Here is a 144,179-nt window from a genome sequence, read left to right as displayed (position 1 = left end):
TAATCAAACTAGTATTTAGGGCAGTGAGATGAAGATGGATGCCGGCACCAATTCTTGGCACTATTGTGACCCCCAAACTATGCAAAAATAATTTTGTGGCCCCCGTAGCCGACAACCTTGAATCACTCTGATGTATAGTATTGAAAACACTCATCACTAGTTCGTTTTATTTTTCCACAATGTGTTACCATAAATCCGTGATATAAGTAACAATCAGGTATTTACAATTTAACGCACCCAATGAGCTGCATATTTACAATTTTCACTCCAATTCGGCTTTTACTCTTGACTCTAGGCTAAAGTGTGATTATCTGTGACCGAAGACTGGGTTAAAGCATTATACAAAATAAACCCTTTTCATTCATCTTGATGCTCATGTTTGATATATATACATAACTAAAAATCACAATGGCAGCATTTAAACTATAAATTTTCAAATCAGAATGTATTAATCCTTTATTTCACTCACCATGACCTTCTGAATCTTCTGCTAAGGGATTAATTTCAATTAGAGTCGCATCAGATTCTAAGAATAAATTGTAAAGTTTGATAAAATATTCAGCTGCTTCATCACAAGCTGCCTGTGGAATGCCCATGCTCTCTGCCATGGATAGAGCTTGTTCTTTTGTTATTCCTGTGAAATAAAAAACAAGTTAACATAAGAAAAAATATTTTTATTCTAAGCAGAAACACAATTAGCGTTCTCCACTTCAGAAATTCAGCTTGGTGAATTTCCAATAGTTGATACTCCTGAAGTATGCGTACCAAGATAGCGGACACCTGAACGTGGTAGGCCTATGTTTGCCAGGTTAGGGTCAGGCCATAATTTTATTCCAATTTTTCTTATTTTAGTTCTATTACGAGTTCGAGGACTAGCCAAGTGACCTGGTACACATACTACGTTCCAGTGTCCGCCATCTTGGTACGCATACTTCAGGAGCTCCCAATAGTCTTTATGATTTATGTTTTTTTACTTTCAGAAGACATACAAATTCATAGTTGCATTACAAAAGAAAACAGGCAAAAACAATTGTACAATTGTACCTTAATTAAAAGATTCATTGCAGACAACAATTGAGAACAAAAAATGGTAAGGCAACAAAACAAAGCAAAATGAATACCCTGCATAATATCAATATACTGCTTGACAATCTTGTCAGGTGTTTTCTCTGCAACTTCTTCGATATTCATTCCACCTGCCGAACTGCCAATCATGACAGGCCCCTGGGAATTGAATATTGAACATGAAACTAACATGGTGCCAGAAATCATTTGGGGCAAACATAAAAATATGTTTTTAATACAAGCATTTACATTAATTTTCTTTGTATTTACCATTTACCGTTAGTTGGAAATATCATGCATATGGGTGCAACATATAAAATTTCACAAGGTAATTTTCGTTCATAACCATCAGCAAAATGTCAACTCACAAATTTTGTTAGGCCCCTTTCCATTGTAATTGCAAAATAAAATTCTCTTCTTGGATATCTTCGTTCAACAACAAGAACTTTGTTGCAAACGAGGCCATCTTCTCCTGTTTGTTTTGTGATAAGTTTATTTCCCAACATTTGTTTTGCAAGATCACGAACTTCTTCGGGCCTGAAATGAAATGAAAAAATTAAACTTTTTGATGCAGACCAATAGATTTCATGTAAACTTTTTAGTTCTGATGGGAATGTTTACAGACACCCCTGCCAAACATACAAGATTGTGAGAGGTATGTTTACAAACTCATATTTGTCAAAACTTGTCATCGATGACTCAAATTTTATTTGCTTCAAAATAGCATGTATCAACAATATGTTGGTTCTCTATAACTGTTTACACCTTTTTTTCTCACTGCATGAACGCACCATTCTTTTTGCAATGAACTTGGGTGAAGGTATGTGGATAAGCAGAGATAGGTCGAGAGGCAAAATGATCTATGGTCGCGATCTGCTCGTCAGTTGACAAAAGTGCCTTTCTTGATGTCTCTATGTGGCTGTACAAGCAATTTATATAGTCAAGAGACGTCGTTGGATTTGGTATAAGAGTTACTTAATATATGTAATTTTTTTGTATATTTGCCCCCATGTTTGAGGTTATAACTGTGTACTGATACCACCTTCGCGCCAATGCTGATCTGATACCAACTAAAAACGCCGATACCGATACACCGATATTACAAAAAGGCCGATATTGCCGATACCGATACTATGTAATTATTACCTTAATTTAAGTGTACTGTGACGGGTTAAATCAGCGTTTCCCAACCTTTTTTGGTCGCGGACTATTTTCTCACCGGCGAAAATCACCGGCGTTTATTGCAACTGTACTCTGCGCAAAGAAGTAATAAAACCAAACACAACAGAATTTTAAAGAATTTCAAAATCGCCACAGTTACGCGTTTGTTAAAAGAGCCGACTTTTTTAGTGTATAAATGGCCTTTTCTGTCGTACAATATTCAATCTATGACAATGACGAGAATTTAAAATGTCTTTCTATTTTAATTTAATTGTGTTCATGGTCACTCGCGGTTACGTCGACCTATGACAAGCATTACTTCTTTGAAATGCCACGACAATCTGCGAACATAATAATGTGAGAATATATTGCCCGATTATTACTTATCGATCTCGACCGGTAAGTATGTTGATAGGTATTTGTCTGTCTGTCTGTCTGTTAGTTGCACGCGATATCTCACGAAAGCGAGATTGAATCTGCTCCAGATTTTGCATGTGCATTCATCATATCTCGGACCAAATACCTATTGATTTTTGGCGAATTATGTCATATAATTAGCGAGTTATTAATTAATTAGTGATGGGACACGAGGTGTCACTATGGAGTAAGAGCACTGTTTTGGGGATCCCCTAACTTTCGATTGATAAGTCTTCGGTCTCTGACCGATATTCTCGTTTGTCTGTTGGACACTTGCGTATGTTACACACGTGTTGGTCTCCGATCTCCGATCACACCAGACAATCTAGTATTTAGTTTTGATACATATTTTTTTGCGATCTTGCGAGTTTGTTATCGCCGTTAGAAAAATCCTACAATCTGCTATAAATTTCCAGAATATACAACTTGATTAAGTACTTCTTAAATATATAATTAAAGTATATTAGTAAATAATATAAAAAAATATTCATCGCCTTGATTTAATATTAATTCAATTGTTATCATTTTAATCTGCTGTTGTATTGCCGAAATAAATGCACTACTACTCAGAAAATATCATGACAATCCATGGGCACAAACATGCGTGGTAAAGTGCCCGATTATGTTTTGTTTTGGTTCGTGATTTTTGTGAATTCGACAAATCTGAGCTGTTCATATGACACTTACAGCGCTCCACTACTGTACGTACCAATGTGGAGGCAATAAGTGAAGAATCTTAAGGAAAATGCCCCGGTACGTATACTACGGTAGCACCCGAGATTTTGCGATTTGCAATGTCTAAAAAAGCGTTTTTTTCGGTCGCAGACCATCATAAAACAAAACTTGTGCTGTTCTCCACCATTGACACCTACCAGAAATAAATTGTTCCTCGTTGTTCGAGCTCGCGAGAAACACTACGTGGGTATCTAATCACGCGTGTGCCGACTCGTGTTTTCGTCAGAAACCCGCAAGTGAGTTGTGAAATCCAATCGTTTGATTAAGCGACGCACAAGTGAACTGTCGCGTCACCTGTTACCAAATTTCCCAATAGTAAATTGATATTTTAATAGTTGAATATTCGAATATATGCCTAATCCTACTCAGTATTCAGTAAGCATAGACTCGATTAGTGTGATGTGCATAAACTTGCTTTTCATGTGTTATGCAAATTCTAACGTAAATTGTAACTTGGCTGATAGTTAAGTTTCGCAAAAACGTTTGCGAACGACCCGCAGTAAATTTCTGGCTCGTTGCGGACTCATTCAAACGCTCCGCGGACTCATTTAAGACCACGGACTCGGGTTGGAAAACACTGGGTTAAACAATGGTATTTGAGCAACATTCATAGTACAAATTATTTCCGATTGAAAAAGACATATATCACATAATATGAAATGGATGCTTGGTATCCAGATGCTTTAATTCAGGGTGGTCCAAGTTTGCGATGTTGAAGGGCCGCAAAAAGTATTGAAGAGGTCTCGCGGGCCGCAGTCAGAGAAAACCCAAAAGTGATCAAAACATAGTGAGTTCACTCACTTTAAATATATGTAAGAATGAGAGTTTAGTGTTCTAATCAGTCCTTTAAATAAGATATATGAAGCCTTTAGTTATTTTAAAATTGCTTTACAAGAAATATAGTGGTATTTTCAGTATCTTTTCTTTTGTTTGGTTTTTCAGTTTCGCTTGAAATTATTTTTTCCAGCCGGATATTACTTGAAAACACACCAGACAATCTGGTTTAACGTTGTTGTGGGTAAGGAAATAAGTCTACTCTTGATTTACTTCGATCACCTTTCTCTAAACTCATTATATGATGAACTAATTAATTATTCAACTCATGGAGCAATATTAAAAATGTCAATATGAAAATTTGGCACCAAAAATAGCCAAATTAGTTGAGCTAGTTCGGCAAGTAAATAGTTAAAAATAGGTAAATTCTATTCCCATTACTACTCGCGGGGGTAGGGACATGCATGGCTCATAGTTCATGTTCTCTCCAGGCAAAAAATAAATTGAAAGGTAGTTTTAAATTAACTTTCAAAACATTCTGAATCATATCAAAAAGATAAATATATCGGAAATATCGGTATTAATTTAGCCGATAACTTTACATGACCGACACCGAAAAAATGGCCGATATTGCCGATACCGATACATCTCTAGTTATAACTATCATAAACAAAACGCTTTTTTATTTCACCCTTGATCCCAACTGCTATTCCATCATCAGTGGGCAGCTGAGGTGGTTGGTTGATTTACCGTCAATGATACGATATATATTTGAAGGATTTAATTAAAACAGACTTAGCAAATATGAGCAATTTTACAAAAACTACCAGCATGGTTCTACCTATCCCAGTAGAATCTGAAGCCAAATTATATGACTAAGAACATCAATTTTATTATGCAGCACAATAGAAAACTAAACATCCACACAGTATTCATAGGTTCATGCATTCCAGATGTTCGATAAATTTTACATGCAAATTTTGTAATTGTATAAAATTTAGTAAAACAAACCATCCAATATATCTAATTAAAATAAATTACACCCTTGAAATAAAAACATTGTATTATTCACTGTATTCTAAGAATATGCTATTTGAACTCCTCTTTGTAGGAAATAAAAACATTGTATTAATCACTGTATTCTTACGAATATGCTATTTGAACTCCTCCTTGTAGGCCACCGGTAAAGTGTCCCTTGCCTCTTCCACCTGCTAGTACTTGAGCTTTGACAATTGCGTCTCGGGTTGCTGTAAAATAATACAAAAAATGATGAGTAAAATAAAAGATACAAGGCTTCGAATAAAAGCATCAGCAGTTTCATATATGAATTGCTCAGTAGCTTATCATGAAACTTTGTAATTTATTCCACTCAATACATGACATAAACCACATTGTCATTAAGAAAAATGTCAATGTCAACAGTGCCAGTTTGTTATTTAACAAAACGATTACTTACGCAAGTTTTGGGCAACTTCAAAAGCTTCTTCAGGTGTACTTGCAACAGTACCTTCAGGAATTCTTATTCCAGCATTTTTCAGTATTCCAAAACTGTTGTATTCATGAATGGACAAATGCCTTTTGGTGCTGGAGGCCAAGCTTCCATTTACAGTAGTAGCCTGGAAGAAATATTAGTAGTCATTATTGTCATATGGGAAGAGATAAATTCAATGAAGTTAAATTTAATAAAAGAGTACAATTATCCACTAAACAGCATTAACCTATTCCCTCATTCTCAAAGTTACATTACTGCATTTAGCAATTCATGTAAACCTTAAGCCAGTGCGCTCTTTGTCTAGGTTTGATAGGTTGTTGCATTTTTGTTAGACGTTATTTGAACAGTTACTGAGTTACCACATTACCCAAATAGTCTAATGTGATATTACTATGTCAGCTAATTTAATGATAAATATTATTTGCATATCGCAGTTACAGCAATTTCATAAATTTAGACATGAAGAATTAAAAAGTAGTCTAAATAAATAATGGCTCATCGTGCTAAGCGTTAGGAATACGCTCGCAACCGCACCTCGGATTACAGGATTACTCTGCAAGGGTTCGCATGTTCGAATCCCATTCGCGGATGGTTATGTGCGAGAGGATTGCTGGACTCCTCGCTTCACGTAACTGCTGGTCAGTTCAGCGGTCACGGCTTCCTCCACCATCAGACCATCAAGTCCATGCATGCTTCCGAAAACAAATAACTACAGAACTAACTAATTCCATATCGGACATGGACTGGTACGGTAGGATAGGATTTACATATTTATCCCGGGGGAGAGGAAAGCCGATAAGACGGCTTATCCATATGGCGAACCACGGCCTCTCGTCCGGTTACCATTCCAAGTCGGGTCCGGTATGGGAGAAGATATATTGTTTGTTTTCGGAAGCATGGACTTGGTGGTGGAGGAAGCCGAAACCAGGTAACCGACCAGCGGTTACGTGAACCACCCAACGGCGGCGAGGAGTCCAGCAATCCTCTCGCACATAACCATCCCTGCATGGGATTCGAACCTGCAAACCCACGCAGAGTAATTAGAGGTGCGGTGGCGAGCGTATTTCTAAGTGAGCCACACCGCCGCGCCAAGTGGACGAGAGGCCGTGGTTCGCCATATGATTAAGCTATTTTATCGACCCTCCTTCCCCCGGAATAAATATGTAAATCGTATCCTATCATACAATTATCTCACCTTGAGAAGGTTACCCAGAAAATTATTCCGTTGCAGTGTGCTCACACATTTTCTCAAGACCGCCGCCATTACCTAATTTCCTTTTAAAATATGAAGACAAATAGCGAAGTACCAACTAATCCAAAACACAATTGTTACATCTAAGCAAAAAACAAGAAATGCAACTAATTAACCTTACTCGGAAATTGCAGTCAAAATCACCAAGCAAGTTGGTTTAACACCACTGTGAAGTGACTCTCACGGTGACCTTTGTGTGCAACCAAGCGAAAAGTTCAAATATCCTATCAGAATCGGAGGCGGGACCAAATTCCCATACACATTTGGGAAGCGAATGAATATGGAAATACAAAAATAAAGTTATATTCGGTATTTCTGTGAATTGGAACAATAAGTGCGTGCCAAAAAAATGTATAAAGTGCGAATCATCAAACAACAGCCTATAAATATGAGTTTTAAACTAAAAAAATGCAGCACGAGTAATTACTTTAAAAATAAATATCGTAAAACATACACTTTTCAAACATTAGTCCCATGTCTTTCCGCCCAAGAGGGGCGAGATTTTATTGATTGATATAAAAAAGATTCATACACTCTACACAATACAATTTGAGTCGATGAGTACAAAATTTTAAAATTATGTGTAATCTATTACTGAAAAAAGCCTATTTCGCCTATATCGTCATAGGTGAAAAATCGTAAATTTATGCACTTTTCAAACATTACTCACATGTCTTTCCGCCCAAGAGGGGCGAGATTTTATTGATTGATATAAAAAAGATTCATACACTCTACACAATACAATTTGAGGCGATGGGTACAAAATTTTAAAATTATGTGTAATCCATTGCTGAAAAAAGCCTATTTCGCCTATATCGTCATAGGTGGAAAATCGTAAATTTATGCACTTTTCAAACATTATTCACATGTCTTTCCGCCCAAGAGGGGCGAGATTTTATTGATTGATATAAAAAAAGATTCATACACTCTACACAATACAATTTGAGTCGATGGGTACAAAATTTTAAAATTATGTGTAATCCATTGCTGAAAAAAGCCTATTTCGCCTATATCGTCATAGGGGAAAAATCGTAAATTTATGCACTTTTCAAACATTACTCACATGTCTTTCCGCCCAAGAGGGGCGAGATTTTATTGATTGATATAAAAAAGATTCATACACTCTACACAATACAATTTGAGTCGATTGGTACAAAATTTTAAAATTATGTGTAATCCATTGCTGAAAAAAGCCTATTTCGCCTATATCGCCATAGGTGAAAAATCTTAAATTTATGCACTTTTCAAACATTACTCACATGTCTTTCCGCCCAAGAGGGGCGAGATTTTATTGATTGATATAAAAAAGATTCATAAACTCTACACAATACAATTTGAGTCGATGGGTACAAAATTTTAAAATTATGTGTAATCCATTGCTGAAAAAAGCCTATTTCGCCTATATGGTCATAGGTGAAAAATCGTAAATTTATGTACTTTTTAAACATTACTCACATGTCTTTCCGCCCAAGAGGGGCGAGATTTTATTGATTGACATAAATAAGATTCATACACTCTACACAATACAATTTGAGTCGATGGGTACAAAACTTTAAAATTGTGTAATCCATTGCTGAAAAAAGCCTATTTCGCCTATATCGTCATAGGTGAAAAATCGTAAATTTATGCACTTTTCAGACATTACTCACATGTCTTTCCGTCCAAGAGGGGCGAGATTTTATTGATTGATATAAAAAAGATTCATACACTCTACACAATACAATTTGAGTCGATGGGTACAAAATTTTAAAATTATGTGTAATCCATTGCTGAAAAAAAGCCTATTTCGCCTATATCGTCATAGGGGAAAAATCGTAAATTTATGCACTTTTCAAACATTACTCACATGTCTTTCCGCCCAAGAGGGGCGAGATTTTATTGATTGATATAAAAAAGATTCATACACTCTACACAATACAATTTGAGTAGATGGGTACAAAATTTTAAATTTATGTGTAATCTATTGCTGAAAAGTGCCTATTTCTCAAATATCGGCATAGGTCAAAAATCGTAATTATATACAGTTTTCAAACATTACTCACATGTCTTTCCGCCCAAGAGGGGCGAGATTTTATTATTTGATATTAATAAGGTTCTAAAAGTCTACACATAACAACTTGAGTCGATGGGTACAAAATTTTAAAATTATGTGTAATCTATTGCTGAAAATTGCCTATTTCTCAAATATCGGCATAGGTCAAAAATCGTAATTATATACACTTTTCAAACGTTAGTCACATCGCTTTCCGCCCAAGTGGGGAGAGATTTTATTATTTGATATTAATAAGGTTCTAAAAGTCTACACATAACAACTTGAGTCGATGGGTACAAAATTTTAAAATTATGTGTAATCTATTGCTGAAAATTGCCTATTTCTCAAATATCGGCATAGGTCAAAAATCGTAATTATATACACTTTTCAAACGTTAGTCACATCGCTTTCCGCCCAAGTGGGGAGAGATTTTATTGTTTGATATTAATAAGGTTCTAAAAGTCTACACATAACAACTTGAGTCGATGGGTACAAAATTTTAAAATTATGTGTAATCTATTGCTGAAAATTGCCTATTTCTCAAATATTGGCATAGGTCAAAAATCGTAATTATATACACTTTTCAAACGTTAGTCACATCGCTTTCCGCCCAAGTGGGGAGAGATTTTATTATTTGATATTAATAAGGTTCTAAAAGTCTACACATAACAACTTGAGTCGATGGGTACAAAATTTTAAAATTATGTGTAATCTATTGCTGAAAATTGCCTATTTCTCAAATATCGGCATAGGTCAAAAATCGTAATTATATACACTTTTCAAACGTTAGTCACATCGCTTTCCGCCCAAGTGGGGAGAGATTTTATTATTTGATATTAATAAGGTTCTAAATGTCTACACAAAACAACTTGAGTCGATGGGTACAAAATTTTAAAATTATGCGTAATCCATTGCTGAAAAGTGCCTATTTCTCAAATATCGGCATAGGTTAAAAATCGTAAATATATACACTTTTCAAACGATAGTCACATGGCTTTCCACCCAAGTGGGGAGAGATTTTATTATTTGATATTAATAAGGTTCTAAAAGTCTACACCTAACAACTTGAGTCGATGGGTACAAAATTTTAAAATTATGCGTAATTCATTGCTGAAAAGTGCCTATTTCTCAAATATCGGCATAGGTCAAAAATCGTAAATATATACACTTTTCAAACGTTAGTCACATCGCTTTCCGCCCAAGTGGGGAGAGATTTTATTATTTGATATTAATAAGGTTCTAAAAGTCTACACAAAACAACTTGAGTCGATGGGTACAAAATTTTAAAATTGTGCGTAATCCATTGCTGAAAAAGCCTGTTTCGCATATATCGGCATAGGTGAAAAATCGTATATCATATATCATTCGATCGACGTACACAAAGGAAACAAAATATTCTTAAAGTTTGAGATTTATTCATATTCATTCATATTTATTCATAATAAGGTACATACACTATACATACATCTCAAAAACATACATTGCGTATATATATATGTAATCAGTAACTGATAATTTTATATCTGAGCATGTCGTTTAGCATATTTAATGGTCTAATGATAAATAAAACACATTTGATGCATTTACACTAATGAAAATCCAAATTGTCCGATAAAAAAAGAAATTGATAAAATTATCTGAACAAAATTTACCTGTTACGCCAGTAAGGGAGGTTTAGGGGGTGCTGTCCCTTCTGGGTGAGCCCCCAGACTAGTGGAGCGATGTAGCTGCCTTAAGGCTCCATTCTCTACTGGCACCAACAGGCAACAGTAAAGCCATGAGCCATCATCCATCCTTCGTGTTGACTAAACTTCTGAAAAAAATATGTGATATGCTAACTAATTAATATTTAATATAATTCTACACGGACTCGAGACCAATAAAATGTGGACAGTATGCCCGTGGTTTGATTGTCAGCATGTTCGTGGTTTGCCCGTTATCCCTTTGAAAGATTGGCTGCGCATTTTACTGTTCAGAATTTAAACACTTCTGGTTTAGTATCAATTTTTACCTCTTTTTCTGAAAACATTAATCTTATACGTCAACAAAGCAGTAAATACAAGTTTTACATTGATAATTAGTAAGACATCAGAACAACTTAACACATATACCAGAAATTTAGTTTTCAGGTTTAAAAATCTTTCCCTAATTGAACAAACTTGAAACTTGAAACTTGAACAATCTTCAACTTACATCAGTTGAACGTGGTTGGTGGAATAATCTGATAACACTCATCGTTATTGTGGTACGAGAACAAGCATCAAAAGGGAATTAGTCTTGTATTATGGCACCGTGTCATAGGCCGAAAACAAATATATAGTCAACAAAGTGATAAGGAAAATACCGGTACAGAATATGGTGATACTGCACCTGATCAATTAGAGCCTTTTTTTTCTTGACTAGACACATTTCAATATAGAGTTCAATAAACCATTTCAATGCAAAGATTCGAATTATGTCATATTGGATAGAATTGTCCTATTTATTCCGGGGAGAGGGAAGGCCGATAGAATGGTTTATTCATACGGCGCGACACGGCCTTAGGACAGGGTTACGAGTCCATAAAAATAGCCAACCAGGTATTTAATTCCGGTGCGCGGACTTGACGTCGGAGGAAGTTGTAATCGACCGGGGATTACATGAACCACTTTCTAGAGACCAGCAGTCCTCTTGCATGTGATTATCCCAAAGGATTTGAATCTTTGAACCTGCCCATCGCATTCGGAGATGCGGTGGTAAACTAATTTAAAACGTTTGCACCATGCAAAAACCGAAGCACCAACCGTTTTGTAACAAGACATTGTCCGTTGTTATGGTGTGCGGATGCTATAATGTCATCAATATTCCCATTCTTTCCAAGTTGTAGAGGTGCAGAAAAAGGAATCACATCCGCGGTAAGATGAAAAGTCGTTCATAACTCTTAGTCACCCTACGTCACCCATCATATCCAACCATCCAACGTCAACATCGCACAAAATCCATAATTTCAGCGAGTATGTAAACAAGTTTTTAAAAAAGGTTTCGAAATTGTGACATGTATTTGAATGTGGTGATCGGATTATATGGTCGAGAAAATTAAAAGAGCCAAAACCTATATTATTTGACCAAGCCTTTTCATAATTTCTCGTGTACTCGTTTGTCATCTTTGACTGATAAGAAAGCCCATGCATCAATAACATCGCGTGAACTAAAAATCGATTTCTTGCAACTTCTGAACGGCGAAAAAGTCATTTTATATTAAAAACGGTTGCGCTCATGCTACTGAAGAAAGAAGTCAACCTATGATCCCCAACACCAAACCATGAGATATTTGACCTATCTGACTGCTAATCCCATATCTGATATGAAGACCGTATCCCGCTATGCAGTTTTCTGTATCTGCCTCGAGATAAATATGAATATATTCTATCATACAATCCTACCAAATATTCCAAACAACTATTCAAGTATGCCAATGTGAGCACAAAAACATCATAAAATGTAGGTCATTAATTATGACAAACAAACCTTTTTTAAAAATTGCATCAACATTTTGTTGCAGGATTACGACGAACGCCTGCAGCCCCATATCGGAAAGATTGACGTCGTCTCCAGCCCAGTTCCCCCAGTATTCACCTAATGCAGGGGTGGGCAAATTACGGCCCGCGGGCCGGATCCGGCCCACCCGAGTGTTTCATCCGGCCCACTTGTGCCGACATCAGGACTATGGTTTTTATGAATATGAATTTCCGTTGAAAGTATCGATGATTTAAAATGACATTCCATTGAAAATATCGATTACTGATCGTCGGCTAAAGTAAATACCGTAATCCCTACGTATGGGTGTTTCCCCCTGGTTATATCCGTAACAATGACCAATCAGCAAAAAGTTTACGATGACGTAGCTAACAATTAAAGATATTCAAGCATAGATGTAAACATTGCCTAGTTTTAGCGATTTTGCGTGAATTTGTCGATTTTTAGTTGTGTTTCAATAAATTAGTTGTAAATGTACTGTTTAAATTGTCACTATGTCTTTCGGTGAGATGTAAATCAGTTTGTACGTGTCAACTCTCCAAAACACTTGCAAACTTCTTTTTCTATAAACTTTATTCGTGCAGCTGCCGTAATTTGCCATCCTCTGCTATAACGTCCCATTAATAATCGTTATTTATACGTATTTACAAATAACCGTTTTTGATCATTTTGAGTTTGGATCCTCTGGCCCAGTAACCAGGTCTATTATCCGAATCCGGCCCACTCAGTAAAGTAATTGCCCACCCCTGACCTAATGCTTCTAAGTTTATAATGCTCTATCTTTTAGTTATTGCCAATCGACAAATAGCATCATTGACCTCTGGCACGCAGTGAGCATGTCGGCCTGGTTGGGGAAGCACCAATGCCAAAACAACCTAAAATAAATAAATAAACTTGATCTATTAATGAAATGAAGATGATATTTGACGCAGCATTTCAAGTTACAATGTGAATATAATAGCTTGGCTTACAGAGTTTGATAATTCTTATTCCCTATTGTTGTCAAATGTAACGAAAAAGCAGCAAAACTATAAACGAAAAGATGTATCTCCCTTTGTACTCAGATACACGAGCCACAAGTAGGGATGGCGGAATCGAGTCCGGATTCGATTACAGAATCGATTCTTCGCGGAATCGACTAGAATCGATTCCGATGCACCGGAATCGATTCTCGAGTTTTAAAATTGGATTGCAAACAATGTGTAACGTTTTGTGGCAATTTCTTCATATATATATATATGTATAAACTGCTTCACTGCTATGTTGAGTTGCTACGACACCGCATACTTCACTATATATAATATATATATTATAAATATCGCTAGTAGGCTTTAACGTTTATTTATTTTTAAAATCTCTGTGGGTTCTGAGGGATTCGTTTTTTTTTGTGCGGTTTTGTCTCATGTGGCAGATTGGATACCCATACTACTTAGTTTCGGCCTTCTTGTCCGTCCAGAATTTGAACATCGCTGTCTTGCTTGATTTCATATGGTATTGCTTGGGTGGGTATATTTTTTCGGTAATATGTCGAGGAATCGAGATTCGGAATCGAGAATCGGAATCGAAAATTTAGGAATCGGATAAGAATCGAATACTTGTAAGTACTCATACTTGGCATCCTTAGCCACAAGGCATCCAAAAGTGGGTTCAAGTCTTTCTCGATTCGCTTTCCATACGTTGAACAAGGGCCATCGATGTCGTTCGTACTGAGCGCATGGATTATATGTCTACCAGGTGGAACATTTTACCCTCCAATATCTAATAAATGATTTTAAAATTTTGTACCCGTCGACTTAAATTGTATTGTGCAGAGTTAATGAATCTTTTCAATATCAATCAATAAAATCTCGCCCCTCTTGGGCGGAAAGACATGTGAGTAATGTTTGAAAAGTGCATAAATTTACGATTTTTCACCTATGACGATATAGGCGAAATAGGCTTTTTTCAGCAATGGATTACACATAATTTTAAAATTTTGTACCCATCGACTCAAATTGTATTGTGTAGAGTGTATGAATCTTTTTTATATCAATCAATAAAATCTCGCCCCTCTTGGGCGGAAAGACATGTGAGTAATGTTTGAAAAGTGCATAAATTTACGATTTTTCACCTATGGCGATATAGGCGAAATAGACTTTTTTCAGCAATGGATTATACATAATTTTAAAATTTTGTACCCATCGACTCAAATTGTATTGTGTAGAGTGTATGAATCTTTTTTATATCAATCAATAAAATCTCGCCCCTCTTGGGCGGAAAGACATGTGAGTAATGTTTGAAAAGTGCATGAATTTACGATTTTTCACCTATGACGATATAGGCGAAATAGGCTTTTTTCAGCAATGGATTACACATAATTTCAAAATTTTGTACCCATCGACTCAAATTGTATTGTGTAGAGTGTATGAATCTTTTTTATATCAATCAATAAAATCTCGCCCCTCTTGGGCGGAAAGACATGTGAGTAATGTTTGAAAAGTGCATAAATTTACGATTTTTCACCTATGACGATATAGGCGAAATAGGCTTTTTTCAGCAATGGATTACACATAATTTTAAAATTTTGTACCCATCGACTCAAATTGTATTGTGTAGAGTGTATGAATCTTTTTTATATCAATCAATAAAATCTCGCCCCTCTTGGGCGGAAAGACATGTGAGTAATGTTTGGAAAGTGCATAAATTTACGATTTTTCACCTATGACGATATAGGCGAAATAGGCTTTTTTCAGCAATGGATTACACATAATTTTAAAATTTTGTACCCATCGACTCAAATTGTATTGTGTAGAGTGTATGAATCTTTTTTATATCAATCAATAAAATCCTCTTTTGACATGTGTCCTTATTTCTGTTTCATTTCAAGGGTAGAGGTTCTTATTCCGGGCGCTCGGGTTGGGCAATTGAAATGATTGATTTGACAGAAATTATATTAGAATCTTATTGATTGCTAGGCGCATTAGAGGCAACAACAACAGCAAATTATTGCCACAATAGTCAAGATCAGTTCGTTTATCTAGAAGCAAGATACAACTTAGAAGTGAGATGGAACTAATAGTTTTTAGGACTAAAGAACTCATGTAGCAAATCTTTGCTAATGAAAAGTATGATTGGACCCTGGTCGCTCTGGCATGAATACATTTTGGTTCATTACATCTCGTTCTTTGTTATCTTATGATTATGTTTCCCTGTTGTCCTTATTGTGGGGTTAATATCGATGGCAGCCCTGGCTATAGGACTTAGGCCTGTAATTGTCCCGGTTTTAAAACATTTTCAAAGTCGTATATGGATACGTGGTTCTCACGTTATAGTAGCACTGGCATTATTAATGGTATATTCTCTGAGAGTAAACTTCTTTGATTACGAATCTTATTAACTGACTTGCTCAGATCTTGTTTTGTTAGTCGGGTGAATACTTTTTTGATGAGATATTTGGAAAATACAGTATATTCATTGAAATTATCATCCTTAAGTTACCGTAAAATGTACTTGAATTTACCGCTTATCTCAGTGGTTCTTAAAGTATGGGTCGCGACAAGGTCGTCAATGCAAGGGCAATCTAAGAGGAGAAGGACGAATTTTCAGCTTTCCCAATGATCCAATGGTATTTAAAAATAATGAAATATAAAGTTTCATTCACGGAAAGAACTGTCTTGAGCTCATTGTTACATCACAATTCTGATATGCCAGTCACGTGTATTATTTTATGGCATCGGTAACCATGCACGTCGCTTGTCGTTGTGTTGACCTCGCGGAATGTCGTCTTAGTGGATTAAAATAACCAAAAATGGGTGTCTTTTTGGTAATGTAAATTGTAATAGACGATGCAATGAAAAATCTCGCTTCTCAACATTAAATTATTCAATATCTAGAGAAAATGTGACTTCATCTCGAGGCACTATTTACCGCGATCGAATCAGTGTGTGCACATTTGATGAGTAAAAAGTTGTATATTGCGAGAGATACTTAAGTCCAGCTAGAATGTCGTGTTTGCGACAGACAGCGGACGAGGTTTCTGCTACAATTCGCGACAAGGCACCTGTGCGAGCGAGGATATTTGGCACTGAATGATATTAAAACTAAGCTCGCAATCGCCTCGATTCCCATGACAACTTGCGTATTGCGCTCAGTAAAATAAAGCTGTGTATTGAAGATATAATGAAAAGGAAATTTCAGTTTCATCAATCTCACTGAGTCAATGGACTGTTTCTAATAAATAGTTGTCTGTATTTGTACGAACATTAAAAACACATTTTGCGTTATTTAGGATTGGGTCGCGAGTATTCATAAAATTCAGATTTGGGTCGCGCTCGAAAAAGTTTACGAACCACTGTATCGGGATGTATTTAGTTCATATCCCAAATTCGAGAGAGTTTTCTCCGTGTTGAATTTAGGACTCACCCATGTTTCACACCACCACCCTTCACTGAACACAGACGAGAGATTCATCGCACCACTACACAGGAATATAAGAAGGCATGTGAGTCACTTCACAGTGGTTTAACACCACATACTGGGGACAAGAAGAAACCTTATAGATTTGATTTCATCATGGCAGAATAGTAGCAGCACGTTTTGAACTAGTCATATATAACACCGAACATAGCGTTTTTTCCGTTAATTTTATGAAAATATATATAGATCATAGTTAAAATTGGTTTTGAATTTCTACTAAATTTACTAATATATTGAGCAATTATCTTTTATAGTTTATAATACAGCGATATCAAACGTCTAATACATTTTAAATGGGTATCGGAGAGAATGAAATAGGAAAAAACATTTTACGCCACCTCGTGGATTATTTTAGAAATTTCGAAAAATTACAGTTTTGGATGGGCGATTTCTCGAAAACCTCCAATAAAGCCAGCATAACGGCATATTGACGACCAAGGTTGTAATTATTTTTTTTCTCATATGTTGGTATTTATGTGTGATAACTCTCCCCTTAAATATGTATATCATGATTTATTATATTTATTCTTGAGTAAAAGAGATACAAAATCAGACGAACAATCATATGGCGAATCAAGACTCCTGAGGTGACTCCTTGCCACCGTACAGCTGTCCAAATACTGACATAGGGCAGTTGTTTTCTACCAGGGTTCCAGCAGTGCAGCCTAGGACCTAGACTAAACTCCAGGTGTTCCGCAAAGTTACATTCAAGTGCGATAGTTTTTATCACATGTATTTTGTTTTAAAATAATCAAATACACAGATATATTATTCTAATCATATATTGAAAAAAAATGAGCGAGAATCACCAGGAGTCCAGCAATCCTGTCCCCGGGTTTGTTTCGGTGATAACCCCGCGCTTCTTCTTCGGAATAAGATTTAACATGCGATATAACAGTACTGCATGGGTAGGCTCACCATACGTCCCGGTTTAGACGGGACAGTCCCGGTTTTGACAAGCTGTCCCGGCGTCCCGCCCGGTAGACTTAAATGTCCCGGTTATGTAGCGTGGCAGTCAAAAACAATTTTTTCATATAATATTATCACAACGTTATTTTCTTAACGGAAGCATCCAATTTATCTCTGATTCACTAATTAACAGAGGGAGAGAGAACTGCTGTTTTGTTGTGTCATAGGCAGTGGCGTAGCAAGACTCTCGTGAAAATGACCCTAAAAACTCTCGGACATAAGCTAAAACGCTTTTTTTATTTCGTCAAAAAGCATATAGGCCGCGAGCCGAGGCCATTTATCTTTCAGTTTCGTAGCGCACATAAGGTAACTACCTGAAAATGATTTTAAAATGTTCCTTGGAAATTTAGTAACAAATATTGCCTTGTTCCCACTTCCAAAAGTTGCACGTTTTACAGAGAAGATGCTTTTACTACAATAAATATGTGTTATCATCTGTCCTATTTAGAGCTCGACCGATATATCGGCCAACCGATATATCGGGCCGATATTGCGTGTTTGCCGATATATCATATCGGCCCAACCGGCCGATATATCTGGCCGATATATATCAGTGTTAGTCGCTTCTCCACGTTCTAAAAAATGAGTATTTTTCCCCGGGAAATATCTGCGGCCGAGCGTTTTCTTTTTTTCGCTTCTCTCATTTTGCCTTTCGGTGAACAGAGTTCTCTTCTATATTTCTCTGTCTCTTTTATCTCTTCGTGCGGCGCAAAATCCTCGCCTTCGAATATCTTGCGTCCCCACTAGGCTTGCACGTAATTGACAAAAATCAATTCTGTAATTACGGCAAAATTGATTACGTAATGACCCCGTAATTGCGATATTTTTTCATACATTTAAACCTAACATAAAAACCATTTGAATCCACTTCTTTTCCGAACGGGACATCGAAATTGGTTTTCATATTACCGACAGTACTACACGACGGCGACAGATGTTAAAGACAAATACCAAAGAGTGAATTCAAATTAAATTTATTCTGATTTTTATCTTTTGTGTTGGCTGTGATTTTCCTTTATCACCTTCGCAAATTAACCGTCCCAATTTTACGCGATCAATTTTATCATTACCGACACTGGTATACGGATATTTATTAAACGATAGTTGCCTTTTTTAAAATGGACTTTCGTATTGAATAAAAATTTCGGGTTTCTAAGTTATTAATCAACGACAAGCGTATTCTCTCGTTTGATTATACCTGCGCTTGCCTCGCGACGAAGACTTGTTATTGCTACGTTTTTTACATTGTCCGACTTTGCTACCTAGTTAGCATTTTATAATAATTATTGATGCTGAATTATTGACGATATTCCGATTACCAAGCTTCATTTTATATCAAATCATTTCGCGGCCTAAATGTTATAACATTATTTGCGATAAATTTAGATCAAATATTAATTATTTAGCCGGCGATAAATTCTTACCCGTAACTCGTTGTAAATTAATGCTAATAAATTCTATTTTGTTTTTTAATGCGCCGTGATTTGTATTAATAAAAGTGATTGAGTCGGGAAAAGAAAGTAGCCTTCTCTCCATTTGAGGGACCATAGCGGCGGTAAAATTCGTTTCATGTCTGTTTCACGGAGAGAAAGAAAAATACGCCTTCCGGAATTACAATCAACTATCACACATTCCTATTTATCATCATCAGCGCCGAATAAAAAAGATACCAAATCGTGACAAAAAAGCCTGTCGGTGTTAATTGCGTTACGGTGATAACGCTCATAATAATATCGTTTTGACCATGAAACCAAACGCTCGAACGGGGTGGCAACGCGTCATGCCTTCCCCCACCTGCGTAACAAGAGAGAGAAAAACGAAGCGAATACCGTAACTGTAACCCCTTCTACTTGTTAAACTTTGATTTTTACAATCGACGGAATTGACTGCTTTGAAGGAGCACGTTTCAAACGCGAAAGCGCTCGACCAATAATTACGACTTTACGTAATTTGTAACTCGAAATAATTACGTAATTCCGTAAATTACCTGCAAGCCTACTCCCCACCTACTACTGTATGGATCAAAACGGACTTCTATAAGCTTTTTACTGACTGCTTTTTTTCTTTTGTGCTTGGTTTTTTCAAACATTGCCTTCTGTTTTGTGCATTAATGTGTGTTCTTATTATTTGCTGTGAAACTTTTATCAATGATGCAAGCACTGTGTTGGACTGCTTTATTTTTCAACATAAACTTTTGATTGACTGAAACTGAATTTTTCTTACTAGTTGTATTTACTGCGGGTTCAGGTTGTAGATATCGGTATGTCGATATCGGTTATCGGTCACTAGTTGGCCGATATATCGTTATCGGTATCGGTGCCAAAAAGTGATATCGGTCGAGCTCTAGTCCAGTGGTTCCCAACCGCCGGTCCGCGGACCGGCGCCGGTCCGCGAAGCTTTTTTGCCGGTCCGCGAGAAATTTCGTTGTTTTGTTGTTTTTATGCCGTCTCAATCGCTTTACCGTAGACAAGGTTGCGTTGCCTCATTACGCAATTCTCTTCCGCCGTCATATTGCGACGTCTTTCGCGACATGTTGGCGCCGTCTTACGCGACATGTTGGCGTCGTCTTACGCGACATCTTGGCGCCGATCATTCACACTTTCCGCTTTTTCGGCTCCGTTCATCGCGAATGCGCTCCATCAAATCTCGCAAAATTAAGAAGTCTAAAAATCGGCACGCGTGCTTTTTCTGTTCTGCGTGCTTTTCCTGATTAATATGACCACCCATATAAAACGTAATGCATATCTCCTTGTTTAAACCAGAAAACCGTCAAGAACAGTATAATATTCCATATGAACTTGTTGCGACCCCACAAGTGGTCACGAAACGCGCAATAAAAGCACGGGCCGCAGTGATCAGAGGGATTAAGATGAACCCAATAAAAAAGAAAAGGCTTGATTAAAATGGTGATTCTACTTTACAGTCCAGATTAAAAGAGAATTACTTATCACAATTTTAGATATCTCCTGATAACGAATACCCATCGCCATAATTGTGCATGTTTTTAATTTGAGATATTTTATGCGTGCCTCTCTTACGCATAATGGGTACCCAGCACTGCATTTTATAACGCAAATATATGGTATTATTTTATGTTTCACCCATTTTAAATATGTGCTCGGCACATTATTTGATAGTTTTTCTCCGTGTGAAATGTTTTTAAGTGTGCCTTTTTATCTAGAAGCATATTGAGTGCCCGACATTGCATTATATTACGCAAATATATGTTATTCTCTTCTGTTCCGGCCATTTTAATTTTTTGCCGGTCCGCGAGTACATTTAATCTAATTTTACCGGTCCGCCAGGGTAGAAAGGTTGGGAACCGCTGCCTAGTCCTATTTTCTCTGCTTTTCCGGTATCATGGGCCAATGAACGCAGACTTCTGCATGACGTAACAATCAAATTAGTCAGCTGTAGGTGGATCCCCAGTGGTCGGATGAATATCAGATGTACTACTACTGCTCGCTTTTGCGTTGAGTAGTAGCCTTTCCATAGTTTTTTTTTTTTTTCAGTTATTATTAGTTTAGTTATTCTAAGGAGGTGTTGAAAAGAATAAGTAAAAGATATTAAACACTTGTATATCTTTACCATAAATAGCAATTTTAGTTGAGCACTAGCTCATAAGACGTTGTTGAATAGGTACGGCAGTACGGTGCGGTAACTCCAAGGAAGGCTAGACCTAGAATAATATGTCACAAACAACGATATTTTCTGGCTTGCATCAATTGTTTATGATTAATTTAATGACTCTTCTTGACTATTCAGCAGACTTATACTACTATATAGGCCACAGCATATTTGTTAATAGAAATTAATGGCTGTTTCTGTAATGCACGGTTGTGTGAAAGAGAAGAAAATAATCAATTTTACTAATGTCGGTTGGTCTAAATCTAAATTCATAGAGTCGACAAGAACCTGGGAAGCAATGATAAGTTATGCCGGAGTGGAAAGAAGTAGCATTGGAAACGATTGAGAGGTGAGAAATCAAGTTGTAGACAGACAGTTGATGTTTTAAAATATAGTCTATAGTCCATACCCATACTGTCATAGGGCATTTCAGACTGTGATATATCAAAATTTAGTGTAGATATAGTCTAGTAATGGTATGCAAACACTGCTGGACTGTAGTACATGCAATGAGCATATATACGCTCATTTAGTACATCAGATAAAATTCATTATGTATCCAAGGTATTAGTTAGTATTTAGTGATATTTTTACACTCATGCTGTTCCAAATATGATTTTCTTCCTCATTTTAGATACTGTACCACTAAAGAAAACGGCAATGTTCTACCAATCCGACCTAACGCAGGCTCTAATCCCTGCTGCTATCAGTGCTATAAAATGGATTAACAAGAAGTCTTGAAGCGTAAAGGTATATGAGAATCGCAATAGTTTGCAAACAGCTTAGATGGGCTATTCATATTGAAATACTTCAGCACTTTTCTGCAATTGGAACTGACCATCAAACTCATGTTGGAGACTTCATTGAGGTTTTCAATTTATTTTTTTCTCAACTATGAAGATCTTTTGAGGTTAACGAGGCATTAATAAATAAAGCTGAGAAATTCGTTTGTTCACTGTATGAAGATGATACCAGGGCACGTCTATTTAACACTGGTAAACATAAGGATTATACTCTATCACCCAACAATGATTCACTGAAGAAGCATGTGGCCCTCAAATCAGTTCTTGAGTTGGCAAACTGCAAGTGTAAGAAAAATAGTCAAAATAATTTATGCAAGTGTGCCAAAATCAACTTGAATTGCACAGATTTTTGTTTTTGTATTGACTGCAAAAATCACAGTACACTTATAGAGGAAAAGTCGATTTTCGAGATAGTGGATTTCGAAAACAATTCAGAAGAAAGTGAATTAGATATTGCAGTTGATTTAATAAGTATCATTTATTCGTTTTTGTTTTTCGGACATTTGTTAGTGTCGTAGTCCTGTTTCTAGAAATAATATTTATTGCCTTCGTTCAAATACATAACCACATAAACTAAAAAAAAGACTAATTGTAATATTTCTGTTCACTAGGTTATGTACATATTGTACATTCATTTAATTTTCTCGACTTTTCCGTTAAATTTCTAAGTGAGAAATAACTGATTTATTTGTGTTTTCGTGCTCACGATGTTAATTTGAGACTTCATTGCTTGAAAAATAAATACGTTTGATAGCTTCTATAAAATGGATGTAGCTTTTTATGCTGTTCTTGTTGTAAACTGCTTGTGGTTTTTACATCGAATTTATTCGCTAATGTGAATCAGCGTTGTTGGTGTCGCTGCTTTCGAGGTCACTCGCGACTCCTGTCACACAATTAAAGTATTTTTTGTTGTTGGTTACATGTATGCCATATTTTTCGTAATCTACCCAATAAATTATGATTGACTGAGAAAGTCCGATTTTGGTCAGGCAAAACATTACGGGAATACATTTGTGTTAGTGTGCTGTAGGGCTCTCGAATTGCATAGTTCTTATGTATGTGTTGTAAACTTATGGTTATTGAATTTCCGGGAACCTCCTATATTCAATTTCGCATCAGGATTGTGGAACAAGCTGGAATGCGTTAAGTATGTTCATTTTCACACAAAACTGAAGAATTTATTTAGTTACCAGATGTGCGCTACGAAACTCATTTTCTGGGCGTTTTCAAGGCTCCGTCTCACGGCCCATATCCGTGGTAAGGATCTACAAGTGTTTAATAACTTACTTATACCTTTTTCAACAACGTCTTAGCATAACTTAATTAATAATAACTAAACAGGGCTATGTAAAGGCTGCCCAACTCAACGCAAGGTCGAGCAGTAATAACTAATATTCATCCGCTCGCTAACAGCTGATTCGATTCAATTGTTACGTCAAGCAGAAGTCATTGTTCATTGCCGAAAATGTAAAGAATATAGGACAGATCGTAGCACATATTTCTTGTAGTAAAAGCGTCTTTTCCGTAAAACGTGCAACTTTTGGAAGTGGGAACAAGGCAATATTTGTTACTAAATTTTTAAGGAACATTTCAAAATCATTTTCAGATAGTTACCTGATGTGCGCTACGAAACTCACTTTCTAGGCGTTTTTCAGGGCCTCGGCTCGCGGCCTAATAGCATGTCGTTATTGAAAGGCAATGCTAACCTAATATTTGCCGTTTATCTTGGTTACTTTAATTTTTTCATACGTGCTCCCTCTTCTGCCATTTTTCTGCGTTTCTGTGCGCCACTGAGAGGTTTTGCTTTCGACATCATTCTGACAGTCTTCGTAATTTTGCCGGTGCGAACAAACCACAAGACGCGAAAAATCGACGACTCCCTGGCATTGTTACGTAACAAAACGATTTGAGCAGAACTAACATCAACGTTATAAGATGTGCATTAACAGATTACCTGGTTTTGCAATGCAGCTTTTGGTTTTGCGGCTTAAATTTCTAAATACTAACCGCTTGGGCCCCTTTGCGCTGTTGGCCCTCCCGCGACCGCGGTGGTGGATGCTACGCCACTGGTCATAGGTAGGGTTATCATATTTTTGTGACTTCAAATCGGGACGCTTCAAAAGACAACGACCCCTTAGCTGTGATTTTGTAAATTCACATTTTCCAATTTTACTACATAGGCCTACATTCCTACATTTTAAGCTGTCCCGGCTGTCTTTATTGACCATATTGTTATCAAAATTTCATGCGCATATTCTCTGTCCAAATATCGGGTTCAGTTCGAAAAATAGGAAGGAATTGACGTTAACCATACCGGTACAAATAATTCGAATTTAGACTAATTAGTATTGGTTTTACATGCGATACGTCTGCCATCAATGGGAATCAGCGTGGAACGAACGCATTCACCTCCAGAAGTAGGCTAGCGCTGCGCTACACAGAAACAACAGTAACGAGAACATGTTTGTGTATTATGCTGGAAAAGCGGGACTTTTGGCTGACTTATCGGGACGGCGGGACAAAACGCTGAAAAGCGGGACTGTCCCGCCCAAAGTGACTATAAACCAAGTGGTGACACCGAGTGCAATGATGCATATCGGACGCCATTTTGTGTCCATCGAATCGGGAAACGCGGCAGCGTCGGTTTGTTTTAGCTTCGTCAGAAGGTCTCGTTCGTCAATTTGCTTGAAGATTTTTTACTGTTTTGCATTTTATTCGGGTAATTTCATTATTTTTCTTTTGTTATTTGCCTCGTGGAATCATACTGGTATCGTGCGGTTTCGTGAAAGTTGCGAAAGTTATCTTATCATCCCGTGTGAGTTATGCAACTGTGAAACCTCATATCTCACGAACCTTATATTATATGCAGATAGGTTTCATATTGTTTGAAAGACAATCTAGGAGACTAATTATAATTATGAGATGGAGATAAAATGTCGCGATTATCATACAAAAATCGGTAAAATTGAAAAGCGTGGAATTTTTTTGAAGAGCTTTTGAATTAAATGACAAAAACTTCGATTTGTTCTTGTTTTAACCTAATATGACATCGACACATTTGCCGAGGTTAAAGATAGCTTTCGACATTAGATAGAATTTATCGTGCATCAGTAAAATTGTATAAGTTATTTCATTCAATGTTCTCCAATTCTTGACATGTCCACTGCGCCAACTTGAGTTAAACAACAACGTTCCCCAATTACTTCGTTACGCAATTACGACGCAACGTAGCAACGTTCCGTATGAAAAACACATATCGCCATTAACCATTATGAAACGTCATTAACCTAATGCATACGATTAAATCAGGTACTATTTGAACAGGTATTATGATACCTGTTCACACCATGCCGAAAGTTTAAAGCCTGGGTTTTACATTAATCATTCCAGAAGCTGATGAAATGAATTTTCTCAGAAATTTTTTTTTTTTAATTCAACGAACTGTTGCAACAGTTGCTCCACAAATTATACAATGTAAACGATCTCATGGCTAGCACATTGTGCGGCCTAATGAATTACACCGAAGTATGTACATTATAAGGTACAAAATTCAAAAACCAGCCGCCGCGACTGGTATTGCAGCTCTTATCAACTTATTATTGGCAGGATATTTCGATTCTTCTGCGTCGGAAAATGTAATATATTTACTAGGTGATTTAGCGACGACATCATGTCTTCTCCTTGATAAAACTTAATTGTAATTTTATCGATATCCAACAGTGGAAAATTAGCCTTGATGTTTCCGGGGGAACCCTATAAAACCACGGGGTTCAAATTGTTTGTTTGTTTCATGGAAAATGTCAATCCCGACGAATGCCCACAATCGTTACTAACTAACTCATTTTAGGTCTTACACATACGATAAATATTTGAAAATTGATAGTTTTAGCCAATATTTTTAATATTACTTTGGCACTGTACACCTTGTTGAAAATTTGCGATACGCATATTTTAATATCATGACATGTACCGCAAAAAATAGTGCAAGTTTCTGTAGTATAATTTGTATTGGAGTTCTGTCAGTTTGTTAAAATTGCTTCTGTGCATCAGCAATTTAATAATAAAATGTGTATCTTTTTGTTTTATATTTTGGTCTTATTGGGTGTTGATTTATCGAGTGAAGTTGGATGACTTTAACCTTAACTTCGTATATGCTGACCATACCGCCGAGCCGAGTTATCTGCGGATAATTAATTTTTCAGAAGAATGTTCATTCGTTTTACCGCTGCGAAAGTTTGGTCCGAATTATTGAGCATCGTATTTTTTATTCAGCTGTTTAACGATCGCAGGTTTAAATCACTCAGTTAGGACCATACAGCGATAGAACCCTGGACACAAAATGACTGGTGTGACGTCACACGAGCGCTTATAACGTTACCAATGCATGTCCTCACTTGGTTTATAGTCACTTTGGTCCCGCCTAAAGCGGGACGTATGGTAAGCCTAGTCATAGGTATTATAATTATGTTAATTGCGATAATTTGACACACATTGTTAACTGACCTGTCGATAAATTATCATGGACGCGTAGAAAGACAAGGGACAACAATGTTTTTTTCAAACTCAAAAATATAACTGAAACGAGCCTTTACGAGACCGGCATAGGATTTGCGGCTCATTTACTCTAAAACTGAATTCAACATCATTCCGTGTCTCTCTTATGTCGATTATTGAAATGTTCAAATAATTGACTGCTTTTATAAATACGGTAATGTTTGGCGACTGCGCGTACGAATTAATTTATTCAGGTAATTTAATGCCCGGTATCTACTCGCAAAGATATGATAGAAGTTTCAGATATTACTTAGCCTCAGAATCGAACCAAAGTTAGTCCGATCCGCACTGTCCCGGTTTTTTGTTACAGATATATGGTAAGCCTATGCATGGGTAATCTGGCCTTAAAACATGAAACCCGAGAAAAAAAACGGGTTATTCAACCTTGAGATATCCGATATCTCCGAAGCCTAGAACATTGGAACATCGTGCTGAAGATTTTCTGATATATATATATATATATATACATACTGCTGAGTTATGTTCGATGAACCTCCTAAAAATAACATACCGAGGGATGCAGTACCTTTTATCCGTTGGTATTCGTTTCATTCTGGAAGCGAAAGCGGTAGTTTTATTAAAATCTATCAGTATCAAAGTTGTGTCTAATAGTTCTTTGGATGAGGCCACAGAAATATATGAATGTGGCGTTAAAAAGGGTATATATTTATTTACTAACTATTCAATAAATTCAGATACCAGAAGAGATTTGTTTTTGAAATCTGTCTTAAATCTTTTGTACAAAGCCCCCGCCATTAATGCAAAATGTGAGATTTGAGAAAAACACCCCCGCCACGTTTTAAAATAACAAATTAGTAATTATTGATGTTCTGGTTGGAAATGGTTTGAAAATTCAAAGCCGGTCGACGTTTTTCTTCCAATTAGCTATCTGTGCGATACCGATCACTCGTTTACTGGACAGAAAATTATATTACAATACTCGCATTGATCTTGAAAAATCGTAATAAGAGAATGCACTTTGTGCATACCCAGAGAATTTACAGGCACACACCAACTAGAATCAAATATAAAAAAAAGGGAAATGATTTTTAGGTCGGCAGTTATTTAGATTTTAAAGTGGTATAATAATGTTTAGTATCAAAAAGCAAGCGCGTGTACCTACTAGTCACGCAATTTTATTTTTTAACACTGAAAGCCTTTTTCTTCTGGTCTAGGAGGAACACCTGATATTGATTCTCTTCATCGGACACGAAATGTACATGTAGATCGTTATTAGACACGTAGTGGACATAACGATCGTTTTAATATTATGTTGTTGTTGTTCTTTGACACGTTTTGAAGAAATCGCTTTTCTATTTGATTACTGGACCAATTGCTTTAAAATTTTCATTGAGTGATGATTATATTTTTTGCTAGAGGGCTATTACTTTTATTTTTTGCTATGACGTCATCAAAATTATGTGGTGCTACGTGTCCATATATTTGAGCATAGCTCTCTTGTGTTTTTAATGTTGTCGAAGCAATTGTTGGACACGTAGTGGACATAACGATCGTTTCAATATTATGTTGTTGTTGTTGTTCTTATTCTTGTTCTTTGACACGTTTTTAAAAAGTCGCTTTTCTCTTTGATTACTGGACTAATTGCTTTGAAATTTTCAGTGGTTGAAGATGAAATTTTTCTCCAGAAGGCTATTACTTTTATTTATTCCAAATATTTCTGTTAGCTCTGTAAGATTTGTTTTTGTTTGCTATGACGTCACTAAACGTTCTGCGGATATCGGACGCCATTTTGTGTCAAACGGATCATCTTGCAATTTCAATTCACGCTGTCACAAGACAGGACCTTATAAAGATAGAGAAGTTCTGAAATCCATACAAATATAAGAGATAAAAAGATGAAACTTGGCAGGTGGGTAGAGTTGTGTTAACCATCTTTGATAGTTACTTCTCTCCCCCGGGATAAATATGTAAATCCTATCCTAATACGCCGATAATATCTTTGTCAACCAATTTGCGACCACCGTGTTTTGTCTGTTTGATTGCTATGGCTGCGTATGCGATAATCTCGACGCAGCAGAAACGATGATCAAGGCTTGAAATCCGTGGTCGCACACTGGTCGTTCGGTCGCAAATACGTCTTTCGAGTGCCGTACTTTGGGGATTTGTATAGCTTTAACCCTTTGTCGTAGAAAGTTAATACGAGGTTTAGCGTGTAGAATAAATGCCGCCAATGCACCCACGGTGAAAAAATTAACGGGTTAGATATATTGGTTTTTGTTTTATAGCGGTTTGAATGAAATTGTCCGCAGACTGGCTACACCACCCTAGGCCTGGTGAGTTGTCCGTGTAGTCGAATTGTCCATCAGCCCTAAACGGCTATGACAGTCACTGTACCAAAAATTGTACCCCGATTCGGGTGGTGTTAAGTTGACGCATGTTATTTAGTAACGTTTTTATGTGAAATGTTTGACTGTGGTTCGGTACCTGATCCGATAATACGGTACATAATTGACTCATATCACGAGATATTTCAACTGATGTTTCAATTGTCACAGGACCTAAAATATCTATGACAGTCCCTGTACCGTCACGGTACCCCGATACAGGTACTGGTAAGTCACCGCCGGTATGTTAGTCGTTGGTCACCGCATATGTTTTTTGGGGAATTGTTCTGCGTGTCCATATATTTGAGCATTGCTCTCTTGTTCCAGTATACTATAGTTAAAGAGAAATTCGATTTTTCATAGAAGGAAAATACTGACAAGGAAATTAAGATGGAAAAGAACAAGTAAACAACATATATACTAATAATACCAAAACGGTCCATAGGTCCACTTCGTATCCAATATAAATTAATTGTAGCGGCTCCGTGAAGACAGCGCATATGGTCAACTTCATCGCCCCAATCCCCCCGGCACTCCACAAAATGTCAAGTCAGAAACGAAAATATTACAGAACAAATAAAAAATAAAACAAATCCTAGTTCATAGTGTTTTTTAATGAGATGGATGGATTAATGAGCTTGGTGGTCCTCAGTGAGCTTTTTAGTATTTGGTGACATTTCCGTCAGGCACAATCCCAAATCACCCCGTTCACTGATGTAAAGGCAATTTTGTTGTTAGCAATAGAGTCCCGACTGAAAACCTCTTTTCCAACGTATATATCCAACGCAGGGCACTTGCCTCATAACCTACAACGGAATATATACATCATATCGATCTTCGGTAAAATTCATCTTCGATTCTTCATCATGTACCACGGCCTCCAGCCCGGTTACCAGTCCATAGAATTAATCAGCCATTTATTTGTTTCAGATTCATGGCCTGGGGTGAAATTGAAAGAACAAAATTACAAATGACATTTCATGTGACACTGTCTTGTTGCTCCATGACGTTTGATAGCTTTTCGACATCGGCCGCACACTGGATGAAGCCAACATTGGAACGTTTTTTAAATGAGCATCACTAATCCTAGTTCTCTGCTTGTTCTTTGTGATATTCATTTTCAAATATGATTGTTCGCAAACATATGTACTTCCAAACATCGAAATGAATTTTTCGCATGGTTTGTCAAATTTTGAAAGAGATTTTCTTTAAAAAGATACATTTTTATAAATATTAAGCTGTGATGCATCTCATGAATAGAATAGTAATTTTATTTCCCCATTGCATTGCATCTCAAGAAGCTCCATTTAACGATTTTCTGCGCTATTGAACCCCTGCACTCAGCATCAACTTTTCCGCGTGTTGCCATTTGTCTGAATATTAATTAAATTGCAGAAACGAGTGCTGTTCACTAAATTATTAGGTTATAATATAAAATTTAGTCTAAACGTGTCTCACGATAAATTCTGTTACGTAAAAAATATATTCTACTCCTCGAACGTTGATTATAAAATTGATTCATCGCCAAAACCACCGTTTTCTCGCTATAATTCAGTGAAGCGTCGCGGGCCCGACTAGTGTACTTAATCTGGTCCGCGGGCCGTAGGTTGCCGACCTCTGCGCTACGCGAACTAACTTACGGCGGGGAGGAGTCCAGCAATCCACTCGCGTGTGATTATCGCCCACGGGATTCAAACCTGCAAATGCATCCAGAGTACAGTAATCAAGTGCACGATGGGCCAGTCGCCAAAAATTTCGTGGCCGCGGTTGTCACATGTGCAATATTTTCCCGGACATGTCTGGGATTTTAGTAGTCAAATTTGCGTCAGAGAGAAAATTTAAAAAGTGCTTGCTCAAATGTCAAATGCTACAAATCCTCGAGTTTTCAGATATTGCGCATCCACAAAAAATTTTTTTTTTCAAGAGATATGTCACCTGAAGTCTTTGCCGTGCAACACGAAATGCGTCGCATTCAGATAATTGTGATGTCACATATGATCTGAATTGTCAGCATTTTGTAATCGTAACTGTTCCATAGTTCCAGCTTCTTTCAAGATATCGTATGAATTGGGGAATTGATGGTAAGTTTTAGAAATTGTATCCATATATCTGAGCAACGCTGTCTTGTTGGAGACGAAGTGGACCCGTGGATCGTTTTGGTATTATATTATTGTTGGTATTTTTCTACTTTTCTCATTAAGTACGGGGTCAATTGCTTTGGAATTCTTAGTGGGTAAAGATTGTATTTTTCGCTAGAAGACTATTACTTTATTAATTTCAAAACTTTCTGTGGTCTCTATATGATTCGTTTTTCAATTCAAAATTTTCTGTGATGACCTCTTCAAAATGAATACAAATTGTTTGTAGCGGTTCTTCGACTTCTCTCTTGCTACGAGAAAACCCCACACTTTTCGAAACATTACAAAAATCGCGAAGACCAGCATTGTGACATCATATTCTATAGAGGTGCATATTTAAAAAGTAAAGTACTGCCTGGGAGCCCATAGTAAAGTGATTTTTCATCTTTATTCCGAAAAGTAGTGCAAATGCAACTTTGAACATTTGAAGATTATTAGTTATATGTTGTAGCGTAGTGGCAGACATACATTCCGAAATAATAAGTATACTTTCTTGAAAGTTCTTTTTTCTTCATTCCAAGGCACTATAGATTTTGCATACGGAAGAGGAGCAGTTCTTGTCAAGTTTATATACCATACGAAAATTCATACATGGATTAAAAACTACGTCCCGAATTTATCATCAATTTTGGAACCATCTTCACGATTATGCGTGTGCGATTGAAATGACTCATTTACATAGTCTTTAAAGATACGGCTTTTGTTTAGTGGGATATATATATAGGCTATACCCAGGAAAGTATGCTCGACCAAGTATGGTCCCTGGTAATTTTGTCTGGGTACCATGAAGGAATTCATTCAGTTTTAATAATACTTATATAAATATATTCATATTTTCAATATCGAAAGTTAGTATAGTATATATATATATATATATAGAATTTTTATTTCGAATTGTTAAAAGGGTGCCAAAGACCACTGATATTATGAACACAATAAGACATATTTACAACAACAATATCGAAAGGCATTGAAATTGAAACCCTACCAAATGTGTAATGTTGAAGAGTTATCTCAAAAGAAATATCTCATGCCATGAATATTTGATGACTTTGCGGCAAAGATGGCCAACAAATATTAGCAGTTACTATTCATGATGCCACCTGCAGCGTAGCGTAGACATCGCGATTGGATTTTTCTATGTTTCGCATCGCATATATTGATGATGCTGAAAAATAAACTTTCACGCCCTATTCAATAATGGTTCGAACTAATGATTTGTACAATAACACAAGAGTTGATTTATTATCTCCCCAGTTAGTTCCAATAAGAAAACACAGTACATTAATAATGCTGCATTTTCTACAACATATTCGATATATATATATTTTCTAATTTAAGCGCTTACCGAAATAGACTTCAAGGTATTTTACTTCGTATTCCTGTCTGTTTATGTGTAGTTGTATTAGTAGTAATTTTATTTTTCGACTAGAGAATACTATCATTGATTTTATGACAGATCTTAAAAACCTCCCTGTTTGCACAAGGACTGAACAATCCAATCCAAAAAGTGCTGATGGAAACGATTAAATCTTTAAGTTTTAGTCCGACGTGCCATGAATCGCTATCGTGTGCAAACAATCCAACATTGTTTGATTGAATAGTAGGCCTACTACTGAGCATGTTTTTTATCATTATAGAAAATTAATTGACTAATTACATTTCCTGGAGAAATTACGTTTTCTAATAAGTAATGCATACTCTGGCCTGAAATGAATGATTCAACAGAAAAGATGGAACGAAAAGCAAAAGTTTTCTGGTGACACAAATGTTACACAGTTTATATAGTAGTCCATTTTCCATATCATGTCATATGCCTTTTCGCAATTCTGAAAAATATCAAAGACTGATATTTTATTCGGTAAAGCTTCATTATGTCATTGTTAAATTTTAGATATGCGCCAGGAGTAGAACTTCTCCACCTGAACCTCTTTGTTCTCTACATAATATTTCTTTTTTCGACATGCCGCTTCAACCACCGAACTAGCATTTTTTGCAAAGCCTTGCTTAAATTGATAGTAAAAGATATGGACCTATATGACGACGCCTGGTCATTTTGTTTATTAGATTTAAGAATCGGAATTACAATAGAACGCTTCCAGGCATCTGGAATACTTTTTTTGTTATAACTGTAAGTAAATTAAAAAGTTCGAGTAATCAGTTTTACATTCCGTAGGTAAATTTATAATCATCACGTAACAAATTTTGTCTAGTCCGCGGAGCAGTGTTTTTATTGGTTTCAAAATTTGGTTGAGTTGTTTTATTGTAAGATTTTTGTACAATTTGGAATTGGTCTTGAAGGCTGTCACGTTATGTGAGGATTCAAATGTGATCTTTCTTCGATGAAATGTTGAGTGTAGTTTTTATTGCCAGTGACCACCGGGAACTAATTCCCAGGAACTCTGCTTTTTCCGTACCTTATTGCTAATATACCATTCTGTTTAATGCCTGGTATTTTTCGTATATCTCACTTTTAGTGATCGTCTCCCCATTTTCTATACTTTGCTGAATTTTTCATTCTTGTCCAGTGTGTTGCAGTAATCATGTGAACTCTTTCTTTTTCCTTTTCATATTAATCTTCCCGCTTCAGAATTAAGTTTGTCTACAATATAAATCATATTATATTATCGAAGGACCTCGTCATTTCATTTTAAGAAAAACTGCTTTACTCGGCTGTATTGCTTTGTATTCATCATTTTACCGCGCAGTGCCATTTTTTGTAGTATTGATTCATGTGCTGCCTGGATAATCGCACTTAAAATAAACCACTGAATGCATTGATGTCGCTTGAGGCTATATCCTATTTGATGCATTTTTTACATAATTTCGACATTGGATAAATTTATTCTGGTGCGACCAGAGTTGTTCAGCACCACTAGACCTCTGCTATCAATAGCACAAGTATAAGCTGTTGTTCGAGGATTGTTGTTGTTGTTTGTCACAAAAGTATAAAGTGTGACCCATTCAGTAAAGAAGAGTTCGTTAGTATCTTTAACTGAACCTTGTCAAAGTCCAAGAGGTATATGGCAAACCTGCATTTTAGGAGAACGGAGCGTTTATCCGCAGGTTTTAGATAGATAGTTCTATCCTGAAGTTTATCCTAACTTTCTCAAATTCCATTTTATATCACCTATAACTTTTCCCTATAGACTATGCAAATTTATAGTCGATTCACCAGGAGACAAAGTTGCACTTAGCACCTGTTTTTAGGTAGTTGAAATGGAATTTAGTGCGGCATTAATTATGGTAATATAAATTGCTATGGATATATGGTCATCGAGATTCAAATCTGCTATCAGAATGTAATCATCACCATCTAAATACATCTCAACTTGTACTAAGTGTGAATTTACGTATCTTGCAATTCTGAAGATTTTGCTTGAAGTGAAATGAGTTTTGCGTTACAATAAAATGCCCGAATATGGCCTAAAATAACTAGAGACAATAAAAAATCCGGTAATTGCCTTTAAACAGCATGAATTACCGGTAAATCAATATAAGAAAGGCCGATAAATATCGAATATTAAAACTAGGAGCGCAATCAGAATTTTGAAAAGGGGAAGCAAATTTTGTGTAGGCCTATATTATGATATGATGAGAAAATGTGAATATAATAAAAACAAGTAGGAGACTGTATCATCGAATAGCAATCCACTGCTTCACTTTGGTTTTCATTCCAGATCAGCTATCGGCTAAGCCCGTGGTTCTCAAAGTGGCGTCGCGACGCCCAAGTGCGTCGTTTCAATTTTGCTAGGGCGTCGCGACACTTAGAAAAAGTATAAATATAAAATTGCACTGCAGAAATGCACGTGCTTAAAAATGATACTGAACAAGGAAAGTCTAAAAACGCAAGTATGACGAAGGCTAGATTGACTTTAGATCAGTGGTTCCCAACCGCCGGTCCGCGGACCGGCGCCGGTCCGCGAAGCTTTTTTGCCGGTCCGCGAGAAATTTCGTTGTTTTGTTGTTTTTATGCCGTCTCAATCGCTTTACCGTAGACAAGGTTGCGTTGCCTCATTACGCAATTCTCTTCCGCCGTCATATTGCGACGTCTTTCGCGACATGTTGGCGCCGTCTTACGCGACATGTTGGCGTCGTCTTACGCGACATCTTGGCGCCGATCATTCACACTTTCCGCTTTTTCGGCTCCGTTCATCGCGAATGCGCTCCATCAAATCTCGCAAAATTAAGAAGTCTAAAAATCGGCACGCGTGCTTTTTCTGTTCTGCGTGCTTTTCCTGATTAATATGACCACCCATATAAAACGTAATGCATATCTCCTTGTTTAAACCAGAAAACCGTCAAGAACAGTATAATATTCCATATGAACTTGTTGCGACCCCACAAGTGGTCACGAAACGCGCAATAAAAGCACGGGCCGCAGTGATCAGAGGGATTAAGATGAACCCAATAAAAAAGAAAAGGCTTGATTAAAATGGTGATTCTACTTTACAGTCCAGATTAAAAGAGAATTACTTATCACAATTTTAGATATCTCCTGATAACGAATACCCATCGCCATAATTGTGCATGTTTTTAATTTGAGATATTTTATGCGTGCCTCTCTTACGCATAATGGGTACCCAGCACTGCATTTTATAACGCAAATATATGGTATTATTTTATGTTTCACCCATTTTAAATATGTGCTCGGCACATTATTTGATAGTTTTTCTCCGTGTGAAATGTTTTTAAGTGTGCCTTTTTATCTAGAAGCATATTGAGTGCCCGACATTGCATTATATTACGCAAATATATGTTATTCTCTTCTGTTCCGGCCATTTTAATTTTTTGCCGGTCCGCGAGTACATTTAATCTAATTTTACCGGTCCGCCAGGGTAGAAAGGTTGGGAACCGCTGCTTTAGATCGTTCAAGTTTCAAGCAAAAAAGCTTTTGTTGCAACTAGGGATGCGATGTTTGGGGTTCTCAGAAAACATGCTTTCACTTGCCAAAATCTTTCTTCAGCAATACACTGTTGCTTTTCATCGCCATTTTGTGAACGGTATCGATATGAAAATAAATTTTAATTCTGAAAATGTAATGAGTTTTTGGAATTCTTTAAAGCGTTGCGCACTCTCATCCCGTTGGCGACTTCGTATTCATGTGAAGACCATGGCCATAATACAGGCTAAATATCGATCTCGAGTGAATGTTGAAAGGGGGAAAGCATGCGGTTCTCACAATTCACAACAACATCACCGACTTCCGTTGAGTTGTGTTTGTTCGTTTAAATAGATCGCATCTCCAAAAGGTCTATTATTGAAAGGTATTAAGACGTTTTTCACGGGGAGTCGCCAACTTGATCATATTTTTGGAGAGCGTCACAATACTAAGAAGTTTGAGAACCACTGGGCTAAGCATTACGTCGGTTCGTGTGCTTGGCGGTGGATTTGTACATACATGTCCGATATAAATTGTACGGTACATCGCGTGGACTTAGTATTTTTTCTGTCATATGTTGTTTGTCTCTATTGTACGTAACTACGTAGTTGTTATACATCATAGAGTATGTGTAAATAAGTTATTTTTTCCATTAAATTTCACGGACAACTTTTTGTGGCGTATTTGATTCTATATAATATTTTAGAATCTTTGTCGTTTACCGCTTACATAAAGTGGATTTCAAGATTTAACCCTGCAGAAATCGGCCGATAATAATTAGTAGGGTCCGCTGATGACGTCGTACTGAGACTTCGTCGGCGTAATTTTGCATTGGGTTAAAGGCAATTATAGCGTTTTGTGTTCATATTTTAAACAGTATATGCTAGTTCTATTGGGCGTTGTATTTGGAAAACGCTGCAGTGGTTTAAATACATAACAATATCTTCAAATAATATTAGAAATGACAGTAAACTTAATAAATCGAGGTTAAAATAAACTCGATATCTGTGACGACCTGTTGATGTAACATATTTTTAAGTAAAACAACGCATACAACGTTGGTTTATTACGCAATTTCTCTTCCGCCGTCATATTGCGACGTCTTTCGCGACATCTTGGCGCCAAGTAATCACACTTTTTGCTTTTTCGGCTCCGATTCATGGCGAATGCGCTTCATCAAATCTCGCAAGTTTCCGAAACCTAAAAATCGGCAAGCGTGATTTTTCTGTTCTGCGCATTTTTCCTGATTAGTATGAACATACATATAAAACGTCATGTATATTTTCTTTGTTTAAACCAGAAAACAGTCAAGAACAGTATAATATTCCAGTAAGATATGAACTTGTTGCGACCCTGCAGGTGGTCACGAGACGCGCAAAAAAAGGCGCTCCGGAAGTATTCGTACCAAGATGACGCACAACCTGAACAACCCTGACCTGGTACACATACTATTTTCAGGTTGTGCGCCATCTTGGTACGGATGATTCGGGAGCACCCAAAAAAGCATGGGTCGCAGAGATCTTTTCTAGTATTTTGAGCAGAGACAGTAGGATTTTGAGCCTGGTGCCAAGTTACCGACGACTTTGTCATTGTAATATAAATTCATTTCGTTTGAGGCGTCGATCAACTGCAGAGGGATTAATATGATGAACCCGATGAAAAAGAAAATCTTGATGAAAATTGTGATTCTACTTTAGTCCAGATTTAAAAAAAAAATCACTGTCACAATTTTGGATATTTCTTAATAACGAATACCCATCGCTAGGTAATCGAGCAATCAAACTGTTATCGTTCCGTATTTTCAACAAGTCACTGCGTTATGCGAAAAAGCATTTTCATCACTAACTTCGTTTAAAACAAAGCAAAGAAATTGGCTGCATGCCGCTGCAGAGCTACGTGTTGCAGAAACACATTTGATACCTCGTTTGCAATCCTATATTGGAAACGAAACAGCAGCAAAATCCTCACTAGAGTTAATTGTGTGTGAATACAATTGAAAAGAAATCACTTTAAAAAAAATATGTAATCAAATATCAGCAACGAAATAGTATCAAATACACTCGAGAAGTGATTGTCGCCGCCAGCAAAATAGTTCATTTCATCTCTTCAAATAGGTGGAAAGCATCCAATAGATTCAACATTGCAGTGGCCCCTGTCACTTTTTCTTGTACTTTCTGATTTCAGTGGCTGTTTATCTTGGCAATTCGGCTGAAAATAATGGCATAGCTGGTATAAAATGCAAACAAGTAGTTGAGTGAGAAGTCAACATATTTACATATATATGTTATAACTTGATCTGCTGGGGTAAAATGATTCTATTAACAAAGTGGTAGATTCATATTATATTCAATGCTCAGAAGAAGTTAAATTTATTATAGATCCTTTCTGAAGCTCGCAATTATATCATTATTTCTCCAAACAATGAAAATTGTTATATAAAAAAAAAAAAAAACTAGGTTTGAATTTATTTGCCTATTCATTGCACAAAAATCAACTTGGTGCAAGGAGGCTCACTATATATAGTAATATGATGCTCATATTTAAAAGCAAGGCTTTGATTTATTAAACAGTTAAGTCCATACCATTGCCATCAAAAAAAGAAACACCAATAAGCTACCAGTTCCTCACCTTTCCAGAAATTCGTTTGTAGTGTTGATACAATGACAGACTTGATAAAGGCCAAATGCGAATGCCCCAGAGGTAAAATGGCAGGATATGTTTTTCCACTTTCGAACTGAAAAAAATCAGCAGATTGAAGATGTATGAAAATGATATAGGCATGAAAAGTTCATGACTGTCTAATGCAGTAGCTAATCTTGCAGTTTCACTAGAGATGCCTTTCCAGATGCATTTTATTTAAGATTAGGGTAGTCCAAATCTCGAATCAGTCATTTCAAATCGCTGGATAACTGAAATTACAATTTTACCAGTCTGCTAGTAGGCTATTGTAAATCCTTTTCTGCTTTATAAGGATTAGGCTAACATTATCAGAATTGTCTGAAATTTTACTTTTGGAAAATACGAAAAATCAGAGACGTTTCTGCTTTGGTGTAGACTACCTCGGTTTAGAACTCCAATAAATAGAATACCGGTAACGAAGATTGAACATATGCAAACAAAAGTAAAATAACAGAATATGGTACGGTAGGCCTACAATAGCTCATTGTCCAAATGCAGAGATGGGATATCTAGTACGGCAATGCTGTAGTTAACAGGCCAATCCAATTAATGCAAAATTGATTAATATTGACAGATGTGCCATAAATTATCTCACCTTGCAAAACCTGAAGATCTACCGGTAGTCTACACTCTACAGCAGGGCTACTCAACTATTTTTACCAAAGGCCCGTTTACAAAACTTACGTACTGGGGTCCGGACATTACAGAAAATTTATTCCATTAAATAAACGAAAGTTCAAATGCATTATTAATTAAATACAAGAGCAATGAATCGCTCGCAAATATGGACACAAATGTCGCACATCGGTACCAGAACGACAAACTGTATAACTGTGTAGCCTATTTAAATAGTATCGAAATTATCTGAAACTATGCTTATGCTGCCAGTGTAAACAAGCATACGCGGTCCAAATTGAATGATCAAAAGGTCCGGATTCGGACCGCGGTCCGCCAGTTGAGTAGCCCTGCTCTACAGCACCAGTAGTCGAGAGTTTACAACCTAGGATGTCTTTTTGTAACAGAACCGGCTGCAAAATATGACTTTTGTGTTTGAACCGGCTGACAAAAAATTTGAATCCCACCACTGAATACAACGTAGAAAGATCAATAGGTGAAGAAAACAGTGCAGTAAAAACAAGCGAACGATGCTCAAGTATATGGACACGAAAGACATAAAGAAGTAGTACGGGTATGCAATCTGTCACAGTGGACGACCGGTAGCTCAGTCTTCACGACTTCGCCTGCCCGCGAACGCGGAACCGCCGCAATATGCGCGATTTTCAAGTTTGATGACGTCATCACACACAAAAACGAATCCCAAGGAGTCCAAAAGAATTTTTGAAATAAATATCCATCGAAGATTACAATCCTTGACCATTGAAAATTCTAAAGCAATTGGTCCGGTAGTTAATGGAAAAAGCATTTTTTTATAACAACGAGAAAAAAGAAATACTAACAACAAAATCAACAATATGATAATAATAACAAAACAATCCATATATATATATGTACACTTGGTGTCCAAAAACTGCATAGAATTAAAAAGAAACAAATGTATATTTTCGAGTATATATATATGTTATGTAATTGGCAGCAAACTTTTTGTACCGCCAATACAACCAACAAATAACTGAGGGCTTCATATGTAGGGAATGTTTGCAAAAGCAGATTTCCTTTTAAGGATTGAAAGACAGATAAAAAAAATATCACACTTCATTTTTTATCCAGTATATCCCTCGTTGCTCTTGAATTGAGAAGCTGATATTGGAAATAAACTCATTTTCTGGCCAAGTCTCTGGTTATTATTGCCAATTGAAAACAAATTGAGATAAAAACTTTGAATCTATCGCAGAACATGTGTGGTAAATGGTTTTCAACTGTATCTTATTTGTTCTCCATTTCTTTCTTGGTAAGACTGTATCCAATCTTTGTCGATATTTTGCTGCAGTTTCTGGTCCAAGAGATCAAATCCAGTAGGCACGTCCTGAATATAACAGGTATTAAAAAGGCATTGAATGCATATTTGATTTATAGATAAAAAAAATATTAACCATAAAAACAGAATCAACCAATAACATCCCTCAATTTTCTTTTATCTAATGGTAAAGACTTCTTGTTCATATATTTAGTTGTATATTAGCATGTAGCCAATACTATGCCAAGCAAGCTGCTAGCATTATATTGCTGTCAGCTGGAGGGTAGTATGTAACGGATGAATGCAAGGGGGAAAGCTGCGGACAGTGCGACTGTTTACACCCAGTCTGACCATTAGGAATGTGAAATACCCCCCGAATTGTTCAATACGCCATAAAATGAATTGGGTCACCGAGCTTGCAATTACAGATTTAAATAAAGAAGTTAATCATGCTGTGTAAGCGATTGTTCCCTTGAGCATGTATGCCTAAAGAACAAGAAAATGATATGAAATTCATTAATCCCAAAATCACAATTTAAGACGATGACAATCATGAATTATGTAATTTATTGACCCGTGAATATAGATAGTGCCAGATATCGTTTCAAAGAGATTGGTGATACACAGTTAGAAAAGCTCTGTCCTGATCTCAACAATTATAACATGTGAAATTACACAGTGATGATGAATTGATCTACATAGCCATGCGAATAGAAATATTTTGTTACCTGATAGCAAAGTCGTAAAAGTGCCATAGACCTTCTAATTATGTGATCAGCTTCCATTGTGTTTGACAGAGGTACTTCTGGAATCATCTTTTGCAAAAACATTTTAAAATGGCTAGGAGCTGACATTTTCGAGTTGTTTGCGTTTAATGTGGGTTTGAATGTCGCAATGAAAAAATTGTATGTTAATTGGCACGGACTTTAGCAATCATAAATGCCAAACGATGTCAATGTATATAAAATCTCGTTCTGATTAAATTAATATGTCTATAAATGGATGATTTTATCTAAATAAATGAATAGTTTAATAGCGACTTGAGTTCAAAATACTTACATTACTTCTATGTACTATTAGATATCAATAACTGATATATTTCAAATGAAGAAATAGAAAAAAGTCTAGCAGAGATTAACTTTTAAAATTTTAATAAACTCCGAAATATACGTTGTTTTTCACAAACAAGTTATCAATGAAAGTGTATAAAATGACGATTTATAAGTTCTATAAGTTCTTGTACAACAATTTCATGTTTCGAAATCATAATTACTTTGCCAATAATCAGTAAGTATTCGCATGGATAGTATTGTAATAAGTTGTTCAAGTTACTCATACCCCTAAATACAAAACCAGTCGAATATACATATATACGCATACAACAAATGACGTAATCATACGTAGTCAACTTAACACACATATACAACCATTCAAGTAAATAACTATTGCTTTGTCATCGGTAGTAAACTCGCGATATACTCATCCAATTAAGGTATATTGCATACTACTATTACACACGATATATTTTGTTAAATTCTAGAGACATCACGAGATCATTTTTGTAGATGGTAGCTGAGCTCACTGACCGAATGTGGTCGTGTTTTTTAGCCTTCTGTAAATTTTTTAAAATGGTTGTTTGTTATAATATGAATCACGTGTAGAACTGAGTCTGAATACGTAGGCTACATTCTTCAGTGGAGGGTTTCCAATTTTACGAACGGGTTCTATTTTGTGTCGAACACACCAACAACGGGGTTCCTCATTTCAGAAAATATACGTATGTGACCACGTACACTGCATAACATGATACGCTTTACATAAATATAATACATAATTTTTGGAGCCTGAATATAGCAATTTTTGTAAGCTAAAACAAATTACAAGAACGGGTTCGTTGGTCACCGCGCCATTCCAAAAACGATTTCTTGAACCCCGGAATCACACCACTGCGCACACCAATAGCCAACTTATGATGTCATAATATCTCTAAATAATATCTCGGTGTTTCTTGAATTGAGCAAGATTTAAAGGGTATAATGACACTTTCCAAATTCTTAGTTTGTAGCCAATCGTCAAACAATAGTTAGTTATTCAAGAAAGAATAGCTTTGCTGTGAATACAACATTCTTCATGAATTCAGCGACAAACTGCTGTCGGGTATTATGATACAATAAGTTGTCCGTAGAGGTTCATACATCTCTATTTACCACGTTACCCTCACATAACATGTTTAGGCACACTCTAAATCAGGGGCGCGCAATCTTTAATACAGAAGAGCCAGATACAAATATCTGGGTGAAACCACGAGCCGCAGCTTCATTTAACATAGGCTTTTAGTAGTTGCAGGCATTAAAATTAGTTTCTTTTTATTATTGATCTTATGGCATTATTAGGGGTCCTTGCAGAAATGATGAGTTAAGACGGATAAATTTGTTACGAAAACTGCTATTCAAATTTAAGAGAAAAATATGCAGCTGACTTCTTTTTCCCTGCAGTTATTTTCTCCAAATTTGCTTTAATGGTGATGCTAGCAATTCGATGCCCATTTTTCAGGTGTTCGTCTGTCAGAACCGATCAACAGCGGGATTTTATGACGCTCGTTACAGAGCATTGTAACGTCATATGCATAGATAATAAATTGGACTCATTTACAACGCAGAAGATTGGAATTGCACGTACCAGATTAAACTAAATCAAAAACTCGCCTCGCGGGCCGCGAACCATTCAAAATTGGAACTTCTGTGCGGGCCGCGCAATTTCTCTCTGTGGGCCGCAGGTTGCACACCCCTTCTTTAAATGATGCTTGGGGAATGAGCAATATTTCAAATATACAGGGTGCCCACTCACCTGTTGGTCACAGAATGACCAACGATTTGTTTTGGAAACCCACCAATTCATGAATTAATGCAAAAGAACATATATATTAACATTTTATAATAAAAATTGATCATAAAGCCAGTCATAATTAAGTCTAACTATGAGTGAACTACTAAGGTATACCGGTATGCAACAGCTGCCAACAATTCTGTTACACCGTTTATGAAATAACAATACAATCAAATCGAACGAAAAGGTAACGCCCTGATTTCAAACAAATGCCAATCCCTAAAATGGATTGGCTGTATATATATACTGAATACATTTTTTATATATCTGTATATGTAGATTGAGTTTACCGTATATGAATAGGGAATGGGCTTTATATGACATGTATATGAGACATGTATATCATGTATATGAGATGGCTATTCCAGGTTGTCATCTCGCAAGCGCAAACGTGATATTGCGGATAAAAGTTGCGGAGCAATATATAAAACATTATCAATAATATTACAATTCAGTCACCACTACTGCTAATGTTTTACACTCTCAGGTAAATTACAAACTTCAGAATACTATATCTATCAAATAGCTTCCACTAACTTGAGTATTTTGTCAAAGTATATGAATAAATAACACTTAGAAGTGGTTTTGATATGAATAATTCGTCTTTCCGGCTTTCAAGTTCCCAATTAGAAACATGATTTAATTCTAGCTTAATCTGGACAACGAAATTTTTGTACTCTATTCCATATTTGCTCAAAGTTTAGCCATCATCCGCCTGTTAACGCCAGTTCACGCTGATATGCCCAATGAAACATAATAAATATAAAGACGATTTAAAGCATAATATCTCGTATTTTAGGATGATAGGGGAAAAAATGCTAAAACTACTATGAATGTAAGCCAAGCTTCATTTCTCTCTGAGGCAAAGTAAATTTGTGCCGTACGCGTTGTCATAGTAACGAGTTATGCACGTCAACGAACTGTTTGAATTAGGTAACCGCACGATTTAAATTCATCATTCGTTTTATCATAAATCGTCCGTATACGAAACAGAATAACTTGTTGACACAGCGCTCCAACGGATTGGTACTAAAAGATCGATATAGTTTTCCATTTTGCGGTTTTGTTATCGTGGCGTCATTGTTCGGTAAACGATAATCGAAACGAATTGGATCTAAATATTTTCTTTTCTCATTCAAATACTTGGGCAATGTATTTTCAATAGCCACACTTATGTCCATCTCAAGAGCTTGGTTTGCGATAAAAAGCCTCTTTACCATGACGTCATCGATGTTTGCCAAAAAGTCCTATTTTTTGCGCTACATTGTCGTTGTTCAATGTGTTGCTCAAACAAAATTGGACATAAAATTGAAGTCGCGGTATTCGATTTAATTTTATAAACCAAGTTATACGAGTCGTTGATGTATCAAGTAGTGAACTAAAATTACAAGTAATAGTATGCTTTTCTTGAATATACATTATGTAATATGACTTGTTCTCGTTATGCTTTTACGGAACTTACAATAGATTCATGCACAATGCATTGAATTCTTCTATCCAAAATCAATTATTTTCTTTTTTGGAAGGCACGTTTTTACCAATTTTATATATCAAATAATTTATAGACTTATTCGACAAGACAACTTTTACATGATTGGATTGGATTAATTAAAGTAATGTTTATTTCAGATTCAGATAATATTTTCGTCGTGCGAAAAATAAAAACATTTGAACAAAAAATAAAAACCAGATAAATTCATTGAAAGCAATATTCGAACTGCAATGGGCGAGAGGGTCACGAAAGACTAGCAAATTCACCGAGACCGTTTTTGGTGGGTTTAGCAGCAAATGACGTCAAACAATACGGAATTAAATTATCATAAATAAATGAACACAATTTGAGAATTAAAAATGAGATTCTTTGAAAAAAGTGTTGACGATATATATGTCAATTTTGAGACCAACTAACGTCATGCTTCAGTGAGCACGTACACAACAACAAAAATGCTGACTTTCGTGACCTAGCATATTGATGGCAAAGTGGCTATAATACAAGTGGAGACACTGAATTCAATGATGCATATCGGACGCCATTTTGGGTCCGACGAATCGCGGGAACGCGGCAGCCTCTGTTTGTTTTAGCTTTGTCAGTCTGCTAATCAGGTTTCGTTCGTCAATTTGTTTCGAGTTTGTTACTGTTTTATATTTTATCCAGGTAAGTTTAGCATTTTTCTTTTGCTATTTGCCTAGTGGAACAATACTGGTATAATGCGGTTTCGTGAAAGTTGCGATAGTTATCTATCTTGTTTTCCCGTGTGAGTTATGCTACTTTGAAACCTTATATTACATTGAGACAATCTAGGAGATAAAATGTCGCGATTAACGTACAGAAATCGGCAAAATTGAAAAGCCTGAAATTTTTTTGAAAAGTCTCTGAAATAAATACCAAAAACCTCCTTGTTTTAACTTGGACCTTGTTTCGAATGGTATAATTAGATTGATTTTATCCTGCACCAGTAAAATTTTATAAGCTATTTTATTCAATGTTCTCCAATTCTTCACATGTCCGCTGCGCGAACTTGTGTTAAACAACGACGTTCCCTAATTAATTCGTTACGCAGCGACGTTTCGCAATTACGTTACAACGTAGCAACTCTGCGTTTTTTATGAAAAACACATATCGCTTTCCCTCGCAAGTGTGAAACGTCATTAACCTAAAGTAGGGATCTCAAAACACATTTTTCAGACATGAACAAAACTTGTGAAGCTTCAGTGAAAGCAAGCTTTGCTATAAGTGAGATGATTGCGAGATAGTCGCGTTCTTTCGTTGAATGAAGCTTTATTAAAGGTTGTATGTTGGAGGCATGTGAAGTAACAGCAGCAATATTTTTGTTTCAACAATGAAAGTTAAAAAATCAACCTTTCGCTCACGACTAACAGACGAGCGTTTGCGTGCTGTCTTAATACTAGCAAACCAACGCAAAATAAGGCCAACATCGAATCTTTCATCGCTACAAAACGGTGCCAAATATCCAGCACAAGTAAATGAATAAGTTTTGTAGAAGATTCAAGTATGCATGTATGTATGTTTATTCGTCTCGTAATAGTGATAAAAAAATAAATGAACGATTATTATTTAAGACGGGATACATGCACAAGACCGTACTGGCCTAAAACACAAATGTGTGCGGCATGCACCCTTTTTGACAAATATAAAACAAAAACATTGGATTAAATATGTATAATATGGTCCCTTATATAGACAGTTGTGCAAGGTGGGGCAATGGGTCATTTGGTGTGGTGAAAGTGGTAAGGGTGGAGTATACAAAACTGTTTATACAGGGGAGTTTATAAGACCAGACAATATATATAAATAGAGACAACACAACACCAAATAAACATATACATAACAATGAAATCAAAATTTAGGCGTAAATACAGCGCCTTTGAGTAGTGAGATCATATAGCAGGGGTGGGCACAATTTCTTAGTATAAGAGCCGCATGCTGCAAGTCAGAACTTTAAAAGAGCCGCAGAATTTGTGAATTTATTAATATTATCGAAATACTATGAACAGAAAAGAAATTCACACAAGAGTCTAATAACAATAAATAGATAAACAAGGCAACTCTGTTTCCATCTTCGTACTTTCGTTTTTTTAATTTTGGACACATCGCACAGTAACTTACTTAGACTAACTAACCGCAATCAAGCTGCAATATCGCCGACGCATCAATAAACATTGACCATTGTGACGAAAGATTTGCTGACTCGACTGACTTAAATTCAACGCTACAGCGATTTTCATACTAAAACATAATTTGTCCTAATTATTGACGAAAACTTCTTTACGGCTTTTAATAAATAAAAAAGAGTTTGCATTAAAGTTTTTCTCTTAGTTAAAATTTCGATAATAATTTATGTTAGCGAGAAGAGCGCACAAAAAGTCTGGCGAGCCGCATGCGGCTCGCGAGCCGCGGTGTGCCCACCCCTGCCATATAGTATGAATGGGCGAAGTATAAGAGATAAATTTTCGGTTCTTATGCCTATATGGTATGCGTCACTCAAGGGCACTAGTAGAGTCTTTGATAGAATATATCTATTTCAGCAAAAATGTGAACCATACGGATTTTGTTGAAATACATCAGTTCGAGTGTCAAATTCTTAGGTATTCTTGTTTTATTTATAAAATTGAAGCCGAATGTGGTAAAAATTGAAGGAAAAATAAACTTAAAGAAAAGCATTCAACAAAGCCCGTCATGATTGCATTTTTTCCAGAAGAAAATAAATGTATAAAAGTACTATTTAATTAAGGCTAATATTTTATAAAAAGAAGCATTGTTTCCATGTCATGGATTGCCTTAACTGATCTAAGCTGAATGAAACATTTGTGAAACTTTTGAATATAAAATCACGTGACCTAGGTTTAGAATGTCGGTTAGGGTTTTGTTTTGAAGATTTTTCCATTACCTACTTTACAATACCAGAACAAGCTCGTTACGACGATTGGAAGTCAAAAAATAACGTTTTCATGTGCATCAAGATGACGCACAACCTGACATGTTGTATGAGAGGCGAAGGATAAATGTGTAAACCATGAGGTCTGGAATGTTTGTTATGGTCTTGTTTGGAAGATTAGCTTATTTCCTACCCAGCAATATAAGAATGAACGTTATATGACATTTGGAAGTGATAAAATATCGAGTCGTTTGATCGCAGCTGCCTCACCGAAAAAAAGTTGGTTCACATAAGCGTTTTATCTCGCAAATTCTACTTGTCTCACGATTATAAGCTTTTAAGATTCATAATAAATGTTTTATTATGACTCACAAAAACTTTCAACGCGATAAAGCACAAAGAACAACCGATCGATCTATCAAGCTTAGCCTGGCCTGATTCGATGTGGTGACTTCTCAAACGGAAAATTTCCAAAACGCTTGAACGACGCGCGCTATCGAAAAGCGTTTAGTATCATATCAAAGAGAAAACCAATGTGCAGTCAACTGTATAGTCACATTTGGGCTTTACAATAGCTATACACGTCCAACAGCTGATAGAATGAGAGAGTGTGAATATTTTTGTTATTTTTTGACGTTACGAGAGACCTCTTGAAACAGGTGTTTTAGTTTATGGTCCTTCAGTGACATCTAGCGTATAGTACTCTAAAAGACCTTTCCCATGATATATAATTATTGTAATTGGGTAAATTTTGGTGGTCGTATGACATGAATAAAAATGGGTATACAAAATTGGGCTCGATTGGGAGTCTAAAACAGGTTTTAATTGTATTAGAATCACCAGTGGCGGCGCGTCAATAGGGCATAATAAAAAATATTCGAAAAATACCTCAATATCGGTTGCACAGACTGTCTACACTAGCCATATTCTCCCGACATGGTTCATTTTTCGCTCGCAAAGCCTTCGCCGAACGTCGACGGGGCGACGCAGATTTTGCCCCGGTTGCTCATTGTATATCGTATTCTCTCTTTTATCTTCCACTCACCGCGTTTGTCTCGTTTGTTTTCTGTTTCTTTTACTAAATCATCGGGGCTAGCCCCGAAATTATGACGACACGATGCCGACGTTTTTTACAACAACGTGTTGACATATTCACACATTCCTTCTCGTTCGTTGGTTGCTTGAAGAGTTGATAGTTTCCTCGCCTTCGTTTTTGTCGCTTGTTTCGCTATTTGAATCAGTTAGAGACCTTTAGTCCATTTGCTTTCGATTTTCCACATTCCTTTTGAGCTCCTCACTTCTTTCCGGCTTCGCATTTCTTAGCCTTAGACCTCATAATGAATAAGGTTGATGCACTACTTCGAACTCCGTTTTCGCAGCTGCCGCTGGAACAAAAATTAGAGGTACAACGTCTTGGGCCTTATCAACCAAAAAATTGTTCACTGGAACAATCCCATGACGGAGGAAAGCGTCGGCGTACATTCTGCGCAGAAACTTGGTATAAAAAACACGAATGGTTGTGTTACAGCGAGGACAAAAATGCAAATGCACTGTCTCCAAATTTTACCCCATGATAAACGTGGGTAAATTGGAAAATGAATTGCGATGTATATACACCAATCAAACTTTTTTGAACATCACATCAACTTGCGCGCTCTATGGGTTCCTCATAGATAACACTCTAGTAACTATCTTTGCGGCGTCTGCAAAATTTCTGGACATCATTTTGACGCCTATTTCTTCCGCCGACGCAGAGCGAACATTCAGCACGCTGAAGCGTATTAAAACGTATCTCAGAAACACAATGAAGCAAGATAGATTAAATTCCTTGGCTGTTTTATCCATTCACAGAGACGTTATTTCTGGGATGCATGACTTTAATCAGCGCGTTATTGAGCATTTTGCTTCCAAGAAACCGCGGCGTGTTGCATATATGTTCAAGCAGTAGAAGTCTAGCAGCATATATATCTATGAGTGAGCGACGCATGTCCTTATCTTTGCATTACCTTTCCTTTCTTCATAGTAACGTTTTAAACCTTATTTTAGGTTTTGTCTGCTTTCCCGAAGTTTCTGTTAATATGTCATTGTATTTATCTGGGTAAATATTGCCTTTCCTTTTGAAAGAGGTTTCAAAATAAACTATGTCTATATTTATTAATCCCTTGACTTGGACCGGTTTTAAAGACACTTTCTTATCGTTAAAAATTGTCGCTTTTGCCGATTGGTTGTTACCGATGGAATGGTTTTTATACTCATAAAATGATGGGAGAACTTACAGCGCTCATCCTGTCCCCGTAGATGAGGGTGACTTGGTCCCGCAGTAGCTTGCCCCGGTTGTCAAAATGACCACGCGCCGCCACTGAGAATCACAATAGAGTAATATAGTTTCATGGGGGGAAGGAAGGGAGGAATATATTTGATTTTGTGCTATGACCTATATGAGAAAGAAAGGGCCCAGCATGCTACTTTGACAAAGAGAACTGTTTCTATTGATGGCTGGATTCAAATTTGATGTAATTGTAATTTATTATCTTTAACCTAATTTGCTGTTTTTATTGTCTTTGTCTAATTAGGCATGATATTAAGATTAGAAGGGTGAGTTAAAATATTAATTCAGTTCATTGTTTCATATTGCATCCTGCTGAGGTAGCCTGCGGAGTTTGAAGTCGCCATCTACTGAGTGGTGATCTGATATCCTTCTGAGTTTCCTGTTGGTACTTTCAATCCAAATAGTCTATAGTAGCCCATCGTAGTAACCGAATTCCCTAGAAAAAATAAACTCCGAAACAGTAATATGTTCAAAACAAAGATTTTGGTTAATATGATGATAACAAATGTTGCATAAGTTTGGAACGAAATTCTGAGTTTGATTTTTTTAAGCCATTAGGTAGGGAATTCCAAGCTTTTGGTCCACATACTGGAATGGATTCTTGTGAGATACTTTTAGCAACAAATGGAATAAAAAAAATTTCCTTATTTCTGCTATTTGAATTTGGGTTTATTCGGAACAATCTGTTCAGGCTTGATGGAAGTTGCCCGTTGTAGCTAGAGAACACCATGCTGCATAGTTTAAATTTAGCTAAATCCTCAACACGTAGCAGCTTATACTCTTTAAATAAGTCATCAACTTTTTCTCGATTTCCTCTATTGAAAACTTTTCTAATAAAACGGTTGCATACACTTTGAATTTTTCTGATAATGGACGTTTGGCGATGAACGTAAGTTGAAGCGCAATATCGAATATGGCTTTCTATTAGTGAGTGGTATAGGGATATTAAACAGGATGTATTTAGATTATTGGCTATTATCGTAATAGCACTTAGAGATGACCTTGTTTTAGATAGAATCAGGTTTGTGTGCTGTTTCCAACACAATTTGTCATCAATTATTACACCCAAAAAGCGCGTCTGGTTAACCCTTTCTATATTTATTCCATTCAATTCCAGATTTTGTTGCGGTGTTAGACACTTTTGCTTTGGCGCGCTAAATACCATATATTAGTTTTTTCCAAATTAATAGTGAGTTTGTTCGCAGACAACCAAGCTTGAATATTTGAGTATTTGCTTTGGTCAAAAGTTCAGGCAAGTATCAAGTTTATGTATCAATTTTGTACCTAATTTGTTGGTTTGTGGCCCGCGTCGCCGATAAATTTCATAAAGTGGCCCGTGACGTATTTTGAGTTGGAGACCCTTGATCCAAAACAAAAATGCAGGTATTATTTGAACTGTTATTGTGATACCTGTTCACACCATGCCGAACGTTCAAAGCATGCGTTTTGCATTAATCATTCCAGAAGCTGATGGAATGTCCGAATTTTCTCGGTAACGAGCTGTTGCAACAGTTGCTCCAAAAATTATAGAATATAAACGGTCTCGTGGCTAGCCCATTGTGTGGCCTAATGAATTTCATCGAAGTGTACAAGTTGTACATTATAACGTACAAAATTTAAAGACCAATCGCCGCGTCTGGTGTTACAGCACCTATCAACTTATTGGCAGAATATTTCGATTCTTTTGCATCGGAAAATGTAAAATATTTACTAGGTGATTTAGCGACGTCTTCCACGTTCTCGTTGATAAAACTTGATTGTAATTGTAAGGATATCCATCAATGAAAAATTAGCCCTGATATTTGCGGCGGAACCCTATAAAGACGCGGGGTTCAATTTTTTGGTTTGGCCATTTAGTTACGTCCCATAATCAGATACCAAATGTATATATCATGGCCCTTTTTTTTAGGAATTATCATCTATATTTAATCAATCGTTACTTAACTGTTTTTCGGTCCTACACACATGGTAAAACATTGAAAATTGATAGTTTTACCCAATATTTATGCCACCCATCCAAAAAGCAATCGTATTTTTGCGCTATATATCGCGCCAATATTAATGCCGCCAATATTAATCAGTTACTTTTCTGACAGATAAAGTTGACTGCTTGAAATATAATTTTCCATCTTGCCACAATGTCGCTTTTAAAATTTTGAAACGTTTTCTTAATATAAGGTTAAATTTAAATAATCACGCAAAAGAGGTGACAAATAAAATTATTCAAAAACAGTATGCTAGTAAAACTGCAGCAAGAGCTCCAGTCAAATAGATAATATACTATTTTATACACTCCAGATTATAAGATGTTCTTGTAACCTTGATATATGCTGGTATCCTTCATTCCATGCATGTAGTATATTTTTTTAATATATTTTGACAATGTACACCGTGTTGAAAATTTTATCATTTACAAATAGTTGCAAGATTCTGTAGTGTAATTTGTATTGTAGGCTATGTAGTTCTGTCAGTTTGTTAAAATAAGTTCTGTGTAATTAGCGATTAGCAACATCAGGAATTTTTATAATAAAATGTGTATCTCTTTGTTTAATATTTTGGTCTTATAGGGTGTTGATTTATCGAGTTTAGTTGGATGACTTTAACCTTAACTTCGTATATGCTGACAGTACCGCCGAAACGAGTTATCTGAGAAACATGTGCGAAAATTAATTTTTCAGAAGAATGTTCATTCGTTTTGCTGATGCAAAAGGTTGGTCCGAATTATTGAGCATCTTTTTTTTTATTAAAATGTTTAACGAACACAGGTTTAAATCACTTAGTTAGGATCACACAGCCATAGAACTCTAGACCCAAAATGGCGGGTGTGACGTCACACACGCGCTTATAACGTTACCAATGCATGTCCTCACTTGTAGGCCGCGAGCCGAGGACCTGAAAAACGCCTAGAAAGTGAGTTTCGTAGCGCACATCAAGTAACTACGGTACCTGAAAATGATTTTAAAATGTTTCTTAAAAATTTAGAAACAAATATTGCCTTGTTCCCACTTCCAAAAGTTGCACGTTTTACGGAAAAGACGCTTTTACTACAAGAAATATGTGCTACGATCTGTTCTATATTCTCTACATTTTCGGCAATGAACAATGACTTTTGCATGACGTAACAATTGAATCGAATCAGCTGTTAGCGAGCGGATGAATATTAGTTATTACTGCTCGACCTTGCGTTGAGTTGGACAGCCTTTCCATAGCCCTGTTTAGTTATTATTAGTTAAGCTAAGACATTGTTGAAAAATGTATAAGTAAGTTATTAAACATTTGTAGATCCTTACCACGGATAGGGGTCGTGAGACGAAGCCTTGAAAACGCACAGAAAATGAGTTTCGTAGCGCACATCTGGTAACTAAATAAATTCTTCAGTTTTGTGTGAAAATGAACATACTGAACGCATTACAGCTTGTTCCACAATCCTGATGCGAAATTGAATATAAGAGGTTCCCGGAAATTTAAAAAACCATAAGTTTACAACACATACATAAGAACTATGCAATTCGAGAGCCCTACAGCACACTAACACAAATGTATTCCTGTAATGTTTTGCCTGACCAAAATCGGACTTCCTCAGTCAATCATAATTTATTAGGTAGATCACGAAAAATATGGCATGCATGTAACCAACAACAAAAAATACTTTAATTGTGTGACAGGAGTCGCGAGTGACCTCGAAAGCAGCGACACCAACAACGCTGATTCACATTAGCGAATAAATTTTATGTAATAACCACAAGCAGTTTACAACAAAAACAGCATAAAAAGCTACATCCATTTTATAGAAGCTATCAAACGTATTTATTTTTAAGCAATGAAGTCACAAATTAACATCGTGAGCACGAAAACACAAATAAATCAGTTATTTCTCACTTAGAAATTTACCGGAAAAGTCAAGAAAATGAAATGAATGTACAATATATACATAACATAGTGAACAGAAATATTACAATTAGTCTTTTTTTAGTTTATGTGGTTATGTATTTGAACAAAGGCAATATTATTTCTAGAAACAGGACTACGACACTAACAAATGTCCGAAAAAAAAACAAATAATGGATACTTATTAAATCAACTGCAATATCTAATTCACTTTCTTCTGAATTGTTTTCGAAATCAACTATCTCGAAAATCGACTTTTCCTCTATAAGTGTACTGTGATTTTTGCAGTCAATACAAAAACAAAAATCTGTGCAATTTAAGTTGATTTTGGCACACTTGCATAAATTATTTTGACTATTTTTCTTACACTTGCAGTTTGCCAACTCAAGAACTGATTTGAGGGCCACATGCTTCTTCAGTGAATCATTGTTGGGTGGGAGAGTATAATCCGTATGTTTGCCAGTGTTAAATAGACGTGCCCTGGTATCATTTACATTCTTCATATCCTCTTCATACAGTGAACAAACAAATTCCTCAGATTTATTTATTAATGCCTCGTTAACCTCAAAAGATCTTCATAGATGAGAAAAAAATGAACTCCAACATGAGTTTTATGGGCAGTTCCAATTGCAGAAAAGTGCTAAAGTATTTCAATATGAGTAGCCCATCTAAGCTGTTTGCAACTATTATGATTCTCATATACCTTTACGCTTCAAGACTTCTTGTTTAATCCATTTAATAGCACTGATAGCAGCAGGGATTAGAGCCTGCGTTAGGTCGGATTGGTGGAACATTGCCGTTTTCTTTTGTAGTACCGTATCTAAAATAAGGAAGAAAATCATATTTGGAACAGTATGAGTGTAAAAATACCACTAAATACTAACTAGTACCTTGAATACATAATGCATTTTATCTGATGTACTCAATGAGCGTATATATATATGCTCATTGCATGTACTACAGTCCAGTCCAGTGTTTGCATACCATTACTAGACTATATCTACACTAAATTTTGATATACCACAGTCTGAAATGCCCTATGACAGTATGGGTATGGACTATAGACTATATTTTAAAACATCAACTGTCTGTCTACAACTTGATTTCTCACCTCTCAATCGTTTCCAATGCTACTTCTTTCCACTCCGGCATAACTTATCATTGATTCCCAGGTTCTTGTCGACTCTATGAATTTAGATTTAGACCAACCGACATTAGTAAAATTGATTATTTTCTTCTCTTTCACACAACCGTGCATTACAGAAACAGCCATTAATTTCTATTTCCAAATATGCTGTGGCCTATATAGTAGTATAAGTCTGCTGAATAGTTAAGAGTCATTAAATTAATCATAAACATTTCATGCAAGTCAGATATCGTTGTATATCGTTGTTTGTGACATATTATTCTAGGTCTAGCCTTCCTTGGAGTTAACGCACCGTACCTACTTAACAAACAACGTTTTATGAGCTAGTGCTCAACTAAAATTGCTATTTATGGTAAGGATATACAAGTGTTTAATATCTTACTTATACTTTTCAACACCTCCTTAGAATAACTGAATAATAATACCTGAAAAAAAATATGGAAAGGCTACTCAACGCAAAAGCGAGCAGTAGTAGTACATCTGATATTCATCCGACCACTGGGGATCCACCTACAGCTGACTAATTTGATTGTTACGTCATGCAGAAACTGCGTTCATTGGCCCATGATACCGGAAAAGCAGAGAAAATAGGACAGATGGTAACACATATTTATTGTAGTAAAAGCGCCTTTTCTGTAAAACGTGCAACTTTTGGAAGTGGGAACAAGGCAATATTTGTTACTAAATTTCTAAGGAACATTTTAAAATCATTTTCAGGTAGTTACTTTATGTGCGCTACGAAACTGAAAGATAAATGGCCTCGGCTCGCGGCCTATTGTGTTATGGACCTTTCCCGAGCATCGACTTCCTTGTTTACTTCGTGACATTGGCCAATCAGCAAATTGCAAAAAGTGACGTAACAATGCTTCTTTTTCGCACCCGCTCAGACACTTTTCTCACTCGGACAGATTTTCAAGCGTGGTCGTAAACATTACCTCGGTTTCGCATTTTTGAACTCTATTCGTTAGTTTTCAGTTGTGTTTTGGAAACTTAAATGTAAATCAGATAATTCAATGGTCACCCTGTCTTCCTAGGAGTTTTAATTTAATTGCAGTAATAAAAATTAGTGTAGAAATAGCTGTGATATACTAGGCTAAAATTCTTTAACGGTACTTTTAAAAACAGATTGTTGTATGCGATGAATCATATTGATGGTTTGAAACCCATACCCCATTTCTAGGTACAACAGCAGCTAATTGTGGGTTTTCAACTTTGTCACGATTTTCATTAGGAGATCTACATACTCTTGCAAAGTGTCCACGTTGACCTGAAGCAATACACATTTCTGGCTGGGCAATTTTGACGTTTTAGGCGATGCACACCTCTACAATAACCACACCTTTTGACAACAAAATCGAAGTTTGAAGTTCTCGATGTCACTGCTATGGATTTAAAATTGTCATCACTTCTTTCTTCTGTGCCTGATACAGTTTCAGATGCTTCTTTTTTTGACAATGTGGTCATTAATTGGTCATTCGCAGATTTTTGATAGTTGGCAAACTTTTCGGCTCTCTAATGAATCTGCAATCTGAAGAGCTTTGTCAAGTGTTAATACTTCGTGCTCCAACAATCGTTGACGAATTTCGGCGGATTTCAATCCAGTTATGAAAGCATCTCTTATAGCTTCTTCTCTATACTTATCAGCAGATACGGCTTCGAAGTTGCAGTCTTTAGCTAACGAAGACAATTGTTGGAAAAATTCTGTTACGCACTCGCCACGTCTTTGCTTATTCGTCGCCAATTTATGCCTGGCAAAAACGTCATTTTTCTTCTTCTTGTACAACTTCTCTAATTTGACCATATCAGTATCATATGTTGTTATTTCTTCAATATAAACAAACACATCAGGAGACATGTAGCCCACAATAATTGCCAATTTGTCAATCACAGGCAATGTTGTTGTCGTCGGCGACGAAGCTCTAGCAGTTTCTGCAGAATTTAAAAAGCTCTTGATCATGCGTTCCCAATGACTGAAAACCTTTTGAGCATATGGCGAATTTGGCGGTGTGTCCAAGACTGGTACACGGATAAACTTTTCCAATTGTTGAGCCATCACGCTTTGCAGTGGTAAAATCGAAGCTTATTTTTAAGTTAATAAAATTGTAGTGAAACCATTCGAGGAAAACTCATTTAGACTGTTTTCTAGGCTTTCATTAACTTAAAGATTACTACTATACTAAAACAAGAAAAAGAACAAGTTACAAGATGTAGCAATCCTGACGCACGCTGACCAAATAAAACCTTCGCATTGCCACGAGACTATTAACGATGGTGCCACGTTGGCCACATTAGGTGGCGCTAATTCAATTTCATCACAACAGGCGCCAACTCGCAAAAGCACTCTTAAAATAGCCCCGAAAATTTTGCAATGGTAAAGTATAGGAAGGATTTTTCGAGGGTCAAAGGTCGGTGAAAGGTCCATAGTCACTTTGATTGATGGTAACTGCATGGAGGATTCTCTGCAGAAACATTGGAACTAGAGATATATCAATTAGATTATGTGCAGAAAAAAGTCATTTTTAAGTTTTATTGTGAAGCTAGGCGCACATAATATTGAAACATATTAAAACACATCTATGGAATATAATATTACAATCACGATTTGCCCGTTATGAAAACATTGACTATTGAAGGTAACAGAAAATTACTTGAATTTTGTCTTCATTGGAAAAGTTCATATTAAAATTATCTTGTGCTGTTACTCTTGTAAGGAGCTTGTACTATTGGGTAATACAACATTTATGAAAATTAATGTGATAAAGATAAATAGCTTATTAAGAAAAAATGAAGGTAAAATTTCGTTCTTTGGCTGTTTGGTGTAATATTCAGTCAAGCATGAACAACAACGCGTTCACAAAAGAGTTTTTATCTGGGAAAGGGATTCCGGATTAGACTACCTTCGCGAAAGCCGAGTGTAAGATCGACCAACTCGGATGTGGGTAGGTGAGAACCGCTGTGAAAAACTGGCACCGGGGAACTCGAATATATAAAGGGCACATCCCTTTCTTTATCGACAACTTCAAAAAAGACCGTTTACCTGACTTCATTGTAGTCGATGAAACAAGATGCAAAACTTTTTTACCTCGTGAGCTTTACACACCAACCTGTGAAAGATGCTTGCAAACGAGTAGTGTATTCGCCGAGTGTGAGAATGAATCAACTTCCACCAGGAACAAGGCAACTATACAGATTAAAGCAATATTAATGACAAAGTGAACAATAACAAATGGATGAATATCTTTTAATAAAAAATTGTGTGTCAGTATTTCTGAATAATTCTATACGGTATATTAAATTTTATTTCATAACCAAATGCAGACATTTCTGATTGTAATTATCATAATCTGAGTGGCCACATCTCTTGTACAGTCGTTGAATGTTTGTATATGTGTTGTTTCCTCTAATGAACCATCACCCGCAATACACTTGCCGTTAATTTTCCGATTCTCTTCACATCTTGTGAATGTTCTGTTTTATACTGCAGTCGGTATTGATCATCGGTGACCGTCAATGATGATCGGTGACCTCCATAATCCAGTTGTTTGAGTTTCATGATTTATTTCATTTCAGCAGTTTGTTCCGGTCTCTTACTCTACTACATAGCTCACATTCGTGAATATATACAGTATATGAGAAAAAAGGAGGGTAAACTATATGACGTAATCAAGATGCTGTGACATGGCTAGTGTCCTATGGGAAATACAAATGTGTGCTGTCCCATGACTTCCTATTCCCACGGACAAGCCTGCCGATTTTAATGAGGTATTTTCAGTAATGGATTATACATGCTTGCGAAATTATTGTCCAAAATAGTGTAATTTCATACAAAGTTCGGCTCCGTGGCAAATGTATACGTACATATATTTGAGAAACAGATATTATATTTAAAAATGAGAAGTGTGTAATAATAATTTACGTTAAAGATCAGATAAATTGTTCTTTTGCGAGTTTACTACGAATGTTCAAGCAATAATCCATTTAACGAAGTAGAGAATATCAATGTTAATATTTACAGAGTGCTTCTTTCATAAATATAGCAGCAGTAGCTACTGAGCCCAAGCTACTGTTTCAAGCTTGTTCAATCTTTCCAACAGGTTGAATGTATTTTTTGATCAGAGAAAGCGAATATACTTATAATATTTTACCATACTCCATCCCTCGCGGTTTATCGAAACCGACTTTCCTTCCATTCCATCATTAAAATGAATAATAAAAAGATGAGCGGAATATCAGCTTCTTCCGTCATAAAGTATTGAAAATTACTAATCGATTGGTCCATTCGATGCTGAGAAAACCCATTATATTTAACAACAAGAACATAACAACAACAATTTAGCGAAACGATCTAAAAACCTATTTCGTGTCCAGTAACGCGACAAGGCGCTTTCTATGAACTTGCAATCATGAGATGCTATTGCTCCTTGTGATGCGATTTTCGAAGTGAGATAGGCAATGTTATTATGAGACAGTCACTATACCTGGTGTATAAAGTCAAAATTTATGCTATCACAGCTTCACTCTGACAATACAACACAGCATTTCCCCTTTGTATGTTTTCCCAAATATCTTTGCAATGATTGAAATATTGACGGAATCTTTGGTATGCATTTTTACTCATTTGTTCAACTTACACTTTCCGTCCGCATATGAAAGTTGTAATCGTATTAGTGAAATATGATGCATAAGGCGGTATGGTATGTATCGTACTTTTGGATACTAAGTGTACGTATGAATAGTTTTGCTTCTTTGTTGTTTTTGTTAATGCCGGCCCGGAACGACATTTGTTGTTGAGGGGAAATCGCCTTTCTCTGCATTTCCAAGTTTTATTGCTTGGAGTTTATTGAAACCGCCTTGGGGGTATTACTTTTATACAGAGGGTGACCATAAAGTCTCTTTACAATTTAAAAAATTATTACAAAGTGAAATGATGAGATACCGGAATGAGGGTTGTTTCATGTTAATGAGTATTTCATCGAGTTTTCATTGACATATTCAATACACTTTTAAACGTTTGATCAAAAAATGTATACTCTATTCAATACACTTTTGTAGGGGCATCTTACTCAATTTCTTGCCATGTTTGTCGTAGCATAGCCTCATCGATGGTTCTTTTTTTCAGGTCAGTCATGTCCCGTTTTGTTCGATACACAATATCATTTACGTAACCCCAAAGAAAGAAGTCCAGGGGAGTAATATCCAGTGAATGTAGTGGGCATGGATAAGGCCCATTCCTTCCAATTCATTGGTCGGGAAACGTTTCATTTGTAGCAATTGATGCCTCGTGGAATAGAAATGGCCCAATTATTCAATTGCACATGAATCCACACTAAACATTCACACATGACTATTTCGCTGAAGTTTTCTACTCGCGTGGGGGCCTCCCGATCCCCAAATTCTTACAATGTGTTTTTTTAATTTTTCTGAAAAAATAAAAGTGGCTTTATCACTGAAACAGTAAGCACAAACTATTAAATTCTTGTGTAGGACTTTGTGCACTGTTGAGCGTGGTAGTTAAAATAGTTTGGCAGTGGTACGGATGAAACTCATAGGGGAACGTTGAAAGGGTTGCCTTACATGCTCGATGTTCTTGGTCGCCCACTCCTCCTTCTATCGAACACTGTCCTTGTCTACATAAATTTCCTGTGCCATAAACGAATTGAAAGACGTGATGGTCGGTCTCTTCCATACTTACTTACGTTTGTAGTTTCGCTGGGTCGGATGATTTTGTGAATCAGGATACACATGCGCGTTTTCGTGAGTAGTAATCATTTTATGGGGGTTCGGCTCATATAGGTCATTCACATAGTAAATATAAATTAAGAATTTTATTTAACATACGAGCTCTACACATTGCGATTTAGATTGCGATTTATCCTCATTCAACTTTGTAATATTTTTTTAAATTTATAAAGAGACTCTATGGACACCCTATATATTGACACGAATGATTTACATACAAACTTGTACTTTCTTGATAAAATATTATAAAGTAAATAAAAATTGATTTGAAAAACTACGTGAGGTATTGTTGTTTCAGGCTGTCCAGCAGGAGTTTGCAAGGGCTTTAATAAAATTTCCCAGTCTGAAATGGTAGCTGAAAATTTCGTCTTCTGTAATTCCAAGCTGAAAATACGAACGGGTTAGTTGATAAAATTTGATCCAAGTTTAATTCCCAAACGCATCTGTATACCATCACTTTAAATTCTCCACCAACTATTTATTGGAGTATGACATTTTATAATACAGATATATATATAAGATTATTTTAAAATACCACAGTGGTACATATTCAAAATAACCGGAAATGTTGACAAAAGGACTGATCACAGAAAAAGAAAAGCGGACGAACCCCACAGATTATAAATATATATTTGATAATTTAGGTCAGAAGAATGCAGTCTAACATACTTCAGCATAGAGGAATCAGGTATATTTTAACCCCGGTTTGCTAAGTTCATAGTCATTTCTAATAATGCTCTGATGTTTTGAAAATAATGGTATAAGTTTAAATCTACCGATGCGTTTGTCAAATGCAACGCTCCATATAGAACCATATGGCAAAATAATACCAAAGAGCGTACTAAATGCCCTCAAACCTAATTCAAAATTACGCCGATATGTTTCCAATACTACGTCATCGACGAGACATGCTAATTTATGTTCCATTTCGGCAGGATTGACTTTTAAAAATTTGAGTCTCACAAACGAAGTCCATTTTATGTGAACGATAACGATAGAAATCTTGAAAAATTACATAAAGATTAAAATTCATACCGTCAAAAGTTTTCCCGCGATAACATACATTCAAGGTACGTGTGACTCTCACAATATCAATGGCATCTAGAGACTTCCTTGGAGTGACAGTGTGAAAAGACCCTGCGAACCATTCAGCGTTGGTAAATATTACTACGAATTGCAGGTGATAATCACCTGTAAAACCCTAAATATTACTGGTCATATCCTGTAAACTTCACATGTCATTTACAGCATTTAAGTAATATGTAATGCCAGACGATCGCCGATGAAAAACTCTGCGTGTAGCGTGCTAATTTGTCATATCCTTTTTTATATCGACTAAAAAAGCTTTTAATTCTGCTCTTAAGCTCTACAGCTCTGTATATATATTTATATATAAAAAATGAAATCTACGTATTCAATGCATTGTATTATATTCTGGGATATATATTTGAGCCTCTGAATACACGAATACAATTGATCCGAATATTATAGAATTAAATCTTTTGAGATGTCTGCAACAAAACTTGTGATTAATTTAATAGGTGGGTATCCATAATTACATATACATCAGAATTTTTCTGAATCTTTGAGGTTGTTTGACACCAACTTTGGATTTTCTGCAATATATATCTGCAATTCAACCAAACAACGGCGCTAGAAATCCAATATGTTAATTCCGATGAATCCGCCGAAACTAATTCTTCTTATTCATAGGGATTTGTTCAAAAAGAATTGTTTTAAAACAATTGTTTTAAATCAATTTTTTTTGCATGTTTTGTTCAAAATGGCTGTACTATTTGATTTTTTTGTATTAAATAGATTGAAGAAAAAGGGATGTAAAAACTTGTCAAGCGCTTTTTATTTGCAATAAATCTTTCAAAACGCCACAAATATCGATAGAGGCTCATGCACACATTCTCAAGCTGTAGTTCAGTGGTTGGCGCAGTGACACGCAACCGATAAGCCATTACGTGAACGACCCTGCTGCGATGAAACATCTGGGAAACATCATTGCGAAAATTGAAATGCGATCGAATAAATGAGATTGTATAACCTTGAAAAACTTGAACTCGAAATGCATATTATGACGTCCTAACAGATTAGTTGTGGCGTCTTTGCATCAGAGGACTCTTACAATTAACATAGGCTAGGTTAGGGTGTCTCATCGTTTATATCAGTAGATTACCGCAGGTATAAGCATATTCTTCATTATCGCAACCCACTCGTTTTGCCGAAGAGCTGCACTTGATCTAAGTGCTTTTGTAGTAGGCTCGTGAGCTAATTTTCATGATTTTTCTTACTCAAAACGTCTTTCTGATATCTCGGCTAAACATTCCGGGTAAATCTTATGACTGTGGTAGATATACAAACGTGGCGATGAATGTACGGAATAGAAGTAAAAGTCAAAATAAAAAATTTTACTTACATTTTTGAAATTATAATTACGGCTGCGTGTGCAGCTGCCAGAATGCAACGTTTTGGCGTAGTTTCGCGGCGATGCAAGGGGTATTTCAATAAAAAATAAAGAAAAAAATTGATTTAAAACAAGCCCTTGTTTTAAAACACGATTTTTTTTTAGAATTGAAAAAAAACAAAACCCTACTTATTCACAAAAAATGAAACTACAACGCTGAAGACTGACGAACCAAAATATGGCCAAATCCACCCAAAATTCGGACCAGCAGTGAACAATCTCCATGTTCAAACGGAATTTTTCAATAGACAAAATATTATGAAGCAGCCATCTTCACTGTTAACGCGTTCGCTGCCACGGGCCAAGAAGCTGACTCCCTTTCTTGCACAATATCTTGACGTTGGGTGGATCAATTTTAACAATATTCACATAGCCCAAATTTACAATATATTGCCTTGCTAACTGACAAAAAATACATAATTGCTATTTGGAAAATTTTGTAAAAATGAGCAAACTAACCCGGAGAACTTTACGAAGACCCCAATATTGACTATGCCTGGTTCATACGCGGTTATATCCTTGATTTATCTTTGGTCGTTAAATTATGTGTTGACATGAATATTATTGATTGCCCGGAGGTGTATTGTTTTGAATCGTTTAATGCAGGGTCGTCCAACCCGTGTCCCGCGGGCCATATGTGGCCCGTAGAAGCATTTCGAGTGGCCCGCGTTGTGTTTTTCAGAATTGAATAGGAAAAATTGGAGTAAAACTATTTGTTGAGTAATGTAGTATACAAAGATGCGATACAAACGATTTTTTTATTTTCCTGAAATGAGCCCTGCCAGCCATTTCAAACGAGCCATTAATGGCCTTTTTGAATCGAAACCAACTGGGAGGATATATCGATAAATAAAGGTGCCATAGCCGCTTACACACTAGGTCTTTTACTACTCTATATGACGTTATCGCAGAACAATCGATTTTCTTGCGTGGAGTTGATAAATAAAGGTGCCATAGCAGCCCACACACTTGGTCTTTTACTGCTCTATCAGTGATTACTAAATTGGGCGATATCGCCCCCCGGTGGGCGAAAACAATACAGAGGGGGGCGGAAAAGTCAAAGGGGGCGATGGGGGGCGATTTCGCGAAACCTGGTTTTGTTCGGCGCATCGTGCACTTGATTACTGTACTCTGCGTGCTTTCGTAGGATTGAATCACGTGGGCAATTATCCCACGCGAAAGAATTGCTGCCGTAAGGCACGGTAGTTTGCGTACCTTATTGGTCGACAAAATACGGCCGAAGTAAAATAATCTGGCCCGGGACGCTCCACCAAATGGACCTTTCCCCGACCTTCAACCCCGGAAAATTCTTTCTATGCTTTACCATTTTAAAATTTTTGGTGCTTATTTTAAGAGTGGTTTCGCGAGTTGTCGCCTGTAAAATGGGGTATTTCAAACTATCATTCGAATACATACCATTCAACAATCTATTTTTTTTTTAATTACCGGTAAAGAATTTTAGCCTAGTCTATCACAGCTATTTTCACTTTAATTTTTGGTTACTACAATTAAACTGAAACTCCTAAGAAGACAAAGTGATCATTGAATTATTTGATTTTTATTTAAATTTCCGAAACACAACTAAAATCAAACGAATCTAATTCAAAAACAGAGAAATTGAGGTAATGTTTACGACCACGCCTGAAAATCTGTCTGAGCGAAAAAAGCGTCTGAGCGGATGCAAAAGGGGGCATTGTTACGTTTATTTTTGCATCTTGCTGATTGACCAATGTCACGAAGTAAACAAGGAAGTCTATGCCCGGGGAAAATCCAATACGCAGACAAAACGACGTTTTGACGATGAATTAATTTTATTTATAATCTACGCTCAAGAGTAAATTACATTTTTTACGTAACAGAATTTATCGTGAGACACGTTTAGACTAAATTATATCATATCCTAACAATTTAGTGAACAGCTACTCGTTTAACGAGCCTATAATTTAATTATAATTAGGCAAATGGCAACACGCAGAAAAGTTGATGCTGAGTGCAGGGGTTCAATATCGCAGTAAATATTCAAATATATTGGGATGCAATGAGGAAATAAAATTCATATTATATTCGAGAGAATCATCACTGCCTAATTTTTGTAAAAATGTATCTTCTTAAGGAAAATTTTTATCAAAATTTCAAAAACCATGCGAAAATATTGTGCGAACAATTATTTTCGAAAATGAACATTACAAAGAACAAGCAAAGAACAAGGATTAGTCATGCCCATTTAGAAATTGTTCCTTGGCGTCGTATGGCTATTAAGCGTGATGCAGCAACAAGACAGTGTCACATCGAATGTCATTGTAATAATTTTTTTAATAAGACGACTGAGTTGAGTTCATGAATTGTCGCCCTAATTTGTCAACCCCTAATTTTGTCCCGCGAGCGACATACGGCTTTTGCCACAATCGAGTCCAGGAATCTAAAACGAATGGCTGATTAATTCTATAACCTGGAGGCCATGGTAGGATGAGGAATCGATGATGAATTTTACCGAAAAGCTTTATATATAATGTATTTTGGTACAGGTCATCAGGCTGTAGGGATGAATGAGATGTACGGAAATCATTATTAAAAGTTCGAGAAAATTAAATTTGTTTTCATTATTTTAATGTGAAATGGGGTGAATTTAGGGAGTTAAATGCTATAAGGCAGGTACACGGCGGTTTTTGAGGAGGTAGAACCCTGGATCCTTTCATTTCCGACCTCTCATATGGTGAAAAAGGGATTTTCAGCCGTGCTCCTATTATTATCAAAACAAGAAATCGCCTTTCCATCAGTAAACGGGGTGATATTAGATTGTGTCTCATCCATCTCATTGAAAAACACTATAAAATATGATTTGTCTTCTTATTTGGTCTGTAATATATTCGTTTCTGACTTCACATTTTTTTGTAGTGCTGGGAGGCGATGAAGTTGTATAAACTACTGTAGGGGGGCGATGGTACAAAAAGCTCTATATAACGGTATCGCAGAACAATCGATTTTCTTGCGTGGAGTTAATAATGATTTTGAAATTACCGCAGAGATCGCAGCAATTGTCCATATTAAGGGTGCGACTAGAGGCATTGGTCTGTTGGGAGCTGTGATGAAAAAGATCAAGCGTCTTGTCTTGTCTTAGGCGAAACTTTCGGAAATAACTACTGATAGCGCCCCACCAATGGTTGGGACACAACAGTTTTGTTGGTATAATAATTGTGAAAGTTTGGTTTGCGGGTATTGATGGTTTTTTTCATTAACCTGTAGTCAGTGTAACAAAACTAGAACATAATGCCATGTTTAGTGGCCCGCGCAATTATTAGTAAACTAAATGTGACCCTTCGACCAAGAAGGTTGGACGAGCCTGGCTTAATGAGATTGAAAACAAACATGGCTACGAATTGAAGCAAAATAAAAGGCACTTAATAAGATGAAAGCCCGTACCAGGTTCCCCTTTTCTAATTTCAGAATTTTTTTTACTTTCGAATTATTAATGGAGCAATCTGTAGTATTTTAACATTGGAATGAAAATAAAAATGTCGGAATATATATATACATATTAGATTTTTAAATTCATCCATGTTTAGAAGCAATCTTAATATTTCTCAAAGTATTCTATGTTTTCTCGCAATTTACACACTATTTATAAACTCCGTTTACGTTTCGTCAAAGAACACGGCGTTCCGGTATTATTCCGAATCTCGGAAATTTTTTCACCGTTGTTTTCATACGATGCTTTGTGGTATAAATCTTTTGAGGGGGTTTCCGGCGCATCGTCGGTTGCGTTTAAATATTTTCATTTTTTGGGCCAATGTTAATCGTCCACGCGAATGTAAAGATTTATATTTGAGTCTAATGCACCGTTTTTGTCTGAGCTGTTTTTTCTTGTTCTAGCCTGAGCCGAAATATTGAGATATGTCATTCAAACACAAGTATTTTTGTTTCATTCATTCCAAAATTTTACTACCATTCCGCAAGGTCACTACATCTGATGTTACAGGTCCGACGGGGTAGAAAGGATGGTAACCACTGGGCTAAACAGCTACCCACAACAACATCAAGATTTCAAAAACTCACAAATGATATACAGGCGCATCGAATAGAATTCCATAAACTTATTTTTGAAATTGCTGTACTTTTCTTGTTTCCGGGTCGCGAATATATGTAGTTTTTTACAAAAACTATGGGTCACAGAAAAAAGTTTGGGAACCATGGGCCTACACTGTTAGGGTAGCAAGTAGCATCATACCAACGCACACGGAAAGACCATCGGTTAATAAAACACAATCTCAAATCCTTTCAACAAAGTTTTAATGGGTGTATAAATAATAATAGAGATATACAATCCTTCTACAAACAAGTTACCGGTACGCGTTGCATATCAAAGCTTATCTATTCATCCATAAAATTACTCAATGGTACAATGTTATATCGGATCAGGTAGGTTGGAATGTAAAAACATGTTTATATATATGCATTTTATGAACTATTTACTGGCCCTTGTTTATCGTCAATGATTGATGGTTATTTTGATACCTATGTGCCAGGACTGTATCCAACCACACTCTGTAATGTGGTCCGACGCATCATTCCTGAAAGTTGCCGATCGCTCCACTTTCACCGCGCTGTCAGTGCGAGCTGGTGAAATAAACAATTGCCTTTGTGAACAAACAATTGCGTTAGCACACTTGTTCAATATAAGGTCAAAGCAGAGAGCGTTGTAAACATTCCCCACTACTGTCATCAGGTATATTTTTCTTTCGATTCTAAAAATAAATAAATTAAATAAATAAAGTTGCCCACCCCTGATGTAGATTGTAGAGGGTGAGGCGAAAAATCTCCCGCATTTAAGTTCATAAGCAATAATGTTGCAGTTATCTACTTAGCTCGAGTACGTTTTTGTTGGTAATTTTGTTGGTTGGTAATGTTGGTTTTCTAGTTTTGTGAAAGATTTCAGTAGCAGGCGACTTGAAATAAATTTTATGAAAATCTAGGATGCAAACTTCTACAGCGGCAAAAATGACGCGACGGTGCGGCTGGGGTTCAGGGCGCGCTCAAGCGACATGGGAAAGTATCGAAAAATAGGCACTGAAAAGGACTACGATCTTGATTTTAGATACACCTAGCATCGCAGTTTGTTATGTAACAAAAAAAATTAATCATTATAATAGTTGGTAATTGAATACCCGAGAAATAACAAGCACGACTTTCAACAAGGAATTTTCGACTGATAGCGACTAATGAAGTGGCATACGATCCTCGTATAAATGGCTACTTATGGCTTGTTTCGTTACACAAAAAACATCTCAATGTTTATAAATATAATAAACGCAATGCCAACATAATTTAGTTGCGTATTTTTGTATATACGTGTAACTAGGGTTGGCTCGAAATCAGATGTTCAAAATATGGCTCCAATTTTTCATATTCATAATTGTGATGTTAGAAAGACTGATGCTGGAAAATTTACTTTTATATATATCATGAAAAATGACTTCTAAAACTTGCAGCATACATTCGCCGAAAAAATCCCTTCCAACTAACGGGCGATTATTTTTAGCGATGTTCTAGGCCAGGAACTGGCGGACCGCGGTCCGAATCCGAACCTTTCGAGTATTAAATTTGGACCGCAGCTGCTTCTTGACTTCGAATACATCGTTTTTTTTTCATTTTGTAATGTAACGCGTTTTTCGCTATACCGCTGAGGAAAAAATGTCATAACACTTTATATTGCGCCTCAGAAAATCAGAGCCTCAATCATTTATAAAAAGACCCAAAATTTATATAACAATGAACCTCGAGTTAAAACTAAATCGTGTTTTGCAAGTCCGAATGCAATGCAGTTCACCCAGAGAATCAGAAAAGCTAATTCAACGTTCGGAAGACCACGGTTTTCTCTGCACCGAATTTTTGACACCACAATGGTATTGCGATGGTCGGCAAACTGCGGCTTGCGAACTAATTTTTTGTGGCCCTCGAACGACCTGACTTTTAAGGCAAAAAACAAAAATTGAACCTAAATTTATAATTGCCTCCACAAAAAGTTATGTGAAAACAAGTTCCTCTGCTCGGCGCTTGTTTTGTAATAAGTAGCATCAGTTCTACCGTGCTTTCCCGAAAATAAGACCTACCCTGAAAATAAGACCTAGCCTGAAAATAAGACCTAGCCTGAATTTTAAAAATGCTATTAATATAAGCCCTCCTCATTAAGACCCAGTCAATAAATCAAATTTTTTTACCTAGTCGATAGCAAAAATCTCTTGTACATGCTCGTTCAAAATGATTAATAATTTATGTCTTGCAATTATTTTGAATAAAAACTGTTATTTAGATAAATGAATATCGGTTTCCATATTTTGTATATTTTGAAATCTCGTGATTCTCTACCTGGTAATTTTGTTTTTGATAAACAAAATATAAGACATCTCCAAAAATAAGCCCTAGTGTTATTTTTCAGAAAAAAATTTGAATAAGACCCAGTCTTATTTTGGGGAGAAACACGGCATGTCGTTTACTTAATGAACGTCCCGTTGGTTGTAATCAGAAGACAAAGTTGAGTTTGATTTTTGAAATTTAAAGGTCTGGGAAACGGAGGGAAGTTTGCGACAAAGGTCGAACGTTCCAAAATGCTTGAAGGAAAAATATGGTCCGCATCGCAGTTAAGGGATTTAATGCTGAACGTCATTACAGAAACGTGTCATTGCAAATACGAAATTCCACACGGGGCTGCGCCACTGCTTACATATGTGTAGGTGCAAAACGTGTAATGCGCACGTTCGAACGCATATATTGCGGTGAGCAGCTTTGTCTAGAATGCATTACACTTGAAATAAATTTCGTACTTGCTTGTCAGATAGTCATCCGGACGACGCAACGCGGGGCAACGAAGTTGCCATTTGATTTTAACGCTTTGGCCATGACACAGAAAAAAACATCCTCCTTCACATTGATAAAAAAAAGTAAACAAAATCAATGCATTGTTTGATAATATATTTAAAAAATGCCACATACACGTCTCATTGTGGCCGGTTTTTAACACAACAATAGAAAGTGCAAGTGCGCCATAATTTGAAGTGTAATTAGCGATTGTTCGTAGGCGAAAATAATGCGGCCCGCACGCTACCGGAAATGTGTATATTTGGCCCGCAAGTAGGCTATATAAAGTTTTCCGACCACTGTGGTATTGTAATCCACTCATGAACCAATCCGTAATAATTGTTGAGCAAAACAATAAGTGTATACATAAAAATGGAATTATTGAAAACAAGTGCTGTAGAAAACCGCTATCGGCCGTTTATCACTACTGGCGTCTTCCAGAGTGGAATCAGGGCCGACCGATAAATGTAAACGAAAATCTGAACAAAACATATACTAGGGGACCGTTCAGTCAATGCGGGAGTTTCACAAACCGTGTATAAACTACCAAATTTTGCTACAAGAAATTCTCTTTCGCGACGCAGCGTGGTCAAAATAACTTTCACGCTAAAATTTCTTTCTCTGATGAAAACATACTAGCATGTAACTGCGAATTAATCTTGATTTAAAAGCTGGATTTTTTAATGTAGTAACGTTTTTTTAAATTTGACAAATTCTTTTAATGGAAATATTTAACTTTATGGACCTTCGTACAAAGCCCCCACCAACGCTCAAAATAAGAAAATTAGTAAATATTCAGTTTTAAAAATAAAATTCAAATCATTCCTAACCCCAACTGGATAATTACTAATTTATTATTTAAAAACGACGGGGGTGTTTTTCTCAAATCTCACATTTATGCATTAGTGGCGGATGCTTTGTATAAAAGATCTAGTTTTATAACATTTTAAATTTTAAGCTGTGAATGCCCGGGACAATAAGTATTGACCAGATTAAATCGATTAAAAGCCGCAATTTAAAAATTAACCATTGAATAGTTCAAACTTAAATGTCGAAGCTCCCAAGGATTCAGCTCACCTTGCTCAATGGTGAATCCGGCACTGTGTAGCCTACACAAAGTGAGATGCACAAGCCCTGATCAAGAACCATCGACTGACTGAAACCTGACATTTGCAAAACAATAATGGAAATTCTACGGAAAATGACTCACGGGGTAATGAAGAACTTTGGAATACAGCTTACAGCAATTTAGGGATCGACAATTTAGATCAGGGGTGTGCAAAGTGCGGCCCGCGAGGGAAAATTGTGCGGCCCGCGGAGAAGTGTCAATTTTGAATGGTGTGCGGCCAGCTAAACTAGTTTTTAATTTAGTTTGATCTGGTTCCCTTTGCGTTGCAAAGCTTATATTCGAGTCCAATTTATTATATATGTCTATGACGTTACAACGTCCTAACAGCGAAGCAAACAATGCGATTCACGAAGCTGTCACTCGCCGAGCAGCGAACAATTCAAAGGAAAATGGGGAGCAGACGCTAATGAATTTGTAAGATCGGGCATTTGAAGATTAGGCTTGAACTCGGAAGCAGTTTGAAAAAATTTAATATTAAGAGATACAAAAGCTAAATGAGTTTTGGTTCTAGTCTATCAGTTGATTTTGTTTAAATCTGATAGGATAGGATTTACATATTTATCCCGGGGGAGAGGAAAGCCATTAAGACGGCTTAATCATATGGCAAACCATGGCCTCTCGTCCGGTTACCAGGTCGGGTATGGGATTAGTTAGCCAGGTGTTTGTTTTCGGAAGCATGGACTTGATGGTGGAGGAAGCTGTAACCGACCAGCGGTTACGTGAACCACCCTACGGCGGCGAGGAGTCCAGCAATCCTCTGGCACATAATCATCCCCGCATCGGATTCGAACCTGCGATCCCACGAAGGGTAATCAGAGATGCGGTGGCGAGCGTATTCCTAACGCTTAGCACGATGCGCCGCACCGTCGTGCCAGATTCGAGAATAGGATTTGACAGCAAAGTATTTGTAAATGAATTTGTCGTATTATACGGAAAACATTTACGACACACCATTTCCGTCACCATTCCGTTACCGTATATCGCAAAACCAGGCGTTTTGTTATATTCATTTTGCACTCCCAATAAAATACATTATTCCATCGTCATCACGTTTGGTCAAGTATTTAAGCCGACGATAAATTTATAACGTTGCCACACGTGGTAAAGACATTATGCAAAACGTATCGACAAGTCTGTGTAGGCATATAACAAAACAATGGAAAATTAAGATTTTGCAACAGAAAATAAATCAGTCTTTAGATGTTACGAGTCTTGTTCGCACGAAATAAACACGCCGACATACTTGATTATAATTGATAGCCGTTAAATTAATTATTTATTTCACACCAATACTTAACGCGAACCCTACCAAGTGCACTCAAATTTTTAATAATTTAATGTTTTTTCATACTTATTTTTTGTATTCCACAATTTACTATTGAATTATATAATGCGCTATTTGTTTTAAAATATCAGTATTTAGGCATCACATAAATTTTGAACACTTCACTGCAAAAAAAAATGTTAAAATTTCTAAAGTACATTGTCCTGAGAACCGCCTGTTTCTTAACAAATGAAATCCAATGCTCAAGACATTTTCAATTGAATACAAAGGCAATAATACATTTGCAGTTTTGAAATTTGTAAACAGGATTTCGTATTCTAGATTCAATTTGGGTATTCTAGATTCTAGAATAGTGAATTATTCTACATTGCCCATCCTGGCATCTTAAAAGACCTTGTTTTTTAAAAGGTAGCTCACACAGAATGTCAATCAAATGCGTTGTTAGGTATGTATTAAAAATTTAATAAAGACTTCTCCTGCTATTTTTACGAAAAATGAAATATGGGATAATAGTAATCATATTCAAAATAGTATTCATATGATAACAGCTTCAAATAAATAAAAAACTTGAGCAGTACAGTAAATTACTTGCAACATTCCTTATGTTATTATTTTCTATGCGGGAGATATTGCTGCTGCTAGACATAACGTGGCATAGCTTTCACCACTCAATACTAGTGTTAACCAGGGATGGCCATTTTCGAATACTAAACTATTCCAAATACATTCTAAAATAATGTTTTCGAATCTGGAATTCCGAGTACATTCTAAAATCGAAAATAACACATTTTTGTTACAGTTTATGAACACCCAGTAAAATAGGAAATAAGCTTCAATAGAAATATCAGAATAAAGCCACAAACCAACTGTATATGTACACAAAGTAATTGATAGTTTATAGCTATCAATAAAAATAATAGCAACTTGTGACACAGTCAGTTTGTTAAAATTGTACACTTAGTACAAATGACCATATGAAAAAATAGCCAAGGAGTTGTCTGACGCTTTCTATCATTGGTACCATGATATTACGATATATAATAGTCAAGTCTATTGACAAAAATATATACTACTTGTATTCAGATAATTGTGTATATTTTCTGAGAGTTTGTGAAAAGCAGTTTTGACAACTAATTAGTAATTAATAAGTAGTTAATTTCATTGGCAATACAAGCAACTGAAGCAAGCAACAACGATCCATTATGCCTAGACTCTAGAGTATTCTATCACCTACCAGTATATTTGTATATTAATTTATGTGAACCATATTGTTAATATGTGTAGCATATTGTTATGTCTGAAATTAGCAATAAGTTAGAGTTAGAGGATAGATGACCACCACTGCCAGGCGCGCAGCCACGATTTTGAAAATCGGAAATTCTCATTGCGCCTTTAACAGCCACCGCGATTCCGCGCTCGTTCCGTCTTTTCAGCCTATAAATAATGATCATCTTGTCACGTAAAATATTCAATCCATGACAACTACGAGATTCTAAAATATCTTTATATTTTAATTTTATGAGTCCAACGTAACTCGCGGTTGCCTCTTTATACGTCAAAATGAAAACATTACTATTCGGTCCACGGCGATCTGTGGTCTAAAAGTACGATATAAACTGCCTGATGCATTTAATTTTAATACGTATTTTTGCAATCTTGCCACCTTGTTATCGCCGTTAGAAAAATCTCAATAACTGATATAACATCCAGTAGAGTACAACTTCATTTCATACAATGAATATACATATAAAATTTAGCAGTAAATTAAAAATACTTATTCATCGCCGCGATTACTCCCAACTGTTAAAATAGCCGACTTTTAAAACGAATAATATAACAACAATATATATTTTTCTGTTGTGCAAAGTGATGAAATCGTGACCGATATGAGCATATTTAAAATGTCTTGCTTTCTTAATTTAATTGTTTTAAATTAAACCATGGCATTCGCGGACATGAAAATAAAAATGTGTGGTGAACTGCCCGATTATAGATATATATTGTTTCGATCCGTATTTTGCGAATTCGGCAAATTTGAGATGTGTAACACCGACTCCGCTCAATCGAAATGCCGCCACGCCACTCAGATTATTTTTAAGATAAAACCGTTCGAAAAATCCATAAATCTGCCGTAAAATCTCAGAGTAAAATTTATTTAAGCACAATAAAAGATGTTTGAATATACTTTAGATTAATTATATCATATACATTCTCACAACCCGGGATAAAGTCGCGTTTTAAGCCTTGTATAATAATGTTAACACGAAAATTTTCGACTGGAATTTAATTTAAGTAATGGATACTCAGGTAAATCCCGCCCTCAATTAGTGACGATATGTTTCTAAAAGCGGACCAAACATAATAAGTGCCAGAGGCACACGAAATTTTGCGATTTTCACTGCCGTATTTTAAACTGTCGAGGGCCTCAGTAAAAACTATTTGGTTTACGGTTTTATTTTCGGTATTTTAAATTGCCGCTTTTCAATCAAAAATTTTGCGTTTTCTTTAGAAACTCGTCGCCGATGAACGTATTCACAATTCCGTGCGAGTAGAAAAATAAAATAATTGTCATCGTTATCGTGGAACAAATTTGCGTCATAGTAAAAAAAATAACACAAACGTAAAGGCGTTAACGGCCTAAATACCACCTCCCGCAGATGAAAGCAATCGCGCGCAAGTTTCTATCGAGAATGTTTTCATTCAGCGGAAACGTTTTAAAGCGGCGTCGAAAATGTGTGACGACACACAAATATCCGATATTCTTATGAACGCTAATTCCGATATTCGAATGAAGAGATATTCAGATACTTTATTCGAATTGGCCATCCCTGGTATTAACTCAACCTTTGGCACATCATGCTAAATCATCAGGACGCCTCGGGCACCCACAAAACTCCCAATATTCAATTTTATTGAAATAATCAATTACGATACATGCTTTGCAGTACGACAATTGACTCTTCCACTAGCTAAAGCAATGCATATTGAATGAGTAAAGTATCTCCTGGACTGAGCGGGGTGGTAAGCGTTTAAGAAGTCTTTGTCCTCCACAAACAATCAGTCGATCTTATCATCTGTCCTTTTACCATAATAAACATTAAAATCCTTTATAACAATATATTAGTTAACAAAATGGCAGTATACTTTCGTTTTTAAGAAGGTTTTGTCCACTTTTAAATTTCCTCATGAAAATCATCTAAATTGTTTTCTTCCAATGAGCTTAACAGTAATGCATTCGTATCCAAACATAACTCAGACTGTACTTTCAAAAATGTGGGTGTTAAATCTGTGGTGTCTGTCGATTCAGAGACTTTTTTGTCTAACCAATCCATTAAATCTGTTTTGATTGCTAGACCATCATTTAACACATGACTAAGACTGAAAGTCAGCTGCTTGTATCTCCGTCTGAAAGAAGGTATAGACAAGAGAAAATTTGAGTTACAGTACCATGAGTCCATGACACTGGCATTTGTACTTGTAAACTGTGGAAAGGATCACCCACTGTAATATATTTGTCAGTTACCACAGAATAATATTAATAATGAACTAAATGAATTAAATTTTTAGAAAAAATACATTCAATGGATTCATTAAATGCCGAATATATTAGGGTTGGGACAATTTCATCTAAATGAGAACACTTCAAGCCTTTAAATGTGCTTTGGTATCATTTGCCCCATATTGGTACTCAAAGCGTTTATATAACAACATATTTGTAAATCTTCTCAACAATTTACGCAGTAGAACAAAATTAATCAAAACCATTGGTTCCTCTGAAATTATGAGTATGACCCATCCATATGGAATATAACGACCAGACTAGGGAAACGAAACTAAACGAAGATGTCAATGTTGAGACAATCCTGCTACGGTGTGCAATCAACTTGTGATAACTGAAATATTATTTTTCTTCAAATAGAATCCAGTCATTTTATTTTCTGAAATTGCTTCGAAATGATGTTAATTCGAATCGCATCGATTCATAATTCTGAAACTTACATCCCTACAGTCTATATAAAATAAGAAATTAATTGATTTGGTAAACAAAGATATTTTTAAAAGGAAGATCCAACCAACACTTGAGTTCTAATGTATTAACTAATTATTTTCATCTTGCTATTTACCTTGGTCCAGGATAAACCCTTCTTTTTCCCTTTGATTTCTTTTTAGATAACATCTTTCCATTTTTTTCTACGCTTTCATTAGGTCCTCCTTGAACGTCTGTAAAATGTGGAAGTGAAATATTTTCTGCAATACAATTGATCGCACCGCACCTGACATTGAAATTATTCATAGAACCCAAGTGATAGTGTAATTTTTTTAAATACACAACTATAGGGATAAAACAACAACAAGCCTCTGGGAAACATTAATATATGAAGATATAAAACGTAATATTCCAGTAAGTACTCCAAGCTTTATCTAATAAAATTGCATTGGTATGGACAGGATGACCATACGATCATCTCCCCATTATTACTAATTCAACAAAATATTTTGTGAATGAAAAATTGACTAAATATGTAATGATTACCTTGATCAACTTTCTGCTCTTCTTCATGATGTTTTATATGTTCCATTATTGGAGATTTAGAAATAAATTCACATATTTTTGCAAAACACATCACTAATATGGCAAGATGGCCATTTCGCTCAAAGAGTGTAAAATCTTTGCACCAACTGCATGATGGTTTCAATATCATTGGTTTTCCATTGCATTGTGCACCTTTTACAAAAATCATGAAAATGTAAAACAGATGTCAAATTATGAATACCATACAAAAATGATTTTCAAAGATTTTTTTTTAAATTTTGCCACATGTGAAGAGGTTCAATTCAGGTTTTCAACTTATTAAAATTAGGTTTCTATCAGAAAATCTAATCCATCAAAGCTACTAATAGGGAGAATAGTAATTGCAACCATCTCGCAATTATGGTACATAAAAGGTCGATTCAGAACAAAATTCTCGACGATCTGGCACATTGTGCTAAGCGTTAATAAAGAATAGGTTCGTCACCACACCTCTGATCACCCTGCGTATGTTCCGTATCTTGTGGCAGTGTTGGGAATAATTATGTGTACTGTTGAATTTCATTTTGTTTTTTCATATGTTTTGTATTTTTTATATCAAAAGACACTTCAATATTATTGGACTGCATACATTTCACAGAAAAAGTTGAAATTCCACCCAGGTTTTTGATGATTTACACAAAGTGGCCTGAAATCTGGAAATGTAAAAAATTGATATACGGTAATTGGAATGTTTTGCGATGAATCGTAACTCGAAGTGTTTGATTGTCTGGTATGGTACATGGAAAAATACCTCGCCCATGACTGGGCGCATGTTCACTAAACGACGTAAGAACTTCTATTTCAGTATTTGGCATGTCACAACCATTTTTGCATATGAAACTACACTAGACCCCAACACACACAAAATATAGAAATAGGACAACTTACATACAAAATGCTGGCATGCAGACTCCGTCGATGACATTGGGTCTTTCACGACATCGCTGCAAACACAACACGTTAGTGATTGTCTGAACCAAGGTAGCAATTTATACAGGTCCGCAAAGGATGCAGGATCATTATACTTACAAGTTAGTAGAGTTTGACAGACTTGTAAGTATAGGTTAGTGCAATTTTCCGTGTCCATATTCAACAGCACCGTACTGCACTAATCTGCTGACCTGCAGACATTGTCCGTCACAGTACCGGGGTCTGACTAAAACCAGGCACTTGCGAATTCAGGCACTTTTTCAGGCACCATTTCAGGCACTTTGATATTTTTTATTATTACCGTACGTCATTGTAGTTTCCAATTCACCTGACAAGATAATTTGACTTTAAATAAATTTTTGCATCCCTATATTGCAATAAAACAATATTATTTCCAATTTATTAGGGTATAAATAATTTTTCAATAGTAAAATGTGGCAACATTGATTACAAAATATAGAAATCAGGCACTTGTGAAACTTCAGGCCCTTGGTCAAAACCTATTTTACAATGTATCTTATTACTCAAAAGCAGAAAATTAAACATATATACTTTGTATGATTGAATTCACAACATTTCGGTAAAATACAATACCGTTTGTGACTGATGGAGACGTGTCATATTTCGCGAGTGCCTGATTTTTCTCGGTGACAGTTGCCATATTTTTTCGCAATTATTTTCTTAAATTATTTGCGTCATAACTTACTATTCTTTGCTTTCTAACGCAAATTCATTGTTCCACAACAATTTGAGCGTTTTTAATAATGCAATGAGCAATACCATTTGGCAACATATGGTCAACCACCGTACTTTCTGGATTTATTTGAAATTGTATATGAATGATAAAATCTGGCAACCTCAAGCACAAAATACTAAAACCAGGCACTTGTGAAATTTCAGGCACTCTGTAAAAACCTATTTCCCGATGTTTTTACTTACTTTGAAGCAGAAAACTAAAATATACAATCTTTTGTATGATTGAAATGACGTATTTTTTGGTAAAAAACAAAAACGACTGGGGACTTGTGATAAGGGGTAAAATTTCGCAAGTGCCTGATTTTTCTCGATTACAGTTGCCATATATTTTCGCAATACTTTTCATAAATCATTTTCGTCAGAACTTAGTACTTACTATACTTTGCTTTCTCGGTATAATGTTTTTTTAAGACAATCCGATGTATATTGAGTGCTAGCCTATGTGCTCCAAGATGGCGCACAACCTGATACCTCTATCTTGGTACACATACTATGTTCGGGTTGTGCGCCAACTTTGTGCACATCCCACGGGAGCACCATTTTCTGCACCACCTATTCTGATGCTCATTCGCGACATGAAGAAACTATATGCCCGACATATAAAAGTAGGAAAATATACACAAAACTTTTTCATGTTTAATTTCAGAACTGACATTTGAAATTTTCAATTCCTAGATCTATGGTTTTACTTAATTGCAAGATACGTAAATCATATCATGCCAAAATAAAACGAATAGTAAGGATTTTTTTTGGATACTCAATATTTCTAATAATTTTCAAACTGAAAGCTTCAATTAGTGTTCACTCATACACTTCCTTTGTGCAGTTGTGTTTTTAATGTTTTATCTCCTGATTAAATTTAAATTCAAATATATATCCCCAATTACTGATGGAGGAAGATCTATAATCGAGAGTTTGATACGGCTTCTGTGACATTAAAAATTATTACTGTTTTACGTTTTTAATATTTGCAACTTTTTGAATAACGCAAAAAAATTCGTTGGCTGACTACTGGCGTGTTGAATATTAAAGGATTTTTAATGTAACATTCGTTTAACGATGCTTTTAAGCCTAACTTTGGGCATATCAGCTACCTGATGTCATTCGCCGAGCGAATTTTGTTTAGGTGACATTGCCATCTCGTATTTACCATCCTGTAGCCATTCTTCTCATTTAGGAACTACGTGTTTTACAGTTAGCTGCTACAGCATGAAATAATGTACAAATAATTCTACGTAAACTATCCATGAAAAGATATTACAGTCAGATCTTCAAGTTGTAAAGAATATTATACAACAGCAAGTGATTGAATATATTTATTGTAGTTGTAGTTCAGTTGATCAAAGCCGTGGTTGAACACCGCTGGTTATCAATATAGATTTTGCACAGGCTTTTATACATTAAATTATGTTCTATTAGGGGATAATGGGACTTGGATACGTATTATAAAATATTCTATACGACATAAGTCAATTATTTCTGTTATGTAGTTTATATGAAGTCATAGGCCAAATTACATTATTAAAATCGTCGTCAGATAACAATTAAAACTGGAATTTCAAACTAATATTGCCAGAAAGCTATATATTCAGCAATGTGTTTTGTGTTAATCAGACTAGATTTGATCAAATTGTGTGTGCATTGTATTTCTGTATATATTGTCGGAATTGCAATAAACTCATAAGGTGTTTTCAAACGTCTCCTTACTACAGTCGAAGGCTATCGACAGATAGACAGTTCGAGTTAACGAACGCAAGACAAAATTATTGTCAGTCAATGCTGGGGTTACAATACACAAACCAGACCAATCTACAAACAATCTATGTGTAGTGATAACTAATCACTATATTTGGATTGTTTGTAGATTGGTCTGGCTTGTGTATTGTAACCCCAGCATTGGCTGACAATAATTTTGTCTTGCGTTTGTTAACTCGAACTGTCTATCTGTCGATAGCCTTCGGCTGTAGTAAGGAGACGTTTGAAAACACCTCATGAGTTTATTGCAATTCCGACAATATATACAGAAATACAATGCACACACAATTTGATCAAATCTAGTCTGATTAACACAAAACACATTGCTGAATATATAGCTTTCTACCAAGTTATTAAAATAGAATAAAGAAACAGATTTTTACATTAACAATAAAAGAATCACGCGTCATTCCGGTTTCTGGTTAGCTTTCGGTTCACTATAATCAAACATTATTAAAAGTGTTTTCTTAAAGTTCATTACTAGCAATTAACTTGTTATTGCCAAGTCACCGTGTTCCTGGTCACGTACTTACTCCAATTATGAGATGTAAAAAGTTGTTCTCAAGTGGATAATTTGGTTTTAACAAGATATTTCGAATTTACGTTATTGGAATATTACTGGAAATAAATTTTATTTTTACATGGGATGGCACCGAAAGGCTATTAAAACTTGAAATTGGATTTTGAGAAATTGATAATTGCTATAACGGGAATAATTAATTCTGTTTTTCATGACTTTCTCACGAATTGGGCCAATTTGGTGTAGTTTTGTAGTTACATAATAACTAATTGGCTACATAACTCCCCCGCAGGAGTTCGGAGATTCTAGGGATGCAATTTGGGTTGAGAAGGCGGAAATGACGTGCTGTTTTCATGAAATTCAACTAAAAATAAAGAATAGTATTTAAGCTGTATAAAGGTAGAGTAAATATAGTTATTCCTGAGATAGTTATACATGAGGTATATTATTGGTATAGGTATTGGTGTAAATGCACAAAGTAATTCTCTGTAAAATACATGCTAGAAAGAAATCACGTAAAAGTATAATATGTACAATATGAGCATTGCTCTTCGACTAGTCTGCCAGACTAGGGTATAAGTTCGAATTGGATCTATTATTGGGATTTGGTCTAGGTTGATAGATTTGACCCCCCTGATCTTGTCTATTGTTTGACAAGAGGTTGAGGTGGTTCAACAGGGTTCACTTGTTCCCTGCGAGCAGCCAAGTATTGCCGACGCCGTTGTATTCTAGGAAGTCCTTCATCTCTCAGTTTTGGGCAAAGTTTCTTGATAAAACAAACGGTCCAAATAGTGTCCCAAATGAGAGATAAATGGAATAAGAGCATATAAATACCTGATAAAATTGACGTCTTAATGAAGGAGAGGGCATGAACAAAAGTGTCTTGCACTTCATGTGAGATAGCATCAGTATCAGTGTCTGATGTGCATTAGGTAGGGTTTGCTCACTTAATATTCGTTCTCGAATAAGGTTGATGTGGCTGATTGATAATAACTTATTATTTATATCATCATAACCCTGGTGTCCCCTTGGTAATTCGTTATATGCTTCAGTGTAATCGATAGGATTAAAATTGTCGACAAAAGGCTTGAATGTGGGCCTCAGAAATTTTACATGCATATCGGCATGATTTAAAGTATAATTGACGTAGTTATAGAACCGACCGTCAATTTGAAACGTAGATATACGACCAGGCGTATAATTTTCAAAAAAATGAATACCCACATAAGCGTTAGAATCAGTGAATATTTGTGCAATGATCGTTTCATTGCTATTATTAATAAAGTGCACTAAAGGTCGGGTAGCATATTTACCCTGTAAAAAGAGGTTCCTAAGAACGGTAACGTTAATACGTTGGCATTTAATTTCGGTCAATATATCACCCACGGTGATAGCTGCTCTGTTCCCACCTAGTAACTGACTTAGGATCTTACCGGGGTATTGTTTAGACAGGAGTTTAATATTAGTGGTTAGAATGCTTTCAATTTAGCATTCCAAATAATTAATATCTGCTGTCAATTTGTTTATTACCTCGGAAACCCTATCAGTGCTTTCTTGAATAAACCCAACTATAGAGGAGAAGATTCTGAAAAATTCTTCACAGTATAATCGTAATTAAAGGCGGGATATTTAAGAGTAAAAAGGGATGAACCATCAAGTGCAATGCAATGTTGCGTTTCGAATAACAAACCATTATTGGTACAAAAAGTATCAGATTTAAAACATCTTTTAACTGACTTGCCACATGAACCCCAATTATGGATTGATTGCCCAAGTTTTGGAAAATCTAAGCGGTAAATCTGATTAGAAGAATTATAATGTAAAATAAGTTCAGTAACAGTTGTTTGGTATTGAAGGCAATCAATTAAAGGGTGGTGTTTCCAAATTAAAGTTTGACTTCCTAACGTGCATGACCCAGTTAATATGTTGCAGGTGGAAATTGAAGGGAAAGCACCTAACATTACCCCATGAAAAGGATCATACGAAATTTGAATACGAGACAAATGAGCATTGATCACTTGTCCGTGTCTAGAGGATGGCCAACTATGAGTAACTTTTGCCTTGTTTTGAGTGGACCAAGTATTTGGGGAAGTGGGTTCTAAATCTCCATTATTATCAGCTTTTAACGTGTGTATACCCAATCTTCACAATATAAAGGGGTGGGTGGTTCTATCGGTAGAAGTCAGTTTACTCGAATGTGCACCAAAGAAAAAATAATGACTAGACCATTTAGTAGCAGACTACTGACACACATATAAAGTAATATTTGTATAGCTAGAAGATAATTCATGTACCGTAACAGAGCATTGCTTAATGGTTTGGGGTGTCTCCTTAGTACAATTATTGGGCTTCTGAATAAAGTATTCAGCTTTGGGTCTATTGGGGTGGCATAGGTTTACTGTAACTGTTGGAGTTGGTAAAGCAGATTTAAATGGCAGACTAGACGAATAAACAAAAAAATACATACAGATTGCGAGGCACTTAATAGTGAACATAATCGTCTCTCTGCGGCGGTCTAGTTGTCCTTCCGTGTCGAGTCCTTGATTGTAATGATCCTGAACCTTGTTGATTGCTATTAGTTTCCTCGTTCTGCGTAATAAGTAAAGAGTCGTCAATATCGGTTGATATTGGTACGTTATATCTGTGTATTAGTACTGTTACAGACAAATTTTCTTTGTTTTATTTCATATATATTTGACCTGGGGTTATCTCGAGATATATCGGTCATTGCACTTTGTCGAATGACCGTTCAGGAAATTACTCCCTTCAAGGCGATTTCACCATCTGTTCGTGGGCAGGAATGAGCATGTCGGCGTGAACAAAGTCTGTTATCGGTCTTTACTTTTTCTCTCGTTCATGTTTGTTTATCATTTCGAATCATTGCCAGTCGGCTGTTTACAATTTACTTCGTGTTAGGAGTTTGCCGTTATAGTAGTGTTAATTTATATGTCGCGTTGAAGTGGGTTGTTTTATTGTCTTGTCTTTACGTGATAGGGTTTGATTCGTTTTGCATGATTTAATGTTGCTATTGTTTGCATATTCTAGAATTAAGTATGTAGTTAACCTGCCTGTTGGGTTGGTCGTAAACTTTAGCAACCCTCAACAATTGATCATTCGACCTCAACACCTCAACAAATGATCATTCGTATTCTACAATGATCATTTGACCTCAATATTGTTGTAATCAATTGATTATTGGACCTCAACATTGCTATATCAATTTATTCGAACTTCTACAATACTGGAATCATTTGTTTTATCACCACACAATTTCGTATTTCACGTGACTGCAATAGATTTCAATCATATTCAAGTTGTGGAGTTGTTAACATCGAGAAACCAGGCAGGTTATACATGAAAGAAAGTTAAGAGCGCGAAGTGTCACCGCCCAACACGTTATAGGCTTCTTGTAGAGCCTCATCATAAGTACTAAGTCGCTTATAATCCTGTAATCTACAAGTACGTCAGATTCAGTAGTTGGGGTATTTGAATTAGAAATGTCCTGAGTATCGGGAGTGAAAATCTCTTCATGAGCCGGCGTAACTCTATCAATAGAAACAGTGGTAGGTTTGCTATTAAAATTAATCTTAAAAAACTTGTCGTATTTTTGTATAACACGAAAAAGTCCTTGATAAGGTGGTACCAGTGGTCTTCTAACTGCGTCAACACGTAGAAATATGTGACTGAAAGTATTCAATTCCGGTGATAAGAATGTCTTTCTATTTTGAGGTGTTCTAGGGTGGATTGGTTTCAACTTATTGATGAAATTGCTCAAGCGTTTCGTAAACGCCTGAGGGTTAGTGTTGATACCCGGTTGGTTGGTCGAGAAAAATTCTCCAGGCAATTTCAATGGTGTTCCATAAATAGTTCGGCGCTACTGTATCCTAAGTCCTGTTTAATTGCAGTTCGCATGCCAAGTAGAACTAAACATAAGTTTTGATACCAATCTGCATTATCCGGCAGTGAGTCATCAGAGATGCTTTTAATTGTCGTATTTGTCTTTCAACAGCTGCTTTTGAGGCTGGGTGATAGCTAGTTGTTGAATGTGTTGAGAACCGAGAAATTGCATTGCTTCTTGCCATAGAACACTTTGAAAACAATCTCCACGGTCACTGGTGATGATTGCAGGTACGCCATATTTAGAAATCCAGAACAGAAAAAATGTTTTAACTACCGTTTCAGATGTAATGTCTTTGATAGGAATAGCTTCTACCAATCTCGAAAATTTGTCCACAATGAGAAGTATATAATTATATCCGTTAGACGGTGGTAAAGGTTCAGCAATGTCAATATTGATATGGTAGAATCTTTCGTCTGGAGTTACGATAGTTTGCAAAGGTGAGATCGTGTGCCTTTGAAGTTTACATGATTGACATGGAATACACGCTCGGCACATTTTCCTGATGTCAATGTTCATGTTTGGCCAAATATATCTTGCTTGAATAAGATCTTGAGTTGCTCGAATTCCAGGGTGACTTAATTGATGATTCGTATCGAATATACGTTTTCGAAATTTCTTCGGTATAACTGGGCGTGGTGTTGGTAGTTTTGAATCGCATAATAGATGTAAATCGTCACTAAGTTTCACAAATCGTAATTCCATGCTTTTAGGTTCATTGTACAGGTTTTGAATGTCCGGATCCCTACATTGTTCCAAAGCGATGTCAGACAAGGTATTGCCAAGTCACCGTGTTCCTGGTCACGTACTTACTCCAATTATGAGATGTAAAAAGTTGTTCTCAAGTGGATAATTTGGTTTTAACCAGATATTTCAAATTTACGTTATTAAAATATTACTGGAAATAAATTTTATTTTTACATGGGATGGCACCGAAAGGCTATTAAAACTTGAAATTGGATTTTGAGAAATTGATAATTGCTATAACGGGAATAATTAATTCTGTTTTTCATGAGTTTCTCACGAATTGGGCCAATTTGGTGTAATTTTGTATTTACATAATAACTAATTGGCTACATTGTATTTTACCAAAATGTTGTGAATTCAATCATACAAAGTGTGTATATTTAATTTTTTGCTTTAAAGTAATCAGATACATTGTAAAATAGGTTTTCACCAAGTGCCTGAAATTATACAAGTGCCTGATTTCTATATTTTGTAATCAATGTTGCCGAATTTCACTATTGAAAAATTAATTATACCCTAATAAATTGGAAATAATATTGTTTTATTGCAATATATGGATGCGAAAATTTATTTAAAGTCTAATTATTTTGTCAAGTAAATTAAAAACCCCAATGACGGACAGTAAAAATAAAAAATATCAAAGTGCCTGAAAAAGTGCCTAAATTCGCAAGTGCATGGTTTTAGGGAGACCCTTCAGAAAGACGTACGGTACGGGACACGGGTGGGTTACTGCACATCTGTGAAGTTAACAGAAAATCACGACACGTAAAAACAAATGTTCCCAATCATTTTGTGCTGGGAACATTGAGGTGTATCTCAATGGCTGGGAAGTGTATATTTTGAGTGATTTAACGATAGCTATTAAAGTAAAACAATTAGTCATCACACTATTCATCTTTTTAATATATAGTAACATTTTAAAACAACTGTAACAGTCCCAATTTTAAATGACACGCTGTATCAAAGGGTTGTTTAAAATTGATTGAATTTCGATAATGACTCGCTTTGGCGCAGGTATTTTTCGGAAAACTCCAATAAAGCCAGCATAACGATATATTGGGTAAAAAGAAGAACGGCAAATTTATCTCTTATACTTCGCCCATTCATACTATATGGTCTCACCACTCAAAGGCGCTGTATTTGCGCCTAAATTTTGATTTCACTGTTATGTATATGTTTATTTGGTGTTGTGTTGTCTCTATTTATATATATTGTCTGGTCTTATAAACTCCCCTATATTAAGAGTTTTGTATACTCCACCCATACCACTTTCACCACACCAAACGACCCATTGCCCCACCTTGCACAACTGTCTATATAAGGGACCATACTATACATATTTAATCTAATGTTTTTTGTTTTATATTTGGTAAAAAGGGTGCATGCCGCACATCTGTGTTTTAGGCCAGTACGGTCTTGTGCATGCATCCCGTCTTACATAATAATAATCGTTCATTTATTTTTTTATCACTATTACGAGACGAATAAACATACATACATACATACCTTATAGATTCGAATTCACCATGATAAATTAGTAGCAGCACGTTTTGAACTGGCCATATATAATACCAAACATAGCGTATCTTTCGGTAATTTTAGGAAAAATTTATGTGAATCATATATATAGTTAAAATTGGTTTTGTATTTCCACTAAATTCACTAAATAAGTGAACAATTATCTTTTTTAGTTTCTAATACACCGATATTGAACGTCTAATACATTTAAAACAAGTATCGGATAGAATAAAATAGGAAAAAACATTTTACGCCCCCTCGGATTCTTTTGAAAATTTCAAAATATTACAGTTTTGGATGGGCGATTCCTCGAAAACCGCCAATAAAGCCAGCACAACGACATATTGGGCGAAAAGAAGAAACCTTATAGTGTCGATTTCATTATGGTAGAATAGTAGCAGCACGTTTTGAACTTGCCATATATAATACCAAACAAAGCCTATATTCCGGTAATTTTATGAAAAATATATATGTATCATAGGATAGGATTTACATATTTATCTCGGGGGAGAGGAAAGCCGATAAGACGGCTTATCCATATGGCGAACCACGGCCTCTCGTCCGGTTACCATTCCAAGTCGGGTATGGGATTGGTTATATATATATATATATTGTTTGTTTTCGGAGGCATGGACTTGGCGGTGGAGGAAGCCGTAACCGACCAGCGGTTACGTGAACCACCCAACGAGGGCGAGGAGTCCAGCAATCCTCTCGCACATAACCATCACTGCATGGGATTCGAACCTGCGAACCCACGCAGAGTAATTAGAGGTGCGGTGGCGAGCGTATTCCTAATTTCCGTTGAGCCACACCGCCGCGCATAGTTCATATCATAGTTAAAAGCAATTATGTATTTCAGCCAAACTTACATAATATTTGAAAAATTGATTTGGATTATTTTAAAAATTTTGAAAAATTACAGTTTTTGATGGGCGATTTCTCAAAAACCTCCAATAAAGCCAGCATAGTGACATATTGGAAGAACAAAAGAAACCTTATAGATTCTATTTCATCATGGCAGAATGGTAGCAGCACAATTAGAACTCGCCATATATAATATCAAACATAGCGTATATTCCGATAATTTCATGAAAAATATATGTAAATTATGGTTAAAAATTGGTTTTGTATTTCAACTAAATCCATTAAATAATACAGCAATTATATTTTTCAATTGCCAATACACTTATATTAAACGTCTAATACATTTAAAACAGGTATCGGATACAAATAAAATAGGTAAAAACATTTTACGTCCCCTCGTGGATTATTTTGGAAATTTCGAAAAATTATTGTTTTGGATAGGCGATTTTTTGAAAGGCCAATAAAAAACGATTTGATTCGCGTTTCGATCTAGTTCCTTTGCCAGGTGCGGCGACAGTGCCTTGGCTATTTGTCTCTGGTTTTCTTCTGCATAAAGGAATCCCATCCCAGAGAATTAAACTTTGTCGAGGTGAGTTGGTTTACAACGACTAATATCAGTCGACACCAAGTAATCGCTATACGAGTAGATGAGTTGTCTGTATCTCGACATCGTAACTTTGCATAGCGATTGCTTGACTGGTGAGTTGTCTGCGTCTCGAGCGTCGGCATCGTATCTTCGCAGAGGAGGAGGTCTTACATATTTATACCGGGGAAAGGGAAGCCGATAAGACGGCTTAACCATATGGCGAACCACGGCCTCTCGTCCGGTTACCATTCCATTTCGGGTATGGGATTAGTTAGTTATTTGTTTTCGGAAGCATGGACTTGATGGGAGAGGTAGCCGTAACCGACCAGCGGTTACGTGAACCACACTACGGCGGCGAGTAGTCCAGCAATCCCTTCGCACATAACCATCCTGCATGGGGATTCGAACCCACGCAGAGCAATTAGAGGTGCGGTGGCGAGCGTATTCCTAACGCTCCGCCGCGCTGCAGAGCGGATGCTCGATAGGCGATTTGAGACCCCCTCGACTGTAGGATACGAAGCTCACATTCGTGGATATATATTCACGCATTCAAAACATCCAATATCAACAAAATTAAAACCACACAGTCCTATAACGCCAGCAGTCTAACATCGCGAAGAAAAGCGACTTTTTAGGTTTTCCACTAGGTGTCCAAAACTGTCAAAGGACAACAACAACAAAATAATATTAAAACGATCGTTATGTCCACTACGTGTACAATAATATTGAAACGACCGTTATCTTCACTAACGTGTCCAAAAACGTAGTGCAGCCATCTGAAGAAAAAATGTTGTGACCCCTGCCGCAGGGTAACGGTAACGAATATTACACTGCCACGCCGATACACAGTACGCACCCCTTTACCGCTCTCGCTTTCCTAATCACTCTGCGTGAAGTCTAGGGTTAGTTCGGATACCTATAATTTATACTATCCGGATAACGGATATATCCGGGTATTTCGTATTTTACCTATCCGGTTAACCGGATAGTTAGTTATTGCTAATTTCAGAGAACCGATTTTACAAGATTTTTGCGGCGAATTGACTAAAAACCATCACACAGTTCTATTGTAAATACGTACATATATATGTATTATTTTTCTCGAATAAAAATGATTGTGCATTTTGATGTTGCATGTGTCAATAAATAAAAATTTAAGCTCTGTAATCGTACAGAAGTGCAGCTGAATAATATAGTGAAACATTGTTTTAAATACTGTGTCCTAATTGTCTTCCTCTCGACCGCTAAGTTATTTTCTCATATTCAAATCCTATGTAAAAATTTATATTATTCCTTTTTTTATTGTTAAATTTTTTGAAAGTTTTTTTTCTGTCTAGACCTAGAGCATATTTTCTTTAAATTTTGACTCGTACTAAATTTTGGTGTCGCAGACTCATGATGACCATTTCTTTAAGCTTTTAAGTTCAATTAGTTTAACATACACCTGACTTAGATAGAATAGATTTATTTTCGGCTGGTATATCTATTGATTCGATTGATACAAGGAAATTTGAAAAAACATATATACCAAAGTTAAAAGGAAGCACATAACATTTGGTTGTGTACCCAAAATTTTGAAATGCTACACAGATTACATGGAATCGGAAGTATTGTGAAATAAGTCCTCGAAATTCAAACTGGTTTACTTCATGATGAAATGCGTTCCTTCAATACACGCAACAATTACTAAAAGCCACACCCGACAAAAAAGCAACAAACTCCCACCCACCCAACCAATACTTTTCAACTGAATTCGTTTAAGTTAGTCTTGCTTGAACTGTACCTCCAGTTCAAATCTAACTTTATAAAGCGAATAAGCTCTTCTAATAAGCGCAATAATCACATTTGTTCTGCGTGTTTTGTGATGTAATAGTGAAGTTCACTCCAGCATTCTACGGATGGCTAAAATATATATAGAGGACTTGCACGGGTCACGTGACCTTGTTTACTGGACGGCAATAAAACAAAAACGTCCATTTGGCTCCTGTCAGTTGCAAGTCGGATTATACGTTTCCGTTTTGTTTGGCTGTTGAAAATGGTTATTTCGTGTTGTTCCGTTGGCTGTACGTATAGTAAAGACAACGAAATGGATCTTCAGTTATATTCCACTGTTTTTTAAAAGATCCGGAACGTCGCGCAATGTGAATATCATCTATTGGCAGGACTGCTTGGTGTCAAGTCCAGAAGCCATCTCACTTGTGTTTCACTGTTTGCGGACAGCACTTCGTTGATGGTGAGTCATAATGTGCCGTTATCAATTTTTTTAAATATTTATAAGCTCCCTCATTTCAATGGAAAGCAGATGACAAACTACTGTTATTGGTAGGCCTACTTGCAGACTTGACTCGTGTAAGGTATTAATCAATAATTGCCATAAGGTGTTGTTTCCATAGTTAGCAGGTAATCTATTAGTAAGTGTGAAAAGTTGAATAGATAACTAAAGTTTAACGCCAGTGCTAATGCAAAAATAACCAGAATTCAATTGAATTCTCCATCTAAGAATACGCTCGCCACCGCATCTCTGATCTCCCTGGGAGTTTCACAGGTTCCAATCCCATGCAGGGATAGCTATGTGCAAGGGGATTGCAGCTCTCCTCCCACTGTGGGTGGTTCACACGACCACTGGTCGATTACGACATCCCCCACCATCAAGTCCATTCTTCTAAAACAAATAACTGGCTAACTAATCCTGACATAGAATGGTATTAACTTGGTATCAAATTCTGTTAACTTGTATGCGTTGCAATATTAATTTGCAGTTGTTAGCATAAACATTTAATGTGTCTTTCGACTAGACCTACCACACTTTAAAAAAAGCCGCCTACACCCCTTTTCACTAGATCCATAATACTGTAAAATATTTGATAGAAATTACCCCCGAGGCATCATATCTTCCATTTTAAAGGGCTGTGGAGGCAGATACATTTTTTACTCTAAATTATGGAATGTTTCTTCCAGGTTATCTTATCCTTGCTTATAGATATCTTGAGGTTGGTGACTCCAACTGACCCATGCATGCCACACTGAAAATTCTCTTGTGTACCCATAAAATAAGGATGTTGGAGCCTTCAGACCTTGAAAAAAGTCGAATCTGAGCACGATGGATTCATGTGAAACACGTAATATGCATTTAGAGGCAAAAATATCCTATCCTGAGCAGCACCGATCCACAACCTCCTCCCTCAAAATCAAAACATTAGACAAATTGGTGTACTGTGCGCATTCACAAATCTTTGCGAACAGTATGTTCCCCAGCTTTTCTTTTTAGGGGGGGTGTTTCAAAATTTAGGGGGTGGTAAATAATTTGCTGTTAGATAAAAAACTAGGCTATTTGTATTCTTAAAGAATGGTATGTATTTAAGAAACGATGTAGGCTACATGGGGGCCCCCCAAGTTGATTGACGCGAGCCAAAATCCACAGCAGAATGTAATTGTAGGGCCAGAAAAGGGGAGCGAGGAAAAGTGCGGGACGAAACGGCTGGGCTTCAGGGCGCGCTCAAGCGGCCTGAGAAATAGGCACCAAAATAGGCTCTAAGCTTGATTTTAGATACACCTAACATCGCAGTTTGTTATGTAATGAAATCAATAATTTTGATATTTACCTGATAGAATTCCCGGGGAATAGATAACAAGCACGGCTTTCAACCGTAAATATATACTACTACGTTTCAACAAGTAATTTGCAAGTTGCAACTGATAGTGACTAATGAAGTTACTTGCTCATCTGGCATTGTATGAATGGCTACTTATGGCTTGTTTTGTTACACATTTCTAATTTTTTTGAACATGTTTGTTTGACTTTTGAATGAATTAAATTTTGGAATAAGCTCGTCAACTGATCATAATGTCGCATAATGTTGTATTCCTTCAGAACTGAAATATTTTGTTGGTAAGAAGACAAATCGCTGAAGTTTGATTCTTTTCAATAAAGAAATAAACAACGCTGTCATTCATCTAAAAAAAGTCTGTTTTCAGTGCCTAGTTTTCGTTTTGTGACATCTTTAAGCTTTCTTAATATACGACTGATATCTAAAATACTGCAGTGTGTAATCCTAATACCCATACGTATACATAAGATACCGGAATAATTCAATTGTTACGAAATAAACGTGCTTAAACTGTGATAATGATGTAACAATAGACGGTATCTAAAACTCAAAAGGTACCACATGAAGGGTAATCTATTTCACTCAAGTTCGGCGGGCCATTTTAAATCGTCACGCGGGCCGTAATTGGCCCGCAGACTGCGGTTTAGAACCCCTCAGTGTGGAATCGCACCTCAAAATTAGGGGGGGTGTTTGAAATTTTAGGGGGGGTGTAGGGAAATCACTGTTTGCGAATCAAGTGTGCCTTTTGACTGAAGAAAATTTCGCATTGAAATGGTCAATCTCAATATCAACCTAGTATTTGCATATAAAACCAATTGTTTTTTAAAAATACATTTTTGATGTGCTTTATTTTTCAAATATAATTTATAATTACTGTAAAGTGTGTGATACATTTGGTACCATGAATACCATTTGCAAATTAGCTTGGGTTACACCCCTCTCAAATAAAAGTTTAGACTCTTAAGTCATATCTCATAATATTTTTTAAACAAAAGGTTGCGGCTAGCCGGCTACCCATCAGAATTTCCTTTCAGATCACAATGTCGCAATATTACGCCTCGCTAAGTTTCATTGGCAACTGTATCTGGTTGTAGTATCGGTGTTCAACTTTAGACTGAAACCTTCACTACCAGACCCACCGAAACAATTTTGTGTGAAATGTAGGTCCATATCCCACCACAACCACTAGTCGTAAATGAATTTTATTCCGGGTAGCATATCTTTTTACCAATGACAATAAAAAGACATTTTGGATCAGTTGTACAAGCACCATTAGGATAGGATTTGTCTGGGGGGGGGGGGGGGGGAGCCAGTTATTTGTTTTCAGAAGCATGAGCTTGGATGGTGGGGAATGGTCGAAACCGATCAGCGGTCATGTGAACCACCCTCGGTGGGAGCAGAGCTGCAATCCTCTCGCACATAACTATCCCCGCATGGGATTGAAACCTGTGAAACTACCAGGGTGATCAGAGGCGCGGTGGCGAGCGTATCCCTAGATGGCAAATTCAATTGAATTCTGGTTATTTTTTTTGCATGACCACTGGTGTTAAACTTTAGTTATCTATTCAAACTTTCACACTTAGTAATACATTACCTGCTAATTAGGGAAACAATACCTTATAGCAATTTATTATCAATTCCTTACTGTCTTACACAAGTCAAGTCTGCAACTGCAAGTAGGCCCACGCCTAGGACTACTAATATCGTAATAACAGTAGTTTGTCATCTGCTTTCCATTAAAATGAGGGAGCTTGTGAATATTTAAAGAAATTGATAACGGCACACTATCACCACTTTATCACTCACCACCAACGATCGTTGTCCGAAGTGCTGTCCGCAAACAGTGAAACACAAGTAAGATGGCTTCTGGACTTGACACCAAGCAGTCCTGCCAATAGATGATATCCACATTGCGCGACGTTCCGGATCTTTTGAAATCAGTGGAATATAACTGAAGATCCATTTCGTTGTCTATACTATACGTACAGCCAACGGAACAATACGAAATAACCATTTTCAACAGCCAAACAAAACGGAAACGTATTATTCGACTTGCAACTGACAGGAGCCAATTGGACGTTTTTGTTTTATTGCCGTCCAGTAACAAAGTCACGTGACCCGTACAAGTCCTCTATAGGCAGATTAGAGTGGAAAAAGTTGTTATTATTTGCTCTGGGAGATGTCAGTCGCCACTCAACAAAAAATATAAAAATCGCTAATCGCGCATATGTATTATTTATACTGCTCTATTATCCGGTTAACCGTCACAATAATATCCGGATATCAGATAGCAAAATAACTCTTGGTTAACCGCTATCCGGATAATCCAACCCTAGCGTGAACCCTGAACTGCAGGAATATGTATAAACGCATCAATCCCTGATAAATTAACACGAATACCGAAATAAAATGTTTTATTGATATTGATTTACGGTCTCAGTTACCATTTGAAACCAAAACAATAGAGCTATGCTCAAATATATGGACACGTAGCACCACATAATTTTGATGACGTCATAGCAAAAAATAAAAGTAATAGCCTTCTAGCAAAAAATATAATCTTTACTCATTAAAAAAATTTCAAAGCAATTGGTTCAGTAATCAAAGAGAAAAGCGATTTCTTCAAAACGTGTCAAAGAACAACAACAACATAATATTGAAACGATCGTTATGTCCACAACGTGTCCAATAACTAAGCACACACTGCCCTATGATACCGGTACCGTATTAATATTTGCTAAACTTTCAACAGAGATCTGAGTCTGTAAGTCCAAGGATCAACCCAGGCCGACAGATTTTTTTGCTACTAAGATTCCTGCTTAAAGTTACGTTATCGGTTTAACGTAGTAGACTATATATTTACGGTTTAACCCGCCCGCCCATGCGTGATTATCTTTGGTGAGAAGTTGTTTAATAAAATGCTCAGGGCTCTGGTAAAAACAAGCAAAAACTGCCTTTCATGTCGTTTATTCTTTAGTGGAACAACAGTATGTTTTTCTGATGATTCACCCACACAATCATCAACCGCACGTTATCCGCCAGTCAACAGATGTGAAGGTGAGTAATTATCAGATTCACCGAATACCTACCTAGGGTTGCAACTATGAAGTCTCAATAAAGGACATAGATTACCGTCATCATTTATTTTGTAACTTGCAGGAAAGAACAATATAAAACAATCAAGTACAAATTACTGAATTATATACAAGCTAAAAGATATATTAAAAAATCTTCATGTGTTTTTCATTTAATGTTTATTTAACATTGACCCAATCAAGCTGCATTCTGTGAACAGTTTAGTGCTTTGAATCATGCCAAATTTTTTTTGAATGAGTGCAACTCCATCAAATAGGTCAAAAATATTCAAATTAAGTTTGTCTTTTAGCAGTTTAGCTTCAAATGCTCTACAATTTTTACAAGTGTCTGATATTTTGGAGAAAGATTATCCAAAAGAGATAATTTTCCAAATGTTGAATTTTCATCAAAGTCAAATCTTTTTTCCAAATACGTTATCGCAGAGTTGAGAAGTAATCTAAAATCTTAGAGACCAAATATACGTAGAATTTTCAGTTATTGAACTAGAATTCACTCAAATCTTGGAGTGTTGCTTGCTATCTATGAAAAATTAATGTAAAATATTTGAAATTGTTAATAAAATTGGTATTTCTTTGGCTATTTGAGCTGTACCAAAGCGAAATTAAAAAGAATATCAAACACAGTACTATAACTATCGGGCAAAACAACGTTGGAAAAAATAAAGGAAAATTATCATCTTAAAAAGGACAAGGACAAAAATCTCAAATAAAGGATTGTCCTTTGAAATGAAGGACGGTTGGCAACCCTACCGATACCGCTAAATAACACTGTGGTACTAGATGTGTATGAACCACTAATAACATGTAAAACTGTAAAATGAACGATTTTCATAATAATATGATCCTCATTTTCTGAGGTACCGGTATACTTCAGTACTCACAGACTCTGTCGTCACGTGTAACCATGTCCATCCCAAATGCCTTACGGCAGTCTGGGGTTGCCAATTATATTTCAGTTTTACCGCCTGCCTTGCACTAAATATCATGTTGCACGCGATAAAGTACAGTTTTATTATTGTGAAATATAAGAATGTGAACAATGAATATTGGTTTCAAGCGGTAATAAGATATAGACATCTTAGAAGTTGATTTCTCTGAATATTGCAGTAGTGTGAAACTTGCTTTTGGATGTCATTTCTCAATCTTTTGATATCGTTGCTATTTTTCGATTTTACAATACAATGTCAAAAAGGTTCAAATTTGTACCTGTTCCTTTTTTATAGAATTGCACCAAAATCTAATTTTTTATTTTTAAGGTTTGGACACTGACAAGACATGGGAGGCTGAAGTTATTAAACATGAAAGAGACATTGACCAACTGAGAAGTAAAATTCCATCCTTATATTACTGTCTGAAACTGATATGGATGGCAGTTGAGGTTGATTGCCATAGATATATTTTAAATACTTTTTTTTTATTTGTAACAAAATGTGGTCATGTTCTATCAAAAATATCCTAAGGATTCTCTGACTGGAAGGAAAATACACAGTAATAATAAGCTGTACCAATTTATTGATGTATATGTGGAATGTACATTATTTTATTCATATTAGGATGTGGTTCATCTTTGAAAATGAATGAAGCAGCATCTGTTTATGTGCTTGAGTTGAAAACAGTCTCAGAAAAATCTCTGCTTCAAAATGGTACCCTGCATAATATCAAGCTTTATTTTTTCAAGAACAAGGCGTAGGCGACTCCGATTTACCAGAGCTTAATCGAGAAGAAAAAGTGAAAAATCTTCCGCATTTGTCATTCAGAGAGAAACCAAAATTTGATCAGGACGAATCTGTATTAGGTATATTCGTTTCATGCTTACCTTCATTGGCAAATGCGATGTTAATTGGATATGTAGAGATTTTATAGGAGTACTAAATACTGTGAGTAGTTATCACCCAAATAATCTGTGATATCTCTGAAGATGTGACACCTGGCCTCTGGACTGAATATATAAAATATTTAATCAAATGTACAATTATCTATGATATCAAACATTGCTTAAAACAAGGCACTTACATTCTGGAAGAAATTTATTGAAGAAGTTGTGTAACTGAACTGATAAACCAAAGGTATTGTAAGCAATGACTTATTGATGCTGAAACCAAAATCGAAAACATTCTAAAAATTAATCACTGTCCTAATAATATTATTCAATAAAATCATTTTATTTCTTTTTAAACTAGATGAAACTTCTGATTTGCTGCTTGGTGAAACCATCCCATCGGAAGGTGCAAGTCAAAGACTAGATTCAATCAATAATATTGATCCAGATTTTGTCAGGTGTGTTACTAGACAATTCACATTTTTGCACCATAAATGCTAATTTGCAGAAAGAAATCATAATATTACCTGCCAACAATTTAAGGATTCTGGATAGTTTTGGAATCAGTATTTATTCTTCATATATTTCTATATACAAAGTATTTCATTTGTGTCAACTAGATAGCTGATCAACTTGTTACTGTTTCCAAAAGGCCTATACACTGTGGTCGGTGTTTATGCAATATTTGCATTTAAGTTAACCAGCTTCTCAAACCCTAATAATCAGTCAATCATGCTAACCTTGGCACTTTCTATTTCAGTTCAATGAGATATTATATTATGCGCCAGCGTGACGCATCATGCTAATACACTTACCACCGTTCGTCTGATTACCTTGCCTATGTTCGCAGGCTTGATTCCTGTGGGGAATATTTATGTGCGAAAGGATTGCTGGGCTCCTCCTGCCTTAGGGTGGTTCTTTACTCTCCCCCAGGATGAATTTGTAAATGTTATCATATTTTATAAGATGACAAAATTGTTTCTGTAGCAATTCTGTAGCAATTGTTTTTTCATTTTACAGAGAGGATGTTCAAGAATTATTGCAAAGAATACATTACAGATGTGCAGCAGACCTAGTTTATAAATCAACGATAACAGAAAGAAAACAAATGCCCACACTTCGATATCTTACTGACAACCAATTAAAAGAAGTATGTAGTCAACAGCTGTTGAACCAGAATTATCATTCGTGTGGAATTTACTATTTTTATGAGCTTGTTGCATATAAGTATAGGTTTATTGAACACATTTCCAGTTCAACTTCCTGATTTTAGATTTCGTTCAAATAATATATTGGTGTATTCTTAGTAATGCTCATTTTTTTAACTTCATTAATTGTAAATAATTATAGCTTTTGTATAGTTTTCTCATATTTCTAAAACTTTCTCTTTGAACTTTTCAGGAAATGGAAAAAATTAGAGAATCGATGAATGAGAAAATTGAAATGCCTCTGGTGATGCTGAAAAGGAAAACTTGTAACAAATATTTATCAAATGATGATATTCTTGACGGATATGAAGATAGCAATTTATCTTTTGTTGATATTTCAGAAAATATTAAAAATAGGGTATGATCCTGTTCTTATGAATTAATCAGTTTCATTCCACATATGCGTAGTATACAGTTTGTCTTTGACGAGCTAAATAATGTTATCATGCTACATACCATTCAAATAATTTCAGGAACGTTTCATTGTTGTTAGAGAAACAAATGGAAAACTCAGAAAAGCGAACTGGGATGAGAGAGACAGATTGATAAATCTTTACTATCCTGTTCTTGGTAGAAAAATTGTACCACCATTATTGTTTAAAACACAGCATTTGGAGGTAGTTTATTTTTATCTTTAGAATTTTTTTTAATTCTGAATCCTTTTTTTTCTGATGCGAGGGGTTGGGTTGTTATTTCCCATTTTAGTGTGTTATGGATCCACTATAATCCACTTTTTTTTATATGATTCAAATAGTAGATATACTGTAGGCTTCATTAATTACAGGTTTGTTCGGTTAGTTTTCGTACCAATCACCATGTTGCAGTCATGTGGCTTCAATCTATTTTATGTAAAAGGTAGATTTATCAAAATCATGAGTTGAATTTATCTCAGTTGTTCTAAAATTTCTTTGACTAAAATGTTTCGACCTTAAATTAATCAACCATTTTTTCCTAATCTAGAATGTATTTGAGCAAAATATTCATGAAAATGCATTGGATCAGTGCGTAATTCAATTTGAACCTGATTCACCTAAATACCTGGAGATTTTTGAAGCAGTTTACAGAAACATTGAGGAAAAAAAGTATTATCATTTATTAAGGTAAAAGTATACTTTTTAACTATGGCATACTGCTAGATATTTTTTAGGTAATTTGTCTTATATGTTTGTGTCTGCTCTCACCATATCATTATTATTCTCTGAAACACAGTAGTACACAGGTATGGTATTGAAACTGCAGTAGGTTATATATTTATGAAGCATAGGCAGTCAATATAAAAAGGATTTGGTGATAACAACTCACCCTTACAAACAAACATTGCTTTTTTAATAATCTAATGTTTCCAATCTAATTTAATGCCAATATTTATAGTCACAAATGCATTAGGGGACTTTTATCTCTTTATCATTTACTGTTTAGAGCTACAAGATATTTTGGAGGCCTTGTGTACTTCCTGACGAAAAACTTTTTGATTGATAGCCTTATTTTAGATATGCTTCAAAATAATATGTAAGTGCACATATTTCTTACATTTCTAATTCATTGTTTTGAGACTCTGTCGTTTGACATTTGTTCATATATCTAGCATTTTCTTAGTAAATGATTTACTCTTGACAAAAGGGAATCCTTGAATGTATCCTTCAATGGCTTCAAAACTTTTATATCAGTGAAATGGTATAGGCCTATACTTTTTTCTAGTATACCCTTGACAAAAGGGCATACGTATCCTTGAAAACTTTTTTATCATTGAAATATTCATTTAAAGTTATACTTGATACTTTAAAATATTTTAAGATTAGTGATTCAGGTTTTAATTGAACACAAATGTGTTCCTTGCAAATTTGAGCAGTCAACTGTGTGTGTGTTGGTGTTTTATGGTGACCAAGAGTAACAAATTTGTGCTAACTAACCAGTTTTAAACTACAATTTTATAGTCTCGGCTCAGTTTGTGCTATTAGGTTCCAATATATTGTGGCATTACTGCTTTTTATTCACATTCTACATCTTTTAAAACGATGGAACCATAGCTACCCCTGTAAGTCACTGATTGTGTTAAATGAGGAATAATAGGAAAATTTAGCAAAACTAACACATATATGTTACTAAATTGATCGTTGCACATATGTTTAATTATTACTCTACACCATGGTATGTCTATGTCTACAGGATAGAGGATGCTGTTGATTGTATCAGACTTCTTACCTTATTACATCCAAACTGTAAAACAAAATCCTTCATTGATTTAATGGATTCCCCTGAAGACATAACAATCATTAAGGTATGGTAGTGGAAGTGAAATATATTTATGAAGGTTTCTGTTCTCTTAAGGATGAACATTATATAGGAAACAGTATACAAACCCAATGAGACGTTGGTGGGCATCCAGTACAACTTATAAGATCTCTATAATTGCTAAATATTTTTAAATGTGAGAGAATATTTTAATATTTTCTTAGCTCTCTATTTATACGAAGAATTTGAATACTACTAGAGTATATTTTTCCAGGCGTACATTGAAAATGAATCTGCGGACAAAACAGCTCTTTTACAAGTTCTTCAAAACCTCAAAGACCCAACAGCTGAAAATAAGAGCGAGAATATTCAAGCACATTGCAATCTGTGAAGAAAGATTTACTGAGAGAAAAGAAAATGTTCACTTCATGATCAAGCGTGATGCAATCCTGTGTTAGTTGTTACCATGCTGTTGTTGACGACTAAAACAAATCCGTCCTGTCACAGGGATCTTGGGTAATTAACTATGAATGGTATAAGCATTGACTGAGTTCTGTGAAAGATGCAATGTTGCATTTTTTATTTAAATTCTGTATTTTGGTATCAGACTGGTATGTTTATGTCAATTTCATCAAGCCAAGGAAAATAAATTGAGCAAACGGACAAAATTACGAAATTTTGAACATTGCTTCATAAAATGCTTTGTATTATAGTTTCAACTTGGATGAACAAAGTGTAAAATTTAACTAGGTGAGCAGGAGTATATTGTTGCCAGATGATTAAATTACCCACCCATTCATAGAGTAATTCATAGTAATTAATCTTGTCTGATAATCTAGTCTCAAAAAGGATTTATCAGACATTACAAGATTATCTATCTGTGTGGTGTGACATAGTTAATAAAATGCAATTCTTGGTGGGACCTACAAGTGTGTAGTTACATTCAGAAGTTCAATATCGATCATTGGTAGAGGGAGGTTTTATTCTTGCAAACTGTGGAGTGTCTGTTTTGATAAAGAAGTCTGTCCCATGGTTAAGTCTGCTTATCAGGTATATACTTGAAATTGGCGGAATCTTCCCGGCTCAACAGTCAACACTGCCTACCCATCCAATATACAGGGTGTCCAAAAAGTTCCGCCCGATTTCATAGCATTACTAATTTCAAATTTGTTGTATGATAAATGGGGACTACAACATTCAACATCTATAACATCTAATTAGAAACAGGTTGACTATAAATCTTTTTTTAAATTAAAAAAAAATAACATTTGATTATAAAGTCTTTATAATCGGGCGAAACTTTTTGTACACCCTGTATTATACTAGGTGAGGTGGGCATGAGATTTGAGACAGAGTTGTGACCTGCGATGCCAACACAGTTGGTCCCTTATGCTCTTAGCGATATTCATTTTTAGCAAGAATGGAGTTGAATGAAGCAACCCACGGTTCATAGAAGTTGCGATTATAAGTGAACCTGATTTGCATCATTAGCATTCAATTTTCATATTAAATTACAAACCATGTACGAGACTTCTAAATCTGTTTATACCAATAAATTATGTAAAAAGCATAACAAAAATCAATTTTCTCAGTGTATACTTTCGAATCGCTGACTTCATTTTATTGGGGGCTAAGTTTTAAATGGTATTGCTCGCAAGATTAACAATTGGTATATGTTTCAATCTCTGGTGACGATTACCCCATTCCGTATGTGAGAGATATCCACCTTTTTATTAGAATATTACCAAGATAACATAGATCTGGCGGACCATCAGAGGGTCTACAGCGAATTTCCCAATGGTGGCCCAATTGAGGCGTTAATGAACGGATCCGTCATCGGATTCTGTCCCCAAAACCAGTGGTTCTCAACCCTTTTTTTAGTTTGCGAAACGGTAAAATCTCAAAACTGAAAACTTTTGCTGATCGATGAACCTTCAAAATATCGATAACGGAAAACCTAATTGGACAAATGTGATTACGACAAAGCTATGCAATTCGAGAGCAAAATTTTAATGAGAAATTTGCTGCTTTTTTTTGATAGCATACGTGTTAGACGCGGCTCCAATGAACACGATATCTCTGTTTGGTCTTGGTGGCAGATACCGGTAAGAAGCTTTCTCACATAAGTACGACAAGTTCACGCATCAAGTACACAAAATCGGCAGTGATATAATGGCTTTGTCGCGGAGATCGGGATATTTATTTTTACAATGTCATCCAATCGTTTATTTAGAGCTTGAAATGGGCGTAGGACCTCAGACCAAGTTTGGTTTACGCATCAATAGGAGGTAAAACTCTTACGGCGGACGTCAAAAGACACTGGCGGACAACCCGCGACGCTACTCAAGCGTTTCTGTGGACTGATTAACGCCCTATGGCGGATTTAAAGTGGGAGTCCCCAAATCAGGCCCATGGCACTAATACTTTCGCTCCGAAAATATTCGTACCAAGATGACGCACAACCTAACCTGGTACAGGTAAGATACTGTGTTCAGGTTGTGCGCCATCTTGATACGAATACTTCGGGAGCACCCTAATACTGAGCTGTGAAGGCTACGATATAGGAGCGTCGGCATACCCCAATGGTGGCCTATCAAGTGGCTATCGTGAAGCTGACACAATACGGCTTGGCCCATACCACCAAATCCTAAATATATGGTTCCATTACATTTGACTTGAAGACACAAATTGACTTAAGAGTTAAGGTTACCACTGTCAGACTTGAGGGCTGCAGAATGTATCTTTTTGCTCGAGCTTTCTTTGAAATGAGATGGAATAGAAGCCACATATATATATATTGACTTTAATGGATGGCCCACTATAACATATTAGGCTGGGAGATAAAAGTCAAATCCACCAGGACTAAAACATGTATCAAAGAAGTGCTGTGTATCTCCCATGATATGTCAATATCAAATCCGTTTGGAATATAAGATCCCAATGATAATCACCAAATGATGTAATATCATTTTGGAAAACGTTTGAAATTTGAGTACAATAAAAAACAGAAGTAAACATTGGTAAGAATATGCCAATAAAAAGTCTTTCAAGAAACTCGTATATACTTACACTGCTCCTACGCTCTGTTCACCACACACTTTTGATTACCGCATATATACCGTATTCACTTTATTAGTACTTTATGAACATGCAGTTCACAGTCCGTGTCACACAATACAGCATATCAGGGGATCCAAACCGCGGGTCAATTGCGGCCCGCGTAACGATTTAAAAAGGCCCGCCGAACTTTATTGCAATAGTTTAATGGTGAAACGTAAATGAATACCAATACAGTACGTTTAACACTTCAAGTGTTTACCTTCTTGCGCTCTGGATACGGCAAATTGTTACATTATTTTCACACTTTGAGCACGTGTATGTTCGTAATAATTCAATTATAACGGTATTTTTTGTATACGTACCTGCAATAGAATTACATACGGCGGTATTTTATTTATCAACCCTAAATTAAGGAAGCTTAAAGATGTTAAAAAAACAAAAACTAGACACTGAAAAAAGGACGTTTTTGGATAAATGGCAGTGTTCTTATTTCTTTTTTGAAAAGAATCAAATTTCAGTGATTTGTCTTCCTTGCCAACAAGATATTCCAGTTCTGATGCAATATAACATTGGACGCGATTATGAGACGAAGCATTATCAAATTATGATCAGTTGAAGCGTGAGCGGCGTTTTTCAAAATTTAATTCGTCGTTAAATTCAGACAAAAGTCAAACGAAGATCATAAAACGTCAAATGAAAGTGAATCCACGTTATTGACCAGTTATATTGTAACGTCGCTAAAAATAATCGCCCGTTTGCTGAAGAGGAATTTTTCCGCGAATGTATTCTGCAAGTTTTGGAAGACATTTCTCCTAATATAAAAAGTAAATTTTCCAGCTATAGTCTAACAACACAATCATGAACCATTACAAATCAAAATTTCAGTCCAGACTGGCAGATATCCCACAATACAACGTACCGAATTGGGGCCACGTTTTAACATCTGATTTCGATCAAATTTTGTTGGTTTTTCGTTATTTTTATTCGGGGGAGTTGGGGCATTTCGTGCAAAAATCCAGGGTCGGCACATTTCGTCGCTACGCCACTGATTAGAGATTCTGTTTCAGATACCCTCTCGCATTTCCTTCAGAATGAATTTATAATGTACCAATTTGTAGTAAATATTAGTACATTCCACATAATACAAATAATTTGAGCTTCATTTCATTTGAAATGGTTGATATTGTTACAAACCCATTATCACACAAATTTTTATACTTCCATAAAGTTAACAGCTGGTGAGTATTTGTGATGGGTTGGTTTTCTTTAACAGAGTGAATATATTGTAGACTACAGTGGCGGCGCGTGGTCATTTTGACAACCGGGTCAAGCTACTGCGGGACCAAGTCACCCCCATCTACGGGGACAGGATGAGCGCTGTAAGTTCTCCCATCATTTTATGAGTATAAAAACCATTCCATCGGTAACAACCAATCGGCAAAAGCGACAATTTTTAACGATAAGAAAGTGTATTTAAAACCGGTCCAAGTCAAGGGATTAATAAATATAGACATAGTTTATTTTGAAACCTCTTTCAAAAGGAAAGGCAATATTTACCCAGATAAAAACAATGACATATCAACAGAAACTTCGGAAAATATTAACATTTCCGAATGTTCGGTATTTTACTGCATTGTCCAGATGCTCCATAGAAGATTGATGATCCCTGGCACGCTCGGATCACGGGCGGTACAAAAAAAGCAGGCAATAAAAACAGAAAAGTGCATTTTTGTCCTCGCTGTAACACAACCATTCGTGTTTTTAATACCAAGTTTCTGCGCAGAATGTAGGCCGACGCTTTCCTCCGTCATGGGATTGTTCCAGTGAACAATTTTTTGGTTGATAAGGCCCAAGACGTTGTACTTCTAATTTTTGTTCCAGCGGCAGCTGCGAAAACGGAGTGCGAAGTAGTGCATCAACCTTATTCATAATGAGGTCTAAGGCTAAGAAATGCGAAGCCGGAAAGAAGTGAGGAAGGAGCTCAAAAGAAATGTGGAAAATCGAAAGCAAATGGACTAAAGGTCGCTAACTGATTCAAATAGCGAAACAAGCGACAAAAACGAAGGCGAGGAAACTATCAACTCTTCAAGCAACCAACGAACGAGAAGGAATGCGTGAACATGTCAACACGTTGTTGTAAGAAACGTCGGCATTGTGTCGTCATAATTTCGGGGCTAGCCCCGATCGGCCCCGATGATTTAGTAAAAGAAACAGAAAACAAACGAGACAAACGCGGCGAATGGAAGATAAAAGAGAGAATACGATATACAATGAGCAACCGGGGCAAAATCGGCGTCGCCCCGTCGACGTTCGGCGAAGGATTTGCGAGCGAAAAATGAACCATGTCGGGAGAATATGGCTAGTGTAGACAGTCTGTGCAACCGATATTGAGGTATTTTTCGAATATTTTTTATTATACCGAAAAAACAACCGGGGCATTGCCCCGGTTGGCCCTATTGACGCGCCGCCACTGGTAGACTACACAAATGGTGGCCTAATCACTCGACAATTTTTAATAATTCTGTACAAAACATACTATCGTAATATATTGTCACATCGATTGACACGTTTAGCGCCTATTACCTTTCTAAAATAATCATGGGAAGTAGGTGGGTCAGCCGAAATAAAACATTTCGTAAAAGAAGAGTGTCAAGTCACATGAGTTTAAGTTTAAAATTTATAGAGGCATATAATATTTTGGCGAAAGCAAAAAATTTTAAAAAGCTTCTGCCATCAAACTGGATTTTAACCACAAACTATTTTTCAAATGAACAGCCATGGCCATGCCTTCACGTTCATTGTACCAAGTCATGACATTTTAATATTTACCACGCATCGCAACAATCTATTTTCCATAATACAAAATTTGTTTTTAATTAAAGATGCGTTGATCAATGCACACACTTGAAATGATAACAAAAAAGAAGTTTTAGTGAAGTTTAGATAATTAAAAATCTGGCGAGCGAGTTCACCAGCACAACCATTGCAACACTTGTCCATTTTGCAAACCAGCACCAATTGTTACTGCTTCAAAATCAATTTGAATACTAAGAGGAAAAAATAAAATCAACTAAAAATATATGTACCTCAATCTGTATTCAATAATATGGGATATGCAGACAAAATATATTTAGTAACATATATATGTGTTGTTTATAGAAAAATGAATTTTGTCTGAAGGAAACATAATTGATAAGAGAGTTGTAAATATGTTCGCGTATTAGCAAAATTATGGTTGAGATCCCAGATAAGTCATAGTAGACACTTGGAAAAAGAAGCATAAATAATTACCATCTGTCGATTTCTTTCATATGGGAGTGCTAAAAATTTGAAATTGATTGGCACATTAGTTTCGAGAAAAGGGAAAGATTTTCTAACAACAGCAATCATCCCAACATCAGCACTTCTTGTTCTATGTGTTGTGGTTGAACACATGTGGCGCGCAAGCACAGAGATGATCAAATTTCATTGCCATGGTTACCAATCCAATCACCGAGTTGTTGCTGACGCTCTGGATCGAAACTTACCTCGGTCGTCTTTTTGATCGAATCTAAATTAGTATTATTACTATTTAATTAGCGAAAATTATAAAAGAACAGATTTAATTTGGGATCATGTCTCTTCCGTGTCTACCTGGAAACAATTTTAATCTCAGGGTGAGTTTGCTTCAGTACTTTGTTGTTAATCCAGTAGCCTAATCTCATACGCTAGAACTGCAGAAAGGCACTAAATCTGGAAAATGTTTTATGGTAATTTCCCCCTTGAATATTGAATCTCGAAATTTGCTAATAAATGTTCATATGACTGCAATTTCTGGAATAAAAAGTAAAGGTCAAAACGGTAAAAACCGATTGCCGTATCGCTTTCAATACCATTTGTATGTGGGATGTTTGGATCAAGTACATTCTTCAATTTTGCATATGAGAACTTGAAATTTCGTTTTCTTGATGAATCGGTTTCCGTTTCACCCTTTCTAACAAAGGTTGGTATTGATTAGATTCAATTTAACTAAGTAAAATAGACAACATTATACGGTTATATATAAAGAATAAAATACAAATAACGATAAATACAAATACTGACTGAAAAAATATTACAATGCAGGGCTTCGGGAACTGAATATCTTTCAGCAATACCCTATACCTATATTTTATCAGAACATATTTTATGACACTTTCACTAATATACTTTATATCACTAATAAAGTAGTACACAATGCTGCTGATAGTGTCTATTTATTTCACCACATCATTTTTAAACATGGGGAACTTATTTAAGATAGTGTGGTTTATCTCATGATATTGAATTTAAAAAGATTTATAGGCTACCTGAGTTTTAATATTATAAAAATTATAAATATATTATAAAAATTTTGGTTAATTTTGAGCATTTGGATAATGTGATTCTCAGTAGTTTTGTCCCATACAGTGTCAACATTGATTTTTATTGTCAGACATTTTCAATTGGAATATCATTAATCTAATATTGCACCAACAATATTTTGATGACAAATGTTTTGAAACAGCTTGGGAAAGAGAGATTTCACAAATCACATCATTTCGATTATAACAATGAAGTAGCAATGTTGACTGGAGAAGAGAAACCAGGGATTGGTGGAGAACCGTTACTTGGTCAGAAGAAAAAACCTAAGAACAGTGTTTTTCCAAGAGGAGAGGGAAGCAATGCACCAACATGGGTGGCATTCGATAGGCAGGTGTGTGGGTTAGTTGGTAATCCTAATAAATGTCAAGACTAAACTGGATTTATGTGCATGATTTAGGTTGTTTTGGACTATGATATTTTATGTTCCTGTTTTGATTTAAAGTAAAGGTCTAGTTACTGAAATATATATTATAGAATCAAGATGAAAAATTCATCTTGCTGGACTCAAAGCTTCATCTTTAATGAATCGGGCACTGTGTTATTGATTATGTTTCGATAATATAGAAAATTCATGAAAGAATAAATAAATTATTTGCAAACCACTCTCACCTACTTAATTCACTAGTCCCACTTTATTATTACTTTATTTAATATTATCATTGGTCAAGCAATAATGAATATTGCTTTTCTTTTGATGTCAGGTCTTATGCTTTCAAGCCTATTTCCAAGAGGCTGTGCATGAAAAACGGGAAGAACAGTTTCGTATTCGAAATTGTAAAATCTATTTTTACTTGGAGGATGATTCTATACAAGTGATCGAACCAACGGTAATAATGAACCTATATTATTGTCTATTTTTTCGCAAAGTTGTGTTTTATTTAGATACTTGCATACTGTTCACTCTTTTAAGGAGCTACAATATTAACTCATTAGCTGAATTCTTTTTTCAGGTTAAAAATTCTGGAATTCCTCAAGGAACTTTAATCAGACGCCACAGAATTCCCTTACCAGCTCCAAATGATGATCAGTTTTATACTGTTGAACATTTCAATGTGGGAAATGAGATTGTTCTTTATGGAAGGTGAGTATTAAGCCTTTATTTTAAGTTCAACAAATAATGAATGGAAAAGTATTATCCAGTAAAATAACTTGCAGGATGATACTTTATTACCATTAAAAAATCGCAGTGTATCAAATAATGTATTGGTAATTAATTTATAATTTTTTTGACAGAAAATTCAAGTTGATGGATTGTGATGAATTCACCCGTAATTTCTTGCGTAAACTCGGGGTACGAGTGTCCAACTCGGAAAGAACTCCAGATGATCCATATACATCATTGAGACAGGACGTACGTATGTTTTGACTGATTGTATATGTTTCTTTTTTTAACGAACCATTTTTGTTCATTTTGTAATTTTATAATAGGGAAATCTATCATTTCTGACAGACAATCGATATTATATATTCCACTAAATGGCTGATAGCATTAAGACTCCCAGCTCTAGTGAAATGGGAAATAAAAAATCTTGTATATTCCACCAACCCCCTACCCCCCATTTTGAAAGTATAGTGTGTTATGGATTTTCAAAATTCTAGAGACAAATATTTTTAAAAAATTAATATGGAGTAGTAATGGAATATGATGGTGTAAAAAATACTATGTTATGTTGCAGATGGAGGAAAGCATGCAACCTCTTCGACCATATGAACGCACTGATACATTGAAACAATTCTTGAGCCATGATAGACATGTTCTGAGGTAAACTGAAATTCAATTGAATTTGTTGGTTTGCATCTACCAGTGATGGTTAATTTATTTTATTTTTTAGATTTTGGTGTTTTTGGGATGACGGTGATTGTATGTTCGGAGATACAAGGGAAATGGTGAGGCTTGACAATATTTTCCTATCAACTCTTGTATTGACAAAAGATAGAAACTTCTTTGCACATCAATAGTTGTTTTTGGGGTACTCCTGTAGTATGCGAACCAAGATGACGGGCACAGGGACGTAGTATGTGTACGTATGAGTGTGAACATGGAATATCCAAGTACTGGTGTATGAATATTATGATTTGAATTACTAATCAATGACTTTGAGCTTGGGAGATTTACATCGAAATCTTACGTGGGATGATTATTTAAAAAAATTCACAATAGTCTTTTGTCTGAACAAATGTCTGAAATATGTTTTCAAATGGTTCCGACTCTTAGCTTATGTGTATACTTATATGAGTACCAAAACAAAGGCATTTGTGTTTATGTGTCTGTGCTACACATAGCTAACCATTGCTTGTCTTTCTTGATCAAGGTTCTCCATTATTTTCTTGCTGATGACACGGTTGAAATTCGCGAAGTCATTCAACCCAACTCAGGACGGGATGCAGTACCTGTATTTGTTAAACGAGCTAGATTACCCAAGGTACGTCAATATCATACCAATTTGAAGTATGAAGAGACAATGTGTAACTCCTCCTGGCAACAAACCACTATTGTAGTCAATGATTTTACCATGATCATATATCATCTTATACCTAGATTTTCAAATTTATGTGAACATCAGTACTTATTCACTTACAATTTTCAATCCATCATTTGGGTACAAGGACCAACTGTATATGTTCTTGCCTAGTCATGATGGTGTGGCTGGTTATTTATTACAATTATATCTAATTTTTCTGGCTGCTTGTGAAAAATCTCATTTTGGGCAAATAGCAAATAATTAACAAATTATCAATTTTATCTTGAAAGAATTGTTTTTTTGACAGAATGCTCCTCTTCCACTGAGACAACCAGGAGAAAAAACTGATCGAACTGTGCTGAATGTTTTTGGACCCATGGGACATGGAGGAAGATATATCCTGGACAGTTTGAAGGTAAAGTTTTGTTATCTTCCACTCTTTCGTCATGTACAAGTTTCGTCATGTACAAGTAAGTGATAACTATATTTATTCCTACTATACAATATTTAGTCTGTCTTTAGTGATTACAACAAATATTTTAACTCATCAGACTGGTGCAGTCTATGAAGATTACTACACTGATGCTGATTTGGTGATCGGAGCTGTTCTCAATGTTTGGGGAAGAAAACTAGTGCTATGTGACAGTGATAATTTCACCAAAGAATTTTACAAATCAAAATATGGAATTGGTGAGTGTTTTAGTCTTTTTGTAATTGTGTGCAAGATTTACCTCTTCTAACATAGCTATTCTAGGTTTGAAGTCTGAGATAAAAAGATGATTGCATCATTGTATTAATCAGCATACTGCATACCATATATATTTTTTCAAATATAAATTATCAAAAGCTATAATATTAATATTTATTACCAGATGATTTCACTCCCATCAAATACAAGGCTGACAGTAAACCGCAAGTACCAAGACCAGTTCCTCCATATAATGGATTTGGATCAGAAGAAGACTCATTGTGCTCATGCATGGGCCTCATACCTAAACCTCCTCAGCTTGACTTTATTAAGTTTATGGAGAGAGACAGGTAGGTTATTTTTTTCCTCAGCTTGACTTTATTAAGTTTATTGAGAGAGACAGGGAGGTCATTTTGTTCTCCGCTATGCACTGCCAGTGATAAAAGGCTAGAATTCTTTTTTATATGTCACCCATTTGCAATGTTGTTTTGCAATGGTTCGAATACTAACATAAAACCATATATCTGATTCAAAGTATAGTTTTGACTCTGTATATGAAATAATTGAAAACTCTGGAAGCAATGCGTGTATTGTGTTATAAAATGTTTTGTTTCATGCCTATTATCATTGGTGTACATGAATAGGATAGCTGGATAGGTATTTTCATATTTGTCCTGGAGATAGGGACCGAATATGTCGGACAATGAGTTTGCTCCCAGTTTCTAACCCAGGTTTGTTATGAGAATAGCTTGGCAGTTAGTCATTTCGTTACATGAACTTGAATTGTGGACAATGCCAAAAGCAACCAGAGATACATTGTGACGAGGAGACGTTTATTAATCCGTTCAACCATATATATTCCCAGCATGATTTTTCAATCTGTGAGGCCATTCAGGCAGGCATTTTTCTGATTAATAGACAATCGTCAGGTCTATTTAGATACGTCAGAGCTTACCAAATTTAGTAATCAGTATTTTATTTTTTCACCATCATGAAAATACACTTAGTACGAACAATACAAAAAAAAAGTAAAAAGGGCATTTCATGGTGGAGTCGCGAAAAACCAATACTGGTTAACATTAACAAGCAGCGACACCCATAGGAAGGAACATTTAATAGTACTGAGTACTGATTATAAAAAATAATTATGGACTTATATTGGCAGGCATGGATTGGAAAGCAATGTTCTTCGATTTGTCGCTTACATGTCAACAGATAGTCCAATTGATAAAGATCGCAAATTCATTATTTCTTACTTTTTATCTGATGATACTGTTTCTGTGTTTGAACCTCCACAACGAAATTCAGGTATGTTTCATGACTTTAGTTTTTCAACTCAAAATCTGCAATGGGAAGGAATCATCGATTAGAAATAAATCCACATTGACAATTTCAACTGGGCTCAGGTAATGTCCAAAATGAATATAAAACTTTTAATTTCAGAAAAATTGATTACACCTTTGTATCAAACACTTTTGACAAAATTGTCATAAGATAGTCATTTTCAATAACATATTCATAATGCTGTGACATCAAATATCTGTTTAATGCTTCATCACTAGTCACAAAATTTTAAAAATATGGTCTTATAGTAAGTTATAATTCCTTTTCTTTCAATTTCCTTTCACACCAGGTATCATTGGTGGCAAATTTCTCGAGAGAGGAAGAATTAAGAAACCGAGTCAAGAGATATTTAAGAGTGAAATGTCAGAATATTTCACTGCTCAAGATTTCTTTGTTGGAGCAAATGTTACCATCAATGATTTCAACTTCACAATTGTTGATGCTGATGAATATGCATTCAGATATATGGAAAAACACGAGGATGAGGTGACTCATTCTTATTTTGCATTCAGTAGTAGTTTCAAGAGATGAGAAAGTACATAGAGTTTATACATGTGTAAATATCTACTGTCATTTGGTCACCATTTACCATTGTTTTTGTAGGTAGACGAATATTTTAAATTTGTGACTGGGTTCAAAACCACCCACCATGTTTTAAACTAAAAAATGTCGCAATGGGACCTAACTGCTGTGTGTGGACACAGTTGGTGTCTCTTTTGACAAGAACTGCCTGCTTTTCTTTGGTATTATACCCATCCTAACCATTGTACATTTTCCTAGTTCCCTGTTGCAAACATGTCTGTCATCATTGACAAATTAAGATCTGCAGCAAAAGATAAGGTGAAAGACATCAAAGAATTCTTTGTCATGAATGATCCTGAGGGAGGAGAGACTATCAGATATGAAAGTTTCAGGTTCGCAAAATGATCTGAATCAATATTTCCCTGTCAGGAGCTGTTTTACTTGTCATATCTATTTAACTTCCAGGTGATAAACAAGCACAACCTGACAGTTGAAACAAAATGAAATTGAAATTAGTCTATTATGTTTATAGTTTAATGTATGGAGATAAATTCATTCTGCTGTAATGTAACTATATTTTAAAAACCTTCTCATGGAATGATACACCCTTATTTTAACTATTGATATTAGGTATGTTTTCTTTTTCTCAGAAACTTGCTCGCCCAGCTTAAAACATTCTCAGAACATGAGATAATGACAATTGGAAGACGTTATGCACACCGTGCACCAGAGGAAGTTGATATGACTCTTGTATTGGCAGTTGCACAAGAAAAACTGAAAAAGAAGAACTTCGAGGTATTGGCAGTAATGCTGACATCATTGTACCAATATTCTTAAGTTTGATACAACTTCTGACTATTCTAATTTGCTTATTTATATTTGTTCCCCTTGTTGTGAATGCAGATGACAATTATAATTCACAGTTAATGTATCACATCAGACCTCCACCTACTTTGTAGAAATGATTGTGAATTTCTTCCTCTTGAGGGAAAGTTTTCATACATCAATTTAAGGTATCAAATATTTTTCAGGATTTTGCTAGATTGCAAGAAAGTCTTACGTATGAAGACATTGAACGCAAGGGAACACTCAATCCATCAACGCTCCGTGTCGTATGTCGAGCATTTAAACTTCCTCTGCCTGAAGATGTATTGCAAGTTCTCATGAAGAAGTAAGTCTGACTTTTCTTTTATTATCCATCCTTGTGTTTGACTAGATATTATTACCCAAAATTTGAATTTTGCTTTGCAAGCTGCCTTGTTCATGCTGATTATCATTTTACTCTCAACCTGCATTATATATTTGTTCTTTAGACTTTCAAGAAATGGAGAAATCGACTATTCTGAATTTGTGACAAAGATTAACTGGAGAGAAAATCCTGTTGCATCAATTCAGTATCAGCAAGTACCAGTCAAGGTATGAGAGTGTTTTGACCTGTACTTCTCTAAGCAATAATTTTATGAAAACAATCATTGCTTTTGTAATGCTTATCTTTTTTCAATATATTTTCATTTTCTGCATAATGTTTTGTTCGAGCTTGACTTTTTAACACAATGGGAAAGAGGTTATGTTATATTCAATCTCATTATGCAGTAATTGTAATTTTCCTCCGTTTTATTTTACCCATTGTATTCAATACAAGTTTTATTGTAAACTTACAGTTGGATGCTGCATGGCAGTCAGGAGATATCTCTCAAGTTACTGCAGTTCTCAAAGTCAACTACAAGGAATTGGTTGAAGACGTTTTTGGAAAACAAGATGTTTGAACTTATATTTAGGACTTACTTTTATTTTTATACACTGAACACTACTTATTTCCGTCTGTTTATTTTCATGTAAAAATTCATTTAGATTTTTTCAAGTTAGCTGATGTGCATTTTAAAAAAATCAGTCGTTATCCATTTGAAAATTATTTTCTGGTAATACTGGGAAAATATTAGAATGGAATTTGTACATGTAGTTTACTTGGCCACTTTTGAACAGTTAATTTTCAACCAGGAACATGTTTTTATTGTAGAACATCTCCTTGATTTCATTATTGATCTCATTTTGTCAGAATTGCACCTTTATTGTCTGTAAGAAAAATTTTAATGTAAAAAATATAAATATATATATGGATAAAAATACCAGTCCTTTCTTAAGAGATACATGTGTGTGAATCATAGGCAATGTTGTTACATTCTCAAACGCCGTGAAGAATAAAAGAAAACGAGTGTACGAAGAGAATTTAGGTACAACCTGAGGAATGTACCGTAGTGTGCCTCGCGTTTTCACGTACCCGACCAACGCTTTCACATACGATTCCAATTGAGCACGTGAAACGTAAGAACCACCACCAGACTTCTGGGCCACAGTCTGTGACATCTTGATCTTGAGAGATAGGATAGGACGGCTTATCCATGTGGCGAACCACGGCCTCTCGTCCGGTTACCATTCCATGTCGTGTAGGGGATTAGTTAGTTACTTGTTTTCCGAAAGCACGGACTTGATGGCGGAGGAAGCCGTAACCGACCAGCGGTTACGTGAACCACCCTACGGCGGCGAAGAGTCCAGCAATCCTCTCGCACAGTAATTAGAGGTGCGGTGGCGAGCGTATTCCTAACGCTTAGCACAATGAGCAACACCGCCGCGCCTTTCATTTCATTGGGGGATTTTAATAAGTTGCAATTAATTGTCACTTAATACTTAATGTATAACAGATAGTTTATAGTCTGAGTTTTTCTGAATTATTTTAAATTTGTTATAAATACATATCCTCTAATAAAGCAATGTCCGTAACCAAGCGATTTCGCTGAGAAAAAAATATCAAATGAACAAAATTTCTGACGGACCGACAAGAAAGAGGCGCGGACAGGCGCTTGAGAACAACAGCTTCAAGTCATTGCTGCGTAGTACTTTTTTTTAAATGCACATATAATATAATATGTATACGAGCGCAGAGAAGAGTATTTTTGGACATCAAATGTACTTATGGATTGTTTTTTATCGTTCTTGTTCTTCATTTCCTTGTTCTTCTATGAAAAATCACTTTACTCTTTAACTAATGGACCAATTTTGCTTCGAAATTTTCAGTGGTTAAAGATTGTTTTTTTCGCTAGAACTTTTTTTATTTTTTTATTTCTGTGGACTCTATGTAATTCGTTTTACACTTCGAAATTTTCTGTGATGACCTCTTTAAAATTAATAAAAATTATTTGTAGCGGTTCTGCGACCTCTCTCGAGCTACGAGAAAGTCGGAAGTTCCCTGATCGTACCACATAGAAGACTAGGTAACGGAAAGCTACTGTATAAGGCAAGGTAGACTATTGCTCCGTATTGGCCTCGGTGTCCATGTATTTGAGCATCGCTCTCTTTTTTACCTTATACTCGCCGCAAGCTTTGAATATGTTTTAGAGTCTAAATAACTTAAACAATGTAAGAAAAATATTTATTAATTTAAAACAAAAATTAAAGCAATGCATAATGACCAAGCAGCAACTTTCTACATGGATAAAACTAGAAATATTTAAAATTAATCGCATATAGTGATTTTACTTGCTTAATTTAACATCCTGACTCAAATACAAAGCGGTCAATGCTGTTTATTGTAATAACGTTGCACCTTATAATATTACAGAAAAGAAAGGCACATTACCATATGAATGTTGGATCGGATACTATTATGCAAGCTGCATTTTGCTTGGCCCCATAACCATCGTAAGATTATCATCTTTGGCACGAGTCTTGCTGCACCGCTGCAATGAACTCTGACGTATCACTGCGTAAATCAGTTTAAGATAATGGTGATCGAATTCTCAGGTTCGGGTTAAATACTGGTTTCGTTTATAATTTTGAATTCACAAGGAAGCAGGAGAATCACATTTAAAAAAACGTGAATGACGAAAAGGCTACAATTAGGAACATTTCGCAACGACAGACATGCTTGTGTACATAGATCCCTAATACCATGAATATCACCAACTAACAAATATTATACTATTGCATTCACTCTCTGGAAAACGAGCTAAAAGTTTTAGAAACAAAAAGTGATGAAACTATTACAAAAATCCCACGTGCAGTTTTTGCAACAAAATTGAAAGTAAGAAAGATAAGCGATGAGAGTAAATCGGCAGTGTGCAATAATTTACTCCATCTATTTTCAATCTAAATAGGCCATTGTTGTAAACTGCTTGTCTGAGGAAGTCTGACTCTGGTCGGACGAAACGTTACAGAAATACATTTGTGTTAGTGTGCAGCTGGACTCTTTAATTGGATAGAATAGTCATGTTTATTCCAGCTACAGTATCCTTGCAGTAAAAGCATACGGATCCACTAGCATAAAGGCATAGAGAAAAGATAGGAAGTTAGTCTCGCGCAACCCAACTCAAATTAATCTTAAATCAGTGTGAAAAAAATATACAAAAAACAATCTACTAGAACATTCTGGATTTAAAGAGTAATTTCAAAACTCCATCAATCTTCGTTATATATTCAATCAACGAGAATGAAACTCACGATAACGCATTAGGGACACGTTATTTGAGGTCCTTATAAATGCTAACAAAACCTTGTGCATAGACAGGCGTATGCAAAGTGCTGACGACACACCATGAATCGTTGAGTTGATCGTACATTTCGACAGTACCATTTATATAATTGTTACCATGGAGACCTCCTGAAATGAAAATGAAATAAAACAATTATAAACTTGTCACAAACATATTTTAAAATATACGAACCTCACCATCATGGAAACTCAATAAAGTTTGCCGTTTCATATATCGTTTGCTATTTTTTCAACTACCCAACTAAAAAGAGTGATTAGATTACATAATTACCTGCAATATAAAGCCTCCCTTTATGAACTGCAGCAGCTCCATGAAGATGACCTCCATTTGTATTATTCATTTTCTTCCATCGATTCGTGTGCCTTTTAAAACATAATATTGACTCACTCATAATATGTTCAACCGTCACGACCCATCATACAAAGCGATATCAAAATATTTCCTTCATTTTTAGAGGACAAATACTCTAATTTTGAATGGACAGGCTAAGGAAAGTAATTTCCTATTTCATCATGTTCCTAAAATTTATATATCTCGTTAATGACGCTATGCAAAAAAAAATAACTGCTTTCTTAGGTTTTAAAAAATCCGGCTTCAGAAATTGGGTATTTTCAATTTGCTGATTGTTGATGAATCATTATCATGTCTAACAATAGGTTAAATACAAATATACAATACACGTTATTTTTCGAAACGCATAATTTGTTGCTGCGGCATTTTAGACCTACTGTGAGAACAAATATGTATAGTTCTAAATGCCAATTCTAAGTGTAACATCATGGCTTGGAGTGTAACAGATATATATATCACCTCGAACTGCTGTGTTTGAATAAAATTTTGCCTCGATGCAAGTGCAGGTATATTACTAGGTGTTTTCTGTATTATAGTTTTTGATACAATAAAGTTTAGTTATATAGGGCGGAACAGGTACTGTACACATTTCAAAACATAGATCTGCCTGTGTACGTAGGACTTTTGCGGTTAGGGATTTGGTGCAGTAAGCTAAGCAGTACTCATGTTATCTTTACTTTCTTATTAGTCGGTTGCTATTTTTAAATGAAAACTGGTGATAAAATTCGATCATATACATTTCGTGATAGTTTAGGGCTAGGCCATTAGTGGATGTTATCTTTCTGATCTCGTCATCTCATGGCTCATTAAAAGCTGATTTTCATGAGTTGTGTTTCCACACTCATTCTCGTGAGAAGGACTGAAAAAATAGGTTTAACAGACCTTGGTCGTGTATCAGTCAAATATCAACGGATAACATTTAGACGTTCTAACAGAATCGGCGAGGATAGTGGAAGGAGCTGCCGCAAACGACCAGGCGGTGTTTCCTTGTTATTTGCAATTCTAAGGAGCTAGAGACAGTGGCGTAGCATCCACCCCCGCAACCCCCGCGGTCGCGGGGGGCCCACAGCGCAAAGGGGCCCAAGCGGTTAGAATTTAGAAATTTAAGCCGCAAAACCAAACGTTGCATTGCAAAACCAGTAATGCACATCTCATAACGTTGATAATAGTTCTGCTCAAATCGTTTTGTTACGTAACAATGCCAGGGAGTCGTCGATTTTCGGCGTCTTGTGGTTTGATCGCACGGGCAAAATTAGAAAGGATGTCAGAATGATGTCGAAAGCAAAACCTCTAAGTGGCGCACAGAAATGCAGAAGAGAAAGCACGTATGAAAAAATTAAAGTAACTAAGATAAACGGCAAATTTTAGGTTACCATTGCCTTTAGCGACATGTTATGCTTTTTGACGAAACAAAAAAAACGTTGTTTTAGCTCATGTCCAAGAGTTTTTAAGGTCATTTCCACAAAATATTTTTGCGGGGGGGCCCACGAGAGTCTTGCTACGCCACTGGCTAGAGAACAATGTATTTTCATAAGACATACTTTTGGAGTATTGGCGATACGTTTCAATCGATTTCTATAAACATTTAATTAAGCTATTTATTTTATATATCCTAATTCGGCTAATGATGTAGATCAGAAGTCATCAGAGATCGTCAAAATATTGAAATATGAGTTGGAGATGTACATATTTAATGTTATAAGTTCTTCAAGTTTTCCACTCACCTGTTATAAGCATAAACTCGTCGATGTTGACCCAAAACATAAACTATTCCATTTAAATTAGAGACAACTGCTCCCCTTTCGGGTTGTGGCAATGATTCGAGGTAAGTCCAAGAATTTAACGTAGGATTGTAACATTGGACTTTTGAAACAATATCGTTTGGAGACGATCCTTTGGCACCCCCTAGTAGAGAAAAATATACGCAAAAGCCACTGATTGTCTGTACAACGTAGTTTGAAATAAGGCTTGAAATATGCATTTTGATTTAAAGAGAGTCACTTACCTATAACATATAAGCACCCGTCGCAAGTGACCGCAGATGGAGAACTCAGAGCCTCAAGCATAGGTTGAACTCTTATCCAAGTGTTGGAATCAGGATTATATCTTTCAACCGAGTCTAATCGTTTTGTGCCATCATGTCCACCGGCAACATATAAATAATTCCCCAAACCAACTGATGTGTGCAAATATCTGGCTTCAAGTAAAGGCGCTACCTTAACGGAATAAATAAATACATATATATATATATATACATATTTAAAAAGTTTGATGAAATTGAAAATAGGAAAAGCCACTGAGTTTCCGAGATAAAGTAGACTTATCTTAAGTAGAATTGAATAGTCAGCTCTTGAATTAAATTTTGGGATCAATTATATTTTGGGAAGTTTCGCTCTAGAAAATGCAAATTAATAGAAATTTAGATACCTGTTGCCAAACATCTAGGCTCGGAACATACATCCATACATCATTGCATGCACTACTGAATGCTCCTCCAGTGACAAATATATTATTATTGACAGTGGCAACGCTGTAAGCAGTCTGAGAAACTAAATAAATTTTAAATATCTTTGAATGTAAACGAAGCTTTCGCCGATAAATGTAGTTATAATCTTGTTTTACTGTAACTTTGCAGGGTTAAATAACAAAACTGCGCAATTTCACTTTAACGCATTCATCATAGCGAGCATACAATACAAGATAATGTGGTACTTTCGTACAAAGCCAATTCGTGACACCATTTAAAATAGCAACGCAATATTAAAATTAATGTGATGCCAGATTTCAGACAATCTTGATAATCCGATATAATTTGCTTAAAATGAGAAACTTCACATGTTACTACCTTTCAGTGGTGCGAGAGGTTTTCCATATATTTCAGGAAAACTGTAATAAAAACATTCAGGCACCAATAACTTGTCTTTGTTCAAGCCACCAACGACGACGACGATTTCCGTTTTCTGGAAAAGACAAATAATTTCAATTTTGCATAATATAACAGAACTCTGTGATTTGGAAAATCTGGTAAATTATTCGATATAATCAAGCAATTGCAGCTTTAATTGTGGTTGGAGAATTTGATCTATTCTGGTCACAAAATTATCATGAGCTTGCTTAAACTTGCTTGCTGTGTTTCAAGAATGGTTTATTGTCATGTGTATCCAGATGCGCATACAAAATACTTAATTGGCGGCTTCTATGGATAGCAAATTCATTTTTTAAATACTATCATAGTTAGAAAATATACTAATATGATAAATATCACATTGAACGGAATTTTTACTTCTATGAAATCATCATGAATAAAATAACAAAAAAAAAAATTACTATTAGTTACCAGTCCAGGAAAATTTCCAAGATAGTGAGATGAAAATTTTTTCAGCTTGAAAAATATGCTTGTTCATAAAAAATTTTCATTAAGAATAACTTATACCTAAACGACATCTTGAGTTTTGAATTATGAGAAAATTAATTTTGATTGAAACAGCGGTTAAAGAAAGGAGCGGTTGAATAATTCTTGGAATCACTGTCTTTTCTTACTTTTGGGAATGTCAAGTTTACCTGAGCTTTGTAAGAATTTCGCGGTTGAGTCCGAGAACTCTGCATAAGTGCTCGTTGATCTGCAAGTAACTGGAATCGTCTAGCTTCGTCTAACAAAACTTCGCATTCCTGAAATTAAGAAGACGATTTAGTTCTTTGATATCATCAATACAAAAATTAATACAAGTACAAAAGTGATTGGTTGTCAATATGTCAGAGATGTTACTGTTAATAAGTAGACGGTGCATCTAATCGCGTTGAAGGGTACCAGACGTTTTATAACGTAGGCGTCAAAGTAGTCTGCATTTGCCAGTGATTTGATTTTTTATGACTGACTCGAGTATATCCAATGGAAGGAAAATTATAAGTCAAAGTTAACTGAAATAACAAAAAAAATCAATAACAAGATGCGTATTAGTTAATTAAAAATGTTTCCAAATCGTCCACCACAATTTCCGAATATATTGTTTTATAACAAAATCTAAATGTGGTAAGTGAGCCTGTATACCCTTTGAAAGCCTTGATTGTTCGTCACTGTCGTTAATATACAGTATACCAGAGTTGAGCGTCATTTTACGTAATGATGCCACCATAACAAATCAAGATCTTATCTCCATTCGTTTTATAGCGCATGTTTCGCAACCCATGACATAAACTGGTATATCATTGGTTAATGGCTAATATGTTAACAAGCACGACACTATCTGTGTGAATACCAACTGTTAACTCAAGAATTTGTCGCTTGGAAACGTTTAAAATTTGGCGATGATCCTACTAACCTTTACAGAACGAACAAGTCTGTCTTCTTGAACAATGTCCAATAAAAACTGAGGCCTGACTAATGGAAGTCGGACACATTCTAGAACTTTGGCCAAATAATTCTTTCGTTTTATGCGATCATGACACACCCATGACATGGCTGCTGTGTATACCTTTGAAATCAAAAAATGAATTTAGTTCATAGAATCAGGAAACACCCTAGTATAATGTTTCCCGACCCGATTCACAGAAAGATTTGTGGGAATACATAATCTTATTGGGTTTCTCGTGTTCCGTATAACTTATGTACTGATTTTAGTCGAATTGTTTAGCGTCCTTGATTTGAATAGCATCCAATGCATATTTATGAGATTCTTGTGTATCAAATGTGTTCCAGCAGACCGCAGAGAAATTAGTCGCCAAAAGTGGTAGGTTTCTGTCAATATGAGCAATACTTAATGAACCGAGGATTTTTATTCATTTTCCTGATTTTATAGGAGCAATGGATTCAATACGTCAGAATACTACATCAAATTCTGCAATTCTAATGATTTTTTTATTAATGTCACAATAATAAAGTAATTTAATAATAAAGTATACTAACATATTCATAATGACAAAGACAAAATATGGAGTTGGAGATTGGAACAAGGTACTATCGCTCGATTTCGTCAATGAAGCAAACATATAATTTATGCAAAGGTAGGTGAAACTTTCTCAAAACACCACACCTATTTTGGGGAACGTGATTCAGGAAGATATTCATTATTGGTTTAATTTCAATGAAATGCAGTTTTCTGGTAACATAAATGCCATGTTCGCATTTAGCTTGGTTGTAAATGTACAGTAACAAATATTCTCACCGTTTCCTCTAGTTGAACGTTGAGGTCGTCGCTGGAAATATATTTTAGCAGTTTATCGACAGATAGGTCCATGAATTCAGGAGTTTGAAAAACTTCCGCAAAATTTTCCATTGCATACGACCTAGCATGAACTGCTAGCTCAGTACATCCCTGTTTCAAAGATAGAGAAAGTTCATTGTGTTGATCTTTTCTTCTAATTTCTGCTTACCATGGCTTCACTACAAGTACTTGTTGTTGCCTTCCGACAAAAAATTCTGGCACTTTCAATATATTGTATACATAGAAGTCAAAAATATCGGAAAACATTTGGGCAACTTTACATGCCTGATGTACTAAAATATATTTTGAATAATAAGATTGCAAACTTTAAAGCTATGGATGAGCATACATCAATAAGCTTAGCACTTGCTCCATTTAGTTGGGGCAATTGGTTGAACTTCCGACAAATTCCAAGAATTTATTCAACTTACTCAACAAATAGCATGCTATATATAATATGACAGAATAGAATTCGTCATATTACGAAAAATATAGTTCAAAATGGGGTAGAAATACCTGTGCCGAAGCAAACTTTTCAATGATAATACAGTTTGTTGGATTGATTTTTCTCTTTAAAAACGCCATACAGGCGGCACGTACTGAAGTAAACTTAAAATGACTTGCGGCTGCTAGAAGTGGCTGAATGTTTGAATCTGTAGGAACAGGAAATCATGATTTAATCAACCAATCATCATTTATTTGTCAACATAATATAAACACTTCATGAAAAAGGACGTTACAGATAGAAATCAAATGATTGTAACTAACTTCAATTTGGGGACAGGAGTCGCGAATGGACCTCTATAGGTCTTCGAGAAGAGACACATTCAACGCTGATTCAGGTTAGCGAGTATGAAAATTTAGTACATGCAAATGCTTCTATGGCCTTTGTGAGCACTATTATTATTCCCCAAGTAACAGAAAACAAAGCACCAAAACAATTGAATAAATATTTTTATATCAAGAAAAGTCTCGGAAAATAAGAAAATCACCAAATATTTATTAGTAATATTATGTATGTATAAAAAAAATAGCACATATACAACATTCTGATTGTGAGTACATATTTTAAAATTTGCGCAGTAGGTTACACGAAATGCAACACACTGTTCAAGGCGATAAGATATGTAAATAGATTTAAAAACTAAATATAAAAAGTATAGAAAATTATCACACGAGCGGTTTAAGGCCATATCCTGAATTTTTGTATGACAAAAGTATAAGTCAATATCAAGGATTTGGCGAGGGGATTGGTATTCAAAAGCTCTGACTTCATGCACCTTAGATTCGCTTGTTGGTCTCAGGGTTGTTTAGCATGAGCCGGAGAATGTGGGTTTGATGCTTCATTAAGACATGTATGTCGTTACACATTTCGTGGCTAATCGCATCTTTTTAGTCAAGTATTTTGGTCTTGTAAGGATGTATGTGACATTGTTTCGAACTCATAATCTACGAAATGAAAATTCACCAGCATTTACTATATATTTTCTTGCACAATTCGACTCTGAGATTTACAGATGCCAATTCATGTCTATAAATTAGCTATGAATGAGTCATTTATTCATAAACTTGGTACATAGAAAAGAGGATATACCGGTTGTTTGAATTCGGACAATGTAGCTACCTGTTATAGTTATCCTTGATGTGTAAGCAAAGTCCAGTAATTGAACCACTACCTCGTAAGATGCTTCCGTTATATAGTGACGCTGAATTTCGGGCTGAGCTAGATTTAGTATTTCTGAGAAATAGGAACTGATTGCGCAGATTACGACCTAGAAAAAGGAAAAGCGTAGATTTAATTTTTAGGAAAATCGCAACGAGTGTAAAACTTGTATACAGTGCATGTTACAAATTTAAAGTTTTTTTTAAATAAGATAATAAAGAAGCACAATAGAAAGTAAGTGTTTGGTCTTGTATAGCACGATTGGGTTTGATGATTTTGTGAAACCGTGTTGAAACTAACTCATTGGTTTTACTATACAAAAGCGCGACCACAGACCACCCACCTTATTCGAAGTAAATTTCAACAATTCCACAGGTAAATTTTGCAATATTGGCTTGCTTGCGAATGTTTTAGGCAACATATTGTCAACGCAGGAACAATATTTTTGCACAGACGTCATAATCCAGTACTCAACACCAGGGAACATAGGAGCTAGAATATTCAATTTTTATTAGCACCTATATATACTTGTCTGTACTCAGAAGAGTTTCACATGAATGGCGAACAAGAATAAACAGTTTTAAATATTACAACATATGGTAATCTGGGACTTTTAACCCGGTATTTACCATATGTCGACCCTTAGATATAAAATTGAGCCCATCCTGTGAAATATCTCAATGTAACTGCGATAACTTGAATTTAACACTTCTTTCAACACTGTAGTTATTTTTATCGCTATCGTTTGTACAACGCAATCTTCTTGGTTTGGAAGCCATTGCATCCGCGGCTAGGTATTGCGTGAGGGTAAAGAAGTGATAAGTATTCATACGTTTCTAGGTTCAATGAAAAATAGTATAATAATGTAAAATATATAACTTGTATTAAAAAATAGAATTTCCGGAGTTAGCATTTTTACACGCAACTTGCCACCCGAGTGGTGTGCATCATCAACCGATAGTTGTCGATTCGATGAAAGCAGTTGACAAATTAAGAAAAATTCTTCTGTTAAACTGAATTGTTTATTTTATAAAATTCAAAAAAGGACAATCTTTTCGTAGCGATTTTAAAATATGTTCGAGAATACAAGGCAGACACTTTTTTATTCTTAATTGCCAGAATGACGTATAATTATCGTTTAAGATCTGATACATCATCAAGCGAATGCTTGTACTTGTTCACACCATCACAACATGTTCTGATCTCTTGCGAGAAAGATGATTTCACACCAGCATATTTTTTCAATTCACCTATCATACAATGTTACAGTTGTATATATATCTGTATAAAACTGCTCCTTTGGCTACGAAGTGTGAAAATGTTTGAACTGAATCCATAAACATTCTGACTTGGATTGAACCACTATATTCTTATCAAGCATGGGATAATCATCGTTAGCAATTTGTGCTTGCGTTTTATGTACTGCCCCAGTTCAAAATGACAGGATGAAAATTCTAAAGCCTCTAATCCGCAAAACAGATATCGCACGCTCGAATCGGCGTCTGCGGACGGAATACGTACGTGATAGTTTGGTTAATGGCACTTAGCCAAACGGATCCAAAGACAACAGGTTTTGCACGCAATCGAATAGGCATTACTTAGTTTGCTTCAGTGAGAAAGATAACTATAATATTGAATTTTTTTTTCAATGATTGTGCTGGATACATTCTCAACAAGAAATGCGTTTGTACAAGAAAAAGCAAGAATTATTATAAGAACAGAACAACCACTAAAACCTCAAAAAGCGCCCGAAGAAATGTTCGGTAATATAACAAAGAGACAGAGATGAAACTTTGAATATTTTCGATAAATCTATTTCAAAATTATTGCATCAACTACATTGCCGACTAAGAACTCAACTTGAGGTGGAATTGTCTAATTCATTGCAGATAATCATACCATCTCCATTATAAACTTTTCGCAAAAACAGATATATATGGTAAAAAGTAGATTTGGAGATTCTTCTAAGTAGTCAACGTAGTCAACTAACGTATAGTTGTTAGTCGAGCTATCCAGAAAATATTTGCCCGGGTATGAACCAGAGCAATGTGGTGCACTGCGTTAGCACTCCGGTTTTATGACTGAATATATGATGTCAATACTGCCGAATAAATATCTTGGAAAAATTAAACGCAACAAGCAAGAAAGTAGGGTATGCAGTTCATTGCATCTAATACAAAGCCCATATGCACGAGTGAATTTTAGGGCCGGTTTCATCCATCAATACACAACGTGCATTATGCGGTCAATTAGTCTTCGAAAAGATCAATTTTGACCAACATCTCATGAAATGCCAAATACATAACTGCAAAACAGACTAAAATATCGGAGAGTAGTAATGGAGTACTTTAAACAAAATACTCCCCGGTGAAAGTAATTTAGTTTGTAAAAATACAAAATTAAATATGTTTGTTGAACGAAATTTGGTATAAAATTGAAAATAATAAGACATACTTTCAGGAGTCTTGCTGAACACTAACACAAATATATTTTTGTAACGTTTCGTCTGACCAAGGTCAGACTTCTTCAGACATACATAGTTCAACTCTAACAAGAAAAGTACATACATACAGAAATATATTTGTGTTAGTGTGCAGCAAGACTCTTAAGTCACTTAGGATTGTTATCTCTACTCTTGCTACAGCATCCTTGCAATATATGCATACGGATCCACCGGCATAAAAGCATAGAAGAAGGATAAGTAGTTAGTCTCGCAGAAACCAAATAATCAGCGCATACTTTCAGGAGTTTGTCAAATTGGCATGGCGTACACAATTTTGACGCGATGGATAGAGTTATCGGTAAGTTTATGTCAACAAAAATAACTCGGGTTCAACTCTCGATTCATTTTTTATTAAAACCAGTGATGGTTATCTGGTTGATTGCATTTTATACCCCGACAAAATGACGTATTAATTTTTATAGACACCTCGTCAACAAAAAGTTTTTACAAAAGCTTAACAAACCACACCGATTTACAAACCTAATCTATGACCCTTTCATTGTTAATAATGTTATTTGCATGCGGCCATAATGTTTCTCGATAAATTAGCTATAATATATCATTACAAAACAAAAACGGGTTCCTGAGATAGGAAATATAGTCTCACAAATTTCGAGTGCGGCCAATAATTAACAGAGCACTTCGGAATGACGTGGGCATCACGGGTGCTGATATATTAAATTGAATTTACAAATAAAAAAATGAAATCCTTTCACTATTATGAAAGTTATAAATACCCATGAACATTTGTTTGAAAATAGGATGCCAGTTTTCACACGTATATATTGTAATAAACGTCATGGGCCAATGGAATAAGTAAGTTTCAGATTTAAGTCGGTGAACTGTGATCAAAAGTTTATATTTTCAATCAGGCAAAGAAACTGGGTGTTAGGACGACATAACTTTGTGATAAGAGATTATCTTGCGTGATATTCACTTAGAAGTACGTGCCCTCCATTTTGTTTACAGATGTAAAAAAATTTAAATTCAAGTAAAGCGGATAACATTTAGGACATTAAAAATGTACGTTGCGATTTTAAACGAGTGGGCGTGGAAATATTTAAATTTATTTGCTGAAAATAATTCTTATCTTTCATAAAAGCATATATATTTTATTTTGTGATAATCGTCATTGAACACTTTCGATACATCGATATATTTTCCGTACCTCCAAGTAAAAATGCAAAGCACTGTTATATCACATATATTTAGCGTACATTATTGTCCACATAATTTTGAAAACTGCAGAATCAGGTAGTGCAAACAAATAGGAATCATAAATTTTAACCAATTAATTAAATACCAATTTCATCGTATTAGAAATTGAGCAATATATCAAAACTTCCTCCAAATCGTGAATAAAATTACAGGAACAAGGTCCTGTCCGACGAAGCGATTGGCTGATTTGGGTAATCGGGATACAACTTCCGTAATCTACAATCATTAAATATGCCAGTTCTAAATATAAGTTATCACAAAATTGAGTAAAAATTCATTTTTGTCAATTTGAATTGGTTTGAACTTTTCCGAATAACTTGTTATCAACCTTATGACAATCAAATAGTCTTATTGAGTAAGATACAACCGTTTCTAGTCATGTAGTATATAGTATATAGATAGTAGAGAATTTAACATAGTGTCATTATATATTCAGTATTTTTGTGATGGAATTCATAAGTATCAATTATCTGGTGAATTTGCACAAACGGGTTGAACAAACATCAAGATGGAACATATATGATCTCATACACTTGAAGAAAAAAAATGCAAATATTATGTCCGTGGCGGCCCTTCTCAATCATATAGCATAAATAGTTTTGTATTAAAGTTTCAAATTACATTGAAAATACAATTAATATTTTTAAGAGTAAAGTCTTATTCCCCATTAATCGCATATATTATCCCCGATCACACATTTTGAAGACTGATTTGGATCGTTGACAATTTATGGAGAATTCAGTATCTGTATTGAGCTCAACAGCCTATTTCAATGCTTTGATTGGCATATTTATCCCAATTTATTCCCAAAGTATATATTTTTAGGTCAACATTGCGTGCAAAGGGACCTGGTTTCTGATTCAAATTCAGGCAATTAGCCAACAACAATGATTTAATTACATGAATCAAACCGTTACTTTTCACACCATATGAGAGTAAACATAACCTTCACTTGGAATCAATTCTGGCAATATTTTAGCATTTCACAGTTCATTTTCCATATAATACAAATTTAACCTGAAATATCTCTATGGAATTATGCCAATATATTCCGTTATCAACTTTCTCAGATGTTTTTATAAAAATGTATAAACAACCTTTCAAGAGGTATCAAAATTATAAAATTGAAATAAACACATATTTTGCATGTAAACGTTTCTAATCAAAAGATGATTTTTTATCAAAATTAAACTTTTTCACACCTGGAGTCATTTCTGAAGTTTTGCTTTATTTCTAGTTCAAAAAACAATTTATCGGTTCAATCTTGGGAATATTTCAACAAAATCATGCGGTCAAAACAATAATTTTCAACGAAGAGACTTTAAGTATATAGCGAATCTGAGATTTTGAATAGTTGACAACAAAACTCACTTCATTTTTTTTACCTTATACGATTAAATGAAATTCAGATTTTGCCATCGGAAATCTTCATGTTGGATATATATAGTCTTATTTACACAACAGTTCGAAGATCAGAAGATCAAATAATATATATGTTACTCCGTGTAGGGGTTGGGTGATGAACCGGCACAAGGCGAGTTGCGTTCTGCAATGAACTATAATGGAAGTGCGAAACTTTGCCGGGCCATCCATATGGCTACGCGTATACAACGCCATCTGTTGAAAATACAGGAAGCATTTATATGGTTCCAATTTCCTGGCAAGCGTTTATATTTTCTATGACATTGATAAAATGAACAAGGCAAACAAAAAGTGCCTAAATCATTCTTTTTGACTAATATACAGTTAAAAATTTACTATTAATTCTCTGATTCACATCATCAACACTAAAGTAGTAAGTTGAATTTATTATATTTGGACATTTCATTAATCATTTTTTTCACTTAAAGTCCTTATATATGTCGTAGCAAAACCATAAAACTTGTCCGCTTTTAAAAGAACACCTAATAGCAATAGTAAATATACTCTGAAAAATAAGTTTCGCCATAGTGACATGGATAAATCAAATATAACTCCGTAAACTGATGCCAGTTGAAATTTCCGGTAAGCCACCAATACGACAGTATCATGTTGAGGCTCTGGACGATCAGTAACGATATTTTCAGTTTTTTTGCAACAAGACCTTCAGTAAGTTGTAGCATTAGACTCTCGCGAATGACACGAACCATCATAACAATGATTTAGTTTCATATTGACAACATCCTATAATTCTTGCTTCTTAATATACTTGTATTCACTTGTTTTATAAAGGAAAAACGTGTTTTCACTCCACGCAGTAATTTTAACAAATGTCATCTATTCAGTTCAAACTACTCAATATTCCCCTCAGGTCAAGTTGCAGAGATTGGACTTTTGCCAAACAAGTTTATATAAACGCTTTTTCGATACCGGAGTGAAGAATATTCCCGGCCAAGTATGACATTACATAAATGTCTGTGCGGTTTTCGGTACAATCACACGCGATCATTCTGACAAAAAGACTTACGTAGTTTTAACTATTTCATCAGTTTTACATAGGAATATTTTTATCTTATTGCAGGCTCTGAAGTTTTGATGAGCAGTATACAAGTCAGCGCTGTCAATTGCAATACACTAGCATTCAAAAATAAAAGTTCTTTTGTGATTGTCCTTTTCATAAATAGATAATAGGTATGTGGAAAAGAGAAATGGATATTTTGGAAGCAATATCTTTGGTTGTTACCATCGAGTGATCACAAAACTTATTTATATGAACTTTTGGTATAGTCAATGTTTATATTACCTTATATTGAGAATGTCCATGACATATATTACGCAAGCAACTTCTATCAGTAGGCTAACTCGCAAGATCACTATTTACCACGCGGAGTCAACGCATGATTTTTCGAGCTGTTTCCTGCTAAGTTCATGCAAAGTAAATTTGCTGCGGCAATCACTAATTTATGTTGTGCATGTGCCTGTGGTGAATATAAATCTGGTTCATCTTCACATGCAATCTGTTTAACGTTCAATTAATATGTTCTGACGATGTGGGTTCTCTATTTATACCGCCTTAATGATTTGCAACGAGAATATTGATTTGGGGGAGCTAACTGATCCGATGTTTTGAATGCTATTGAAGTATGTGTCCGGTTTTCTGTCATTTTGTCATTTGTTTTTTAAGCCAAATTAATCCCAAAGTTGAATGAGCCATACAAACACGCCCATATACACACAAGCTATTTACAGAAAGACAATACGAAAAATGATGTTTTACAAATTTACATGATCAGTTTACATGAAACTGATACTGATTTATGTATGGCTGAGTATGTAACAGTATCTATACCAGGGGTGTGCAACATTTCTTATCGGTGGGCCATATAACCAACTTCAGACATCTAGCTGGGCCACACAAAAAAATTTGCGGGAAAGGAAAGTGAAGAGAATGCGACTATCACTTATCCATACAATAAAAAATGCACCGTGCAAAACGGCGAAAGATTTAACGCAGCGACAAGAGCAAAAAAACAGTATGTATTTTTATCTGTCGGATTAGGATTTTATGCTTGACGCGAAAAAATCTGAGTGTTGACAAGGGCCACACTGAGTGTCTTTGCGGGCCGCCTGTTGCACACCCTTGAACAATACGTTCAAACGTATTATGATTAATAGAATCATTTTCATCATGGAAAATTTTAAAATAACGTATACAAATATTCGAATTTGATAGTGGCTCGATAAACTGAGATGATCAAATACACCTGCAATTGATCTCAGTCTATATATTTGCCATCGTGATATGGAAATTAGTTGGAATATTTGATTCAAAGAACAGAAGTTTTGACACACAAACCTTATGGCAAGGTAACTCTTTCCCTTTCACCACCAATATTATGTCAACAAATTTTCTTGATCTTCTCATTTCATTCATCGTATGCAGCATGCTTGAAGAATGAGAACCTTCAAAATGTTCGTAAGTGCTTGGAATTTTGTCGCGTGGACTGACAGGGGACGGGCCGACTGAAGGTGTGCTGGAACTGGACGTAGATCCCCGTGGAGTCTTTCGATAAGTTGGTGAATCATAACAATCGTTGCATTTCTTGTGTATTCCAGTGGGAGATTCGTTCTGTCCAAAATAAGTCGGGTTAATGATCGTGATTCGCGAATATAAAAATATTATAAGTGTGTGGAAAGGCTCCCTCACTAAGAAAACAAAATATTATATTTGGAAATGATAATTATATAATATCGCCCAACAATGTATATCGCTCTTGTGAAAAGGTGGAAGAGGGCGCAGTTTTAATTTCTTCTAAACCCCCTTCCTTCCGTTTAAATAAATACTGGCTGCGCCACTGTATCGAACAATTACTATATGAAACCTGAAAAAGTTATTGTCACCTGTACTAAGAGTTTCTTCAGGGGTGGGGGCGATACACCAGAATTAGCGACCTTCCCATTGGTTGATACTGTCGTGCTATCTACTCCAGTGGGCGATGACGTCATGGGTGTTCCGTATCTTTGATAACTGAAATAATATATGCACTTATGTCCAATTAGTATGGAATTGATTTCTATTTCAGAGTTAGAGCTAACATCCGAAAAAAATAAATCCTTCGAGAGTCCAAAATATGTCGGGTATTTGTGATTTCTAACAAGATTCTATAGCTGCCTCTATTAAGAAAAATCATTGCTGGATATAGATATAGGCATTACAATCCAGCCATAAAGATTTTTCGAAAAAAGCATATGATAATCGCCAACTGACTAACCTCGTTAGCCATCTGCGGTTAACAATGCGGTCTATATACGGTTTACGTACCCAGTACCCTATTGTAAGCAAACATGAATATAACAATGCAGTCATAAAACATCTTTAACCAAATATGGCTTTCGATGCTTGAGGTTTCTGCTCAGATTAAAGTTTGGACGCGATATATGAACATGGCTTACAAGTGACTGCATGGGTAATGATTGAATAGTCCGGCGGGAAACCATCTGTACCTACCGGACTCATCAAAACTGCGAATAAAAAAGAATAGGAAAGCAGAATAAAAACAGAACAAAGTAATACCTTGTCGCGCTTCCCTCGAATAAATCAGTATCAACTGGTTCCGTCTTGATTTGCATCGGAGAACTAGTTGTAGAACATGCCATGCTATGCTTAAATATAATTTCCAGAAATCTAAAAAATAAAATGACAATAAACTAAACGTTGCAACAAAACAAAAACAATTATTTTACGCGATGTTGAAAATTTCGCCCTTAAAACATGGTCAGCGGTTGAAATGCAGAATTGAAATATTAAACATGCAGTACATATAACGCAAACAGGACGATGACAGAAATGATTACCACCTGCAATACACATTCCCGTTTCAGCCGACGTAAGTAGATTGCTATAACTATATAAATATGATAAACTATAGCCTAAAGCACGAAAGATTACAATCTCGTTCCGAGGAATCGTTCGGTTCAATTGTCATAGTTGGTTTGTGCTATAGGCTTCCATCGCAGATGAAATCGAACTAGAATTACGTACCGTGTTAATTTTAATCAATATTCTAATAAATACGATAAGTTATTAACAAACATTTATGGTTTTTTAAAAACCATAATTTGGCATATAATAAAAGTTTTTATAAACAGCGCTAATACTGCGTTCAAAGAAATATCATGCCTCACAAACAAAAATAATGATATATTATACAAAACTAATGTTGGACAAATGTAACAGTCGTAGTTTTCTCTGAGATTTGTGACGAACTTTTCTATGAGCTAAGTTCTGCAGAGGGTTCGACCATTTTGTCTGGTCCGAGAACTATACTACAACATTCGATTGCGTGAGGAAAGAGTAATACCACTATATACAAATTGAGTAATCGTATGGTAACAGAATATCACTGGATGATGTTTGCCTGTGCAAATGATGTACAATTTTTCACAGTCAGAAGTTAAACAACAAAGCTATATTATTAGGTTTTAGTCGTATATTCTATCCTTTATAAATTTGCTAATATATGAAGCAGTCATTTTTATACAATTTGATTTTGACTCACAAAAATTATATCACAGATTTGAGAGATAAAATCGAAACTGCTGCCTAATTTGCTTTAACATTACTATACAAAACAGTCGGTTACTATCTTATGAGCCCCAGGACAGGGAACAAAATGGCCACCGTAAATTAAAAAAGTGCAACTAAAGTTAATTTGGAAATACTGGTATTGTTCATGGTGTTCAACCTATAGCAACGGCGTCGCTAGTAAGAGGGAACTTTATGGAATACCTATATTTTCTATTGCTTTAAATGTCTTTTAAACTATACAATGACGAACTATTCATCATATTCAAGCACTCATGGTCTTTAACATCCCACAATCTCCTTTTCATTGCGTGCATACTTTCATGACGCCACGGTTGTTTTATGTTTTTGACTCCGCCTTTTTATTCGTCTATTTTTGAGTAAACGTTCATAATATTTACCACTTTTGTCTGCCTCTGTATATTAAAACTTCCATGTTCTGATCGCCGACTGTTGAGAAAATTTCCCCACTATTAATGTGTTTAACGTTATGTGATAAGTCCATTTTCAAGATTGCGGGTTGTCTTATCTAAAACGGAATCACCGACAACTTTGTTAACAAATGAAGCTGTTAACTTTGTAATTCTATCAACAAATCACCAAAAGCTTAAAGCTTCTCACCAGCAATAGAATTCATCTCACTCTGAATTTCGATTTTTTTTAATCAGAGTTGCTTTGTATATCTAAGTACCTGCTTGTCAAGAGCATTTCTAAGTGCAAAGATGTCAATCAAAGGTGTTAGTTAAAATTAGTCAAGTGGCAGCATTCAACAACACGGAACAACAGAAAATCAATAATATAAAAACGTGCAATAAATAACAAAATATAATAGAATTCGTCAACGTGACATCGTCAATCACGTAATGTTACTTTAGTTAAGAAGCCCTTCAGTCATATTGAGTATGGCTTATAATGACAATGATGATATTCTCATGGTGATTGGTAATTTACTCTTTTCTTAAAATTACAACATGCTGACAGAGTGGCGTAATGGAAGGCTTGTTATATCCATCAAAGACACTTCACCTAATTTTGTTGCAGAATAAAATAGATTTTTATAAACACATCGCAGATGCCAAAATTTGTAACGGGAGACAAATGGCCCATGTGTGAGTTGTGCATAAAAAAGTAGTATATAGAAAATAGAAGTACCTGGAGGAAATAAACTCACAATAGTACATGGCAGCAAAATCTTTTGCCCTCAATTGTTTAACACTGAATAATCAAAATCCAATCAAATTCACCAAACAATTACAAATATACCACGGGGAACAACGGGGTCAATGAAGAAACTTGGCTTCAAATATGTATTTGACAAAATTCGTCATTTGAATATATATTAAAGTATATACAGCTGCAATCCGTGTCTAAACTTATGTTTATCTATAGACGTATATATTACTTTCAACACTCGTATAAATTTACTCTCTCAGGTTACAAAATTATTATTATTCACTAACATGCATTTTATATAACTTGTGTTTCCTCTTATACCTTCTATGACACAGAAATATTTGCAAATGGTATATTGTGTTCCTGCTCATTATACGCTTGCCCATAGATGATACTAAATTTATATATATCCATCAAGTATTCACGAATACAGTATGTTTAGAATATTATCTCCAATGGTATTAAATCCGTTATTATTATATTTCTATACTCACTATACCGTTGAATTCAATAGCTATTCCTTGACTTCGACCAATACTAAAATATTCAATAGCTACCGTCCATAACATGTGTAATTTCCTCTTTCTTAGTTTATAAGAGCGTTAGGGGATTGCATACCAGCTCATGCACAAAAATACGTGAATTGCCGGAAAAGGACTATATGCGAATATGAACTCGGCATCAAATGTCTATCATGTCGTTAAAGTCTGTAAGCCTGATGCCTAATCTATTTTATGATTAAAAGACTTACTGACCCTCACAGCCCAGCTTACTCAATCGGCATCCTGAAACGAGTTTAACTGAATTCATGCCAAATTGCTAATTCGTGGTTAAATGTAGGATTAATGAAATTTAAAGCAATAGATTTTGCATAAATAATAATCAAAAAGCCCATACGGTAATTTGTACTTATTCATCTATACGTTGGGCAAATTTGAATCAAGTGGAAACAAAAATCATATTTGAGAACGAGTAATTCTAATCACGTAATATTCGTTATTCTACAACCAAGTCAAGTTGGCAATTTCTGTTAAACTTATCATGAACTGTACTTCTATTGCCCATTAATCGTTTTACGGTAGCAACATATACATAGAAATTATGTATTATGGCTGTACGGCGTTTGCCTGATACTGTATCCAACTCAATACAGCTCCCGTATTTTTATTTTAGTAATTCAGTTATCAATTCTTGTAATTCATTTAAACATACAAGATATTGACAATAATGAAAATATATCGGTTTCAGAATCCAAACAAATTTGAAAGTTGTTCGCAGTATTTTGCTTTCTTCCTATATTCTGAACTCGCAGCTATAGATATGCCTTAAAGCTAGATTTTCGAACTAGATTTTTTACACGGAAACCTCAAAATAGACTTGATTTTTACATGTTCAAAGATTGCTGCCAAAATTAGGTCTGCTGAAAATGTCACATTCTTGCGTGAATAATTCTACTCGGGTTCATGCACTTTTCTGCATGACAACGAACTCGCCATAAACTATTCTGGACAATTGCCAGCCATTATTTTGTACTTGATCATGCCATTACACGAATATTGCGTATGGGGAAACACGATTATTTTTTTAATTTAGTACTAAAATAAATATGAAATATTATATAAAGCATGATCACTTCTTACGCACATGTGGCCACATCTGTGACATGGGTCACGCATACAGTATATGCATGAGATTCGTCTATACCGGATAGACGTGGCCAAGAAGCCTAATGGGACGAGAATGACGTGCGTAAGCCAAAACGTGACAACTTTTACATAAATGCAACACATTGTGACTAATATTTCATCATACATCCAATAAACATTCGCATGCTTATTCGAATAAACGGACGCGTTAAACGGACCCGTTCACTCGCAAACGACATACCAAATCAGATAATCCTTTTGACAGAACTACATTGTTATGTGTGGCGTTCTCTGATGAAGTTCAATCAGCCAGGATCAACAAAGTTTTCAGTTTAAATGTTGTATGGCGTGTTTGGCCAGTAGCCAATACTTATTCAACTACAATGCAATACATGTACTCAATTCATAATAGGACAATAATTTAAAAAAAATGAAACATCAAATTCGATATAGTGTTATTTATTATATATATATAACTTCCGGTCAAGCCAATGTAACATAAACCACTTTGCCCAACGTGACAGATGACAAGTATTTGGAAGTTTGCCAACCTCGACAACAATGTCCTCAACGTAACCCTGCGGCTTTCCCAAATCCGTTATGACCGCGGGAGGCATTTTATTACTATTCCACGAAATAGTATTCAAGGCTGTAGGCTTGAGTGAACTCTTCCGTCTAGACAAATCTATAAATCAATAATGAGCGACCGAATTCCTTCAATTCCGTCGCCAAGTCGAAATTATTGTCGGAAATGCCAAAATTACTAACCCAACTTTGAATCATGTGAAACTTATCTAAACTATATGTAAGTATATATATAATAAGTAATCCCCCTCAAAAAGTATTCCCTAAGCTGAATTTTGTGAGTTGGTCTACCGACGATAGTTTTCGAAAATGCAATTGTGAAAAATATACGAATGAATCACGTTTACTTTCTGCGAGAGACAGAATCCGACGCTGGAAATAAAATACAATGCTTTATTTTCTTGTGAAAAAGCGAACTACAAAAAGAAAAAGAGGCAAGAAAAATTCCTACAACGCAATAAAACAAAATTAGTTTATTGTTATAGCAAAAATACCTTTTTTCTTCTTTATTATTGAAATTATATTGTCGAGCAAGAATGCAATTTCACTATTTCGCCATGTAATTGTTCGTCTTTGATGTATATTGACTATACCAATACAATAATGTGTTCACTCTTCTATGCAATTTTGCTTCTATACAAAGGACCTCGCTACCTCAAGTTCGCCTCAAAAAATGAAAGGGTTATTAGCCTGTGTATACAATACATAAAATGCATAGAGGCGTAAAAGGCTCTTAATCGCTAGAACCGCACCCAGTACCAAAGTATTAAAAGCCTGTGTCGAGAAACGTGCTGTCGAGGTTGTTGGCATCCAGCCAACGCAGGTCCTCGCTCAAAAACACGGCGCAGTGCGAGATGGATGACGCAGTGTCTGGACCACAAAGAGACGGCTTTGGCACAAGGATCAGAATGTGACTTTCAAAATAAAGCGAGAAGAACGGCGCGCGCACATCCACGATTTTAATCTTCAAACTACGTGAAACGATAATGTCGCTTGCCTCCAACCAAGTTCATCCAAGGTATATTTCAAACTTGATTTTATAAAATGCGAAACATTGAAACAAGTATTGAAAACGAGTTTTGCAGGATTTTCGTATTGTTCATTAAAATATGGGATTACTGTTTCCCAGTATTTCAAGATTGCACGCAATTTTTTCGTCACAGAATGCAAGTCTCAACAGAGCAATATACATTACATTAGTTGAAGCTAGGTTTTATTCGCGTTAATATTTTCACTACGCCATAATTTTTTCTAATATATGTATATCTCTGAAAATTTTTCAAAGTACATGCAAGACCACATGTTAAAAACAAGAACGAGTAAACGAAAATTACATTACCTCGGGCGCTCTATCAAGGAAGTTAGGAGTTGGGATGGATCACACACTTCGCCATTTTCTAATAAAATATTACTATTGTAGCTGAACCTGGCGCCATTACAACACATTTGAAGTGCATTATATTATCAAAATCATACACAGACACTTGCACTAAGTGAAGCAGTGAATTGAGGCTGAATAATTCATGTTACAGATTTTAAATATCTCCAGAAGTGGACAGAGGGCTTTAAATAATGACAATCACAACGAGTAACAAGGTTTTCAAATGCATATAAATAAAATATGAATTTTGGTATTTGATTCTGATCAGTACACAAGTGTATTAGGATTTGTTTTGATGATTTTAGTAGCTTTTTATGTTTCTTCACCAACGATTATTCAAACTCTGCCAAATTGTGCTTTTGAAACCATGCCATATTCCATTTGGGTTCGTCCGCGAAAGTATGTCTCAAAGAAAGCTAATTGAATTCCATCGGTTGACTAGAGCGTGTCATGGATATTCGTTGGCTTCAAGCAAACTTTTAAGACCGATTGGAATAACTTCAAAGCCTCCATGCAAATATATTGAATAATTTACATAGGACGTGCTAGTGGAATAATTTTACCATGAACAAAGTTAATGGTACACAATCAAGGCCGGATTTGGACGATAAGAAATATAAATTTTTATAAAAAATGCTTGAAATACGAAATTTATTTACATGTAAGATACGTACAGTAATCACACAAGTATTTTGGATGGTAGGTTGAATTTTAAAACACTTAAAGAACTCACGGCTGTAATAAAACGTCATGACACAAGAAAATGTTATTAAACCCACTTCGAGTCACGAGGGGCGTGGAGGGGGGTGCAAGGGGCTTGACATGCTCCAATTACTACTGGTAAATAGAACATAACTGATGAATAATATTATCATTCTAATTTTCTCTAAATAAACGGGTCTACGATGGAAAACGATCTGAAATAGTAGAGAATATCATTGTTAGATTCGTTGTTTTAAGATAAATTAGTATAGATATTGTCTTATTTAAATAATAGAGGCATTATTACGGTCAAAATCGTTTACATCATTTAAATTAGCATATTTGTTCAAGTAAATGGAGCAGAGTTTTTCAAATTTTAAAAATTTCATTTGTTCGACCATATTGGGGCTGGAATTCCTGATTAAAAAATTAAACAAACATCAGTTATAAAATGTTAAACCAATTTTATTCTAAAGTGAGCATTTATAATATATAAATGATTGAAAAATGAATAATAGTTCACCAATGTATGTCAAGGACCCTAAGGATTCAGGTCATAATCACCCAACTCACTAATGCAAATTGCTGTTTACTACGTTTTTGCTATACACAGCAGTTACCCATGCATAATTGCACATTGATACAACCAGATATTGCTTACTTGCTTACGCATGGGCCAGGGATTATGATTTTATGTTGTGTTTTCTTACACACCTATACTATATATACTTTTGGGCAGATGCCGTTGTGAAATAGTTTAAAAAGTTTTAGTGCTGTGCGTAATATGCATTATAAATTGATTAATTAATGCGAAACTACAATCGATAATTGCCAGAGTGGCGAAGGTTGCCTAAAAGATATTTTACGCATCACTCCTTTAATAGAAACTTTTTTAACAATAAATAAATTATTTTACTCGTTTACCACTATCGATATAAGAGACATATGATATATTTATAAATGCACAACCCTTGTGCAATTCACCAATAAAAATTGTACAGCAAAACACGAGCGCCCCACAGCGGAGATGAGATAATAATTTGATAATATGTAGCAAGAACAAGAATAAACTACTTACGTACAATTGCAGCCCTGCGTTGTTGGAATCCATATGTAACAACACATTGCATAGCATTATATCTATTGTAAGGATGCCAAGTATGACTACTTACAAGTATTCGATTCTTATCCGATTCCTAAATTTTCGATTCCGATTCTCGATTCCGAATCTCGATTCCTCGACATATCTTACCGAGAAAACATACCCACCTAAGCAATACCATATATGAAATCAAACAAGAGAACGATGTTCAAATATATGGACAAAAAGAAGGCCGAAACTAAGTAGTATGGGTATCCAATCTGTCACAGAAGACAAAATCGCACAAAAAAAACGAACCGACAGAGATTTTAAAAGCGATATATATATAGTGAAGTTTGCGGCATATCAGTGAAGCAGTTTATGCATATATGTGACGGAATGGCCACAAAACGTTACACATTGTTTGCAATCGAAGTCTTAACCTCGAGAATCGAGTACAATACATCGGAATCGATTCTAGTCGATTCCGCGAAGAGTCGATTATGTAATCGAATCCGGACTCGATTCCGCCATCCCTATCTAAAAGTAACAACGCTTGCTAGGAGAGGAGAAATATTGACATTATACCCTCATCGCGCGACATGATACCGTGTACTCTAATAAACCAGTGGTTTCCAAACGTTTTGTTGGAGCGGAACCCCAATGAAACATTCCACAGGTTCTAGGAAACCTTATACAATAGCTTAAATGTCCTTTATATTCTGATTTTATACTATGCATATTCCATTTTCTACAGGCAAGATTCTATGGAATACAACTTGAAATGGTATTTGTACCAATAACTTTGATATGTTTATGATCATATATATCTACTTCACTGAAACGAAATAAAAAAATAAAAATTCCTATTGTATGAAACTGAAACATTTTCTAATTGTATGTAATTCATTTTCCCAAGGAAATTTACGAATAGTAATATATTATTAATTTTGACGTGCGCAAGTATTCGTCATAACTACAGCGAGAAGTTAGGTAATGCGATTGAAATCTATTATTTACGTGGTCGAGTATGCGCTCCAAACCCTTTTCTGTCGTAATTTTATTCTTTTTTAAATTATTTATGTTCAAGCGATGTTGATGACGGGAGTGGTGTTGAGACCTGTAAGTAATGCATGCCCATTTCACAAAAAAAGTTTGTGTTGGGTGTAAATTAAAAACTGCAGAAGAGAAGTTTTTGCAGTTGAAGTGAAACAAAAGCCTACAGTGCTGAGATCTCATGAATTCAAATACTTTCAAAAGTAGCGTTTAACTGTACTGATTAGTCTTAGAAGTATTTAATAACAGTGTTTCTGAATGTAAATGCGCGAAAAGTGATATATATACGTATTGTGTATATTCTGAGCAGAGTAAATAGTTCTTTCATTTTTACATTTTTTGCCGGAAATTTCAGTAAGCACCCTAATTCCCCTTGGAAAATTGGTCGTTGGAGAAATGCCCTTCGTGATATTATTGTTCTGATTAGAAGAAACTAATAAACATGGTTGGTGCCTGAAGTATTGGGTAGTATTGGGGTAAAATGAAGTTGAACTAATGTGAAGCCTTGTAATTGGTTTATTTCTACCGTTTTGAGTCAATTCAATCCTGGATTAGATTTCTTTGAACTGTCTAGGGATTGCATAATTTATCATGTTTCCCAGTGTCGAAGATCTCTGAGATAAGACGAAACTCGACAACAGCAAATCCTAGAGACGATAACGTTGGTAAAACAAGACGCATAACAAATATGTGCAGGAAATATCAAAGACTGAAGACTACGAAATCTATATTGCAATCTGAACTTTTGTTAAAATGAAAAAAAATTTAATTGGTTTGGATTTCGAATATACATACACAATCAAATCACGAAATCATTTCAAAGCAAAACGTTAATTGGACTAAAACGCATACTGGATGGTACTCGTTCAGTCAATAACGCAATTTTAATTAGGTGAAAAATATTTTGGTATCTCACGTTGAGTAATTGCTAATTTCTCCTTATAAATTGTATCGGTACATGTACAAGCCAATGGTAAGGCTTGAATAAATAATTCAAGCTAATTTGCGAACGTAAAAAGCGTAATCTGGGCTATGCTCTGATTGATTAGATTTACACACCAAACGAACATTTGCAATTATGTGCACTTTGAAATGTAATGTGTAATACTGAATGTTTTCATGTACTAGCATTACATAGTTTTGGACATGAGAGAGCCAGAAGAAGACAGAAGATGTAGCAGAATAGAACTACAATTATTAGTTTCGCGGTTTCGAAGCAGATTCAGGACATTGTCAGGTCAAATACGTTTTGAGGACAGTAAAATTGAAATGCACAAGTAATGTATTATGATTAGATAGGCCAGGAAAACACTAGACCACTTGAAACAAAATCTACAATACAATTGAATCTCTACAATATATGAGAAAGTCTTCCCAATGAAAACAAGGAGACCTTTGCTACTTGACTTGGAATGGTAACCGCACTATAGGCTATGATTCGCCATGTAATTGAGCCTTCTTTTCGTTTTTTTTACCCATTAACCCCTGAAAAACAGGCGTATAACAACCAATGATTTTTCTGAACCGACAAATATCCGACTGATAAAAAGAGGAGGAACTGCAG

General features: G+C 35.6%; 7 protein-coding genes and 1 long non-coding RNA gene across 13 annotated transcripts in view; 3 read left to right on the top strand and 5 right to left on the bottom strand.

Annotated features, from left to right (window-relative positions):
- Window positions 1-7,026, bottom strand: part of LOC120328183 (succinate--CoA ligase [ADP-forming] subunit beta, mitochondrial-like) — a 10,859-nt gene extending 3,833 nt beyond the window's left edge. Inside the window, exons 1-6 of the mRNA XM_039394605.2 lie at window positions 6,840-7,026; window positions 5,609-5,768; window positions 5,300-5,399; window positions 1,434-1,602; window positions 1,122-1,224; window positions 470-634 (exon numbers count right to left, since the gene is read on the bottom strand). Of these exons, the coding sequence (XP_039250539.1) occupies window positions 470-634; window positions 1,122-1,224; window positions 1,434-1,602; window positions 5,300-5,399; window positions 5,609-5,768; window positions 6,840-6,908 (766 nt within the window). The 5' untranslated portion in view covers window positions 6,909-7,026. The remainder of the gene's footprint in view (window positions 1-469; window positions 635-1,121; window positions 1,225-1,433; window positions 1,603-5,299; window positions 5,400-5,608; window positions 5,769-6,839) is intronic.
- Window positions 7,027-37,512: 30,486 nt separating this feature from the next.
- LOC120328416 (uncharacterized) lies at window positions 37,513-44,393 on the bottom strand. The gene is made up of 3 exons (XM_078114839.1): window positions 41,540-44,393; window positions 38,846-40,880; window positions 37,513-38,425 (listed from the first exon to the last, which is right to left on the bottom strand). Exons 1-2 carry the CDS (start codon window positions 41,663-41,665, stop codon window positions 40,770-40,772), a joined length of 237 nt encoding a protein of 78 aa, XP_077970965.1. The 5' UTR covers window positions 41,666-44,393; the 3' UTR covers window positions 37,513-38,425; window positions 38,846-40,769.
- Window positions 44,394-56,929: 12,536 nt separating this feature from the next.
- Window positions 56,930-57,511, bottom strand: LOC144425212 (uncharacterized). The gene has a single exon (XM_078114699.1). It carries the CDS (start codon window positions 57,509-57,511, stop codon window positions 56,930-56,932), a length of 582 nt encoding a protein of 193 aa, XP_077970825.1.
- Window positions 57,512-73,370: 15,859 nt separating this feature from the next.
- On the bottom strand, window positions 73,371-78,698 carry LOC120327906 (uncharacterized). Of its 3 annotated transcripts, XM_039394273.2 has the most exons (6): window positions 78,539-78,629; window positions 78,398-78,453; window positions 77,960-78,162; window positions 77,471-77,662; window positions 77,061-77,157; window positions 73,371-76,341 (listed from the first exon to the last, which is right to left on the bottom strand). In XM_039394273.2, exons 3-6 carry the CDS (start codon window positions 78,030-78,032, stop codon window positions 76,110-76,112), a joined length of 594 nt encoding a protein of 197 aa, XP_039250207.1. In that variant the 5' UTR covers window positions 78,033-78,162; window positions 78,398-78,453; window positions 78,539-78,629; the 3' UTR covers window positions 73,371-76,109. The 3 variants fall into 3 exon arrangements, with proteins under 3 accessions (XP_039250207.1, XP_039250208.1, XP_039250205.1); XM_039394274.2 differs by lacking the exon at window positions 77,960-78,162 and having other exon boundaries at window positions 78,539-78,692; XM_039394271.2 differs by lacking the exon at window positions 77,960-78,162 and having other exon boundaries at window positions 78,398-78,698.
- Window positions 78,699-84,402: 5,704 nt separating this feature from the next.
- LOC120328120 (uncharacterized) lies at window positions 84,403-86,685 on the top strand. 2 transcript variants are annotated; one of them, XR_005567612.2, is made up of 3 exons: window positions 84,403-85,033; window positions 85,480-85,598; window positions 86,082-86,685. It is a non-coding gene; the product is annotated as an uncharacterized LOC120328120 (long non-coding RNA). The 2 variants fall into 2 exon arrangements; XR_013477285.1 differs by lacking the exon at window positions 84,403-85,033 and having other exon boundaries at window positions 85,045-85,598.
- An 8,564-nt stretch (window positions 86,686-95,249) lies between these two features.
- Window positions 95,250-102,215, top strand: LOC120328710 (small ribosomal subunit protein mS22-like). The gene is made up of 11 exons (XM_039395243.2): window positions 95,250-95,748; window positions 97,043-97,111; window positions 97,465-97,581; window positions 97,967-98,063; window positions 98,626-98,755; window positions 99,007-99,171; window positions 99,287-99,430; window positions 99,774-99,913; window positions 100,233-100,322; window positions 100,980-101,091; window positions 101,320-102,215. The coding sequence occupies exons 1-11, from the start codon at window positions 95,610-95,612 to the stop codon at window positions 101,434-101,436; spliced, it is 1,320 nt and encodes a 439-aa protein (XP_039251177.2). The 5' UTR covers window positions 95,250-95,609; the 3' UTR covers window positions 101,437-102,215.
- A 5,365-nt stretch (window positions 102,216-107,580) lies between these two features.
- LOC120328128 (EF-hand domain-containing family member C2-like) lies at window positions 107,581-115,618 on the top strand. 2 transcript variants are annotated; one of them, XM_039394534.2, is made up of 18 exons: window positions 107,581-107,761; window positions 108,631-108,819; window positions 109,190-109,315; window positions 109,439-109,569; window positions 109,722-109,839; window positions 110,165-110,250; window positions 110,321-110,375; window positions 110,801-110,911; window positions 111,258-111,365; window positions 111,502-111,640; window positions 111,823-111,988; window positions 112,804-112,946; window positions 113,272-113,468; window positions 113,763-113,896; window positions 114,155-114,299; window positions 114,536-114,675; window positions 114,818-114,920; window positions 115,166-115,617. In XM_039394534.2, the coding sequence occupies exons 1-18, from the start codon at window positions 107,720-107,722 to the stop codon at window positions 115,268-115,270; spliced, it is 2,238 nt and encodes a 745-aa protein (XP_039250468.1). In that variant the 5' UTR covers window positions 107,581-107,719; the 3' UTR covers window positions 115,271-115,617. The 2 variants fall into 2 exon arrangements, with proteins under 2 accessions (XP_039250468.1, XP_077970340.1); XM_078114214.1 differs by lacking the exon at window positions 107,581-107,761 and adding an exon at window positions 107,829-108,087 and having other exon boundaries at window positions 115,166-115,618.
- Window positions 115,619-116,914: 1,296 nt separating this feature from the next.
- On the bottom strand, window positions 116,915-139,258 carry LOC120328658 (kelch-like protein 21). Of its 2 annotated transcripts, none has more exons than XM_078114215.1 (15): window positions 138,890-139,258; window positions 133,981-134,091; window positions 133,308-133,434; window positions 132,763-133,035; window positions 125,228-125,375; window positions 124,120-124,256; window positions 123,565-123,714; window positions 122,722-122,874; window positions 121,964-122,071; window positions 121,248-121,362; window positions 120,830-120,951; window positions 120,408-120,618; window positions 120,127-120,307; window positions 118,322-118,413; window positions 116,915-118,158 (listed from the first exon to the last, which is right to left on the bottom strand). In XM_078114215.1, exons 2-15 carry the CDS (start codon window positions 134,061-134,063, stop codon window positions 118,019-118,021), a joined length of 2,040 nt encoding a protein of 679 aa, XP_077970341.1. In that variant the 5' UTR covers window positions 134,064-134,091; window positions 138,890-139,258; the 3' UTR covers window positions 116,915-118,018. The 2 variants fall into 2 exon arrangements, with proteins under 2 accessions (XP_077970341.1, XP_077970342.1); XM_078114216.1 differs by lacking the exon at window positions 138,890-139,258 and adding an exon at window positions 135,393-135,689.
- Window positions 139,259-144,179: the final 4,921 nt, after the last annotated feature.

Source organism: Styela clava, chromosome 7 (genome assembly GCF_964204865.1).
Source record: "Styela clava chromosome 7, kaStyClav1.hap1.2, whole genome shotgun sequence".
In the NCBI taxonomy this organism is placed as follows: Eukaryota; Metazoa; Chordata; class Ascidiacea; order Stolidobranchia; family Styelidae; genus Styela; species Styela clava.
The sequence above is the reverse complement of the archived record's forward strand: the minus strand, read 5'-3'. Positions and strand labels throughout refer to the sequence as shown.

Excerpts from the sequence above, each read along its gene's own strand:
- LOC120328416 (XM_078114839.1), bottom strand. The coding sequence starts at position 41,665 with ATGTCAGCTCCTAGCCATTTTAAAATGTTTTTGCAAAAGATGATTCCA. Across the intron at positions 40,881-41,539 it reads TTTTACGACTTTGCTATCAG|GACGTGCCTACTGGATTTGA; the intron begins GTAACAAAATAT and ends TGTTATATTCAG.
- LOC144425212 (XM_078114699.1), bottom strand. The coding sequence starts at position 57,511 with ATGGCTCAACAATTGGAAAAGTTTATCCGTGTACCAGTCTTGGACACA.
- LOC120327906 (XM_039394271.2), bottom strand. The coding sequence starts at position 78,596 with ATGGACACGGAAAATTGCACTAACCTATACTTACAAGTCTGTCAAACT. Across the intron at positions 77,663-78,397 it reads TGCATGCCAGCATTTTGTAT|GTGCACAATGCAATGGAAAA; the intron begins GTAAGTTGTCCT and ends TTTTTGTAAAAG. Across the intron at positions 76,342-77,060 it reads AGGGTTTATCCTGGACCAAG|ACGGAGATACAAGCAGCTGA; the intron begins GTAAATAGCAAG and ends ACCTTCTTTCAG.
- LOC120328710 (XM_039395243.2), top strand. The coding sequence starts at position 95,610 with ATGCTCAGGGCTCTGGTAAAAACAAGCAAAAACTGCCTTTCATGTCGT. Across the intron at positions 100,323-100,979 it reads GATATGCTTCAAAATAATAT|GATAGAGGATGCTGTTGATT; the intron begins GTAAGTGCACAT and ends CTATGTCTACAG. Across the intron at positions 101,092-101,319 it reads AAGACATAACAATCATTAAG|GCGTACATTGAAAATGAATC; the intron begins GTATGGTAGTGG and ends ATATTTTTCCAG.
- LOC120328128 (XM_078114214.1), top strand. The coding sequence starts at position 107,992 with ATGTTTGGATCAAGTACATTCTTCAATTTTGCATATGAGAACTTGAAA. Across the intron at positions 108,088-108,630 it reads TTTCACCCTTTCTAACAAAG|CTTGGGAAAGAGAGATTTCA; the intron begins GTTGGTATTGAT and ends GTTTTGAAACAG. Across the intron at positions 110,912-111,257 it reads AACGAGCTAGATTACCCAAG|AATGCTCCTCTTCCACTGAG; the intron begins GTACGTCAATAT and ends TTTTTTTGACAG.
- LOC120328658 (XM_078114215.1), bottom strand. The coding sequence starts at position 134,063 with ATGGCATGTTCTACAACTAGTTCTCCGATGCAAATCAAGACGGAACCA. Across the intron at positions 122,875-123,564 it reads ACGTTCAACTAGAGGAAACG|GTATACACAGCAGCCATGTC; the intron begins GTGAGAATATTT and ends TTGATTTCAAAG. Across the intron at positions 121,363-121,963 it reads GAAATTCTTACAAAGCTCAG|AAAACGGAAATCGTCGTCGT; the intron begins GTAAACTTGACA and ends TGTCTTTTCCAG.